We start from the raw sequence: 122284 nt of genomic DNA, 5'->3' as shown, positions 1-122284 counted from the left end.
ACATCTGATTGATGTCCGAACTGTGGGAAAAGCTTCCCTGGGAGTTTGTGCCCTCCCAGGCACTCAGGTCGGTCCCCCATGAGACGCCAGGCTGCTGAAAACCAGGCTGCAAATCCTGCATCTCTCAGAGCTGTTTGTTTGCTTTTTAATGCCGAGTTTTTAGGGGGGAGAGGGGAAGCAACTAAGCAGAATTCATAGCCAGGAGGGCTCGAGCTGGCACTGAAAGCAGTGCTGGGGCTGCAGCCCCAAAGCCTTTGGCACTATGGAAGTCTCATCCTGGAAGGAATCGCTGCAAATTACAGTCTCTGCTGTCAGGGTTTGGGGCACCAATACTCCTTAACAGCCCTGAGCAGCCTCACCTGGGGGCTTCTATCCACACCCTTTGTTCTCAGCCCAGGAGCCCTATTTAAGCTCAGTGCAGTGCTCACTACTCTTGTTGCAGCTGTGCTGAGGCTGGCTTGTTCCCAGTCCTACCTGTGTATGGACCCTGCTGAGCATGGCCCTAATCTGAAAAGCTGGCTTTGTGACCTCAGCCCTATCTGGCTTCTGTGGAGCTGCTCAGCACCTGCTGGGCCTGATCCTGACTCCAGAGCTGATTCATTGCTTGACTTTTACTGCTCTGCCTCATCACTGCAAGCTCCCCTGGTGACCTTGAGGGCTCTTGGATGAACACGGCAGTGACCCTTGGAGCTGCCCTGCCCCACTTTGGGGCTGGACCCTGGCTGCTGACATCTCTTTTTGCCTCCTGGATCTTTTGGGAAGCAGCTGATCCTTGCTGCTCTTTGACACAGTCAAGATAAAGGGAAATACCTGTATGTGACAAACTGCCTAGGAGCTGCTTTCTGAGCAGGTGACTTAACCATGCTACAGTCCCGTTCCTACAATGAAACTGTGAAAGAGACAGAAGCAGAGCACAAGCCTTTACACTTTACAGCTCATTTAGCTGTGGACTGTGCTGCCAGGTGTAGCAGTGGCAACACTCCATGTTACCTTTATGGTTTTTCATCTGAGATTCTCGGGGATTTATGAACTTTCTCTTAAGCCTTCATCGCTGTTGGAGCAATGGCTGAGCAGCTGTAATGCAGCGTGTCAGGAAGAAGTCAGAAAGGGGTAACAATAAACACCAAATGGAGCTGGATGGGCTTCTCTTTTGGCTGCAATCAAAGCAGGCAGTATCTGCACATCCACGGCCTTTTTCTTGACTACGAGATGGGAAAAGCTTGGCCACATCCAGGCTGCTCCCACCCATCTGATCTGAGAGTTCACCTGTTTTACCACCTGGGAAGAGCTGAGAGCTGCTCTGGAAGCCTTTCATCTGTGGACATGAAGGTGGTTCTGTGTGGTCTTTGAAAGCCTGCGGATGGATGGAGCTGCTGGTGCAGGTATGTTGTAGAGCTGCCAGGAAGGCTCTGCTCTTTGTTTGGAGGGGGAAGGTGTAGATGGGGGAAAGACTGAAGGGAAAGACTGAGAAGTGGAGGTCAAGTGTTTACACTGAAAGCAAAGTATTTAGCACAAGAGGAGGGGGGGGAAGATCAAAAATATTCCTGGTTGTGTAACCGAGCCCAAGAATGGTATTGTGATCTTCATTCTTGTGTGGAAAGCACCTCTTCACGCTGCTCCCTCATCTCTCAATTATTGGGTAGAAGCAGTTCATTAGAAATCCACCCTGCTGAGCAGCAAACGGAGTCTCTGTGCTTTCCATTTCCTCCATCTGAACTGGAAAGTGTTTTTCTCATGCAGTCTCTGTTTTGAGCAGTAATAACCAAACCGCAACTTCTGTTGCAGCTCTTTATTTGCAGTTTGGATTCCGATGCAGATGCATCTAAACAAGTGTGCGTGACCTGCTAGGCTACATGGCAGCAGGCAAAGCAAGCCATGGTCGGTGACTTTGAGTTTCATTCTGGTATTTCTGTTTTGACATAGCAAGGTCCAGGAATCATTGTCAGGAAGCAGTGCTTATGACCTTGAGGTTTCTCATGTATGCTAAGCTGACAGCTTTTATGCATAGAACAATTCCTCCGTGTGTTTTTCTTTTTTTGGCTTAATGCTGTATGGTCCCTCTTTCTATGAGATCAGATGATACTTGAAGCTTTGATTAAGGCCTGATACACAAGTGTGGCATGCCAGATCAAACATAGGTTGGGATCTACTTGAGTGAGACATCTCGGCTCCTGTGGCCGCAGCGCCATTAGTAATGGATGTGGGATGGGGTAGGTACAGCTTGATGTGGAACTACTGAGGTTGGGAGAGACCTCCAAGATCCCCAGCTCAACACTCCTCTGTCCCCACTGCCCATGTCTCTCAGTGCCACATCTCCATGGCTCTGGGACACCTCCAGGACTCAGTGACCTCCACGTCCTCCTTAGGCAGCTGTGCCACTGCATCGCTGCTCCCTCTGAGCAGAAATGTTCCTTAACATTCAACCTGGCATCTCTGCACCCTAATTTTCAGTATATAAGTAAGAGTGACATGTAAGAACCTGCCCTAAAACGTTCAGAGCAGCGTGGGAAGCTCCGCTTCTGAAGGCAAAGGGTGTTTGTTGTTTCTAGATCTTGAATCAACCCCAGCTTTGTCGGCTGGGCTCCTGTGCAAGTGCTTATCTCCTACAGGGCACCAAACAACCCTCAGTGCTCAGGGCCAGCTGCTCTGAGTTGGATTTGGAGCAGTGTCCCCGTGTGAAATGCCTGCATCCCTGGGCACATCAGGAGGTAACCCTGCCCTGTAGTATATAGCAGGGCTCCCATCTGCTTCTCCTGCGGGAAGTGGGTGTTAGGAGAAGTCTGAGGCCATCTGTCTGAGCCCTGTGGGAGCAGAGATCTTGCTGTTTTCCAGGAACTGTGCTAGGGACAGATTTAGGAGCAGCCCCTAGAAGGAGTTCACTGAAGCGTCTGCTCTTTCAGATGAGCTCTAGGATAAGAAGGAGAGAGCTGTTTGTTCCTGCCTCGTTTCTCAGTGACACAGATACAGGCCAGGAAGCTCTTCCTCCCTTTTGGTGGAGGGGAGGGGCTGTTTCCTGTTTTTTATATAGAAATCAGGTTGATCTGGGATACCTTCGTGCTGCTATTGCCATTGATGCACAGAGGGGCTCACAGTGTATGCGGGCACTGGGTTTTGCTGCAGTTTTCCTGCTTGCTGCCAATGCCAAATCCCAGTTTCTTGGGGTCTGGATGCAGGTGGTTTGAAGAAGTCTGGGCTCTTGTATGTTCCAACTTGGAGAATGATGCTGCAGAGCACTTGGGGAAAAAAGGGGCTCTGCTTTCCAATGGCCTGTGGTATTCAAATACAAATATGCCACTCTGCTGGGGTGACAGCACAGCTCCATCCTGCTTCCAGCTCTCCGAGGCCACGGCTGTATCTGGCATTAGCATCCAAGGAATCTGCTCTGGGCAGGCAGGAATAAAAGTGGAGAGACATATTTACTGCTGGTTGGGGGCAGGGAGTGCAGGCAGCCCCGCACAGCAGCCTTGCAGTTTCACTGTTGCTGTCAAGGAACTGGTGTTGAATAAGGAGAAATGGAGAGCAAGCAGCAATTTGGTTTTATTCAGTGCTTTGGTCGCAATTAATAAGGAGGGTATTGGGCAACGATAATGTATAATTGAGTTGGCTGATAGCAGAGCTCTGTCCAGAGCAGGAATGTGTTATGTGCTGTCAAGCTATAATTAGCAACATTTTGTTAAAGTGCTTTTTCTTTCCTTGATGGATCCCAAAAAGCTGCACGAGAAACACTTGGTTCAAGTTGCCAGCTCCCCTCCGAGTACCCTGACCTGCAGGAATGAATGGCCTGGGGCTAACAGAGGAAAAGGGATGGGGTTCTTCCTCCAGAGGCACCCAGCTGGGAGCGGTGGGGCTCCTCTGCCTGGGGTACCTGTGAAATGGGTGAGCTGTGCTTATGAGAATGCTGGAGCAGGGAGAGGTGAAGTGGCTTTCCAAGGTTGTTAAGTGAGTCATGGGTAGAGCTAGGAATAGAAGCCAGAAGTCAGGCTCCCAGCTGCTACACCTATGCCTATTTCTATTTATGCTCCTTGGTTCTCCTGCCCGTGGTTTACTGAGCGCATTCCAAGAGTAGCTTGCCTGCCAAACTTCTTCCCTTTGAAATGGACAGATGAGATAGTGGAAGAAATCAGTCTAACTGCTGGTATGCACACAAACGTACCTGAACCCAGTCCAAGTCATCAGCTAGATAGTTTTTTTTTCTAATGCCCTTTTGGGGCAGGAGAAATGCCTCCAGTCTCAAAGCACTGGTGGCAGTTTGTTGGCAGGATATCAGCTGATTTATTTCCTTTGCTTGTGGTCAAAAGGAGAAAAAAATAGAGAGAAAAATAAATAAGGCAGTGATTTAGATATAGCAAAGCCCTGTTAAGTGACTCCAGTGTAAATTCCATGAAGGCGATGGGAGAATCGTGGCTCTGGGAATTGAAGGTTTAGGCTGTAAAATAAAATAAGGCTGAGGCATGAAATAAATCCTGCATTGCCCCCCAGTTTGTTTTCCCACAACGATTTGACTGTTTCAGTGAAGCCCTTGAGACTTCTATCGACTTGAGCTGTAAATTGGATTGGGCCCAAAGCCAGTCTATCCAAAAAGCCCCCAAACTGTGGGGTAGGGATTTGGCTCTTCACTCCTGGGGTGAGCAGAATTAGACTGCTGTGCCAACTGGCCTTCAAAGAAAGGCATTGAAAGGTTAATCCAGGTAGCAGAACTGACATGAAATCGATGTTTCATCCAATGGAACCGTGGTAGTGCTGTGGTCAGTGGGGACTGGCTTGCCTGCTTCATTGCATGTGATATCTAAATTCACTTAAACCATCCTCTGTATGAATCAGTAGGTGGACTGATAGCCTCACGTGCTTCTCCATGCTGCTTTTCTTCTCGCTGTGCTCTTCTTCTGTGTTCTTTTCTCCTCCCTGTTTCATCCTTTATTTTTCTGTTTGCAATGCCTGCCTTGCAGTCCTGTTCTATGATTCTCTGACTTGTGGGATGATCAGAGGAAGCCATGCAGGATCTACTGCTGCTAGCATGATGCCCCAAAAGGGCACAGAGTTGTCTGGGTCACTACACTGAGGCTCAGGATGTGGCTGTGAGTTGTTCCCTCTCATCTGCCTTGAGGAAATAGGGAGCTTCCTGACCTTTGAGCAGGAGGGACTCGGCACTGTGTGGTTTTCTGTTTCTTCTGTTTCTGACTTTGCTGGGTTCTTCCCAACCTCCTCTGGGATCTTTACAGAGGGATCAGACTAGAATAATATTGGTTTGGCTCCCAGATAGCTTCTATATGGGCAGGCTATCAGTTTCTCAGAGGTGACTAACGTAGAGTCCCCAGGCACAAATGCTGACCTCTCCTCTTTCCTCGTGGTGATTCCCTCTGCTTAGAGCTGATGAGTGGCGTATAACTGAGCTCTCCCTGCTGCTGCCAGTCCTGGCTTTGCACTCTGGAGTTCCAGGTCCCTTCATGGAATTTACTTGAAGAGCTAAAATAAATAAAAACAAATAAATCTCGGAGCAAAGTTAAGAGCAATAAGAACGCAGCCAAGTGCTTTGTTTTGTTTAGAAGATGCATCTTTGTGCATATCCAGTTGTTGCTTTGCCAAGTTTTGGGAGTCAGCAAAGGCTGACATTGTTTACTGCAAATTAAGGACCCTCTGGAGACCCTGCATCTTGCTTTGCAGTGCAGCCTGGGGCCGGGGGGAGGGAGGCAGTTGGACAGTAGCATAGAAGGAACCCTGTTGCAGTGTTGCTAACTATAGCATTAATTTCAGTCATAAATAACTTCAGTACCATGGTTACAGCACTTGCCAAGTATGATATCATTGAGTTTGGGATTAGGGAAAAATATCTTCCTAGAGGCTGTGGGTTCTAAAATAAGCAACTTTTCCAGAATGGGTGTCTCCCAAAGAGAAACTCCAGCCTGCAGTTGTAAATTAAAAGGATCGCTTTGGTAAATGGGACTGGCTGTGAAGTGTCAGGAGGTAGAACAGCACAGAGAGGAGATTCTTCAAGGTTTCTCAGTGACTGACAGTCTGGCACTCTCGGTTTTCTCAGGAAGCAGCACCTTGTGAGAATGAAAGCAAGCACTGTCTTTTCCAGCCCGAGTCCTGGAATATGGAGACGTGCAGAAGCATGGCTCCTTTCAGGAATCAGATGCCATTAATGATCATTAGAAAGATGGGCTGGGAAATCAACAGTTCCTATGGCTGTGTGGGCAACGATAGAATAACTGTGCAAGCAAATGACAGCTAGTGTGAATCCATCGGTCAAACAGTTGAACAAACAGCTGTGATATTTGTATTTGAAAATTCACGAGCAATTAGATGCACATGGAGTTCTGCAGGACCCTGGGAGCAACAGTGAGAGGCTGTTGTGGTTAGATCCCTAAATACTTCATAGAGTGCTATTATGGACTACAACTAGAATCTTAAATGGGACAAAGGGCTTGCAAAGAGGCATAATAAGAGAAAGCTTTATGGAGAGAGACTGAATGCTGCCAAAATGGTCATAGGTTGGTGATACAGGAAATCTGGCTCTAGGGCTCCTGGATATAAAAATGCTTGACCACACAACCTGAAGTGCTGCTCCCATTGAAAATCATTGAGAAAAGTTCTGACATTAGCTCTGTGTTGGTAGGCTTTATGCCAGGTTAGATATTGTCTTTCTTCCCACTGCCAGCATAAACGCCACATTATGCAGTCTGGCTAATTCAACAGAAACATAATTGTGTGCTCAGGCCTGATCTGGATTGAATTTGTCATGCTAAATGATCCAGTAGTGCTCAAACCTGTTATAAATGACCGTAGAACTGTGATCCAAACTTCCATTGCAGACTTCATATCTAACATATGGCAAGCAAAGTTAGCCACATGCAAATGTCTATGGTAATGGTTGGAATGCTCTCCCTCCGTATAATGCCATTTTCACAGCACAGATTAGAGAATTTCCCCCCTAGTGAAAAGCAGAGGAGATATTTGGACACACAGGAGGAAAAAAAGAACATGCTTTTTATTTCTGTTCTTCTGAGTTTAAATCGTACAGAAAAGAGCTAAAAAGTGACATTTCAGGATAGGATGAACTGTATTTGTTAGCCCTGCCTCATGCTGCTATGGCCTGATCCCAGCTGAGAGATCTGCCTGTGGATAATAAGGGGTTCCTTGGTACACACTGTATGAAGAAATACACAGGTTATCTGGTCTGGGGAGTGGCTTGCAAAGATCTCACTGATATTAGTTCTACTTTATGGTACCAGCCATTGTTTCTTTAGAGTAGCCAGTGAGTAAAACTGTTGCTGTTAGGCTCAGTTTTGCCTGCATTTGCTCATAGCTTTGATGCTGACCTGTCCTTTAATCCTAGCAAGCTCAAATCCTTATTTCTCATACTATATGTGTTTTTTCCCCATCTTAGTTCTAGGGAGCAGTGCAGTGCCTTATCATACAAGAGCCTGAACTGCACTAGGATTTCTATGGACTACCACAGCACAGGGCATCATTCCTAAACTGACCCAGGCTTACCTCATTGTGGTTATTTACAGCTTTCTGTTTGTTCGAGTCTTTTGCTATAAGGGAAAAGACTCAGGTCTTGTCCATTTGAAAACCTTTGCAGCTAGATAAGCTGCAATATGTTAAACAGGCTGGATTGTGTTTGGGCCCTCGCTCCTGTCATAGATATGCATGCATCTCTAGTTGGAAGCTCCTGGAAGCTGCTCTCAAGTATGGTTTAGAAATATGCATACAATTGCATATTGCTGCTGTTGTACTGAGTCTGCCAACTGTGGGGTCAGGTTGTCCCCTTTGTTTTCCAGTAATTACTATTCTTAGCTCAGTTTTCACTCGAATGCAGTGTTTTCAGATGAGCCCAAAGGTCTTCTGGCTGTGCTCTGTACAGCTTCTTAGAAGACTGATGTGTCATTACAGACAGACTGTACTTAGTCCCCATCACTTCACGAAATACAAAGTTCAATTCAGTCGATTAGAGAATAACATTTTCAAGTTCTGAGAAAAGCCATCTGCGTTTCGGGATGGAAGAAGAATAGCTGCAACACAAACACAACGTGGAATCATTTTACCTGCTCAGCAGAACTGGATGATTGTAAATATCTGGGATCATGGGGAAATGGCTGTCATGGCTGGCATTTTTTCAGTAGCTTTGGACAAGTCAGCTTGCCGAATGTATCTTGAGACTGATGTCCCTTCTTGGTTTCACTGCGGTCTGTGAACAAATCAGAATCAAAGGCAGGAAGGAGACAGCCAGGCACTGACCATTGCAAGTCAGTGTAGCTCCACTGAGGAGTTGGAGCAACCCCAGCTCCATCACAGGGGACTGGGCTGCATTCCTGGAACTGCAGCTTCAGCTCAGTCCAAGCACTGAGGTTGCCAGCGGCCATCCCAGCTGCATGAGGGCAGGAGTCAAAGCCATGAAAGTCTTGCATGACCTTGCCAACTATAAAACAAGAAGTACAAAGATGCTAGATACTGCCTGGCACGTGATATGCTGATTACTTTTAGCTGGAAGCAATGAAGAAGGTACAAGCCACTGGGAAATCCAAAAGCATCTGCTGTTCAGAAAGCATCACACAAATCCTAACCTTTCACGTATGCTAACCAACTGAGTCCTGTGGGGCCTGGGAAGGTCCCAAGTAGCACTGTCTTTGTTTTACTGAAGCCACAGAAGGCATTTAGATAACCGAGGATTGCAGACATCAGTTCCACTGTTAAAACTGGGACTTGGAGAGCTCTTGTGTTCATCATTTGCTGCTGCTGATGTGTATCTGTGGCTCAGGTAAGCTATCCAGCATCATGGTTTTGGAAAGCCACAGCTCTTAAAGGCGAGGGGGTCTCATGGTGAGGGTGTCGTCACAGCAGAGAAGCTCAGACAGGTGGGATGATGTCAACAACCTCTGAAAACAACCTGCATAAAACAGAAACTACTGTTGAATTCAGTTTGTTGCTACTAAAACAGGTTCCTTGGAGTCATACCAGTGTTCTACAGTAAAACCTGAAGTCCACCTTCTGTTTTCAACCTCGAGCGCAGAATTAATGCAAGGCGGTTAAAGGCTGCAGGTGGAAATTACACGAAAGGTGGATTAATGAGAACTGTTGTGGGTGAGATGTGGCGAGCTGCCTGTTGGAGCTGAAAAGCCTGAGGTGAATGAGTGCAAACCTGTGGACAAACTCCAGGAGCTGAGATTGCTTTTCGCCGAGCCGTGTGAACTGAACCTGCCAAGATTCACATGAAGGTCAGCCTGAGGCGTACTGGTTGAGTTCTCAGAAAGTGGAATTTGTGCATAAGTTCGTGACAGCTTGTGGTAAGCAGAAACTATTCTTATCACAGGAAGCGCTGTTGGTCAGGAGAGACAAACGTGTTTGGTCCTCACCAGCCTTACATTATGTCTGTGCTGCACAGCTCCCTGGGCTTATAGTTCATTGACAGTGTTCTTAACAACAAAAGAGGTGGAGTGAATCGGCTTGACTCGAAGCAGACAAGCCAACAAGATGTGGAAAAAAGCAGGAGGATACGGTGAAGGATAAGCAGCCTGCCTTTGTCTCAGCTGGGTTCTCCTTAGATTAATTTGTACCCAGATGAAGATGACTAGCAGGAAGGTAAATGGATTTAATTTACATGTTAATAAAAAAGAGGAAAGTTCAGGCTGTTTGGAAGGTTTATAGCGCACAATAGTAGGTGGGTGGCAGTTTAAATGAGACTAAAAGAACCTAATTGTGTACAAAGGAGGTTATATTTCTGCCAAAGCTCAGTTTCAGGAGCTGCTGGGAGATGCCAACTTACCTCAGTTTAGGATCTGTCAAAGCATTATTAGAGATTGGCCCTAAGCACTGAGTAAGCAGCTTTAGCGTCTGTGGGAGGGAATGATATCCTCACCATAGTAAGAATGGTGCACAGTGCATGCAAATTACTCGGAATGCATTTGTTCTTCAGAGTGGATTGTGGATGGGGATGGAAAGGAAATTGATTTCTTTAGGAAATGAAGCCCAGGACATTTGCAGCTATTAGGATCCCTAAGCGATTTAAGTGGAAAAGTAGCTCACGTGGGTGCAATAGAAACCCTGCTGTACTCAGGAAATATCTTTTGTAACAGAAATGGTGAGGTTTTTGTGTTTCTATGTTACCCACAGCTGTATCTCAAACGAAAAGTCAGGAAGAAGGTTTTGACCGTAGGTAGAAATAATGAACATCTTAAAAACAACCAAAGGAAACCAACCTGCAAGGAAACTGCTTTTGAAAGGGATTTTGGAAGCGGGGTTGAAAGAAAAGCTGCTGAGGACAGAAAATAGCTTTCTGCAAATGAGGAATCCTTTCGTTTGTACTGCCCTTACACAACAAGGCAGGAAATAGCACAGGAAGCTGCTGATGAGGAGGAAGTGGTTCTAAGGATGACACTGGACTCTCTGCAAGTGGGATGTCAGGCATGTCTAAGCATATTCTTTCTCCCAGTTAATACACCATGACAGCTTCTGCTTTCTGCTGGAGAAGCAGTGCATATGATGGTAAAGAGCTCGGGGAGCTCTGCTTGAAACCTCCGCGGCACACGATGAAACGCAGCCAAGTTGTCTCGTAATCTCTTGCTTCAGGGCGTTGTTCTTACAAAACCTATCCAGGAACTGAAACTTCTCAAATGAGACGAGCTGCCTGCCAAGGCTGCACCTCCCCGAGCCCTGTTTGACTCACCCAGGTCTGGTAGGAAGCAGGCAACCCAAGAGGAGGCCCGGTTATAGAAACAAGGCAAGGCGCTCGACTTCTGCATAACCCAGGGCCGCCTTTGTCGTTTGTCAGCGGTTGCAGCGAACAAGATAATCCGTGTTTATTCAGGTCCTTGGCGTGTTGTTTGCCTTTCGCTATTGATGTGGTGCACGGATTCCAAGGCACCAGCACAACACCTCTTTGCCTCAACAGAAGCACGAGGCAGCTTCTGAGAAGGCTGTGTGTGCGTGACTGCTGCAACAGGGCGCAGTGTGCATCGGCTGGGGCTGCAAATGAGAGCAGTTTCAGTTCTGGCTTGCCACTTAAAAATAACTGTGCACGCCAACAAAGTGTGCAGAGGCATCTGCTGTGAATTAGCATGCCCGTTTGTGTATATCAATACATTCTGCTTATTTTCAGTGGAGGTACCTATTCTTGTGCGGATTCTACATCCGCAACTCTTTTAACATGACGGAAAATGTAGCTGTAATTATTTTGAGGTAATTGATAGCTTTTAAGCAGTTAATGTTTGGGTCAAACAAAAACATACATCCAAGTGGTCATTGATAACCACTCATATATGGTTCATTACAATGTAGTAGCGGTGATAGCGGAGCCTGTAACAGGATACAGGCACTCACCTCTGTGGGATTCATCCCCAGCAAACAGAAATTCAGGAGGCTGACTTCACAGCCCTTAATTTATCACAGCCAGCACAGTTCTAGTTGTCTGTTCAGGTGTCTCAACTCTCTAAAAGCAGTAGCTGATCAGTGCTGTCGACTCCTGCTACAAAGCTGAGATGTGTTTTCCTGCTGTCACCCAGTCGCCAGACGGATGTTACCTGAATCAAAGAAGGGGGGGAGGAAACTCCACAGGGCAAAGAGCTGCTTTTGGTGGCACGTGAGATGTGCTGCATGTCTGCATCTTCTGTGCAACAGAACTTTGAGAGAAAGCGCTTTCACATCACTAAGATGTGATGGATGAGAGCTGTAGGGATAAATAGCTGCCTTTTAAATTGCAATTTGCAAGTATCCACTGAATGAGGATAACCTGCAGCTTGGCTTTCTAGCCTCGAGGTTTCTCTTTGCTGATGGAAGTGGCCTTTGTGTGTGTTAAGCTCAAAGAACGTTTGCACATCGAGGATTAGAGTTTATCCAGCTTCTCAATAGGAGGTCAGCCCTGGCGTTCATGAGGTGTGCAAGGTAAACCAACGCTGGTTGAGCCAAGTGTAACCCTCGTTTTACATCGCTTTTCAGAAGAGCTCAGCTGCCATCTGCATGCTCACTTCAGCTGAGAACAGCTCTGCCCTTCAGAGGTTGAACTGCTGTGAATCTGGTGAGCCGGTGTAACAAAAGCAGCTCCCCCACACCAATTCACAGTCACTGGATCTCCAAGAAAAGCCACTTAGCAGATCTGGACAAGGCTGAAGCTGATAAGGTAGGAACTCATTAAATTGATAGAATGAGAGCTCTCTCTTGTCCTCCTCCCCAGACTGTCCTTTTCCACCTGTGACACACGGCTGTTTCTGTAGTAGAACGGTAGGTCCCCACGAGGGCTTTTCAGGCCGCAGAGGCTCGGGGCTGCAGCACGGCGGGCTGGGCGGCCTCTGCATCCCTTACTGTCAGTGTGTACCGCCGTCGCCATGGTTACGGCGCGACGGAGGCAGCGCGGTCACGTGACGGCGACGCCGGCGGCTGAGGGGCGTGGTTGGCTGAAAGCCGGAAGTGAAGGGGCGTGGCTCGGCGTTGCTAAGGGGCGGTTGCTAGGGGTAGGGGGAAAATGGCGGCGTAGGGATTGCCCTCCTCCTGTCGCCATGCTCCCCTTACAGAATCCCTGTCCTGCCCCAAAACACTTTTAAAGACTTTTTATTTATTTATTTATTTTTTTAAAGCGAGTTTTCCATCTGCTTTGAAAGCTTGGGCTGTATTTAAGCATCTCACCTTTCCTTCCTGCCTCCAGTCCTGGGAAGCCTTTCTGGGAGGCCCTGTTGTCTGTGGGCTGTTAGCAGCCATCTTGTATTTATTCCATGTGGTACAGCTGCATTATGTCTTTTTTTAAGGTTACGTACTTCTTTTCTTTGTAATAGGAGAGGATGTGCAGTGATTTCTCCATGAACTGCCACTGAGGCAGCCCGCTTCCTATGCCTTTATTATTATTATTGTTATTATTCTAAAGACAAATGCTTTCAGGAACTCCATTTTCATTTCCCGGCACCTTTCATTTCTTTTGGCTGGCCATCAGCAGCCGAGGAGGTGTCATAAAACCATGGGAAGAAGCAAATGTACGGCAACCTGCTTCACCTGAGCAGATGTAGAATTGCACTCATTAAGGAAGTACATTTAGACATAAAACACAGCTCTTAAAAACTCCATAAGAGCTTCCACCGGGGACAAAGATTGCTTTGACCTTCAGAGGCTGACGTGAAGTGTGATGTTTATTAATAGTTTTAGCAAGAAAGTGTCTATATGGGGGATGTCTTGCCTTTTATTTCGCTGATGTGAAGAACGTTCTCACCATTTCCTGACTTTTCCTACTGAATAGGGCTGATGAAAAACACCCCTACTTTTAGGTTAATGACTGCTGGCTGGTGTTTGTGTCCGTCAAAAGATTTCTCTGCTATTCTGATGATGAAAGTAGCACTGTAAATGCTGCAAGGCTCTGGGCTTAATCCCATTCATGGTGCTTTCCAGAAAGGGAAGGCTGCTCCGAGGTCTTTGTGGCAGTTCCATGTGTGAGAAACGTTCCCTGGAACAGAAAGGGATTTTCTTGCACCGGGCTTTGCTCAACTTGTCAAAGAAAACAGAATCCCACAGGAAAACAGAGTGCTGTGGGGGCATTTCTAGTGTAGCATAGTGCTGTAAGCTTAAGGCTGAATGGGTCCCTGGGTGGATTTTGACCGCCGGTCCTGCTCTCTCCCCCAAATATCTGGTTATGCTCTGGGAGGTTTCCTAATGCTTCCACGCATGTAGCTTCAAGCAGATGTGGTGGTTGTGAACTTGCCCTGCTGCATTACAGCCAGTTTAATGGTTGTTTGTCAGACCCATGAAATAACCAAACGAAACCACAGGCAGAAGGTGGAAAAAGCTCTGCTGAAATTCTGCTCTGAAGCTCATTTCCTGGTGCTGGGCATGGGAAGGTACTTCTGAAGCAACTCTTTGTTTCAGGCAACACTTCCTGCCCTTTTCTACAGTCTACATCTACTTGTGTGTTTTTGCTTGCAGTTTATCACAGGTGTGTATCGCTGATGCTGAGGGTTAAGCCAGTGATCCACTGAGAACTGTGTCTCAAAGCCATCACCAGCAAGCCTGTTGTGTTGCTGCAGCTTTCAAGTCTAAGCTTTTCTCTTCTTGTTGGGAACACTCAGAATAACCAGGCCACGAGGAATAAAGCTGGCAGAGGAAGGCCAGCCTCAGGTCTTACTCTCGAACTTGATAGAGCCAGGGCTGGGAAGGGTTGTGGTGTGGCAGCAGGACTTATCCTTCCCTTCCCCTGTAGCCTTCCCACAGCCCAAACCAGCGTGCCAGCAGAGGGAGCACAGCACATGGCCTCACCAAAATAGGAGCTCACTGAAGCAACCCAAACAAACTCAAACAATTAGCAGGATGATTATGGTCTTTAGCAGAATAAACAGAACAGTCAGAAGGCAGAAGCCTTTCCCTGGCAATGAGATCCAGCTGCAGGCTGGATGAGGAACAGGAACTGTGGCTGGCCGTGATCATGTTCTATACAGTCACATAGGGCAGTGCCGCTGGCCAGACCTTGTCCCCTTTTTCACCCCGTTTGGTAGATCCACCTCTATTTCCTCATCAGAGTGCAACAGTTTAGGTTGGAGCTTCCTCTCCCACGGCACAGCACGGGAAGGGCGTGCGAGCAGTGGGCAGAGTACTGCTCCCAGGGCTGCTGTGGTGCTATGCTTGTACATGCTCTGGCTGTGTTTGGTTTTGGGGCAGAAATAGGGGAATTTGGGGCTTGTCTGCGAGCAGGGCAGTTCCTGTGGCCAGCAAACTGAGCTCAGCATGGGAAGGTGGAAGTTTTTCTGTCTGTCTTAAAGAGAATGAGAAATAAAGTTTATCGGGAACTGAAGGACTTCCCAGGACCTTTATTGCCTGTGGGTTCTGTTCTCAGTGGGCTTTTCCAACAGCTTGGGCTGCTGCAGTTCTGTACACAGAAAGCACAGGGGAAGTACAGCTGTGCTGCTCGGCAGGCAGCATGGCAGCAAGCATTTAGCTCTGTGTTTTGTGGAGGCACTTCAGCGCAGCTGTGATGTAGCCAGGATCTGAGTCTGGCACCATTCCTTTTTGTAACAGGTTGGTCATTAGGAGGAGCTCAGTATTTGCAGGGTATTTCCATGAGAGCTCGTCAACCCTTGAAAATGCAGTGTGCTGCTTTCATTGTGGATTAAAAATGTAGTATCCAGCCGAGCCTTGGTAGTTTAGTTTTTAACAGGGATTTAAGAATTTTAAATCCATTCAAAGCTGTAAGTAAGAATCATAATTTAGACTCTTGCAGACAGATGTCATGGTAAAAATATGAGGACTATTTAAAAGGCTGCCTGCCTGCCTGTCCGTCTATCTATCACCTCCTAATCTGCCTGACGCGTGCAATTGCCTTTCTCTTTCAAAACACTGCAAAGCCAGGTCTGCTGAGGCGCGTGCAGCATGACCTGAGCTCACCCAGGGCAACCCCACTGCAAGGGTGCAGCCACTCAGCACATCCTGTGCATTGCATGGGGAAAGCTGTTTGGCCAAGGCGCTGTTCCTACTGCAGTGAGTGGCAGAAAGGATGGTGTTTAACTTTTGCCACCAGATTGAGTTTTTCCCCTGCTTTTGACATTTGCAATAACTCAAGCATCTTTTGGAAGCGAGCAACATGATGACATTTTGGTGGGGTGTTTTTTTTTGTAGGTGAACCAATAGTATTTTGCCTTCAGTGCCCCATTGTAGAGAATTAAACGATGCTCAGCCAAATCAGCCTCTTACTTGGTCAAACATTTCCAGCTGTCCTTCGCTGGCTGGCAGCGGTTGCCTTGTATGGGAGCCACAGCTTCCATAGAAACCCGCTGCCTCCTTGCAGATGTTTGGGGCAGCAGAAGGAATGGGGCTGGCACTCATGCAGCTAATTTGGGCATTGCAGGGAGGTCAAAGGCAAAGAATGATGTGGGAATGGCACATCTGACTCCCAAAGCTGGATTTAAATGAGTGGGGAAAAAAAAATAGATGTGGTTGTGGGTTACTTGTCTGAAGAACTTTAGGAAAATGATTTGAAAGGAACTTTTGTAGATAAATGAGCAGGGCTTCATTCTGTCTTAAGGAAGGTATCCTGGAGCTGAGTGCCGAAATGCCTTTCATGTCAGCAGTGGTTTCAAAGGCAACCTGAGTTTCTTTGGTGTGTGTAATGAGGGACTGGGGAGTCTGGCTGAGAAAATCTGTTACAGAAATTCCCGAGGCTCCATCTGCACAAGCTGTCATGGTTAGAGGAGCAATTCCAGTAATGAGTCTGGTGGCTGTCTGCAACAGGACTAGAAATGCCCTTTGCCTTCAGCTTATCAAAATGAACCAGGAGGGGTCATGTAAGTGTGGTAAAGGAGGAAGAAGACCACTGAGATCATCAAGTCCAACCACCAACCCATCCCCAGGTGGGTTAGTGAGAGCATCAGAGAAGGGAGAGCAGTGATTGCTGGCCAGTCTTTGCTGCTGCCTCGCTGCTCCCAGAACTGTCATTTTGGCTGACTGGTTCTAGGGCGTTGGGAGGGTTAACCAGAGCTTGGTTGAGTGCTTTGGTGGAGAGGGAGGGCACCATTTGTTACTGCAGAGATTGGAAACTCCCTGATGTGATTATAACGTGTAGTGATGGAGGCTATTTTTATTGTATGTAGTGAATATTTCCTTGTATGGCATCACAAGGAGCTTGCTTGTGACTTGTAGCTCCGTTGAAAGCTTTAGCAATGAAATTCCCAATGTCTTTGGCATTCCCAAGCTAATGCTGTATGCAACAGCGTTAATTAGCTTTAGGGAGCAATGCATAATAACGAGGAGATAATGAAAAAGACCTCTGGCCTCTGCACTTTGCAAGGGGGAGAGAGCTGGAGTGTCAGAGCTTACTCTGTGTCGTAGTACCTCTGCCCAGAGGAGAAATCCCCACTGAAGTGGGAGGAAACTCTTATTTCTTGTTAGCAATCCAGACTGCCGCTCGGCAAATCCCCTTGCCACTGGAGCTGCAGATATGTAGCTGTTAACGAGTTGAAATGGCATTAAAGAGGAAGTCAACCTTTTGCACAGTTTCCTCTTGGAAAGTGAGTGTTATTTCTAATTATAGCGGTTGCAGTTTTTCAGATGCTCTCCCAGGGACCTGAATGCTGGGAGTGGGGAGCAGAGGCTGGAAACACAGGCATGATTCTGATTCTCCTCTCCATTGATTCATATTTATCTGAAACAGGTGTGGAGAGAAACTGTTTCCTATGATACCAGTGTACTTGTTCTCCCCATGCTAGCCTTGATGTTCAGTGTGATCACCTGATACACATCAGTTCAGATTGCAGAAGCTCACCTAAGTTGGGGTTGCTTTTCAGGGAAGCTCCAATCGTCTATTTTTCTCATTTTCCTCCAGCTTTTTGGTGCTCTGGCTTTCTTTTGAGGTGATGGGTTAGAAGTGCCTTACCAGTGCTTTTGTCCCCAGGCCTTACCCTGCTGCAGAAGAGCCGTTGCCCATGGATGAGTGGTGCCTGCCACCTTCTGGTCGATTTTCCAGTACCACCCACAGCTTGGGCAACGGTGCAGGGGGCAAAATGCTGGGGGTGCGATGCCTGGTGTGCCATGGGCACTGTCCTCCTTACTCCAGCCTGCTGGAAGGGAGGAGAGGTGGCTCCTCCTGATCCTGGAGATCAGGGAGGGGGTCATGGAGGAGGCAGCGGTCCTTCAATTGTTTCTGTTCCTTATGGGATTTTTGCTCTTGGATACTTGGTGGTGAAGCTGCTGTTCCATTTCACAATGGCCTGTTCTGGCTCTGCTCTGAGATCCCACTTGTCCCCTTCCCTGACAATAGAGCTGAAGATACTAAGAACTTCACTTCAGTTTGTGCTGAGCACCTTATTGTGCTGAGCACTTCACTGCCCTGAGCATCCTCACAGCTCCATGGTGCACTGTGGACCTGAGGTTCCCCCCACTTTACAGAGGGAGGGCTTAAGCTCAGCTCTGTCCCATCTGAAGTGTGTGAATTAGAAATCTCATGGTCTGGGGTCTTGGTTTTCCTGTGTGACCAAGAGATGGACAGCTGTGGTCCTGCTCTGAGCCCTGCTCTGCACATGCCCTGTTTTTGGCCACCATTATCTGCCACCATTATCCCCCTTGGTGCAGAAGGGCTGGGTTGCTGTTGGAGGCTCATTTGCTGCAGGAGTTCAGAGCTGTGGCTCTGGGCAATCTCAATGCAGCTACCCTCAAATACCATCTCTATGGTGATGACTCAGAGGCATGCATCCCTATGCTGGGCTCTCCTCTCCCTGTCCAAATTCATATCTCAGAGGAGCTCTGACATCTCGTGAATGTCTCACCACCAGCTCCAGCACAACACAGAAACAGAGCTTTTAACCTCTCAGTCTCGGCTCAGTGCTGAGCTCAGCAACACCAGGACACTGCTCCTTTGCCAGCATTTGAGTGCTGTCTTCATCTCCCGCCTCCTCCTGTGTCTTCATGTCCTGGCCACCTAACAGCTTGCCTAACCCCACAAAGACACAGCTTTTCCTGAAGCAAGAACTCCCACTTGCTCTTTCATCACATCCCCCTCCTCTTGAAGCAATATCCTTTTCTTGGCAACACCAAATTTGCTGTTGGCCAGCTTGCATCCACCCAGATGCTTCTTTAGGGACTGCTTTCCCACATCTATTGCTTCTCCTGTATGATCCCCTACATCCCCCTGCCCACAGCCACTGCTGCCTCCTGTGTCCCATGGGTGCCTTTGGTTCTGCAAGGCTACAGTCCTTCTCAGTCCAAGGGCTTTTTTCCTGCCTGAATGCTTCTTTGCTCTTTCTTGCTCATTTTATGTCATAATAATACACTTTTGGGGTTGGAGGCAGCTTTCCTTGTCTTGCCAGCCCTAGAAGAACAGAACCCCCTTGGAGATATTAAAAATGATGGACATGGACCTGGACACCCTGCTCTGGGTGGCCCTGCTGGAGCAGCAGTGAGACCAGATGCACTCATCAGAGGTGCCTCCATGCCCAGTCATCCTGGGATTCTGTGAACAGGCTGCTCACATTAGAGCCAAGGTCCTAGGAATGTGCATAAATGGGAAAACATCTTGCTTGGAAGCGGGGAGGAGGCTGGTGGCTCCACGCTTGTCCAGGGCTTGGCTGCAAGGCTGCCCAGTGGCACCTGGCACAGACAGGGGGATGCAGAGCTGTCATGGGTCGCTGGCTGCATCAGCATCACTTGGGGCAAGTGAGCAAATGGTTTGGATTTCAAGTGCAAATAAGCAGCCCTGGCCCCAAATGCAAGGAACATGGCTTTTTCTCACTGCTGTGAAAGGGCAGCTACCCCAGAAGGATAAATAGGCTGCAGCATGGGGGCTGGCAGTGGGAAACTGCTTCTGCAAAGCAAGCAGGGGGTAAAGCTGTGAGCTGAACGAGGCTGAGAAGGCAGCTCCTGCCCTGGGGCCGGAAGGCTTTGCCTTGCTGCACTGCTGGGCACTAATAAAGGGTTGGAGGGCCAGAGCTGTCTGCAGTCACAGGTTTGGTGCCGAGGAGAGTGTTTGCAGCAGGGTGTGCTGTTTGTGCTGCAGGATGGCTTGGGGCTGAAGCTGCAAATGAGGCAGAACCAGGGCAGATCTGCTCGGGTGTCCCAGAAAGGTGACATCAGAGCCTGTCTCTGCTGTGGTCCTGGTGGCTGAGTGCATTCATTTAGGCAACTGCAGAGAGCTGTGATGGGCATGCTGAGATCTGCGGTGCCACTGTTCAAAAGCAAAGGCAGCTCTCTTCCTGTTCTGTTACTGATGCAAGGCTGTAGCCTCAGCTCTGCTCACACAGAAGGATGAAAGCTGCTTCTTTTTCTCCCCCAGAAGGAGCGAGGCAGGTGTGTGTCAGCAGCGTTATGCAGAGATGTGTAGAGCTTCTTGCCAAATCAGCTCCTGCTGCTGCCCTGTGCCAGGGCTGCTGGGCATCCCCATGTGCCAACGCTAAGGGATTTCTCCACAATTGCTATGCCCTGGGTGGGTTTCAGCTCTGGCACAGCAAAAGCAGTCCCATGTGTTTGTCTTTCCTGGGAATTTGTTGGATGGATGTGGTCTGCCCTGGGTTAAATATAGCTGCCGGGTCTCGGGCAGCTCACTGTGCCACACATAGCACTGTTCAGTTGCTGGGAGACACAAATCAGTGATGCAATCCTGATTTTGGAGAACTGTGGGCCATGTGATGCCCCTCCAGCTGTCAGTAAAAGAATTGGATTGGAAATCCTCAAGTGGTCCCTTCTGGGCTCAGTGCTGAAGATACTCCTGGGGCTGCTCGTGCCCGAGGTGAACACCAGGCACTGCAATCAAATCCAGCACATGGAATGATCGTGTCTTGGCACATTTTCCTCTTCTCCTCCAAAGTGCCCCCAGCCACCCTTAGGTAAAGCAGAAATGGGCTAATGGGCTCTCCTTTCTCTCCCAGTCTGTCAAAGTTCCCTTCACCGGTGAAAATAGCAGGGAAGTTTCTGCTAATGTTCTCTGACTTCTAATGCACAAATTGCTGCGGGATTTTACTTAGCATTAGCACCTCATCTGCAGATGTGAGCGCTCAGTAGGGAATATTCATCAGTCACAAGAGCGAGTTCTGATGCTTGGGGCATTGGAGTGAGTCAAAGATGACCCAGCTCTTCAAACACATAGCAAATTTAATATTAATAAAAAAGCAAAGTTCCTTGTTAAGCATGACATTATCTTCTGGGAAAGGGCACTGCGATCTGCAGACTGGTGCTGTCTTGTGCTGAATGCAAAGGCAAAGCAACAGGACAGATGGGAGCATCTTGCTCCTGATGGTCCCCTTGCTCTGCCCATTGTTAGGTGGTGCCCAGAGCTGGGGCTGGATGTAGATGTGGAGAGCTTCTCCTTGGCCGTGATGTTGTTGGGCAAACAAACAGGGAAGTTTTTTCCAATGTTAGGAGCCACACCAGGCATGGAGGAGGGCTGGGATACAGCTTGGTTGTTGGGAAGGATGGGAGATGCTGCCCAGCAATGGGGGATTGAGCAGAATCCATCCATCCCATCTGTGCAGCACTGGGGCTGGTGCAGGCTCATGCTGCATAGGGAGACCCCAGACATGATGGAGGCTCACAGAGGTCAGAAGGTGCCTGTTGGGAGGCCAGGCCTGTGGACGCAAGACATGGGGACCACAGCTCTGCTGTGCCAGTGAGGCTCAGCCCTTCTGAGCTCACCCTGCTGAAAAATGAAGGTCTTTCTATTTCCAGTGAAATGAATCCTTATGGGAATCTGCTTTCTGATGCAACACTCTGCAGGAGATTTATTTCTTTCCCCCCTCGCTCCCCAGTCCCTTTGCTCATTTAGACTTGGGGAAGAAACAGGAGCGAAAAAGCAAGAGGTGGTAAAAATCCCAAGGAGCTGCAGGGAGAGCAAAGAGCTCATATCTGCCCGTGTGGAGCGCTGACTCAGCTGCTGCGCCTCTGTGGTGAGAGCGCAGGGCAAGGCTGAGCAGGGCTGCTCGTAGCTTGGCTTGGAATGACACTCGCAATAACAAACATCTGAGCTTGAATTCTCAGCTGATGATATCTCTAAATGGAAGGGAATGCATGGGATGGGAAATGATGGCAAATGGCCAAAAGGACTGAGGAGCTACTGCTGCTCTATTGGGGCTGTCAGGACAGGACAGGACCAGGACAGGACCAGGGATGTGCTGAGGTGATAGCATTGGTGCTGCCGCAGTGTCAGTGGGCTCTGCAGGGTGATGCTGGACCCTGCTTTGCTCTCCAGCCTCTTATGCTGGAAGACATGGCAACAAGAGAGGGCCATCCCTGGGGACTTGGGATGGGCTTAGTAAAGCTGTGACAGTCTTTATGCTCCAGTGCTGGCCTTGGGCTGCTTTGCTTTGCTGCTGCTTTTCTTGCTGCTGCACCTTTGGCATTGGGTCCATCTCTCCCCAGTGCAGCATCACAACCCTGCGTGGTGAAGGTGGTGTTTGAGAGAGGATTTTTGTGCTCATCATCTTGGGAATAGAAGGGCAGAGTTGAGCAAAGAGCAGGTTTCCTCGTTCAGAGGCTGGGCTAAAAATATGCAGGGAAAAATTCATTTGGGACTGAGCTGAGATCTGAAATATTTGCTGTGTTCTGAGCTTTCCAGACCACTGAATGGAGAAGAAATGTTCTTAATTCACAGCAGCTCCCAGCCCTCCAAAGGATGTGTCTTGTTGCACTCAAAGGGTGACAGTAGCTCTTTTTCTCCCTGTTTCTGTTAAGTGGATATATATATATATATGATAATGAGAAGGAACATTTCAGAACAAATGTGCTTCAATGCCATGTTTGGCTGTGTCCACACAGGAGGTTAATTTTAGCACTATGGGGGCCAAATTGTGCTGGCTGGCACAGGGTCACCCCTGAACAGTGCAAGACACAGAGGTTCCCTCATCTCTACCCAGTGCAAAGGAAGAGGTGCTAACAACATCACCTTTATTGTCACTGTTGCTTCAGCAGCCTGTTGTGTGCTTGTTGGGATGCAGGGCTGGGTGATGCTGAGATGGCAGGTTCCAAGCTGGTGTTGCAGTGCCTCCTTGGCTGGTGTGTGGGCTCTGGGGTGACAAGTGGGTTGTCCCATTTCTGAAGGGAAACTGGGAGCTCTGGTACTGTCTGTGCTGTTTAGGGACATCAGCACAGCTCCTCTGCAGTGCTGCTGGGAGTCCACAGGAGGCACCGTGCTCCCATTGCAGGAACCTGCAGTCAACTTCAGGGCTTTGTCTCTTTGGAAAGATGGAGCAAGGAATAATGCATGCTCAGGTTGGGTACTTGCAGCCCCCAGAGCAGTAAGTGCAATGACAGGGAAGGCCTGCCTCCATCTCCTTGCTCACTCTAATTTCCTGCTGCAAAGCAAACCATGGCTTCAATGGAAATATACGCACAGCAGCCATGCCTCTAATTGAAATCACTGCAAGTGTGTCCTTGGGATGTCAGTCTTGGCGTGGGGTGCATGAATAGACCCATTCAAACACAAACACAGGTCTCCTAAATACAGCCCTATCCACCAAGAGATGGATTCCTGATGAATTGAGCTCAACAAAGCAGCAGAGCACACAGGAGATAATGGAATGACTGCAAAATACTGGCCACGTAAAGGAATTTTAATTGCATTTGACAGTGCCAGGAAGCTTTGTCAGTTTGGACAAGGAGGTGTCAAGGAGGAAAAGGGCAGAGGCTGAAGCTGGCTGGTGTGGGGATGCTGGGGCCGGTGGGTGCTGTTGACCTGCTGCTGGTGCTTATCCTGCACTTTGGACATACTCGTAGCTCTTTACATTTGGCTTTTCAACACCAAAAGCTGGCTGCCATCTCCACACCAGAGCTCCCAACACATGCTAACCTGGTGAGCTGGGATGGGGCTCCCAGGGCATTCAGCACAGCGCTAACTCCCCATGGGGCTGTCATTACAAACCGATGAGGTATCAGTGTTATGTTTTTGTTTAGCTAAAAAAGAGATGCTGAATAAGTATTAAAAGGCCTTTTTTTTCTTTTTCTTTTTTTTTTTTTTTTTCCCCTTTTACTAACACAGAGAAAATTGAAACCAGCTGGCAGGGCTGGTTGTTCCAGCCAACTGCAGCAGCCCTGGGGATTCCCCTCATGTGCTGGTGCTGCAGGGAGGGGAAATTGGGGTAAGCCAGGTGACTGGGACTGCATCCTGCCTGCTGGAGGTAGGAGGTTTTGCTTCCTCCTGCCCTGCCTTGAAGCCATCCATCACCTACAGCAAGCAGCATGTGAGGGGATTTGCCTGCCTGGGGATGAGTCCCTGCTCAAATGGGAGAGCTGGAGGAACTGGACCAAAGGAAGAAGGAGAGATGCCGGGCAGATGCATTTCAGTGTGTGGATACTGCTTGCCTTACGCTGATGCTGTGAGTTGTCCTGAAATATCTTTGTTTCCTAAGCACAAGCTCCATCCAGAATGATTGCTCCTTGGCTGTAGCTATTGTGTTGCACAAAACAATAAGTCTCCATTAATTAGGCACAAAATGAGAGCAGCAGAGGCAATACCCCGGGTAAGAAGCCACGTTTCACTGCTTCTAGCACTGCCCATGTGCAGGTTGAGGGTTCTGCACACATATCCTGGGCTTTTCTTGCTTTAGAGCACTGGAAACAATTGCACCCAAGCTTTGGGAGCAAGCCTTTTGCTCTCCCCATCTTGTCCCATAGTGGCCTTGGCTGTCACCACAGCACCCCTTCCTTTTCCACCAAGCACTGCTTGGTTCAAATTAACTCTGCCAGCAATGCTCTGCCCTGTTTTCTTCTGCTTTCAGCAACCTCGGGGCTGCTCAGTGCTTGTGTGGCCATTTCCCCTCTGTGCCTTTGGGATAGATGGAATGAAGATTGGTCCGAGGCAAAGCTGGCAGCCTGGGAGATTGGTTTTGGAAGCTGAGAGGGATGGGCATCCCTTGTGAAGCTCTGCAAGGCCTCAGCTTCTCACTGCTGGAAATGGTGAGTGTGGGCTGGAAGATGTGCCAGGGAGCCCCAGGCACACATTGGGACCAGGGGGAGCATCCAGAGCAGGCTGCAAGCAGCTTCAGCAGTTATCTAGTAAATCCTGCCAGGACATTGGGCATGGTGTGGGGATGGGAATACAACACACCTCCATAGGGATGTTAGGAAGTTCCTGAGGTGCCTTGAAGATCAAATGCCATACTGGCTGCTTGCTGGTCCTGCAGAGCACTGTGCCTAGTACCTATCCCTGCATCCACACAGCCCCAATGAGAGCAGGCCCAGAAGATGTATCGAAGTCCTTTGGCTGGAGAACCAGCATCAGTCCTTCATGTGGGGATTCCAGACCCCTGGAGAAGCCACATCAGGAGCATCCCTGCCTTTGCGGTGCTGTGGTTGTGAGTGGGCTGGGATTACCTTTCAGATCACTTTGCTCACACTGTGAAATCAATGCTCCTGAAAACAAAGGCTAGAGGAGAGCTGGATCTCTGCCTGGGCTTGGGAGAATTTCCTTCCAAGATGCTGTCACAGGTTGCAGGGGAAGGCACTGTGGGCTGAGGCACTGGCGTGTTTCTAGATCTCTCCTGGGTTTAGGTGGCTCATGGATATTGACTGTCATTCAACAGAGTGGGTGCATCATAGCACTTCTCTACAGGGAACAGAGCATAGAGATCCATGGTGGGGATTAACGATGTCTGCTCTCTGGGGTGGCTCCAGAGGATGAGAAATGCATGGCCAGGCACAGCACAAAGCCCAGAGGAGCCGAGTGATCTCATGCATTTCCACCTTCTTTTCATCAGCAATCAGTGCTGGGAGCATTGTGATGAACTTTCTGGTGTTAAGCTGACATGCTTCAGGAGCAATGACTTCAGGATGATTTTCTCCTCCCCCCCTCCCCACCCCAACCCCTACCCCCCCTGCCCCAAAACCCAACAACAACCAAACAACCCGAAAGCTTTGCTTTGAATGTGCTGGGTCAGCACTTCGGCTGCTGCTGGCTTTTTTCACTTTGTGCTTTTCCCCTCATTAAATCCTGCCCTCTGCGGCAGTGCGTGAGCTCAGGCACTTTGACACACTCGGTCCCTGCCAGCTCCTGCCACTGAGCCCTTCTATGATTGATTGCTGTGTGAAAGGGGCTGCAGATGCTGTGGTTGTGCAGAACAACAGGGGGCTGCTTGCTGTGGCCCGGGAAGATGTTATCTGCCTGGGATTTGCCTTGGATAAAGCCCCAGAAGGCCTCCTCTTCAAGTTGCACAACCAGTTGAGGCCACCCTGGATTTGGCCGTTTCTTGGCAGAAGCACTGAATGGAATCAAACATTTTAACAAGCCCCTTCTGAGGGGCATTTTGGGCAGGAAAGACCCAGGGCTGCAGAATGTGTTGGGGCTGCCCTAATGCAGGGAGGGGAGCTTGGGTTAGGATTGGGCTTGGGGTTTGGGTCTGAGGAGGCCAGACTTCTCCTGGCCAAATTGATGGAGCCATGGAAAACCCTGAGGTGCAGAGATGCTCTGTGGGGCTGTGTCTGTCGTTATTCACATTCTCTGTTTTCAGCTGCTTTCCCCCCCCTCCACCCTCTCTTTATGGGAAGTGACCAAGGTACAGATTTGCAGTTTGGAGCCTCTTATCTACATGCAGATGGTTTGGGTAAGTAGCTCCCCAGAAGGATGGGAGCCCACCTGCCCCCTCCTAAACGCACAAATACATGAACAAAACCATTGCAAAGCAGCCCTGCCCACATGTGTAGAAACTACATGTCCATCGGGTCACCCCCGCTGTATGCAGCCCCTGTCTGTTGCGAAGGGCTTTCTCCTTTAGTCTGCAGGACATGGAAGAGCCCCACGCTGGCATTTGGAGAGATGGTGTCCACCCATCAGCCACTGCCACCCTGCACAGAGCCGTGTTTCAGCCCAGGGAATCAATCCTGCCTAATGTATAAATATTAGATCTGGAGTCTCAGCTGCAGAGGAGAAAGTGGAGCTGTCAGATAAGCTGCAATTAGTGCATTTATCTACTTTATTTTCCTGTCGTTTCCCCAAACTCCTTTTGCCTGTCTGCTCCTAATGCATTATTAAATCTGCTCTAAGTGTTGATTAAAGAAGCTGAAATCCCAGGTGTTTGTTACCCAACATTGCTGAGATGCACTCACAAACTACCTTATGCAAATTGTAGTTTTTTGGTCTATGCTTTTTTTTTCTTTCCTCACAGATCTCCCCACCCTTTCTCAATACATTCCAGCCAAAGAAATGTGTTTTCAGCAGAGGTTCTGTGCTGTGCTTTGCTTAGCGACGTGTCTGACTTTGAGGTGGCACCAGGTCCCTGTGCAGGGAGCACACAGCTCTGCCAGCTCAGCCTCCAGCTGTAGAGATGCATTCACCGAGGGCTCCAGCATCTCTTTAAGCCAAACACTGCAAAAAGAGGTAGATCTATTACCATTGCTCATGCAAGAGTAAACACAGCAATCAATCGCAGCTCCAGACTAACTCCTCTCCTTTGCAGTTTGGATGTTTAGAAGTAATTTCGGGAGTAATCACTGCAAATGGAAGCATGGAAGTAAATGCCTGCAATAAAACATTGCGGGGGTGACTGTTATCCTAATGATATTTCCAACAAACACTGCTGAAATATGTTTTCTTCTCTAAAATTTGCAACAGAGCTTTAACGTTCTGAGTGCTAAATGGGGTAAATACCAGCCAGGATGGTTCTGAGATGATTTTTCCTTGCTATGGCAAAGATGAGGCATGTTCTGTCCTTCCTCCTGTCCAGGAGCATGGCGTTATTCTCTGCTTCCCAATTTGCTCACCCTTTATGTCATGCTACGGATCCCCTTTCCATTAACCCAGTATAAATAATTGCTATCTTCTTTCACAGAGCAAACACAAACTTTGCAAACTGGCAACAGCCTTACAGCAGAAAGCTGCTGGCCAGATTCCAGTGGCCTTTTTCTATTTGGTTTTTTATTTATTTATTTATTTATTTTATTCTTTTCCAGATGGGTTCATCTCTTATTCCTTGTGAATAATTTATCTGGGCACGCCTGGAAATGTTCTCTCAAGAAATTATGGCTGTCTTCAATTCCCTGTGGCAGCACTGCCTGGGGGTGGCAGGGAACGGATCCCTTCTGCCCCCACTGAACTTCCCTGGGGGGTGGGTTGGGAGGAGGTGGGCATGGGAGGGGAGGATCGTTATTAACTTCAGCCTTTGCATTTCTGGAGCTGCACTCAATGCAGCGTAGAGAGCCAAGCGGATGGGCTGCCCCTGCTTTGCTTTGATGGATGGTTGCACTTTAGGTGCTGCTGTTTGCAAATGGAGCCCGCGGTGGCAAGGTCTTGCCAGCCAAGTGCTTCTCGTTATTCAGCATTTGCAAACCAAAGTGGGATGGATGGAGGAGCGGTGCCAATCGTTGCTCCCGTAATCGTGTCTCTCCATCTGGCTAAACCTGTCAGAAGGGAACAGAGGCCAGAAGGAAGAACTCTTCCCACTTGCAATCAAAGTGTCTAAAATGCCAAGGCCCTTCAAGCTACGGGGTGAAAATCTGGGGGAGGCCTCAGCTGTGTGCTCACTGCTCCTGCTGGGAACACAGCCAGGCTCCGTGCTCTATCAGAGCTGTGCAGGGAGCACCTAGCAGGGAGCAGTGGCCACGGTGTTGTCAGCCCTCATTGGTTGATGCTGAGCAGTGGGCAGCCATCCTTAGTGCAGTACAGGGATGTGCTGCTCTGCAGGAGGTGGCTCGGGACTGCTCTTTTTGTTGCATGCCTCTGTCAGGTGTAGAGCTGTTAAGGCAGGTAGTTAAACAGGTGCCTCTCTATTGATCCTCCACTGCTTCCTGGAGCTAGAGCAGTGGGCATGGTGGGATGGGCTGATGGTTGATGGGCTGATGGTTGAGCTTGATGAGCTTAGTGGTCTTTAAGAACCTTAATGAGCCTACAATTCTCTGATGTTCTCTCCTTTCACAGCCTGTGCAGTGCTCTTCCCCCTGTTTGGCATTGGGTAGCCAAGGACAGAAGTCTAAAAGCAGGCAGGTTATTCTCCAAATGTACCACGAAACAACAGCAACAACAAAAAGGTGTGTTTTTGTTTTTAAAGCAATTTTTTACTAGGTACTTGGTTTGCAGCCAGCAGCCTAATGCATCACTGAATTTAGCTCTGTCTGCTCTGCAGTGCAGTTGCCCAAGAAATCAATGGCCTGACATACTTTCCTTTGCTAGAAAATACACTTTTGCTTGAGTGGGTGTGAAAACCAAGAGCTCGCCAAAACCTGCTCAGTGCTGAGGAAAATTTCCCCTTCCACATCCAGCATCAAAGGCGGCCATGGGACAAAGGCTTTGCCCTGCTACTCTTGTTTTGCTTGCAGGGGCCATGCAGCTTTCAATGCCTACTGGTGGGCAGTTAAACAGAGGGAAATGTCTTCTATTCTCTGGTTAAAAACCACCCTATTCTGGTGCGAATTTGCAGTCCAGGTGGATTTTCTGGCTTTCTCCGTTCATAGCAATCATTCATAAAGCATCAGAAAAGCTCTGTTGCATAGCCAGAGCTGAGCATTTGTGTCCACGTACTGGAGAATGCTGTGCTCCATTATAAACCCTTCTGGGAGAGAGGTGTGCAAACCTCCCCACTCCTCTGCTAAATCCCAGCCCCACTGGAAAAGCCGAAATTTAAATATAACTCCTGACTTCGTAGCAGGATCCCTTGGTTGGCCAATTGTTTAACACTTGGAGAACAGCCACTGTAAAAAAATAACAGAACAAAAGTCACAAAAACAACCTCTGGATCAACCTCCTTCCTGCCCATGTTTTGACACTGGAGGCGATTTCCAGGAATACCCAAGCTGGAAGCAAACCCGCTGCCTGCAGGGATGGGGATGTGATGAGGTGAGCCAGTGACAGATGGGTGCCACCACTGTGTGGTGCCTCGACCCCCTGCCACACCGTGCTGCTTTCATTTCCCCCCTGTGTGATCTTAGGATCCCCTGTCTTGATGGCTTATAAGACTGTAAGACTGTAAAATCACAGAATTATTAAGGTTGGAAAAGACCTCTAAGATCGAGTTCAACCCCAACCCATCCCCAGCATTCCCACTGGGCCCAGAGCCCCGGAAGCAAACCCTAAACCACCCCAAAAGAGGAGTACACTGATTGCATCACAGGGCTGTGTCTTTCCTGCCTGCTGCCAGGGTTTGCACAGGGGTTAAGGTCTCAGCTGATGGGGAGACCAGCTCAGCAGAGTGCCAGGGGTGGGAGTGGGGATATACAAGGGAAAGCAATGCTTCAGAGCACTATGCTGGGCAGCAGCTCTCTGAGCTGAGATTTCCTATGTTGCCAAGGTTTTGGTGAATTGGTTGTCATTGTAAGGAAAGTATTGGTTCCCATAGGAATCCTGGTGGCTCAGCTGCCGCCCTGCCTTCTAGCACCAGCACTTCCTGTTCTTCTTTCCTCTGCAAACAAGCGCCATATCAAACCGGCTGGTGCTGATTATAACAACTCTTGGCTGTGCAGATGGCTGCCAAGTGCCGGCTTTGCTCAGAACTTCCCTCTGTTCTGCCCAGGTGGCCGTGACCTGGAGAAGCCAAAAGCCTGCTCCTGTCCTCCCCTGAGACACGCTGGATGTGCAGCTGGGAGTTCTCTAAAGGATTTCACAGCAGCTGAGCTCGTGCAAAATGGTATTTTTGCTTTGCCCTTTGCATGCCTTCCTTGTCCTTGTCCCTCTAGTTTCCCTCCCGCGCTCCAGAAGAAGAGAATGATGGCAGACATGCCAGCTTTGAAAGCACTGAGCGCTTCAGTGAAGGCAGCTCATTACAACGTGTTCTCACCGATGTCTGCTGCCCCTTATCAGCCCATCAGCCTGAGCACATTGCCCTCCGGCTGCCACCAGACACCATTCGTCCCTGGCAGCCGAGCCCTGGCTGCAGCCTGACTCACTGCGTGGGAGACAGTAATTATTCTGTCCGTGGCAAATTGGACCAGTAATAACCTTTCTCTTCATAGCAGTAATGATGCACTTTTAAAAAATATATTTTAATTGATCGTGGATAATGAGTTGGACTGAGGGAGCGGGCGGGAGGGGGGGGGAGCGAGGGCAGGATGGGGCAGATGGAGCAGGAGGAAGAGGAGGTGGTGATGTCACTCAGGGATGCTGCGGTGGGATGGATCCTGCACACAGATGCAGCAGGTGAGGCTCACTACGGTCCCATCAGGGATTTGTCCTCTCTCTTGGTGCCTAAGCAAGGGCTGCATTCCGCAGGTGAGCAGAGCACGGATCATGCACACGAGGTCCTGCTTCTTTCTCCTTCTGCCCACACTCTCACCACCTCCCTCCCCATCTCCTGCCCACACCATGATGCTTTGCAGGGCCCTTCTGCTCTGCTCAGAGAGGAACAATTGCCCTTTCCCAAGAAGTGTTTTGCTGTAAGCCCCTGGTGCATGTTGAATGAGAAGCAAGCTGAATCCAAAAGCACGGTGACCTTCTCTGCGAGGCTTTGTTAGTCCTCAGAGCTTGCAAAAGGGATGTATGGGGGTTTTAATGTGAGACTGTTATGTGCCACTGCAGCATTTCAAGTACCACTACTTGCAGAGCAGGGAGATGCCTCTGTTCTTGTCTCTTGCTGGGAAGAAAATGCAACAATGCTCTCTAGAGGCAGAAGAAGTCAAAGAGAGGCTTGCTCTTCCCACTCCACACTTCACTGTGACCTCTCTACTCTTTGCAGCTGTTTATTTCCCACATAAACAGCAATTTCAGGGCATTTTGGCCTCTTGTGCTGTAGCTCAGATTGTTTGTTTCACCCTACCCCAGGACAACCTCATGTAATTAGTGTGAGAGAGGGCTGGAAGCAGCTGGGAGCTATGGTCCAGGTCAGGATGCGGCTCTGGGGCTGGAAGGCCATGCAGGGTGATTGGAATGGGGAAGGATGCTGGAAGAGATGAGCTCTGGTTATGATCCAGCATCACTGCGGGGCAGGGAGAGCCCATGGAGCTTGCAGTGGGGTGCTGGTAGGGGAACATCCCTAAGGACTGATTCACCCCAGGGCAGGTACAGCTGTAGTGAGCAGGAGCTCAGTCAGGCAGCAACTGCCCCTTAGTAAAAGCTAGAGGGGGCAGAGAGGCTGGTCTGGGGGGCTGTAGGTCTGTGTGTCTCTTGCTCTGGATGCAGCTTTGACTCTTGTGCACGTGTACGCTCACACGTGCACTCTGATCCTGAAAGATCTTTCTGAGGTGCTGAGCTCCTGCAGGAGCTCTTGGGTTGCATAAGCACAATAAGGCTGAAAGTCAGCTCAGAAGGAGCTGGGCCAGGTGCAGATCCTGCACAGGGGGCTTGCAGATGCTAGAGCTGTGCAGGTGAACTACAGGGTTTAGAAGTCTGCAAGAACTGCAGACAGCGAGATGTCTCCCTGACTCAGCAGCTGCAGTCCTCCTCTTCTGCTCTTCCAGAGACCACAGGTGAGGTCTGCACCCAGCTGCACTGGTTGCTGTACATACAGCACTGTTTGGGTCCTTGGAAAGAGCGTGTTGCTTCTCACCTCATATATGCCAAGATAGGGATCTGGTGCATTGATCCAATGGGTTTGCTGCCATCCTGCAGCAGAGAAGGCTGCTTCTCCCAGCTGGTACACAGAGCTGGGCAGCGATATGAAGCCTGGACCACTTCTGGCCATTTGGAAAAAAAAAGAAAAGCAATCCAAACAAACGAATTCATTTTACTGTCCTGGCCAGTTTCCAGCTCACTTAATTACTTTCTGCCAATCCACTCTGCAGCCCCGTATGTTGTTGTTTATATATTTTTAGTGGCTCATATTGCACATCTTTCAGCAACAACGGCCGTATGAATAGCCCAGTTTGCTGAATTAATTGCGCTGGTGAAAGGCTCAGGTTAATGTATAAAATGTACTTGGGTCCCTGAATAAAGGAAACAAAGCAAATCATATTACTGAGCTGAACTGGGTGAATCCAGCGTCCCCAAGTGACCGAGATGTGATGAATTTGGGAGCTGTATGAAAGCCACAGTAGAATGCTTTGGCTGGGTTCAGACCCAACTCACCACCATGGGCCAGTTGAGAAGGGGAAGAGCTCCTGGCTGAGCCTTGCATCCTTCCCAGTTTTCCCAGTGTGTGGGTGAGGATAAATGCATCTTGGGCATCGTTGTGTGTGTCTGTATGGCACTGCAGCCTGGATGCAGGTGGGTCTCACTATGGAGGTAATTTAATACCAATAGCTGCAGTGGCAGTGAACAGCTACTCTTGATAGGCTGAAAGCTGGAAAAAGCTGATGAGAGCTGGAGGAACTTGTATTTTCATGCTGTTTTACTCCATCTGCTTAATGCCCCTGGTAATGCAGCCAGCTGGGTTGTGAGGGATTGGTGGGCTATGGGCTGGGTATGCACAGCTGTGGTTCATCTTCTTGTTGATTTGTGCTAATAGGGTTAACAACATGTAACACCTCTACATAACAGGTGATAATGTATTGATTTAAGTTCCTGGTATACATATAAATCAGGAGCTCTGATACAGTTGTTATATAGAGCTGTACCATCCCATGAAGGCCTGAATCCAGTCTGGAACAGGAATGGGGTAAGACTAAAGAGGGATGATCAGGGGTTGGGTAGCACGTCAGTGTTTCTTTTGGGTGGTGAGGAGCTGAAACTTACTTAGATTTCACCTTCAAGCTCAGATCTAGCTGATGAGAGTTCTGAATAGAGCTGGGCTGGAGCTCTGTCAGCAAAACCTGTGTGTGCTGTCTCCATGGGCACCTGGACTGCTGCTTGTCTTGTGCTCCTGTTATTCCTGCTAACCTTTCTATTGCAAAGCAAGTGCTGTTTTTTGTGTCTGCTGTTCTCCAGAGACACGATACACCTGGGTGCATCTCCCTGCATGGCATGGGAGGGTTTTGTGGCAGCATGGGCTGATCTGCACAGAAGGGCAGCGTGTGTTAAGTTGTTTCAGATGAAAGCATTTCTATTTGAGAAACCTTGAGCTGGTTTAATTTCACGGGGTTCTGTGCTTTGCTGAACTCAGTTGATGTGACATGAGCGTGGAACTGAGTCGCTTAATGAATCCAGCTTCCACAAGTCGTTGCCCTGAGTCTGTGTTTCTGGTTGAGCTCTTGCATATGTTGCATCTTAATTTCAAGGCTGAGTGATGCGTGATAGATAGTAAACACCCTGAATGTCCTTGTCAGGTTGGGAAATTACCCTTGCATTTAGAACCTGTGCTTTATTTCTAGCTCTGGTTTGTTTTTGCTTCTGATCCCAGCCCTGGGAGCTCGTTACGGCTTTTGCTGCTGCATTAAGGAGATACGTGTTATCAGGAGAGCACCAGGTGAGAGCATCCCACGGACCCCCAGGGTTGGAGAAAGCCTCCAGAATGGGGGTGCTGTGCTCGCTGATGTGTGCATCACTGGTTGTGCTGTGGAGAGGACCCTGGTGTTTATTTAGTAAGGAAATGCTGCATTCAGAAGGACGTGGTGCTTGTGTTGAGGTTTCCCATTAGGAACGCAGTCCCCTCTCTGCTGCCTCTAGCCTGCTTTGATGCACGGTGCTGCCAGCTAATGAAATCTGATTAGCACAAGTGCTTCTTCCTCTCTTCAGCGATTTACAGTGTTCTTAATGTGATGCCTGCTAATGACAGGGGAAGAAGCTAAACCGAGTTATTTTCCCATTGACTAAATGGCAGCTCACATTGCTCCTAAAGGCGGTGAGCAGGAAGGACACCTTCGGGCTGCTGGATTGGGCCCATTCATTCTGACTGCTCAGAGCAGGAGAAATTGGGTGATGATCTGATATCTGGTCTTGGCTTGGGGTCCTGGAGCCTGGGATCCTGGAGATTCTTGCTAGCACTCTCCACTTCTGCAGTGTAACATGCAAGGGATCCTTAGGGCCGTGTTTGTGCAACCTCCAGCCTGAGCTACAGAGCTGCTGCATTCCCCCAGCTGTGTCCTTGTGGTGCTCAGGACCTCTTGCTGCTTTTCTTTGCCTGCATGCTTGCTGAGGTTCCTAGAGTGGTTGGAGTGATTGTGGAGTGTTTCTATGCAGCAAGAGGTGTAGCAAGCCCCAAGCCTCCTCCTGGGCTTGCAGAGTGCGTCATCAGTTATGTCTGCAAAATGCCTGCAAACGGGGCTGGGAAATGCAAGTCAGATTTCCCCTCTGTCGTCAGCAGTGCTCGTTCTGCATGCAGAGTGCAGATGTCTAGACAAGGGGAAATGCAGCAGAGGCACTGAGATAGTGTACAGTAAGGCTTTAGCCAAGTTCTAGTGCCTGCCCTTGTGCTCCAGGGGGTATAAAATAAAGCAGGTTTTTCCTTAATATATATATACACACATATATATTTTCCTTGGGGATGAGCACATATTTTTCTGCAGGATTTACTATGCTGAGTCCCTTATGCTGTTTCCACAGGGCTTGTTGAATACCTCCATATTCTCTGGCACTTCTGCTTTGGCCTCTTTGGAGAGCTGTTCTTTTTCATGCTGCCATTTGGTGTAAAATTTAACTGCGAATGAGTGCTTCTGTGGAGCAATCCCACTGTATGATCTGCTCACTGTGATAATCATAACTCCATGCTAATTACTGACAGCACAGATAACAGTGCTGGGTGTTGAAGCAAATCTCTTTGTTCCTTTCTCTCCCCATGTTCCTCTCCCCTTCTGTGCAGCATCCCTTATCTGTTTTCTCATCATGAATGCCTCCCAAGGTTTGCTGCTTTCTTACACCACTGTGTACAAATGCTTTGGGATGGCAGTCCTGTGTTACAAAGTCCATAACAGCCTATAGTTAAAACTTGTGATGGTCTCTCGTTGAGGCTCGTGCTGAGGGATCTGCTGCAGGTTCTGGGTTGGTGTTTTCCATAGCTGATGTTCCACAGAAGGCGGTGATTTCTTTCTGTTGAAGCCATAGGTTTTCTACAGGCCTCCCAGAACAGTTAATGAGACCAGTTATCCCAAAGAGGCAGGTCTGTAACAGCTCAGAATTGACCAGCTGTAAGCAAACGTAAAAGGCTGAAGAGTGAAGCCTATGGCAATGGTGTGGCACCATGCTGGCCTGGCTGCTGAGAGGGGTTTTCTTTGTGTCAGCTCTGGAGATGCTCATCCAGCTGAGGGGACCAGTGCCAGGGTCAGCTCATGGGAGAGGCAGGAGATGAAAGATGTGTAACCTTTACATCCCAGCCTTCCCCAGGGCTCCGTTCACACTCAGCTCCTCCTGCCCGTTTCTTTGAGCTGATTTCTGTGAGCTGTATCTTAATCAGGATGTTAATTTTAACCTTTTCTTGAAGGATTATCCTCCACTCTGCTTCATCTCCAGAAATGCTGGCTCCCTATGGGCATATCCTCTTACCTCATCTTCTTCACCTTCAAACTTCCCCATGTCACAGAGCTCTTCACAGTTTTGCAACACTGCTTCTTTCTAATGGTGCGGATGGAAACCTGGATGCAAGGGAGTGATTCAGCCCCAGTAATGCTTGTCCTGGTACCAGGCTGAAAGGCTGGGGGGGGGTGGCAGGGCTGTCCCAGTGCTTTGTGAATCCATGGGGAATCTAACAAGGCAGGTGGTGAGAGGGAGCTCTGCTTTGCTAGAAACTGAGGCAGAGCCTGTGCTGCTTTCCAGGCACAGCTGCCGTGACTCATGGGATTAGATCACAGATCTGCCTAAGCAACAGCTTTTGAAGCTCATCTTCTAATGTAGATGATTCGTTCATTTCCCGGAGTGTTTTCGGTGAGTCTGCTTCTCTTTCTCAGAGAGGTTTTTCAGTGTTGCCACGATGTCCTTCTGATACAGCCCTGGAGCAGCTGGGTGCAGCCGTGAGGACAGGGCTGTGCTGGCATGGTGATGCAGGGCGGTGAGGACAGGACCACAGGGAGATGCCTGCATGGATTTGCTTTGCCTCAAGAAGAGTCTGAGCAGGAGCTGCCGATGGCTTGCAGGCAGAGTTAATATTCCCCGTGTGGGCTTTCTGTAGGCAGTAAGACAGGTGTCAGCCTCCTGGAGCCACAGGTGGCTTCTCCTTGATGAGCAGAATTGCTCCTGCTATGGAGTAACGTTGCAGCCCGGTAACAGTGTGGTTCAAAATGGAAATGTGAGTCCAATTGTGTACACAGGGGGATGCAGAAAGCAAGGGGAAGTGGTGAGGAACCTGTTAGCTTGGGAAGAGTCTTTGCTTTCTCAGCGACCCACTTAAGTCCTCTGGCAAGTGACTTTTCTTATTCCGAGCTTCAAAACAAGAGAAGGCTGTGAAAAGCAGATTGTCTACCACGGAAAGAAGAAATGGTTCTAGATTAGCGGTGCACATCTGCTCACATTTGCTTCTTGCTGTGGAAAAGATTGCTTTGCAACCCTGCCCCCCTTCTCCCCATCCACTGGGTGGGTAACCCATGCCCTCGTGCTGATTCAACCCGCGTGCTCCTCCCCATCCCCATTGCAGCAGTGCTTACTGCTTACATGAGGAAAAACCATCTGCTTGCCAGTTCTCCTGGTGGAAACTGTTCAGGAACGATGTTAAAAGAAAAACACAGTTCCATGGTAGTGATGCTTTCCATTTTTTTCCTGTTTTTCCCCATTGACTATCGCTGCCTTATTAAGTACCAGTTACTAATTAGCCTTCGTGTCTCATTAAAATCGTAGTGGTTTCTTTACCTCCTGAAAATTGCAAATAGCCTTTATTCTGGTCTTTAATGCACGTTGATTGAAGTATTTATTGAATGCCACTTATGCAGCTCTGTGGCTGCATTCAATTTCTTCTTAAGACATTTACTAAACCGTTGCTTAGAATTACTCCAACCCATCTGGCCTATTAAGTGTTTGTGCAGAGCGTACCCGATTTTTTTCCCATACACTTCCTCAATTAATACTGAATATTCAAGAGAACGGTGTGTTGTTTTTTTCCCTCCCCGCCATCTGATCTTTCTGCCACCTATTGAGGTGTCTTTGGGTAGGGCTGCTGTTCTACCAATGGATCTCAGGGAGCTGGACATTGGGTTGGAGGTGAGAGCGGTGGACTCAGTTCTATGCAGTGATCTCAGCAGGCAGATGGCCCCGTGAATGGGTACCTTCAAAGACAAAATAAGTTATTCTTGCTTAGTAGGAGAGGATGGCCTGGAGGCAGGGATTGAAATCCACCCCACTGGCTGTCAGCACTGGAAACAGCCCCAAATCCTGAGCAGGAGGAGGTTAGGAGGGATTAGGCATGAGCTCTGCTGGCAGGGCTTTGTGGGGAAGCACTTATACAAAACCTGCCGGCATTAGGCATGACAGCGACATGATTTTACTTCTGTAGTCATCCGCACAAACAAAAATGAGAACAGAACATGTCACTTGCTTTTGGTGATTATCCAAAGCAGGCTGAACCTGGTGCCAGCAGCAAAATCAGGGCTAAGAAGGGATGTAAGTGGCAGTAAAATATTCACAGCGGGGTTGAGGGCAGAAAGTAGCTATTAGCTCTGAACAAGATCTGCAATAAGACAGGAGCTGCCTTTATAGCTCTCCCTGTCAGGTAGGAAAAGGTGCTTCCTGGCCCATCCCAGCTGTAAATCTGTCTGTTTGGAGGCAGAAATAAGAGACAGTGAAGAGGAGGAATGGCAGCGATGCTTACTTCAGAACACTGTGCTGAATTTTCAAGCAGTCTTTGTAGAAGCATCATGTAGGCTTGTGAAGTCAGTGAGAAAGCCTTGCTCCGTGTGTTACACTTTCCACAAGGAGGAAAGAAGTGAGCATTGCTGGAAGTAGAAGCACACTGTAGTTCTTCACCTTGGAGGTGCTCATGGTGCCACGTGTGCAGGCTCACATGGGGATGGCTGGGGTTTAGCAGTGACCTGGGCTGGCCATCCCGGTTTAAGCTCTGGTTGGGTTTGTCTGGAGCTTTGTTCCATACCTGTGAGTAGGATGGGGTCCTCCATATGCCCTCTGTTGGCTGTTGGACCTATTGGCAGCTTGTCTTAATGAGAGAACTGTGCAAGCATGAGGCAAAATCAATGTTTGAGCACTTAGCATGTGTTTTGCCTGTTTGTAAGCAGAAAGACCTCAGTGGGAACAGGGAAGAATCAAACAAACCAGAACAATTAAAGCAAATATTACAGTACGTTGCCAATGAGTCTGCAGCTGAAACCAAAGCACTTCTAAGTAGATCCTTCAGTCCCAGGACACACTGGGTGAGGAGCAGCTGGGACAGAGGCGTGCAGAAGTGAAGCAGAAGCAGCACAGCATGGCCATCGTTCCCAGACCTGTCTCACTGATGGATGCATCCAGATGAGACAAAGCCTGTCAGAGCCACCGGGTGGTTTTAAGGCACTGCTTAGCTTGAGCACAGGGAATATTTAAGTATCTTAATGGCTTGACTTCAGACATCTCAATTTCTGTGTCGTCTTGGCACATTTCTCTCCTCTTGGGAAGGGAATGGAGCTGAACCACCTTGCTTATCACTGTAGAATGTCTGGTGAGAGGAGTGGGGTCAGTGGCAGAGCACTGAGCCTTGAGCTCCCACTGGCTGCGAGCACATCCTTGTGGACCCCGGGGTGCCTAATGGGAGAATGATTTCCTCTTCTCCTCCTTCAGCCATTTGTCTTTAGTCCTGAACTCCTGAGCAATCTGTTTAGGTATTTTCTTCTTCTTTTTTTCATTACTTATCCTAATAGAGCCCAGAGCATTTTCTTGGCTCCTTTGGGATACTCACAACCCAATGGAAGTAGAGGGATATCTGGATGCCCCAGTGGTTGCTGCTGTGCTGTAGAGCTTCATCTCCCATCTTCCCTGGGACCACAGGTGGGAAACAACAGGAGGATCTGCTTCTGTTGTGGCTGTTCCAGCACTGCCAGTGCAAACCTGGCATCCTTCTGTCTGAGTGAATACAGGCTTTTCCGAAGGTGCAACAATGCAAGGTGGAGAAAGAGGGGAAAATGTTTTGTGTGATGACCTTTGGTGGGCAGCTGTGAAGAGCCGTGCTGGGACCGATGGAGGGATAGGTGGTTTAATAGTGAGCAAACCACAGCTTTGGGGTCCGTGTGAACCCTCAGCCATTGTTGCAGTGCTGCCAGCCCTCAGCTTCTACCAGCATCCCAGTGGTGGTGGCTTTTCTTAGCTTGTCACACTGCTATTTATGGAGATCATTAGGAGCTCTCGGAGCTTGGCTTTGTCTCTGCCAGCTTGATTGAGGGAAACCGAAGGGAGACGGGGTGTCACAAAGCTGTATATGGGTGCCTGGGTGCACTTATCAGCGTAAACACAGTGTATGAAATTCATGTTGATCCAAACAAGGCCACAGAAATGCAAATCAGCCATATCCTGCTTCATTACCATGCTTCTAAACCTGCCCTGCTGCTATCAGCTGGAGCAGCCATCTCCCCTGGGCTGTGTGCTGCTGCTGTCCCCATGGGCTCCAGGGCTGCTCTGGGGAAAATCTCAGATTCTGACTAAGATTGTTACTTTGCATTTGTGATGGAGTTGGGATGAAGTTGGGGGCTGTGTCACTGCGTACGGGGAAAATCCTGCCAGGATAGGACCCTGGTCATGGCTCTGGTGATGTGCTCTGAGATGTGTCACCTGCTGGTGGGAGCACTGACCCCATGTGGTGCCGTGCAAGTCTGTGTGCCCTTCTCGTGGCATTCCTTTGGTGAAAATAGGGTGAGAGAGAAGGAGAGGAAAAACCCTCAAGCTCTGCTATGGAGATGGGGGTCTGTGTGCTTTGGGGGCGGTGGCACTCTGTAGCTCTTAGCACATTGCTTTCCCTTTACGAGCAGAGCCTGTGTGTATCCTTCCCTGCAGCCTGCCTGCTGCAAGCCACTCCACTGCCCTTTGTCACCAATGGGCACCAGCAAAGCAATGCTGAGCCACAGTGCAACTGCAGAGCTTTGTGGAAATCCATTTTTCCCTTCCTGAAATAGCAAAGACAGTGTTCAGCAGTAGTAATGCCTGCTGGAATCGGAGTGACTGACAACAGCATCTCCTGGTGAGAGACACGAGTGCAGTATTTCAGACAAAAGGAGACATTTCCATGCCTTCCAGAACTGCAACCTGTATTTTGCAAGTTAAATTGCTCCGATCTGATTGAAATCCACCCGGCTGCCAGCTTTATAGTTAGTGACACACTGCTCCAAATTACACACCCGATCCTTTGGAAATGTCTAAATTACTCACCTATTAGAAATTAATCCTTGAGAAGGGCAAACACTCACTGTGCTGACAGGTTTGAGCGTTCGCTGCCACCCCCCTCAATAATTAAGAGCTTTGCTTAGTAGGTGTAACGGGGAGCACAGCAAAGCATTGATTGAGGCGTCTTCCCTGTTTGAGGTGGGAAATAAGCTCCCTTTCTGTGATGTGTGATGGAAAGCCCTGCTCCGTCTGAGCTGGGGGATCCTGGGGGTCTTCTCCCTCCTCTTCTGTGCTGTGTCTCCCCATGTTCACCAAGGTAACAGAAAGGAATGCAATCATGAGGATGACTTGTTGGAGCGGTGCTGGAAAGCAGGTACAAGTGATGTGCTATGCATCACATATCGCAATGCAAACATTCAGTCTGTTTTCTCCTGTGGCATTCACCATTAGGGGTAGATTAACTCATCATCTGCAGCCTCTCCTTGTTGCCACTGTGCAGGACACTGCAGCTGCAAATCTCCATTTCCCATCTTTTGGCCATTGGGTTTCTGGTGCCACCACCCCTGCTGGGAGTGCTGGGTCTGAGCTCCACATCTGTGTCCTGGGGCATTGCCTGCAGCCCTTTGAGTGTTCCCTGACTGTTCTGCATCTGCTGTGCAGTGCAAAATCCCAGCTGATGCAAAGCAACAGACGCGTCTCCATGCTGTGCTTGTGTGAGCTGCAGTGCAGTAATTTGTATGACAAGGTGTGAGCAGTGATGGTGTCCTGGGATCCTGGCAGCCCATTTTGGATGGGAGGCTGTTTCCTTCCATATTGCTCCCTTCTAAAGGACTGCAGGGGGGGATGCTGCTTCCTGGCTCTCACACCATTCCGATTGGTGCTGGGTTCAGTGGATTTGCTCCTGATATGCTCTGTTGCTTCCTCAAGCTGTTCCTTGCAAGCACAGCAATTGAAACGGGCCTTTTGGTGAGAAGTGCTGCAGGAAAGGTCAAATGTCTTCCTCTTTTCTAATCGAAGTTGAAGGTTTTTTATGTAACCCAAAGCTGTACCTGGGGTGGGCAAATATACAGAGGGTGCAGATCTGCTCATTGCAGCATGACTGCAAGCCCAGTTGGCCTTCCCCAGTGCATAGATTGCAGCTGCACCAGGTGGACTTGCAGGCGTGTGCGTGGTGCACCAACCCAAACTTGTGTGCACAAATATATAGGATGTGCTGAGCTTTCCATGTGGACCTGTCAGAACCAGTGGGCTCATTCACTGCTGTTGAAATGAGAGGGTAACGTTTTGTCCTTCCCTGTGTTTTATTTGGAATGCGTGAGACAAATATGGAACGTTTGGCAGCTCTCTGGAGGGGAGCTGCCACGGAGGAAGCCCAGCTTCTAATGAGGGGTGCACATGACAGCTGTCTGTCTCTGCATTTTATACCTCTGCTCATCAACTTAATGGCAATAAATGAACTCCCAGGTGGTATTAGCGGCATCTCTGGGATCAATCTGCATTAGGAGCTGCTCGGAGTGATGGGTTTGGCTTCTCTTTTTGTTGGCTTTGTTGGTTTTTTTTTTTCTGTCTTGGTTTTCAGACTTTTAAAATAGCCTCTGTTTGCCCTGCAGCTCCCAGGATGGATGGGTTGTGTGTGCGATCCGCTCCCTGAGCTTCGCTCTGCTATTGCTGTAGCTCAGCCATAAAGGGGAAAAAATGTGTCTAACAAATGCACCAGCCATAGCCGTGCCTTGTATAAAAACTCACCAAGTCTCCGCATGAGCACTGCCCTCATTTAGACACCTCCATCCATTTGGGGCTCAAGATGTACCTTGTGGTGGTGCAGAAATCAGGACTAGGGGCACCTGCGTGGGTCAGGATGCCCATATGGGTAGGTTTAGGGGAGCAGATCTGCATGGGCTGCCCTGAGGCTCCGGGAGGAGCAGCAAAAACAGAGTGACGGCGGCTGACTCATGCCTGGTGCTGGGATTTGCCATGTGTTGTAATCAGCGAGAAATGCTTTGCCTGTGGTATCATTTTCTTTAAATATATCATTAGGGGAAAATGACAGCCCAAGTGGTGGGAGGATGCTAATGACTGCGGAGTGGCAGACGTTGCAGAAAAGAGTTTTCTGCAAACACATTGCAGGTGGGAGAGCTGGGGGGGAGGCGAGGAGATGGGAGGGCACATGGCGTTGCCCTCAGCCCCAGCACTGCCCCACTCTCTCCTATGGCTTTGGGGAACCCAACCTCATTGGAGAACCCAACCCTGGAAAGAGGGCCTCATGGTGCCCAGGGCTACCAGGACAAAGCTCCCAGTGTTTCCTTCCACCCCTGTGCCAGATGTCTTCCCTCTCTCTATTTATTGTAAGGAAGGACATCAAGGGACGAGGTGTGTTTGGAGTTCTGTCTTTTATCTCTCCTCTGTTCTCAAAAATCCCAGATTTGGGCTGCATCTCTGTAAGAAATAATAAAAAAAGGATGACCTTTAATTTCCAACCGAGCAGTCTGCAGTTCCCAGGGATGCTACGTAAAGTCGGTGTTTTCTGCCAGATAAAGGTCTTCTGCTTTGTACTTCAGAGGCACCTTGCTGGACTTTAATATTTTCTTCTTGAAATCCTCCTTCTCCAAGAGCAATTAGCAAGGAGAGGGACAGGTAATTGCCTCAGTGCTCACGCTGCTGAGGTTGGGTGCTGAGCAGCCACGTGGAGCCCTGTGATGCCCTTTGCATCAAAAGCACAGAGTGGAGTGGAGCTCTCTTTTGAAGGAAGGGCTCTGCAGAAATGGTGCTTCTTGAACTCAGCCTGCAGCTGCCTGCCTGCCTGTTCCTGCATAAGAAACACTAGAAAGTCCTTCCAGTGCTCACACCAACCTTTGCCATCGTGGTGCCTGCTCTCTCTGAGGGAGATGCTGACCTGCAGCATCTTTCCCACTGTTGGTCTCCTTATAATGAAGTCACGCACCTCCCATGGAGGCAACTCTTCGCTCAGTGTTGCCTTTGGTGTTTCTGTGGGCATGCTGCATTCTGTCTCTCATCTGCTTTCGTGGTGTAATGACTGCATGAATGGCCAAAGCTTTTCCATGTGCTGCGTGTTCTCAGATCCCTCCTGGCTGCCAGCAGCACCAGGCATGGGGCTGTGCTGGGTTTGGCTCTTCTATGGGATATATTCGCATCTGGATGAGTCTGTAGGTGTTCTGTCAGGAACAGAGCCATGATGGACATCTCGCTCATCCCTCTGCTGCTGATACACCAACCAGGAGCTGTGCAGAGGATTGAGTTTTAGCTTTACTTCTTTCACTGCATATTCATCTGAGCGACATTGCTGCTGGCACCAAGCTGTGAAGCAGGGCAGGTTGATTTCTCCATCAAAAGGAAAAGTGACGGTGCCTTCCCCTAAAGTGCTTGGGTTTGGGGTAGGAGCATTTGAACCCAGCTCATGGTGAGCTGGCATTGTGTCCCTCCCTGCCTTTGGTGGCACTGTGGGGGCTTCCTGTGAGCCCAGCAGCGCAGCAGATGGAGGAGCACAGGATTTATTTACTACGATTGGGCTGGAAACATCCCCAAAGCTCCCCTCTGCCAGCGCAGCAGTTGGGAAGGGGAAGCACTAGAAAACGGTAGGATCTGTTGGCTGGCAATGAGGCTTTCTTTTCTCCTCTGGCACTGTGTGGAAACCGTGTCCAGCTCACGGTGTTCCACGTGGGGATTTTCCCTGGGGTGAAGCAGATCCTGTTCTGTAGGTGGGACCCAGAAGGAACATCGTGGCAGTTTTCTTAGTTTTGAATTATTTCATGCTTCAGACTTGGCTCCATGCAATGAATTGACTTGAAACAGTTTCCTTCTGAAACCAGTAGGGATTTCAGTAGAGTGGCACTGAGTCGTCCTGGCTCATATGGAAGGGATGAGTTCATCACAGGGTAAAGTGTTTTCTTGCCAAAGGCTGAAAAACAACCTATAATGCAAATAGTTTCATGCACTTGAGTTAATCACAGCCTTCCAAAAGGTTATTTTAACATGGATCTGTGAGTGAAACAACATTTCTGCAAAGCTACAAAAATCGAGGGGGGAAAAACAACAACCCACAGCATGAATCTCGTGTTTCCATTTAATAAGGGAGTCAATGGGTATTTCTTGAACAACATTTGAAAGCCCTGAAATGGTTACTCAGGGATGGGGCTGGCAGGTGGTGGGCTCTCATTGGGGAGGGACGATCCCCACCTGCAGGAATTCCTGAGCTGCAGAGTGTGGTTGAAAATGGGAGGACAGGATGGCTGAGATGGCCTGGGGATGTGCCTCATCCCTGCAGCTCCTCTCACAGATCCAGTTCTGCTCCAGCATGAGCAATGGAGAATCTGACTTGGCTTCAGTTAAGTTGGCTTATGGCTGTAATTCCACCTTAATTTTCCCTTGGCAATTCTTCATGCTTGGCACTTGATATAGCAAGCGTGAGATGCTCTTTGAAGCAATTACAGCTATAAAGCAGGAGAGGGCTGGAATACCTGATTTAAATTCCACATCTATTGCGAGAGGGATGGAAGCAGTCGCTTGGATAGCTGCTGGCTCCTGAGTTCTGTCTCTGAGATCAGTGCAGGATCTCAGCTTTGCTCCTTGGCAGGGCGATAGTGCTACACTCCCAGCTCAGTGCTGCTTTTTTTCCCCTCCCTCTTTCTTTCCATTTTTCTTTTCAATCTTTCTGCTATTTCAATTTTATTGCTGCTATAGAGTCGAGCACTGAGTATGGGATGGCTGGGATGATTGAATGGTGCTCTTCTGCTTGTTGGGCAGCCTTTGGTTTGCAATTTGGCTAGTGAAGTTTTGCAGAGGATGCTTTGTTGGCAGCCTGGGGCAGGAGAAAACCAGAGAGATGCATGGAGTGTGGGGCTGGCTCTGCTCTGAAGTTGGAAGGAATGATTTCTTTCAGGTGCTCATCCTGGGGGAAACAGTTGGTATTTGAAACACAATTTGCAGCTAAACCACTGATGGATGGATCGTACCCCTCTGCATGAGGAGCTCAGCTCCTGGCAGGAGCAAAAGTGCTTTTGGTGCTTTGCACTGCTGCTTTCTCATCATAGGATGTCTTCTTTCACCATGCATGTTGCTGGGATGTAGCAGCATGGCTGCTGAGGAGATAGAAGAGGTAGAGTGCAATAGGTGGTATGTAGAAGCTCTGTCCTGAGATCTGCAGTCTGGCCATCTCTCCCATTAGTACCTGACATGCAGATCCTTCAACTGCAGGTTGAAGCAATATAACCTGAAGGAACAACCATTTATAGCATTGTGCAGATAGCTGAGATATAAATAAGGATGCCACAAAATGCTTAGCAGCAGGAATCCAAAAAGGAAACTGCCACTCTGGATTTTCCTCAAGTGTCGTCTATTTTTCCAGCATCTCAGACATCTCAGATGCTTAAGGCAGAGGCTGAAGGCAACTCGCTGCAACCAGGAGGAGAGCAGGCACTCCTGGGGTAACCACAGCTTTCAAATGATGCACCTTTGCAAAGAGAACGCGCAGCTGATTTCCTCAGATCACTCTTGTTTGCTGTCGATCCAGAAAAGAAATCAATGGACCCATCCCATGAGTCACCAAAGTGAGAACCGGTTGAATTACACGTTGTGGTACGCCTTGCTGAGATGTTTTGAATTAACAGCATTTACTAATTGGGCAAACTCTCTGCTGTCCTGCAATTAGCAGCCCTGGAGGCATGGCATCCTACTCCCAGCCTGGAGGAGCCTTGCAAAGTGACAATGAGCGACTCAGCAGATGCAGGGCATGAGGAGTCCTTGTTGGAAAACAGCCAAACAAAAAAAATCCCTGCTTACATTTGCATCGAGAAAAAGCAGATATTTAATTAAGGTTTTCATCTCCATGTGCGATTACTGTGGCAAAAGCAAACTGCCTGGTCATCTGGGAGTGCTGATAACCAACCTTGCACGTTGCAGGGAGCGGGGGAACTGTGAAAGCCAAGGGAGCAGTGCTGGGAGCGTGCAGGAGGGAATCCTGCACTGCTTACTGTGCAGGGCAGCAGTGGTGGCTGGTAGAAACGTGGGATGGGAGCAAGAAGTGGTAAGTGCAGCAGGGCTGCCTGCATTTGTTTCTCTGCAAGCCATCTGTGTGCACAAGCAGGTGAAGTGCTGGCAAAGCTTGCAGGATTGGAGCAGGGCAGGGAGCTGTGCAGCAAAGCATCACCATCAGCCTGGCCTGGGGAGTTGTGCTTGACAGATTTTTCTGGGCTTTCATTCAATTTGGAAATTAATTCTCCTGTTCTCAGTTGCATGAAGTAACTCTGGCTCGTACCTGTGAGTGAGGCTGGGGAACCATCCAGGTACTGAGGGAGCTGCAATGAAATTCTGAAATCCCTTAATCTTATTAGCAAGTGACGGTGTCAGCTTCCACTGCAGCAGAGCTGGAGGAGTAACAGCCCTTCATTTTCCTAAAAGGTCCGTGTAACACAATGCTGCATTTGCTGAGGGTGGTGTAAATGACAGTTAATTCCTTTCCAAGGAAAGCTTGAATTTTTTTCTCATTGAAAACAACAAAAGAGGCATTTTTTCTTCATTCTTCCTTATCCTCATATTGTTGAGTCCAGGCTAAGGGATGCTCCAAGGAACTGAAAGCCCAAATAGAAACAATGCATGGGATGCACTGCCCATCCACGTGCTTTCATCTGTGCTTCAGGGTCAGGGGCTCTCAAACCCTATTTCAACCACACAGGGTATAAATGGGTCTTTAGCAGCATTAGGATCAGTGTCATCCAGCAGCAGCCCCATCCCTCTGGTTTATGAGGCGGACAGACAGGGTATAATTGGGAGCGTGGCTCCTGCTTCTCCCTTGCAGTACCTTTCACTTTGGGGGTTATTAAGCACTCCGAGCAGGCTGTGCACGGGCTATTTGTTTTGCTGTGCTTTTTCCGCTCTTTTTATTTTGTTCATTTTTTATTTACATGAGCCCTTGGGAACACGGTACTAAAAACGTTATTAAGAAGCCATTGACCACACATGCCCTGCAGATCCTTCTTTTTTTTTATCTTAAAATAAAAGCTGCTGCCTATTGCTTTGGAGAAAGGAAGAGCACAAGGGGAGCTGAAAATATTATTCCTGTGAGGGTGAATGAGGTGATAAAGGAAAGACCTTTGGTGTGACACTGCTGTCCCTGTGGTTCTGATGGAGCTTAGCTTTCCTCCATGGTTCAACTCAAGCATTGGGATGCAGCTGGTCCACGATGAGGGAAGTAATAGCTGGATGTTGCCCTAGGGCTTGAAGGAGCCTATTGGGCTGTGCCTTGGAAAACCATGTGGCTGAGATGCATGCAGCACATCTGGGAACTCCTGTGCCTCCCTCCCACAGGAATTCATGTATTTGGCCCATTTTTTCTCTATTTCTCCTTCCTTCTGCTCTTGAAATGCATGAGGCATTGCTGGACTGTGCCTCAGCTCCCATCCAGAGCTGCACCTTGCTCTGACTGTACCCATAGGAAGTGCCTTTACCCATAGGAAGTGCAATTCAAGTGCAGTTCCTTTGGTGTAATTTGGGATACTCCCCCAATGCTGGTATGGGTTCACCTTTCCCCTTGCTGTGATGAGATGGTGCTGGAGGATGGATGTTGCAGTCTTGAGGTTGGACTGGATGATCCTTACGAGCCCATTCCAACTCAATTGCTGCTTTGAGGAAGAAGATGTGCAGATGCTGCTCAGCCAGGTACCAGTGGTGGGAGAGCTGCTGATCACACCTCTGGAGCTGCCCTTCACCTGCAGCAGTGAGAGCATTGCTCAGAACATTTGCTATTCCACTGAGGCCTTTTATTCCCACCTGTGCTTCTGTTGTGAATATTTGATGTTGTTCTCAAAGGAGAGAGTGCAAATGTTAAGATGTCCCAATGATTTTTTGCCCCAGGGTTCATGCGTTAATGATGGGAAATATCACCATCTGAGTAGTTGGTAGTTCAGGACTTAACAAAAGGTTAACAAAAGGTGTGAAACAATTAAGCCTTGATTAACAGAGGAGAGTTTCTGTGATAGCAGGGCTAGGTTTTGTGGCGCTGTTTTTGGCCTCTTCTAAGATAAAGAAATGCAAAGGTTCTTTCACTGGGAAAAAAAACAGGTGGTGGTGGATGCTGGTGGCTCCAGAGGAGACCCAAGCAGAGCCCAGCCCTGGAACATGGTGTAGAAATGGGGTGTACAGCCTTGTTCATGTGCACTTTGGGGATGGTTTGGTGCTGGGAAGTGGCAGGTTGTGTCTGGTGCCTAAAGGATGCATTTTCTGATGCTCAGCATAGAAGAATCGCATTAAGTCCAGCCCTTCTTGAGGTTATTTTTGCATGGGGAAACTGAACAGAACTTCCGTTTTTTCACGTACACAGACTTCCAAAAGCAGTTTTATTAAATAAGAGTGAGACAATTAGATGAGAGCAACAGGAAGAAGAAATTAAAAGGTTTCTACAGAAGACATGAGTTTCTGTGAGAGGGGGGCAGAGGAGCTCCTTGGTTTGCCTCAAAGTGCTGGAGACCCACAGATGTGCTGCACCCAGCCATCAATCCATAAAGATCTGTCAGAGGGATGGAAGAGGATAAAAATCACGAGTTTAATTATCGGGTAGTGCCATAAATACTGCTGCTTGCCTCCTGGGTGTTACCAAAGGCCTTGAGAGAAGAGGCAGAGCAGTTTCCTAAGGCTGGGTTGTGTCCCTGGTGCAGCTCCCCAAAGCTCTTGGGGTCACTGTTGGGCTCTTTGTGAGCCACCAGGAATCAGGAGAGCTGCTAATTCAGATTCTAGAGGGGATTAATTAGTTAAAATGGTCTTACTGTATGCAGACTGGTAATAGCCTTGTGGGTGCAATGCTTCTGGTTTAGAGAGGTGTCTGATGGCTCTGGGAGCAGGAAGGAGCCCGAAATAGCAGCACACTGGTACCAGTGGTTATTTTCTTTTCTAGATATCATGGAGCAAATGATTCCATCTCATCTTGGGATCTCCCCACACAACCTTTGCAGCCCATCTCTGCAAGACATCTCATTAGCTGCTTCTGTTTAAGAACAAAATCTGTCATTTCCATGGCTGCTTCCTTGTGTATAAGGATGTGTAAGCCAGCCCACAGGGGTTCAGGGGTCTGCTTACAGCATGGCCTTTTTTGGAGGGGGAGGGGGTGCAAACTCAGGCTTAGGGGCTGGTGTTGCTCCTCCCTGAGAGAGCCTGGTGCAGACCCAGCTGTGCAGCTGGCAGGAAACCCTGGGAAATGTGCAGGTTTGGGACCTACCCTGTCTAAGCCTGCTGCTGCCATCCAGCATCTGCATGTCTGTAACCTCCAGCTGCTCTTCCCTGTCTGCTGCCTGGCATTCGTAAGCTAGCAGTCAGTAATCCTCCTCCACCCACTCCATGCTGATGTCTTGCTCAGTTTTTGTTCCCTTTCCAAAGCCTCGGTACAAATGTTGCAGCTGAACCCCTTTCACCCCCTATTTCCCACCCCAATGGCATTGCAAGGCTGCAGAGCATTTCTTTCACTGCCACCTAGGGCGGTGTCCTTTATCTCTTTGCATGGCAAAGACAAAGAAATGCATAAAATCAGAAAATACACAGGCAGCATGGCCACAAATCATCCTGCTCCTCCTGGTAGAAGAGCTACCTATTGAAGAAAATTGGGCAATCAACGTTGCTGCCAGTTGTACGGTGCTTTTGGATGGACAAGGTGGCCGAGCTAATTTTCAATCCCACTGGGATGGAGAAAGCTGTAAATTACCAGGGATGGAAAATGCTACAATAGAGAGATGAACAGAGAGGGGAAAGATTGTTTTTTTTCTCTTGAAAGATTTCAGTGCTATGACAGCATCGTAGAGTATCCTGAGTTGGAAGGGGCCCACAAGGATCATGGAGTCCACCCCCTGGCCCCACACAGCACCACCCAAACCTTATGGCTGAGATCAGTGTCCCAGCACTCCCTGAGCTCAGGGCTATGTCCACTGCCCTCTGGAAAAGGATGCTTTCCTAACATCCAGCCTGAGCCTCTCCATAAAGTATGATATATATATATATTCATGTTGAACACAGAGTGATGCTGTCAGCATTGGTTTTCACTTAGTGTCAGTCTTGTCCGATGCACTTGGGTGGCAAAGCGCGCTGCATTGCCTTTACTTAATATTTGGCAGGCTCTGAGGAGAGGAATTAGCTCAACGCTGATATAATTATTCCACCAGGATGATCATTTCTGTGAGGTTCCAACTGAAATTTCCCTGAGGAATGGCCCACAGGGAGCAGGGATGGGGCTGAGTGTGAAGATGATGGCCAGATCACAACACCCAGGGGAGAGCCCAGCCTTCCTATGGGGATGGCAGAGGAAGGGATGGTTTATTCCTATGGCTTATGGCCAGCAAATGGCCTCTGCTGTGAGCTCACCTGCAAGGCACACATCTGGGGATGCAGTGGGAACAACTTGCCAGGCTCAGGATGCTGCTGATCTCATGTGGTTCCTGCAACACCTTGCACATGGGTTCTTGCACCAAGCACGAGTTTTACCATTGCTGTGCATTCCATATAAATGCTTTTTTTTCTCCTAATCTTTCTTTTCAGGGCTTGTAGTTATGCCTTGTAAATAACTACCCATGGAATTGTGCCATTTTCTATTCCTTTGGCTGGATGATGGGGGTCAAGGATGTTGAAGTGAAAGGAGGCCTCACGCAGGGATGGGAGCAGAGGGATTTGATTGCATGCAAGGCTCTGCAGCAGGGAAGAGCATTGTTCTAGGAGCATCATTGCCCAAAACAACACTGCAAGCACAGATCCCCGAGGTGTGAGGCTGGGAACTTCAATAGCAGCAAATTGCAGAGTCCCAGAGCTCCCCTGAAAGGGCAGTCGTTAACAGCAGGCTTAAAAGCAAATCTAATGGATGTTGGAGAAATAAACCACCTTTATCCTGGGCATTTGCTGCTCAGTCCCACTGGTCCTGAAGAGCTCCGGCTGCGCAGGCACAGCATCATGCAGGTGAGTTCCTTCCTTAATGGGTGGAGGATTTACCTGGCCATGCTGAGAGCTAATGAGGATTTTGCTTCATGTTTAGCAATCAGAGATTTTCCTTGTCTCCCTGCACAGAGAAACATTTATTCGTTCCTTGGCTTTGACCTAATTCTTGGCCATAAATATTCAGATTTCTTCAAGGGAGCGGAGAAGAGATGGGAAAACAGAAGCCTTGATCAAAATGACACAGATGCGAAGCAGCCTTTAATTGATTTGCTTTTGTCAGACGTAATTAAGTCCTACATTTCACTGCAGCTCTTGGCTCCCGTTCAGATCTTCAGTGATAAGGAGCGTTGTGGCTTCCAATGAGACCGATGGGCTCTTACACAGGAGGCATGACATCTTCTGTTGTGTTGGCTGGAAGTAAAGCCGTGAGGCACAGCCAAAACCCAACTTTCTGGCTGCATTAAAGAGCCAAAATGTCACTCCTCCTTCTGTGCTTCTCGCTTGAGCATTCCTTCCCCTTCTGTGCATGTATCTCGCTTTCTGGTTTGTCAGCTCTGGGTGGGCTGCGCTGCCCACACTGCCTGATGGAGCCCAAGTGGATCTGCTTGAGGACGTGCTTCAATCTCACCTATATTTTATTCCTGGATGTAGATTGGCTTCAGCACATATCAAGTCCTTTGTTGAGCCGAGGCCTGTGCCAGCGCATCCACTTCTGCTAACTCCATCAGGCACAGGTCTTGTGGAGGTGAGTGTGCAACAGGGTTGTCTTCAATAAGAGGCTTAGGATATCTAGGGAGCTTTAGCTTTGAAGGCTCCTGTAAGGTTTTCATAACTCCTGCCAAAGGAGAAAGACTTAAAAACCTTCCTTTGCCTTGCTCTCTTTCTGTCTATTGTATTATTTAATCTCACCTTCGCTCAGCAGAGTTCTTATGTGTTGAAAGGAAATGAAATCTCTGCTGTGTTATTATTGCTCTCTGCTTAGATAAATAGCATTGTGCTGAATTCAGGGCATGGCTCGCCAGCTTTTACCTTCTAAATATGCTGCTCTGGGGCAGCACGGCTCTGAAAGTGTGAAGTGCTCTGAGGTATTGCTGAGAGATCTTCCCATCTCCACCACTAGAACCGAATCCTTTAACAGGTAAACAAAGCTGTGGGACATTCAGGGTGAGAAAGACATCAGGATTTGTCACCTACCCACAATACAACAGCAGAAGCTGAACTTGGGTTCAGTGAGGCCATCAAAGGTGCTTTGTCCCGCTTTTTGCTTTCTGGTCCGAGAAAGCCCTTTTCTCAAGGTTTTAATCTCCAATTTGCTGACAGTGTAATGCATGGACATGCACAGACCCTGGGCTTCACACAGCCTGAGGAGTGGCTCTGCTGCTCTGATAGCAGGTGTCTCAGCAGCTGTGGTTTGAAATGTTCCTGTAGTGCCTCTTCTCCTCACAAATGAGGACAGCAGAAGATATAAAGGATGATGTTTCTTCCCAGTGCACTGCTCACCTGGGGTCTGTAGAATCGCTAATGTTGGCAGCGACCTCTAAGGTCATCAAGTCAAACCGTGGATGCTCGTGGACCAGCAGCTCTGGGACACCTTCAGGACATGGGGGGAAGGATGTGAGGTCTGGGTAAGCTGAGGGTTAGGAGGGAGCAGGGTGCTTCTCCTGAAGCTGATCGTAGGAGGAACCGGAGAATGGAGGGACAAGGTCTTATTTTGTGCCTGGTTCTTATGGGGGGGCTGTGTGTTCCAGCACTGAGATCTCACAGGGATCACAGAAGAGACTTGACATGGTGACCATCAGCTGCCATTTCCAGTTGACCAGTGTGATGATTCCTATTTCAGGCCACCATTCTCAAGCCCTGCTGTGGACCTGAGAGCAGCCTCAGTGACAAACTGCCCATGACCTCTATTGCAGCCCTCCTGCTGGTCGGCTGCTGACTCTCCGGTCCTATTCAGGTCCTTTGGAACACACTGAGCTTGCATTCACGGACTCTTTCATCTCTTGCTGCAGAGCACTGCTTCATGCTCTTGTGATACTTGGCTGCTTTTTTGTGCCAAAGTGGTAAGGATGCTAAGTAAATGTGATATATATGTTTTTTTAATCAAAGAAGAAAGAATGAGGGATGGTGGTTTCTTCCCCTTCCCTTTTTTCTTTCTTTTTTTTTGCCAGAAAATTTCCACATTAATATTTATTTCTGTCTGCAGGGGAATTATAAGAGAGATTATAAGTGAGATTTCTAATGTTGTGCTGGCAGAGCAAAGAATGAGTGTGGATCTGTGCTTACCTAAAGAACCCCCATGTGGCAGGAGGGGGTCCTGTGGCCCACAGCTGCCTGGAGATGTGCAAATAGCAAATTGCTGTCTTTGGAGAGGAGCTGAGAATGACTTCTGGAGGTGCTATGCATCTGGTAACTAAAACGCCATAAGGATTTCTTGTAATGATAGCTAATGGTTTTCTAGCACAAAATATATTTTGGCCAAAACAAACCCCAAGTCTATTCCAGACCTTGCTGGACAGGAATTTTGTGGTTGCTTAGGAACTGCTGATCGCTGCCTGATTGCATCCAATAGGGGCTGACAAAGGGCAGCTTCACCATCAGTATTGTCACTGTCACAGCCATGCGGTTCTATGGCAGCTTCCAAAGGGCCAAAGCAGCACTGGGGGAACTGTGCTTGGAAGTGGATGGGAGATAAGGGCAGAAAAGGGGAGTGCACGTAGGGGATTTAGAGGTGGAGTTCATCATGGTTGATGCACAAGCCCTTGGACTTCATTGTAAGGAAGTCTTTGCCTAGAGGACTCCCAGTCTCAGGATTCTAGCCAGGGTAGGTATTACTGAGATGAGAAAAGCAGGAGTTTGCAAAAGGAACTTGTAACCAAATGATGTGTATCAGGAATCATGAAGCTCAGCCAGCTGATGAAGGGCAGTTTTATAAAGAGCGTGGAAACTGTGGCTGTCAAGAGGAGGCACAAAAATACTTCAGATATCTTTGAACAGGAGGAAAAAAAATGGTTCCAGTGTGTGGAGTGGTTCAATCCATGCAATCATGTTTGGTCAGTGTTTCTTTGTGGCATTTGGAAGGACAGAACGACGTGCTTTGTATCTCTAATGGGCAGTGCAATCTTTCCCAACCTGTCTTTAATCAGCAGAGTAGTAAATTATATCTGCGTTGTCAGGGGGTACACTTAGAAACCAGCGTCGATGTAACGCGTGTTGGAGAGTCTCAGAAGAGCTGGCACAAAAGGCTGAGGTCTGCAGATGTTCATTTTTAATCAGCAGCAGAAAGGCTGAGAAAAGGCTAGTTTGTGTTCTCAAAAGGCTGTTATTATATCTGGGATAAAATGTGAGCTGGTAATTGTGGACAAAATAATAGAACAGGTGAAAGAATTCAATCGATGAGGAATCCAGCGCTAGGAATAAAACGAATGGGTTTATGAAACATAGGTCTTTAGAAGCTTGGGTTCATCAGCTTAGTCATGGTTTATTAGGCAGGTGATTCCAAAAAGGGAAGTGTTGTCTATTTATGTGGCTGTGTTCCATCCAAGAAGGTGTTGGGAGAAGTCCTCGGCACAACTGACTCAACCCAGCTACCAAGACATGGGCAGCACAGGATCTGAGCCCATCTGCATAGAGCAGTATTGCTGGGTGCCTTCCAAAGCCAAGGGACAGCACCTTCACCTTTCTGCCTTCCCAAGGATGTTGAGGGCATCAGGGGGCTTGTTGGATCCATTCCTCCCTTTCCAATTCTGCCTTCTCCAAGGGCTGGTCCCAGCCATGGGCTGTTGGATGAGGATGCTGGATGCTGCCAGAGCCTCACTCTTCCCTCCACCATCACCGTGGCTATTAGCCAGAGCTCAGGAGGAATCCATGAAGTCTGTGGAGCAATGCAAGTCCACCCCATAAGAAGACTCAACCTGTCCATTCCTCTCATGTTTCTTCTTGGTTTCTAACAGTGACTTGAAAGGATACAGTGCTGCTGTCAAAGATGTGTCGGGAGCACGGCAGAGCCTCTCAGAGTTGCTAGGTGACTGCTGCCCTCAGGGCACAAATCCCAATCCTGCCTGCTCCTGGGATGAGTAATACATCTCGTGTGCATCTGTTGGGCAAAAGTGCTGCTGTCTGGGGCTTGAGTCACTGCTGATTGAGCAGCAGGTTCCAGGGTGGCCAGGGGATGCTCCTTACACCTCAGAGGTATTCAGCCCCAGAACAAAGCTCTGCCATATGGATGAGGTTGGAGCAAGCCGGTCATGTGGCTTGTGCTGAAGAGATGCTCTTGTCATATGAGCACGGTGACTGCAAGAAGCTGTGCTTGTTGGCCAGCACTCTTCATCTGGCAATCAAAGACCTCACCTGGGTTGTCCCTTAGAGTGTAGAGGAGCATTCCACATCCTGATGATGAAAATAGGAAAAGCAAGATGTGGGGAGCCTGACCCATTCCAGGTGGAGTCAGGACTTGATGCAGGCACCGACCCCCTCATGACGTTTCTTTGGGCTTCCAAGGCTTTAGTTATTTTCTCAAGTTAAATATAGTTATGGCATAACTTTAAAGAAGTTTTTTGGTTGCTCTGCCCCCTGGTTTCACATGATTTCAGGTTAAATGAAGTTTTGGCTGCGTCCCAGTGAAGGACTGAATTGATGCACAAGTTTTTTAAGGTCACTTCTGCCCAGATGACAAACAGGAGGTATTTTAGTCCATCGTAGCCAGTGATTTTAATGCCTGAGCGCTCTCTGTTAAGAACATATTACAAAGAAATGGAAAGCTTATTTCAGTGACATTCTCTGGCCAAGCAGAAGAAATGATAAACTGGGATGTCTTCAGGCTGTTCACCTTTGTTTGAAGGGTGAAGTGGTGCTTGAAGCCGTGGCAGCGGGATGCAGCCCCCAGCACTTGTTGCACTGTGGCAGTGTCCAGAAGGCCACACTCAGGCTGCCTGTGGAAGATGCTGCACAGACACAAACTGAAGAGCAGGACATGCCTGAAGGAGCGCCATTAAAGCAGAGGGACTGAGACAGTGCGAGGAATCAATGGCAAAATAGGACCCATTAGTTTCAGCAGTGGTATTGGGCTTGCTCATGTAGCTGCAGCAGAGGGACTGGACTTGATGAGCTCCAGAAGACCCTCCCAGCCCCTATAGTTTTATGATATCCAATTGGGTTCAGGGTGCTTTTATGGAAAACATTCATCTTGCACGTATGAAGAAGAGAAACAAAGGTTTCCCCACCAGGGTTTTGTAGGCTGTAAGCACAGTGTGGAGCAGATCATGGGCAGCAAAGTGAGGGCTGTGCTACAGCATGGCATGGGTAGAGAGACTTCAGGAAGCCCTGGGTGAGCTGCCACTCTGATCTGCACAGAGGGCAGAGACTCACACAGCTAACGAGCTCCAGGGCAGCTCATCTGCCTTAGATTGCAGGCTTTTCTCCAAGCAGGGATGGTAAATTGCAAGTGAAAATAATTTCTGTCAAGGATCTAATGATGCTTGAAGTTCCTGCAACCTTTCAGATAAACAGGGTGGAACAGAGCAGTGAATTCTGTAAGAAATCTCTAAAAATGTGCAGTGAACATAATGGAGCAAAATTGATCTGTTGTTTTCTCTCTCAGGAAACAAATATTGCATGAGAAGGAAAAGAGAATACAGGCCAGAAAATACAGCTGTACTGCAGAATGCGTTGGTCATAGGGACAGCAGCTGTCCCCAAGCTTAATATTTTTCCATTAAAAAGTAAGGTTAGGAATTTCTCCAGGGCTTTTAAAATATACTCTGGCAGAGAGTTATAGGATTGTTAAGGTTGGAAAAGACCACAAAGATCATTTAGTCTAACTACCAACCCACCACCACCACTAAATGGCTGAGGGTGAGGTAGAGATCTTTGGTGCACCTGTGGTGGAGGCCCAGCAGTGGCAAAAGGGGATTGCTGAGGATGAAACAAATCCTTGTGTCATTTTGGGGTGGGATATTAGGAACAATTTATCCTCCAAAAGAGCTGCAATGTAGTGGCACAGCTGCCCAGGGGGGTTTGGTGGGGTCACCATCCCTGGACTTGTACTGGAACATGGTGATGTGGCACTGGGGGATGTGGGCACGGTGGGGTGGGTTGGGGTTGGACTTGGGAATCTCAGATATCTTTTCCAACCTTATTGACTGTATGATTCTATAACAGACCTCTGGCAGACCCACACAAAGGGAGCACCCTTCTGCACAAAGCAGAGGACGGGCTGCAGACAAGCTGGGACCAGGTGGATGAGCACAGGCTAGCAGAGTGAAGGAGCTGGCAGGTACTGCTGTGTGTGCTTATCGCAGAGCTAGCAGGGCTCATTTTGATAGCAGCACGTGTCTACTGCCAGCTCCTGCAGCTGCTGTAGGTGGTTTCAACACTCCCAAATCTGCTGCTGGCTGTGTGGGGATGTGGATGTGCTGTGGCTGCCCCATCCTTCAGGGTTCTCCTCCAGTCTCAGAGGGCTCCTTGTGCCCACTCCAGCTCTGCTCCTCTCCTTAGGTTTGGCTGCATCTCACTGTTAACGATCAAAAAGCTCCACAGCCAACTAGGAAGTGATTTCTCAGCGCTCTCCTCGAGGGCAGCAGCTGTATCTGGTATTTCTTAGAATGAAAGCAAATATTTTTCTGTCTTTCTTTCTCTCGTTCTTCCTTCATTTTTTCCTAGAACTTAATTTTCAATTAAACCCCCTGCTTGGCAGAGGTGACATTTTCTGCAGCTGAGACAGCCGATGGCACTGGAGGACACTGCAGAGGACTTCAGCTGTTTCTGTTTCACGTTTATTCTGTTAGCTTTCCATCAAGGTCACCGTGCTTCTTACCCGGGGCTTTGGCTCTTATTACTTGGAGCTTGGAGAGAGTTAGTGGTATCACATCTTTCTAGGAAAAAAAACACTGTGTAAATTTGACTGAAGCTACGTAAAAGTTTGACTGGAATTCATCAAGGATTGACCAAGAGATGAAAAAAAGGGGGGTGTGAAAATTCTCGTTGGGTTTGTGAACTTTCTTTGCTCTCTTCGGATCCTCGTGGTTTATGTGCTCTTGTAGAAATCAGTGCGCTCCAAACAAGCTAACATCTCAGGAGGAGGAAAACAAAAGGAACTCAAATCTATACCAAATGTCTTCATCAAGCAAAACCATTAAGCTCAGTGCATTTCAATGCTGGAACTAAAGGCATCCTACCAGATTTTGCTGTTAGTTTTATGTAGAAGGCACTCGGGTACGGCGATAGACTTCCTTAAAAGAGCATGTATGGGATTTGGGTAGGCAAAGCCGTGGGGGATGTGAGGAGGAAAACGTCCCCTGTGCAAATCCAGCATGAGAAGAGAAAAGCTTGTGTAATACTTGCATGCTTGTCCATGTACACATTCTTTGCATGCTTGGACTGGTGTATTGCACCCCCTGTTCCCAATCAATAAGCAATGGGGCAAATACAGTGTACAGAAGTTGGGGTGTTGGGGGGCTGTTTTCTGGTGTCCATTTCTAAGCTCTCTTGAGCTTATTTTTGGATGGTCCTGTATGGAACCAGGAGTTGAACTTATTGAGCCTTATGAATCCCTTCCAATGTGGGGTATTCTGTGACTCTGAGTTGTGGGTCTTGGTCCTGGTAGCGGATAGGACAGAACTGAAGGTCCCTTGACATACCAAAGATTATTTTTTCCCCTTCTGCTGCTGAAGTTTGGCAATACTTGCAAATGTCACCGCCTGTCAGATAGAGCTTTTGCATTTCCCATCCCCTGGAGTGGAGGCTGCCTATCAAGTGTCTCTTCCCCACACTTTAATGTTTCTGGTAAATGTACTGATTTGATTGTTTGATTTTTGTCTGAGCAAAATAAGTGCGTGTCACACGCTGAGCTGACAGCCGAGGGAAAAACCAAGGCATGGCCAGGGGGATGGAACAAGTTATCCGTCCTGGTGATACACAGGATGGCCAACAGTAGGCAAAAGCCATTGAGTCCAATGTGTTCTCACTGTGCCCCCGGAGTGGTGTGGAGGTGGGAATGGGTGATGGAGCTTTTGTGTCTCACAGTGGATGCTGGCAATATCAGGAGCTATTGCTGACGTTTAGCAATGACGTATCAGTTTCTCCTTTTTTATCTAATAAATACAATCTCTTGCACAGGCGGAGATCCCAGCAGAAGTATTTAGATGAAGAATTAGCTCGAGCAATGAGAGCAAATAAAAATCCCGGAGAGATGCATTTGTAGCACTGCTAAGCCTTGCAACGTACAGTCTTCAAGCAAAGACCATCAAGACAATTTTTCACTGACTCTTGCAAATCATGATGACTCCCACAAACTGCTGATGATGCATGCCTTACAATAGAAAAAGCCATCTCTTCTTGCTTTGGATGGGGTCATTTGCTGCATTTGCTGTGCAGAGGGATGCACCAGGAGTCAGCAAGGTGCTGACCACGAGTCTCCTCTCCCAGCACAGCTGCTTTACTCAAGGCTCCCTGCAACACCTGCAGACTTGCAAAGGGAAAGGCAGTGTCTAAAGGCAGTGTCTCACATACACCAGGAATGTCACAGTGAGGTTGGGGAGGTGCAAGTGCTGTGTGAAGGGCAGTGCAAGGAAAGCTTAGACTCAACCAACCTTCTGCAAGAGGAATGTCCCTTCTTCTATCAGGTGCCCTCCTCGCTGTTTGCTAGGTGTGAAAAATCCCACGTGTATTTGCATGGACTGAGGAGTTGACTAGATAGTGAGAACAAAGCCATATGCTGCATGTCATCATTTATATCCTACACTTTCTAAATCCCCCACCAAGATCACAGTGTTTTTTCTCACTTATGAGTTTTATGGGAGGAAAATAAAAGCCTAATAGAAAGCAGAAGGAACTCCATGTTTTCTGCTTCAGCATCACCTGCTGGTTCCAATGGGATCTGCAAACTGGTGGAAGGGTTCATGAGGGGCCGTGCAGGAGGTGCACAGTAACCTGTTTTGCAGGCTGTGGGGTTGGTTTTTAATAGGATGCGTAGGTGCTGCTCCATAATGGCTCATCACCTGAAGACGTGAATGAAGAAAACCAGGTCAGGGAGGACAGGAATAAGGCAGAACTGTGAAGTCGTTTAGATTTTACTGTCATACTCCGAGATTCGCACTGATGAGGAGGCATTAAAAGGCATTCCTGCACAAATCTTAACCCCCACCCACTGTGACTGCAGGACTGAGCTGCTGCACTACTAGGTTATAGCGGAGGCAGCACCAAGACCATTGTATAACCTCATTCTGTGGAAGCCTGAAGTCTGCAGGAAAGCACAGATCCAAACCTCTAGAAGTATAATTATTGACCCTGAGGTATGGGAACCATTTCAGAAATGCCATTTCCCACTCTCTTTCCCTTCCCCTTTCCTTAGCACTCGTTCAGATTTACATAAAACCAGTTGATAGCTTTAGATAATGCTTCTTAAGACTTGTAGGGTCATCTCATGCAAGGGAAAGATCTGAATAGAGCTCTCAATTATTATTATTATTATTATTATTATTATTAAACAAAAGTTGAGGATTTTTTTGCCCTTGAGCCCATCCCCTTGCATGGCTGACCCCTCAGAGGGGTCTAACAACTCTACACCAGACCCCAGCTGTGTGGAAACATGACCTGTGCAGATCTTTTATTGCATAAGCAAGCTTCAATCACACGTCATGAGATGGAGATGCGGCACTGAGGGATGCGGTCAGTGGGCACGGTAGGATGGGTTGGGATTGGACTTGGTGGCCTTGGAGGTCTTTTCCAACTTCAGTAACTTCCAACTTCAGTGATCCTATGCGCAGAAGAGCTGCCATGTCCTAGGAGGACCTGGAAGGAGCTTTATGTCTCCTCCAATACCAGCTCTGTTCTCTATGGGCTTCTATTATTCTGTTTGTGTTTGAGAGCCCAACAGTGATGAGTGTGTTAGGCTATCTACTCCTTACAGACTTGTCACGTTCAGAACTGGAAGTTGTAGTAGGATATCTGTCTCTCAGATACTTTTCACACATTTTTTTCACATTCAAAGTCCTGGTTTCATCACACACACACTCATTACCAGCATCAGTTCTTCTGCCCAACCAGATCCCAGATCATTAGTGCAGGAAAACTGCAGCCCAGGTGGCACCAATGGGTCCCAGTGCTGTGTTGGGCACAGGTGGGGCATGTTGGGAAGAGGGCATAAAAGGGCCATGTAGGGGGTGGGGAGGGAAGTGTGGGAGCAGCTTGGTAGTGATTGCTCTGCTTCTAGGTAAGGCTTTGAGTTGGAGGAAGTATGTGAGCAGGGCAGTGTGCTATAGAACAAGGGGAGGCTGTTCTCTTGAGGGGTGCTGTTTTTCAGAGGGAGCTGTGCTTATGGGGTTTGTATGGCTGGATCTTTGGGGCACTATTTAGAGGTGCTACCCTTTTCTGTCAAACCTTCAGGCCCTGGTTTTTGGCTCCTGCAAAGCAGTACAGCTCTTCTGGAAACCACTCATCCCAGCAGAGCAGTTGACTCTCAATCCCACATAACATTATGAAATTTGGAGCATATGTACAGCACTGCTGGCATGGCTCTTTGCATGACATCTTCAGAACGAGCTTGACAGTCGCATAAATAGCATATGCGAGAAGGCCTTATGGATCTGCTGCTTGTTGCATATTATTTACATACATCTTCTGTACCTAGCTGATGGCTCCTTAGCATTTGTCTTCCATTTATCTCTTTTTTTTTCTCTTCCTAGTGATGGTTTTGCCAGGGACTGGAATCTTCCAAAGGCAGATATTCAAGCCTCTAGAAAATGGATAGGAATATAAATCCCTCTGCAATTCCTTGAAATCTCCAGTAAGCATCTTTAACTTCTTCTTGCTAGAAAGTGGAACAGGTGAATGCTTTAGGGGCTGCCCTCAGGTGGGTGGGAGTGTGGAATCCATGTCTTGGGGAGGGAATGGCCAGAGGAAGGATGGTTTGTCTCGTGAGACTGGAGAGATTTGCTTGCTTCAAACTTGATGGGTTTGAGATGGAAAAAGGAATGAGATTGTAAAGAGGAATATAATGTTACAGAGAAGATGGCTAATGGGCTCGTTCAGAACCACCTGATATGATCACTCCCTGGGAAATTGTGAATAATGGTGGCAAACAGTAAAATATCAGTGAAGGGGGGGTGACGTCAGGCGCTCGCTTTCTTCTCTTGGAACTTGAGGGATTTTGCTTTAAATGAACTTATGATGGGAATGTGATTGGCTTGAATTACCTGTAAGCAGTGAGGTTCAGCTCACCACCATACCATGCTGTCCTGCAAAATACAGGTGGCTGCTGATGTGAAGTTGCACCCCTTATGGAGGTGCTGTGATGCCTGAGGGCTGTGACACCCCTGATGTGGGCAGCTGCCCTCTCTCTGGACGTGGCTGAGGGGTATGAGCAAGACATAAGGAACATGGGAGGAACTGAGCAGAACTGAAGCAGTTCTTCTTGTGCTCAGGTTTTGGGGGTGGAATGGCTCTCTCTTTTCCCACTCTGTGCTCCCAGGGGATGGAGTGGGAGCAGATGTATTCCCTTGCATGGTAACCATGTGGATTTGGGTGCTGGAGAGCAAATAGAAGGAGAAAGATGAGAGGAAAAGTGGAGAGATCTGTGTTATGCTTAAGGTGGGTTGGAATTACATTCATTTTCCTGTCCTACTGCTTTATGAGAGCAATAAGTTGATACCACTTTTACTGCTGAGGTGCTCCCAGGGATCAGCTGTCTCTTGTGTGAGATTTTTGTTCTGTGTTGTGCCCACTGTGGATCAGTCCTTGCCTGCAGCCTCAGCTGTGGGCTGGGATTTTGAGGTGCAGAAAGCAGGCACAGGTCACATTCTGATTCTGGTACGTGTGTTGGGAGCAGAAGCATGGACCTGGGATGGGAGAGCCCTGCTGCATCTGTTGTCCTCATGCTCATGTCTGGGTGTGTATTCATGGTGTGATGTGTGCGGGTTGGATCCCCACTGTGAGCTCTCCCTGAGAATCTCCATCCTCATGGAAGGAAAAGAGGAGGGATGTGGCATCCCATTGGCCCCATTCCCTTAGCTGGGCTTTAGGGAGCATCCCAGGGCAGGTTGAAACCTGGAGGAGCTTTTATTTTTCGGATGCTGGATGTTCCCCTCCTTGTTCCTACTGAACTTCTATTTATTTTTTAACTTATCAGTTCTGATGCTTAGCATCCCTGAAAAGGGTCTATGGAGACTTCTCCAAAAGGAGACTGATGGAGGAAATATGAAAGTTACAATGAATTCACACTGCAAATATTGAAGTCAGCGTGCCCTCTTCTTAATAGATGTTATTTCTCATTCTTCAAAGCTGTTCATCAGTGATGGAAGGCGGATAATCCACTTCAGGAATCCTTCTTCCCTCGCGTTCTTGCATGATTTATAACATAGCTGGAGGAAGAGAATTTGTCAGCACCATCTCTGTGAAGTAGTGCTGAATCCCATTGCAGGAGGGACTCTGGAGAGGTGGTTTTGAGCCTGAGAGATGGCTGTTTTTTCCATTCTGCCCTGAATTTTCGTTCATTACTTCCTGTCAGCTCCTCTGATGCTGTTTGCCACGGGTCTGTGGCATTATGTAAAGCAGTCCGTGCTCATAAATGGAGCCCAGCATCTCTCCTGTCTTGCTGAGCCATTGCAGGGTGAGCTGGGACTGCCCTGCACTCTTCCGCAGCTTGGCTGCCCCAGGTCTCACTTTCCATGCTTGTTCTGCATGTTTTCCATCTCTGGAAAAATCTTGCTCTAATATTTCTATCTGCCATGCAGTTCTTCTATATAAAATGCTGATACCTGCTCTGCTTGTTTCCTTGGTGCTGAAAGATGCAGTGCTTGGTGATGCTGCTCAGCACTGACCTGCTGAAGGGAGCAGCAATGCTCAGAGCTGACCCTTGAAAAGCTTAAACTTCTGATCCACAAAGCAGGACCTTTTTGTGCTTACAAACCTGTTTAATGGCAGAGAACAAAGCTGTCTGCCTGTTGTTTCTCACCCTCCTAAATAATTTAGCCTAGCATAGGGAAACAAGTGGTTTGATCAGTGGCAATGTGCTTCCAATGGTGATGTGTGTCAGTGCCATCAGTTCTGATGGGAGAAGGGTGTGCTCGTCAGCCAGAGGTGCTCTCAGTGCTTATAGCATGGGCTTGTGCATGTTGTTAGTTGCTGAGTTGGGGAGTAAATATCAGTACCCAAAGAACACATTCTGCCTGCCCATTGTTGGTGAGAGTGCAAATGTTGCTAATGAGAGTTTTGCATGCACTTAGTGCCTGTCAGCCCTGCAGTGATAGATGGGTATCTGACCCTCTGCTCTCCTACCAGCCCAGCAAGCTCCGCATCCCCCAATCTACCTCCATCTCTCTGTTAGAAATAATTTCCCATCTTGCAAAATTAATTCTCTGCTCACAACGGCCTTGATTAAATAGCACAGCAAAGTGTGCTGAAGGTGGCAGAGCAGCTCTGATGGAGGGGCTTCATCTCCTTCGGTGGAAGATGGGGGTTGAACAGGGAGGGAGGGGATGGTGCCTGCTCTGAATGTGTCCTTGATTCATGTCGATGCTCTGGATGCATCCTGCAAATCCAGCATCTCTTTATAGCGTTCTCTGCTGCCTTCATGTGCACCTCCTGGGCATCCATCACCTGGAAGGAGGGTTTTGTTTTGGGCTCATTTCTTTTATTACTTTGCTGTCTGCATAGAAGCCCTCCAGCAGAAGAGCTGATCCCTTTCTTTTCCCAAGAAATGGGCTGGGAGAAATCCAAATCCCTTTTGGACCTCAAAGGTGAAATCTTGCTAGCCTTTGTTTTGGTGTGGAGACCCCAGAGGGTGCAGGGAAGAACTCTGATGAGGAAGGAAGCTGCCATAGGATGGCAGTCTGCCCACTGAACTGGGGGGGGGGGATCCTGGGGAGAACAGAAGGAATAGTGATCTCTTTTGTTAATGTGGACTTCCACGATTGAAGTGGGGGCTTGGAGGCAATCAGGGTCAGGCTGGAGGGGCACTGGGAACATGATGGAGATGTGTCTCTGTTCACTGCAGGGAGTGTTGGACTGACAGTCTTGAGGGGTCCCTTCTACCTCAAATGATTTGGTGATTGGATCAGGGCTGTGGTCACATTGAGCAGAACAGAGAGAGATTGGGACTGAATGTGCAGCAGGAATATGTTGGATTTTCCTATGTGAGAGGTCACTGAGCAGCATGAAGGCTATCCAGGTGAGCTCTCTTCTCTGATCTACTGCTGTTCTCTCTTCAGCCTCTGAAAATCAATCCATTAACTATTAATGTCTCATCCCAAATTTATTTCACACGCCTGTTAATGGACTGACCAAAACTCTTTCAAACACCAGGACTCCTGCATCACACAGAGGGCTGGATCTCTGCTGTGGGCTTTGTTCCCTCTCAGATCTGGGACCTGCTTTCATGGAAGCATTTAGGAACACTGCTGCACGTTCCCATACCATTACTGGTGAGGAAGGTGCAGCTTCTGTGCTAAATATCCCCAGGCAAGCTTTAATGTGGAACTGGAGCAGCAAGGGCTGTCTGCTGGGCCCAAGCTGCTCTCCTGGGCTGCCTGTGGACTCTGGAAGAGAAGCAGTGTTTGCTGCCCAAGGAGACAGTAGTCTTTCTCTGTGCCCCCTGGGCCATACCAATGTGTGCTGCACCCCAAAACTGCTGGAAAACTGCTTCTGCCATCTGTGACAGGTGAGCGGGGCAGCAGAGCATGAGGCCCTGCAGGCAGGGTGCCCTTGGTATGGGATCAGAATGGGGCAGACCCCACGGTCCCATTTTCCCCCTGTGTATGGGGATAACAGACAGCTGTAGCTGTGGTCACATCCCATGGCTGGATTCAGGAGGGGGGGGCAGGGTCTGTAGCTCTGAAGCTCCGTGTGCTCCTCGAACTGAGACAAAGCAGGGGATGCTCTCAGTTACACCCCTCCCCACTTTGTCCACCATAGCTCTGAGAGCCCCGGCTCAGCCCTCCGTGCCATTTGACCATTTTCTAGGTTAAATTCCCCAAATTCTACCTCTGCTCGGGGAGCGCTCAGAGCTCCCAGCTGCGGAGCTGCCCCAGGTGGGTGCGGGACACTGCCGGGGACTGCGGGTAGGGTTGGGGACCGGTGCTGGAGTCCCCCTCCATCTGTGGGGTATCTGGGGGAGGGTGGCAGCTCCGAGCGGTGGGGTCGCAGCCCGCAGGTGTGGGCTCGCTCCGCTTTGGTGGGTTTGGCTTTTTCCTTTTTTTTTTCCCCCTTTCTTTTTTTTTTAATCCATCCCCTCCCTCCTTTCTTCTCCCCCCCCCCCCCCCCCCCCCCAACCTCGCTTTGCTTTTACGCAGTGACAGCAGCCAGGCAGCCGGGCTGGCTCTGCCCAGCCGCCGTCCTCCCTCCTTCCCTCCCTCCCTCTCTCTCCTTCTCTCCCCCCATCCTTCCCTGCTCCTTAAAACCTGCGCTCCGGGGGTGCAGCCCCTCCAGCGGAGCCTCCGGCCGTGCCCAGCCCGGCTTTGTTCCCTGCGGGGCTGACTGAATGCGGCCGCAGTAGAAGGGAAATCCGTACGCAGGTAAGCAGCCAGCGGGGGTTTACGTATCTCTGTATCTTTTATATATATTAACTTTGGGCATTTCCTACCGCTTTGCAGGGGATGCTGCAGGGCTGCAGCAAGCTGGCTTTGGACAGAAAGGGGGGGAGGGGTGGGGTGAGCGTGGAGCCCCGGCTGGAGGCTGCTGTAGGGGGTGTTTGGGGAGCACGAAGCTGCAGTAGGGGTTTCCAGCCTCATCCGGGCTGTGGGATATGGGTGGGGGGTCTCCCAGTGCCCGGGAGGGATGGAGTTGTGCAGCCTGCATTCCCGCTGTGCTGGCGGTGTGGAGATATTTGAGCTCAGGTTTCCCTGAGCTCTGGAGTCTGAATCCCATTTCCGTGCTCCTGGGGAGCTTGGAGGGGAAGCTGCACGCTCCCCAGCAATACATCATCCTTAGCATTCCTTGTGCCCTGAACTGCCCGTTTCACCAGCAGATCTTAAAACTCTCTCTTCGGTGCCCCCCAGGTCCTTGGCACAGGTTGTTGGTTCACGATGGACCCCCTCTTCCCTGCCCATATTTTGGAAGACCCCGACCTGAGAAAGCTGCTGAACGACTCCTCCATGCTGAACCTGAGCTTTCTCCCCAGCAACTGGTTCAACAACGGCACGGGGGACAGCTTCCTGCCGCTGAGCATCAAGATCACCATTGTGGTTGTCTACTCCATTGTGTGCATTGTGGGGCTGGTGGGCAACTGCTCCGTCATGTATGTGATCGTCAGGTAGGCAGCAGGCAGCTTGCAAGGGAGGGCTGGGAGCAGGGAGGGCACCTCGTGAGAATAAATCAATGCTGCAGGAGGAGAGGGCTGGTGATTCTCCGGTAATTGCAATGTGCTTTAGAGGTAATGGTGTGGTGTCTATTTAATGGTTTAGGTTTGATATGTTGGGGCTTTCTTCTTTTTTTTTCCCCCCTCCCTTCCTGGGCATGGTGAAGGTTCCCACCAGCTTTCAGCTGCCCTCTGGTGCCTCCTAAAGTTTAACCCAGAGAATGGAACAGAGCGAGCAGATCTGCTTGATAAGTGGGGCTTTTTGTAAGCTGCTGGGTCGGGAGTGGGGCATCCTGAGGAAGGTGGAGTGTTGGGAGCGTGCAGGGGGTGCCCACTGCTCTGTGGGACATCTTCCCCCTGCACTGTGCCTAGCAGCCTGCTGTGGGTGCAGGTGCTGCTCTACCTGGGAGCTGAACCAAGTTCTGAGGGGTAGGGCTTACTGGGAAGCTCAGACTTGCATTTTTCTGCCTCTAAAGTGCAATTCATGCAGCTTTTTCCACCTCGATGGGAAATATGGGTGTAAATAAGATGCAACAGGATGCTGAAGAGATAAGGGCAACTTCCCTGGCTTTGGAGTTGGGGAAACTTTGCAGGAGGACAGCTCAGAGCCTGGGCTGCTCCTGCAGCACTGCCTGACCTCTCTGCCTGCTCCTGCTGTGGTTTGAACCACCTTATTTCTTGCAGTCAGAAACCCTGCAAGTACAAAGTAAGCTCCTGCAACCACTGGGGCTGCGATTCTGTGTCAAGTGCCAGCATCCCTCTTGCGGTCTCAGTGCTGTGTGTGCTATAGAATCAGCTCCTATTCTATATCAATCTTAGAACATTCCTGATGCAAGTGAGAGATGCCAGAGCAGAAAACTCGTTGCAAACTTTTGTTTTCGCCCTCAACAAAGACAACTAAAATAATTAGCAGATATTCGGACACTGAGATTAAATCCTGCTCTTTCCAGGAGCCCCTTTGCTCCCAAAGCATCTCTCCACTGAACACACACAGCTGTGCTGGGGGAGGTGCTGCAAAATGAAGTGTCACTGAGCAGAGGTTAGGTCTTTGCCACAAGGACAAAGTGACTCTCCTGTTCCTTGAGCTGCCCAGCAGAGCTCTTCCTGTGGATGGGTTTCTGGAGAGGAGAAGGGATTGCAGCACTGCTGGGGAAGCTGAAGATGGGTGGGAAGGTCTGCAGCATAGCAATGCCACACTGGGATTGCTTGTGTTTCTGTTCATAGTGCAGTGCTTGTGGGGTTGTGTGTGTGCAGTGAGCAGCAAATCTGCCAATGAAAAGTTCCTGTCCCGCAGCTGCTTGGGGGGTGCATGAGATGCTGTGCAGGCAGGGGAGGGAGTCCTTGCCCAGAGTGTGTGTGAGCCTTAGGTGTGTGGCAGGAGGAGCTCAGAATTCTCTTGCTGGCTGCAGAATGGGAATGTGAGCAGCTGCCATCATTTCATCCTCATGGAAGTGGGCTGGGTGTTGGTTTCTTTGACAGCGTGTATGTGTTGGCCTCTGGGGAGAAGGGGTATCTCTAAGGAGCAAGGAGAGCCCCAGGATGGTGGCTGATGTGTCAGCAAGAACACAAATAACCCAACCCAGCATCCTGGGCAAGTGGGATGTGCTGTGCTTGTGTAGGGCTATGCTTCCAGAACAGTGGCTTCTGTTCTGGTCCTTTGGGCTTGGATACCTTCCAACAATATAGATGGGGCCTGAGAAAAAGTGGGATTTAGCTCTGGAGTTTCCCCTGGAACATCTTGTCCTTTGCTTCCCCATTGGTATCTTCTGGGAACTCACTACTGGCTGAGACCAACGTTGAGCTGCAATAGGCAATGACCCTTCTGGGCTCACAGAGTAGCAGCAACTTTTGAGTATCCCTGTCCAGAACTTATATTTCCTTGCTCTTGCTCACTGGAGCAGACGCAGTGATGAAACAAACCCAGTATCCCAAACCTGACCATGGCCAAGCACACAAATTGACACAGAGCTGCCAAGTTAATATGAGGGTGTGAGGATGCTGCTGTTGGCCTGGCTGACTTCTTGAACGTGAGTGCTGCTGGACTTTGTGCCTTAAGCTGCATCGTTTCTAGTGGGTTGAGCACTGGTTGCTGGTAAAACAATGTATTTTGGGGATTCTCAGCAATGATGCTTCCATTGATGGAGAAAGATGGGCAAATCTACTGTGTTGCATCCTTCAGGAGCTCTTTTCACCTTTCCATGCTTATGTTTCACTGGAGATAACGGGACTACTTGTAAGAAATGGGTGTATTTTCTTCTACTAAACGTTTTGGTGATGCAGGCAGTAATTGCTTTCTGTTTTTCAGGGAGTGGGGAAACACAAAGCCTCGAAAATCAGTGCTGAAGGAAATGGGAGGCTTCAGGAAGGGCGATTTGTTCTGTTTGGATGAGTTCGTTCGTAGCCCAGAGGGAAAAGTTTGGGATCTCCTGGTATTTCAGACAGAAGAGAAAAAAGAAAAACCCACCGTATTCCAAACCTCCTCTGGGTTTTCCCCCCGTGTTGTAAAAACCAACCTACCTCTCTATTGTATTTGGAGTGATTTAACGTTTGGAGCTATTAATTTGTAGCGCCGGTCACCACGTGACTGCCAGTCCACTTCCAGTGCTCCAGGCACTAATTGGATAAGACTGAGAAGGGCTCTTCTCAGGAGCACTATTTCTTGGACAGTAAAGGGCCTATTGTGCAAATCTGCCTTGTCTGGGGCTTTGTTCTGCTTGCTCATTGTGGAGTTCCTTGCCAGCCCAGATAATGCCTCCCCTCCCTCCTCCTGCTGTTTGTCTGCTCTCTTCTGCATACATTTCCTGTGCTGCTTTTAATGAGGGTAGAACAAGGAGTTGAACATCATGATGCAGAGAATGTTTTAGGAGCGAGCGGGGGTGAGTGGCTGCTGGGTTTCTCTCTTATCATTGATCTCTGCAATGCTGGGTGCCCCAAACCTTTGTTTTCAGGAAGAAAAGGGAGATGTGTTGCTTTCACAATGGTACTGGACATGGCTGACCTGTGGGCTATGGGTTGAGGTGGTGCAGACCCAGCTGCCTTGCCTTTCCCTATACATGAGAGCTACCAAAGCATTGGCGTGTGAGAGAGACCAAGCCCTGAAGCTTCGTGGCCACCGGAGTGCTGGAGGGGGGGGATGATGAGCAGCACAAAGCTGCTGGCCTGGGGAGCCCTCTCCCTTGAGTTGTGTTGCTGTAATGATTGGCAGTGATGGTCTGGAGGACTCTTCCTTAGTGCTGAATGTGCTCATTGGGATCAGCCTCCCTGGAAATGAAGCCTCATCTCTTGGGCTTATGTACATGGTTACAAAGCAGCTCAGGCAGCTCTTTAGGAGTTTTAGATGCCAGACCCCCATGCCTTTATTCACAGCCTTAGCTCTGTCTTGCTGCTTCTGTCCTGTAGGGCTGTGCTGTCTGTCCTTCTGCTGGAAACCTCCATCAATCCCTGTGCTTGGAGGCTGAGGGCAGCTGGCTGTGATGAGACAGGGAAAATGAAGTTAATAGGACATCTCAGAGATGCTGATTTCTTAATAGAAAGCTTTTTAATGGAAGAGTGTTGACCATCTGCGCGGCTCAGAGCTGAAATTGAGTGAGTGGTTAATGCAATGCAGACCCAGGGGACGCAGCGAGGTCAGCTGGGATCCCTGCTCTCTCCACATTGGCTGCTCCTGGTTTTTCCTGGAGTATAAACAGCAACAAAACAAAACAAAAGGCAATTGTTGTAAATTGCAGGGAAGGAAAACCCACGTGGAGGGATCTGTGCTGTACAGAGTGGGAGGGAGGGGGGGAATCAGGTCTGCATCTGTGGACATGGACAAGCTGTGCCCATGGCATGGGGCATTCCTGCCCATCTCCCACTGACAGCTCCTGCAGATCCAGTGCCTCTTCTCTTGGTTTCCCTTGGCTCTGGTGGGATGAGTTGAAGGGAGTTGCCCATATGCAACAGTAATTGAGTGATGTTTGATTTGTGACTTGGTTCCCAGTGTTTGCAGTGCTTTTTGGAACTGGGCAGTTCCCGGCAGTAGAGCCAGCATTTAGGACTCTTATCTGTCCAGCAGAGGTAGATGGAGCGTGTTCATGGGGATGAGAGCATCCTGCTGCAGAGCAGCTGCTGTCAATCACCCTCCTTAACCCAGAGCCCTCATCCTAGCAGCCTTCAGCATCCTTGCTAGCCCCAAGGTGAGCTGCAGGGGTTGGCACAGCTGTAACCCTCAGCATAGCAGAGAGTGGACTGTGGAGTCTCAAAGGGCAAGAGAATTTTCCTGTCCCAAAGCACCAGTATCATAGTAGTATCATAGTATACCATATCATACCAGTGCTGTGGCATCCTCCTTAACCCCTGCTTATTGGTCACGATCTTGCCCAGGTAATGAATAGGATTTATGTACTGCTGATGGTGGCTGCTTTTTCATTGTTGTCTGGCTCCACAGTCTGAAATTCATTTCTGAAATGTGCTGTTTGTGGCATGTTGAATCGTTAGGAACAAACAGACTTAAATGGGGGAGAAATTCCAGGATGAGCTGGCTGCAAGAGAGTGATCAGAGCAGGAGAGATGTGCAGAGCACCGTGCGAGTACGTGGCTAAGATGACACAAAGCAGGACAGTCTGTGCCAGATGGAAATATCAGCTTTGTTCAACTTGTGGGCTAAAGGCAGCCTGGGAGCTGGGATGTCACTGATTTTCACAGATTCCTGCTGTCAGGGCTGGAGCAGCTCTGCAAAATCCCTCCAGAGCTTTTTCTGCTGTTTTGCTTCCCTGCCCTGCTGCAGATCTGTGCATGTCCTGGAAGGGGATGAAGGGACTGTCTGCATCCCAATGAGCTGGAGCTTCTGATGCCAAGAGGCTCAAAGAGGCAGAGGGCTCCTGGAGGTGATGCTCACAGCTCCCCAGGGTGTGAAGGCTTCGCTCTGTTCCCTCTGCCCTGATGCCTTCAGCTCTGTTCCAGGATCTGATTTTGCTGATCCTTCCCCTTGGGGTGTCTGCGTGCTGTACAGCAGCTGGATGGACAGGACGAACAGTGCCAAAACAACAGCACTGCAGCTTGCCCTGAGGCTCAGCCAGAAGCAGAATCCATCCTTCTGAGAAACAGAACCTCAGAGCCAGCGTGTGGAAAAGCCGCCTGCTTCCCCTCCTCCACCAAAATGCAGGTTCCCTTTCCTGAAGGATTTCCCCCATGTAACACTGCTGGAGGCCCACTTAGCAGAAAGGAGGGGGACAACAAGTGCTGAGTTGCTCTACGGGTCTTTATTCTTCTTAGGTTTTGGAAGCTGGGGGAGCATAAGAACGAAGCAGGATTACATTTATGGTAAAGGTGGAGTGGGGTGGAGAGCTGAGAGCAGCTGGAGCACCCTGTGGGTGATGCTCCATTAGGAAATTACCTCTGTGACCGAGTGCAAGAAAGTGGCTCAGCAGGAGCTTGTGCCCTGCGTGCAGACCTTGTCAGTGCCAGAGCTGTGCCACAGGGGGGCTGGGGGGGGGTAACTTATGTGCATCCTTGAGCCTGAGAGTTTAATTTGTCTTCTTTTTGTTGCTGTTGTTCAGATTAAGAAAGGGAACATTCTCAGTTCCCAGAGGAAAAGAGAAGAAAGGTTAATCCGCGGAGAAGTGATTAATTGATTTTTGTTTGTACTGAACATTCTGGAAATGTTTGGGTACATCGGTTTGTTGGGATAATGGCTGTTGGCTCTCAGCATGTGGAAAAAGTGAAGCTAGAAGTAATTAATTAGGTGCAAATTATTTTCCCCACCTTTGAAGAGCACAAAAATCAGCCTCAGAATCCACATGAAGGTCGGCAGGAGGATGCAGGTGGATTGGTGGATGGCTGCTTGTTTCTCCTGTTGCTCAGAAATACGTACATATAGTTTTTAACCTAGTGGTTAAATGGGCCATCTTTGCTCAAAAATGCAGCTGTTATTCCCTCAAGTTATAGTGTTAGTGATGGAAGAGTGAGATGGAGGTGTGCTGATGAATTGCCTCCCAGTGCAATTGCATGGGTGTGGGGAATATGCTTGGCCTTTGGGAAGCCTGGACTGAGAGACACAGACAGTAATGCTCCCAAGAGGTATCTGCTAAGGCAGACTTTGGTGACTTAACTTCCTGAAGCATGAGCTGACAATACTTATCTGCATGTGTTTTTGTGTGCTGGTACAGAGCAGTGATGCTGTGCAGCATGGAATCTTCTTTCTTCCTAAGGCAGAATTGCAAGGGAAGCCCTGAAGCACTAAAGCCTGACAGCTTCCAGGTTGTGCTGGTTTTGTATGCTGCCTTACTTGCTTGTCTCTTCATAACAGGAAGGATGCTGGTATTTTTCCTTTACTGCTTTTGGTTGTATAAGTTCTGATCTTTCTAAGAACCTGCTGCCTTGCTCTGCTGCTGTGCTTTCTGGGCCAGGAGCCGCCTGACTGAGACTTACGTGGGAACATCAAATGCTTCCGTCAACACTCACCTGCTCCAAAAGCTCCCCTTGGCTTTCAAGGGCAAACATAGGCTCCTTTGTTCTTGCTTTCTGAAGCTACAGTCTGGCAGAAGGCATTTCCAAACACCTGGCTTCTAACACAAGCTCTGGCAGGATAAAATGGGCTTCAGATTCCCAGCTGTGGGTTCTCTGGGTGCGAATTCACTAAGTCACCCTGTGTCCAGGTGGAGTTGAGTGTAGCAGTGACAGTGTTCCCAGATCACCCACCAGGAGTCAAAGCCCACATCATCTAGGAGGAGTATGGTGTCGATTGAGGTGCGCAGCTCTGGGTTTGCTCTTCTAACTCAATTGGACCAAAAGAGCATGTTAGGTTAAATCAGACCTCATAATATTCCAGCACGTATATCAAAGTGCAGGTTGTATGGTGGTTTATGGGCTTTGGTGTTGCCCCCAAATGAACTTGTCTGCTGTTAATACATATTGCTGTCTGCCATTTCTGGCAATGCTTCTCTGAAGGCCATTAGTATGTTGAACAATTGATGAAATGAAGTTTTAAAATGATATCAGCTTGTTAGCTCCTATGTCCATGAGAGGAGCATCCTGGAGCTGAAAGGGTAGGTGCCCTTGGAGTCACAGCTGAGCTTCCATTCCTGCACACTCTGTGTATCCTTGGGCAGATGATCACATCTTTCCTTGCATCACTTCCCATGTGCAAAGGGGAGACGACTAACACCGGAGCAAGGTGAATCTCTCGGGGCAGTCTGTTCCTGTGATAAAAGTGACAGGAGTGACACAAATCATTTGGAGTTGGCTCATGACTTTATCCCAAAAGTGTCTTTTTTTTTTTTTCTTTCAGGTTTTTTTGATATCTTGTAGTCTGCTGCTAAACCAGCTCTGCCCATCTCACCCGTTCTGCTTTGACAGCTCACATTAACTGTAGCCTTTGGCTATGAGCCCATGCAGAATGGCTAATCATCTTACTCCTGGACCGTATGATGCCTTTCAAATCAGCTTACTGGGTAAAGCTCTCACCAGTATTTATAATAATGAAGGCATATGTGATGAAATCCTAGATGAGCCTTACTGAAGTCATTTTTCATAAAGCACGATCTGACCTGACAGCCTCAAGTGTTCGTTGTCCTTGCTTGTAGTCAATGAGGACAAGCTTTTTCTGACAGTGAGACTGATTGTGGAAGCACCGTTTCCATCAGTGTGGAAGCCAGGTAGAAGCACATGGGAGGCAGAAAAAAAGTGGCAGTATTCAGTATAGCTCTTTGGTAAGAAGAAGCATCTCCATAATATGAATACCCTCTTTGGCACACTTCAATGCCTTACCCATTTGGGTCAGGTGGAGCTCTAACCATTGCTCGTTTTCACATTTCAGATTCACCAAGATGAAGACAGCAACCAACATTTACATCTTTAACCTCGCTCTGGCTGATACCTTGTGTCTGATGACCTTACCCTTCCAGGGTACAGACACGTTCCTTGGCTTCTGGCCTTTTGGCAATGTCCTTTGTAAGATTGCTATCTCTATAGACTACTACAACATGTTCACAAGCACCTTCACCCTGACGATGATGAGCGTGGACCGTTACATCGCTATCTGCCATCCTATCAAAGCTCTGGACATCCGCACTCCTCACAAGGCCAAAGTGGTGAACGTCTGCATCTGGGCGCTCGCTTCTGTCTTTGGCATCCCAGCGATGGTGATGGGATCTGCAGAGAATGAGAACAATGGTCAGTCAAAACACACCAAGGGCTGGGGGGGGTTTTTAATGCCACTGGCCAGGAGAGCTCTATGGTCTTGGGGAGCCATCTGAGGGGGAACTGGTTTCATCAACGGGCTAATTTCCCTGCTATAAAGCCATTTAAACTCATTCCTCTTTGTCATTGCTTCTTTGCATCGCTGCTATTGTTTTTCAGTATTAAACATACCTTAATGAAGTGGAATGTGAAAATGCTTCTGTTCCTGATATGAGTTTGCTGACCTTCCCCTCCTTTTCATTTTTTCCTTGCAGAAATTGATTGTCTAATTAAGCTCCCTTCACCCGTGGATTACTGGGATCCAGTGTTTGGCATCTGCGTTTTTCTCTTCTCCTTTATGATCCCTGTGCTGATCATCACCATTTGCTACAGTCTCATGATCAGACGCCTCAAGAACGTCCGTGTCCTCTCAGGCTCCAAGGAGAAGGACCGGAACCTGAGGCGCATCACCCGCATGGTGCTGGTAGTGGTGGCTGTCTTCATAATCTGCTGGACTCCCATCCAGATCTTCGTGCTGGTCCAGTGCTTGGGTGCCAAGGCTGAAAGCGAGCTCGAGCTGGCTATCTCCTGCTTCTGCACAGCCCTGGGGTATGCCAACAGCAGCCTGAACCCCGTGCTATATGCCTTCCTAGATGAGAACTTCAAGGCTTGCTTCAAGAAGTTCTGCTTCCCTACCGCCTTCAGGACGGAGCTCCAGATGTCCAACAGGATGTGCAGCATTGCCAAGGATGTGGCTTATGCCTGCAAGAACTCGGAGGGGACTAACAATCCGGCCTGACTAGGCATGGAAATCCCCATGGTGGCTGTCGCCCAGCAGAGTCCAACCACTCCCACATCAGAGCTAACTCAGATAACGGCCCTTTAGCAGGACCTCAAAACTGAGAAACCAAGGAAGCAATTTTGGGAGTTGGGAAAACTGGACGCTGCAAGAGCATGCAAAAGAGCTGATTCAATGCATTTTTAGTTCTGACGTGCCCTGCCCTGTGGAGCACGTTTGAAATCGGCCTTTTGATTCCTGTGGAAACCCTGGCAGCTTGCAAGGCTATAGAGAATCTGGGAATTAAGGGTTTGAAACAGGCATTGCTCCTGCATCTTACGCTTCTGCTGCTGGGAGACAGACCAAATGCAGACTATTCCATTTCTTTTTTCCTCCTTGAGTCGTTTCAGATCCTCTGCTCTTGTACCTCTCTGTGTACATGGGTTTATTCCTGCGGCACCGCTCCGAAATAAGACTTTGCTGAAGCCAAAGTGGGCAACAGCCGTCAGACAAAACCCGAGATCATCTCCAGGATGAGTCATCATAAGGGGAAGGATGCGGGGAGGGAGCAGAGCTGGCGGAAAGGGAAATTCAAGCTGCTGGGAACTGGAGAGCTCTGCAGAAAATCCTCTACCTGAGAGGGGGAGAGGAGGAGGAAAAGATGGAGGAAATGAACACAAATCCTTGTTTACATGCTGCTGTTGTTTTTGTTTTTAGCATTATCTTCCCATTGTAATAATGGACAGAATGTCTGTATATACATACACGTCTCTATATTGCTATGATACAGCTATATTGTATAAGATGTCTGCCTTGCCAAGCATGCCTTGGTGATCTTCCTCAGTGAAGGGAAGAAATGAAGTGGATGGAGTGGCCTATGAACGCACGTACCTATGTACAGGTGGAAACCATTTTAGAGACAGCCCAGCAGCTCCTCCAGAAGACATGGATGTTTCTGGTAGGAAGGGCAGCCTGCAGCCTCCCCATCTGCTCTATGTGTACAGGCCATGCAAAAGATGGCTCATTTATTTTGTCGAAGCGACATCAGCGATGCTGAGAGCTTTGGGAAGCGTTGCTGAGACGCCACAGCTTCTACCAACCTTGATCCATTTTCCTTTTTCTCCCCCCCCCTCTTCTGGAGCTTCGTGTAAAATGAAATGCTCAGTCATTTCATTTAGTAATGGAAGTGTTCCTGGAGAGTCCAACCACTGAGTGCCCTCTGCGGGGACAGCGGGCCTGTGTTCTTCCTGAAGCACCGTGGCCACAGGGAAATTTGGGAAGGAAAGCAGTGGCCCTTGCTTGGAGATGGCCGGCTGCAATGGCAGCTGAACTGTACAGACTTCACGTGAATATAGTCCTTGTGCTCTGGTCTATGAGATGCTGTATTTTTAATGTATCACTTTATCACTATTTTAATGCTGTCATGTTCTTTATATATGCTGTTTAAAAAAAAGAAGAAGGAGAAGAAAAGAAGAATCCAATGTTATATTTCTATGTAGAGTGTTTCCCTTATGGTTGGGCTTAAAATATAGATGCAGTCCCAGAGTCCCATCTGTAGGACCCGGGTCCCTTGTAAACTCTGCAAGCTGGGACCATTCTCGTAGTTTATACTGGGAGTCTGGAGGGGGATATAAGGGAGAACTTTACAAGTAGCACTTCCCCTGAGTAGCTGCAGGAGAGGAGGAGGTCTGGGCACTGTAAGCACTTTGCGATGGATGTTTATCCCCAGGCACTCACCAGGAAATCTCATACAGCCCCAGGCATGCCTTGGAGATGGTGACAAAGCGAGCTTGATGGGCTGCTGTACTCATGGATGCAACAATGGTATTGGTCATGGGCAGTGTGAGGTCTTCTGAGCCATGCAATGTGGGGTGTTGGGTATGAGTGGGGATGTGGCTGCTGGGCTGTCCTTGCAGTGCCACGAGGCAGAGCAGAGAGGTCTTTGGTGGCTGCCTCAGCAGAGCCACGCTCCCTTTGTAGCTCCTGGTTGTGTTTTTAAACAGATTTATGTCCTTTGAAAGTGTTTGGCACTTTTTATAAGGATTTTGTTATAATGACTATGCTGCAACAATCTCACATAATCGAGTAACCAATAAATGTGTGTTTACTGAGCTTTTGGGTAATTCTGTGGCCCTTGCAGTGAATGTGTATAGGCATTCTGTTAATGCTCGGTGGAGTTATAAGAAGAGCAACAAAACCTGGAAGCAAAAGCTTTATTGTACCGTGCCTATGGAGTTAAAAGCTTGTGCTCAGCTGCCCAGCTGAAGTGCAGGCTCTTTAATTCTCCTCTAAAATGGTTGTGTTGATATGATTTTACAATTACTGCAGTGTAAGTGACAGTTTCCTTGGTGGCTACTTGTGTGCTTCAATAAAGGAAAATAAAACCCTTATGCTTGGAATGATGTGGAATACGAAAGACGTAGCTGCATGGATCAGCAGCTGTTGGATGGGATGCTCACACATGGGCTTGTGTTTCCATCTGAAACCTTTGCTGTGTGCATCCAGTCCCATTCACCTGAGGTCAGTGGGACTTCTGTCGTGCCAACTTTGTCTGGAGGCAGCCTGCATGCGGAAGAAGTGAGATAACAGGTGATGGAGTGTGAGCTCCTGCAGCCTCTAGGTCCCATCCCAGGGGGCTGCGAGGCTGGGCATGGTCCTGCAGAGCAGTGAATTACAGGACTTCTCTGGAAACAAAGCCTAAGCAATCTTCCATAGCCAGAAAAGATTGATCATCCCGTGCTACGTGTGCAATAAAGAAAGCAAGCGTCTTCTCTCTGCATGGAGATCGATATTCCTACCCAGACAGGGGAATAGCAGCAGAGGTTTCTTTATTAGCAGTGGTGATTTTATTTTATTTTACTTTTTTTCCAGAAAAGAAAAGAAAAGAATATTGCTGAGGAAAAGAAAGAAAAAAAAACCACCAAGAAATCTTTATTGCTCCTCTCTAGTCCAGTTAATTATAAGTACCCAGGGGTGAGTTCTTATGGCAAAGCTATAAAATAAGCTGCTTTATTCAGTGCTGTGGAATTCATTAATGCCCTGAGTGCTGTCCCTGCTGCTGGTGACTGGAGCTGACTGCTGGATGGACCCAGGAGGGGTGAACTGAGCTGTGCCCCCTTCACCTCCCCCTGCCCAGGCTGTTCTGCTCAAAGCTTTCCTCTATGGAGAGGTTTTATGCCACAGAAGGGGATGAGTTATCTTCTCCTGTGCCACAGATCAGCTCAAGGTCTTCTGGTTCAGGTGAGTTTCCAGCTGAAATCACCCTTCTGATGCCCACTGCCCTTTGGAACCACAGCACCTTCCACCATCCACAACTCCAGCCCTGATAAAGACGTTATCTAACGCTGACAAGTCGCCAAGGCTATTTTTACAAGCTGTTTTTCTTTTATGAGGAGCTAGACTGTAAACATGTCTGCTTTTTTTCTTCTTCTTCTTTTTTTTTCCTCCTTTCTCAGAGGCAGATTTGTTAACTCCTTCAGGAGCTGCAGCTGCGCTCTGCTCCCTCTGTGCATACCTCAGGCATTGCTGCTGGGGAGCAGGTGTGCATGGGGCTGCTTTGCAAGGGGTGGGTGCTCTGCGTGGTTACGTCCTCCCCAGTGAAAAGGATTTGCAGGAGCAGCCCTTACTGCCTGTTGGCAGCAAAGCAGAAAAACCCCACTTTGCTTTCCCACTCATTTCCCTGTGCTTCCTTTCAGCTATTTTGGTGGGTACTGATGTACGAACTGAATTTCCTCAGTAAAAGGAGAACCTCCTTTTGACAGATTTGGAGCTGTACGTAGCCCTGCTTGTGCATTCCTGGCCACGCCGTGTTTCCATGTGAATACGTGGGCAGAGCTTTGCTGCTGTGACTTTGCAGAACTGGCAGTGCATGCCGGCACTCAGCACTGCAGAGCTCGTTGTGCTCATTGTGTGAATCACATCCCCGAGTTCCACCACCTGTGGTTGGGATAAAGGAGAGGAAAGGAAGGGAGGACCTGAGGCTTCAGCACCAACCACTGCCCCAAATTCATGGTGCTGGGAGAAGAACTGAGATACGGGGACTGTAAAAAGTCAGAGCGTAGCAGTGACAGCTGGTGCTCAGCATTGGACTTTTTGGGGTGGGAGGTGATGCTGCTGCTGAGCTGATGCACACCTGTTTGGGGTGGCTGCCTGCTCCTGCCATCCTGCCCCTATAGACTTACTCAAGACACGACATAACAGACATGTTAAGGTTGTAACTTGTTCTGAAAGCAGGAATTCCAGGGTTTTTCTGAGCACTGAAAAGATGTGTAAAGGGACAGGAGTGAGGGCACTTTAGATGAAAGAGCCTCACAACTCCTTTTTGCTCCCTTTTGTCCCCTGAAGCCTGGATAAATTGCATGACAGAATGAACTGATCAATAAATAGAGCAACATGGTGGTGTATCTTGGCAACAACTATGCTAATCAGCCATGTAAACTACCTTTGCTCTCTCCCTCCCTTAAAATGCAGTGCAATCCCAGCTGTCTGCAACAGAGGAGCAATGTGGCTCTGCACCCTGGAACAGCCCATTACCCTCTTCCCCTGCTTTGCTCTGTGAGCTGTTGCTGCCTCTCCCATGCATGCAAGGTTTCTGCTTCAGCATCCCAGAAACTCCCTACATACTCTTTGGAGCAGGAAGTGCACAAAGATACTCCCAAGCTGGCTGAGTTCACCTTCCCCCCTGGAGAACATCTGTTCAGCTCCCAGGGTATTTGCTCCTGCTGGAAGTAAAACTGCTGCTCCACGCTGGTGCTGCTTGGAATGTTCCTAAGCAATCTGCAGGTCAGATCACCTGTCGCTCTGTGCAGCACAGTGTTACACACATCCTTGCTCCCTATTTACTCTCCATTCCATGCACCCTCCTGCAGTGTGTAGGTGGGAATTCCTACCTGCACAGACCACGTTAGCACCTATTTCTGGGAGCAATCCTATGCACGCAGCCCACTATAGCAGCAAAGATGCTCACACTCCAGCGCAGGGACTGCAGCTCCTGTGCAAGCAGCTGTATCTGCTGTGCCCTTCCCCTCCAGGTTGCAGCCAGGCAGGACACTCAGGAGCCCAGAGCAGCACCAGCCCTGCCAAACAGCAGGTTATCCACAGGGATGAATTTGCAAGAAACCAAATAGGAAGCTTGATTTATTTATTTCTTTAATCCTCTCCCCAAGGAAACCATTGGTAGAACCAGCACATTCCTGCAACATTTTTTTGTTGCCTCCATTCACCTTTCCCCTGGCAACAGGGGGGGGATCAGGCAAAGCTGGCCCCAGCCCTATGCACTCTGTAAACATTGATTTGTGTGTGTTTTTAGTTTGCCACGTGCAGCGAGTGCCCTGAAAATATCACACTGCACTGATTCACTCCGTGATGAAGAACGAACACACGAGCAATGCAGTCAATAGGTAATCGAGATTAATGGCTTTTCAGCTTACGTTTCCCCCCGTGTGAAACAAATCCAGCGTTGCGATTTGGCTACAGAACGTTTATCCAGTTTTAGGCACTAACAGCAGCCTCTCTGTGTGCACAGGTCATTTGCTCACATAGTTTGGACTTCCCCTCATTTTGGCATCGCACGCTCTTGCTTTGCTTAACTGCAGAGAAAATTCCTGGAGATAATCACTCGCCTCCAGGGATAGAGTGCAAAAAAAGCAGAACACGAAGCCAACCTCTGGCCCTGGCTCTGCCCCTTCTGCCTGCATTCCTGTGGCTGTGGGGAGCTCGGGGTGGAAATCTGAGCAAGGTTCTCTCTCCACGGTTTGCTTTGGCATCAGCACTGGGGTTTGGCTTGAGATTGCTTGGCTGGAAAACTGCCTGTCGTCTCCTGGTTATGTGTTAGGGATGGATGTGAGCTGTCCAACCACACCATCTCCGCCGTGGAATGTGGCCATCAGCTCCTGGGAAGGGAGGATGCAGCGTGCCCAGCACAGCCTCGTTTCTCCAGCACACAGCTCAGAGAAATGTAATTACACCACGTCCTTCACATCGATGTGGAGCAGCAGCAGGATGAGTCTCATGGGATGTTCTTCATTGCATTGAAAGCTGACTTTATTAATTACCAGCCTCTGATCTCATTTGAGGGCTGAGTTGATGAAATGGAATCCTTGTTTCTCTGCGTTCCTTGTTCGTCACTCTTATTGAGTTGTGTCCAGTGGATGTTGGGGTGTTTAGGAACTCCTGGGCTTTCCTGTGATGCAGCCACGAGCTGTGCAGGGCAAGGCAACATGGTGGAATTGCCCCAAAGTCCTGGGGAAAGAGGGAGAAAGAAATGTCCCCTCAAGAAAGCAGACAATGGGGACAGCTGCCTGGTTTTGCTCCAGGATTGCAGCTCATTGTGTCCTCCTTGAGATGTCCCTTCCTCCATGTGGGAGGTGATGGCAGCACCCAGAGGTGCTGAGGGGACACTGGGTTGGATTCCCAGAGCTGTGTTCAGCCCTGGGAGCAGCTCAGCTCTGCTCGAGGACAGCTTCCCAACCTGCCTCTATGCAGTGAGCCCTGGGCACTTACGGGAGTGCCTGTTTTTCCATCTAGACATCAAATATTATTTTATTTTAAAAGGGAAAATAGCCACTGAACAGCACTTGAAGCTTCAGGCTAGTGCCTAATTCCACTTGATGAGCTTTGTTAGATAATTGTAATACTTTTCTGAGAGAAAATAGAGCAATTGAGGCTCGTAATTAAAAGCTATTCAGACAGCTTTGATCTTTCTCTCTGCATCTCTACTTACAAAAAGCAAATGCCAGTGAGAAACACATGGCAATATTTACTGTCACTGTACTCGGTGATTTGCTTTAAACCAACTCCCTTCCAGCACAAGGGAGTTGGGGAAACAGGGCAGTGCAACCTGTGGCTTTTGGGGGGCTTTCTTTGGGGAGCTCTTTGTTTCGGAGCGTGCCTGGCCTCCTGAAACTGGTCCCAACAGCCCAAACTGGTTCTCAGGTGCCCTTCTGACTCCCTGTGTAACATTCCAGCCTGGATCATTAAGGCCAGAAAAGACCACTAGGATCCATTTAGCACAACCATTAACCTGTCCCTCCCACTCCTTGCCCACTAACCACATCCCTCTCAGTGCCCTTCTCCCTCAGCAATGAGCTCTGAGATGCCCAGAGCCCTGCAGGCTTCTGCAGAGCAGGGCAGCTGTTGGGATCCTGCGCTTGCAGTGGGAGCGTGGCAGCTGGTGGCACAGCAACCCCACTCATCACCATCCCAGATGGCACCCAGAGGCTCCCACAGTCTATAGGTGACAAGGCAAGGGCTGAGGATAAGCCAGGTTGTACAGAAAAGGGGCTAATTATCTTTCTGGGAAGGCTTAAATAGTGTCACCTAGAAGCACTTTTGTTTCGTATCTTCTCCATCGCAAGTTTTTTCCCATCTGTTTTTCATTTCTTTGCTTTGATTTTTTTTATTTCTTACTTTATGTTATTTTTCCCTCATCTAAAGGTCCTTCTGAAAGCAGAGCCTCCGTTCCTCACTGGAGCATTATGTCATTTCTCACTCAAAATCGTGACCAGCAGCAGGAGGCTGTGCCAGTACCGGGGGATTACAGCTCCGTGTGGGAACAAACTGCAGCACAACTCAACCGAGGACAATTGACCGAAACAAAGACAATTTCTTACTGCAGTGCAAAGATTTACAAAGCAATAGCAATTTCCGATCCCTTCTCTTTCTCTCAGCTGCCTGCATTTAATGCCTGTGGTGGGAACTCGAGCCCTGCATGAGCCCTAATTTCTGCTTTGGAGGTGGGAAATGGCCTCTTCTCTCTCTCCCAAGGATGGTGAAGGGAGTAACTGGGGGAATCAGACTCATTAAGGTTGGAAAAGACTGCTAAGATCATCCAGTCAGCAGATCACCATCCATGCCCACTAAACCACATCACACAGTGCCACAAAGGAAGGCGCTGTCCTGATGTTGCTCCCAGAGAGGGGACAGGTAGGAGCAAGCCAAAAGCCCCCAGCTGTGCGTAGGCAGGGAGCTGTGGGGTTTCCCAGCAGCTTTGCATTTATTAAGGCATTCCAGGAGAAAGTTCATCTGCTTTGGTTGCAGGGTTGGGCTGCCTTCCCCACCCAGTGCATGGTCACTTGGAGGGGGAGGGTAAGGAGATACAGAGCCCCCTGTGACCCTGGGGAACCTTGGAAGGGATGCTTGGGTAGGAAGAACGCTAGCAGAGGGTTCTTTAGGTGACGAGGCTGTGCCCGGACGCGCAGCATCTCCTCCCTGTGCGGCCGAGAGGCGCTGCGAGATGCGGACCTGCGAGCCGAGAGTGCCGCTCAGCGCTGCAGCACCGGGCAGCAGCAGCACCCCGAGCATGGGGCAGCCCCCTCCTGCCCTCCTGCACCCCAAACCAGAGCGAAGAGGAGCTGAGCCTCCTCTTGTCTTGAAGCGATTTCGATTCCACAGGTGCTCTGTTGCCTTTCCTACAGATATAACGTTAATTACTGTCGGATTTGTTACCCAGCGATGCAATTTATGCCCGGGGTGCGGCATGGGTCGGTTTGTGATGTTTTCCCACCCGGGTGTCCGTTGCCAGCAGATGGCAGCCGTGCTGAAGCGGTTGGTGGCTGTGCCACCCCTCCGTCCTCAGCTCTTCCTGGGCTGCTCTGGGGGTCCTGCAATAGCTCCGCATCCCCCTCCTGCCCTGGGAAGGTGAATAAGGAACGCAGCCCCCAGCTTTCCTTCCCAAATCAGCCAATAGTCTCACTCCCCAGCCGCCATCTGCCACATCTTCCTCCTCCTCGAGTCTTGTAACGCCTCCTGGGAGCCAGCAGCACCTTCCAGGTAGAGCTGATTGCTTCACAGTTCCTCCTCCTGTGACTGAGGCTTGCTAAGCAAACAGCCCCCCCCCCCCCCCCCCCCCCCCTCCTCCTGCCTTCTCCCCCCACACCAACCACACGTTGTCATTTGTGATTTGGACAAACCCTTGTGTTTTGGGGTAAAGGAGGAGGCATAGGCACAGGGTGCAGCTAACAAGAAATAGATTCGAGCCATGGAACTTGTGGGCCTGAACTTTGTGGGCAATAAGTCATCATGTCTAAGGTAGGAAAGAGAAGGCAATATGACTGACCTCGCATAACAAATCTCTTTCAATTTTCTAAAAGGAAAAAAGAGATAGAAAGAAAGAAATGGCCTTCAAGCTATTTTGAAGTCTTCTGATTTTGGTGTCAGGGCACAGATGGGCCTGATTTGCCCCAAGTGGCCTCACCTGGAGTCCTACCAGCCTCTCCAGGAGCCCATTACACAGCTGAAGGAAGTCTCTGCTTCTACAATTGCCTCTTGGATGGTGCTTGAACTTACATTGCTGCTCCATTTCGTGGATGGAGATCAAACCCGTGCTCCAGGTAATTCACCTCCTGGGTCAGTTCTAGTGTGTGTTGTGTTATGGCTCGTTTTAGGTTCTGTTTGGTTTGTTCTGTGCTTTCCTGACAAGGTGGGGGCAGATAAAAGCTTATGTTGGTGCTTGTAAGTTTGGGGAGGGCAGAGTGGGACCCCTAAGCTGGTTTCAGGTGCTTCACTGCAAGCCCTGGCTCTGTGAAGCACTGATTTATTATTAATCTGTTGAAGGTAGACCCGTATTTGCAGTGATTGCTGATAGCCTTGTGACTTACAAAACACCTCAGCTGTTACCAATAGATGATTTTTATGGTAAGGAAAGCATAGTATGTGTAGCAATTACATGGGACAAATAGCACAAGGTTTCTGCAGTAAAAGAAGGACCAGACTCTTTTCCTTCTTTTTCCCCATTGAGTTTATTTTGTCTACCACTCTTAAATGAATGTATATCTGATGTTTAACAGGTAAAAATAATCTCTAACACAAATTCTCACGGTTACCACAACATTTTTAAGGTGTGTTATTGAACAGCACTTTTAAGACATGAGTTTTTTCTTTTGGTTTAAATGTAACTTCTGTTAACAGTTCAAGAAAGGGGGAAATGGGGAGCTGACATCCCTCAAACAAAAGCAAAGCTGTAACACATGTGCACACTTGGACATGAGAATGGTTATTTTTTCCTTCCAAACACTCATTTTACATTCTTTGTATTGTTGATATGTCACAAAGTGAACGCCAGCCCTGCTGTTCCCTCAGTATGAAAGCTGGTCTACAGCTTCACTGTGCTGTACAGCAGATGGCAATAAAGGACCACTGTGTAGCAGAAGCAAACCTTTGGAAAATAATTTTCTGTCCTTAGTGCTTTGGGGTGTGATCAGAAATGAGAACGTAGGAATACAGCTTTGAGGAGTTTGGGGATGCAGAGATGGAAAATGCTGGACAAATTGTGAATGATAATGGTAAACATACAGTACATACAATATAAGGAGAACTCTTGTGCATTCGTTAGCCAGCCCCGAAGTTTGCAGAGTTTCCCCTGCAAAGCTATGGGAAGGGAGCTGCAAGCCTCCCGGTCCACAGTTCAAGAAGTTCTGCATTCCAGCATCTTCCGGAAGCTTTTCCGAAAGCTGTCATCCAGGAAAGCATACAAGAAAGGATTCAAGCATGAATTGGCATAGCTTAGACTGGTGATGAAGTAGGAGATACCAATGACCATGGAGGTCTGGGGCAAGTCAGTGGTCAAAGCCACAATAGTGGCCAGGTGGAAGGGGGTCCAGCAGAAAAGACACACGGCCAGGACAATGAAGACCATGATGGTGACTTTCTTCTTGGCTTTGTCCAGAGCTCTGGCATTAGAGTTCAAGTGCATGTTCCTCAGCTTGTAGAGCATCATGGTGTAGAGGATGCAGATAGTGGACACTGGAATGGCAAAGCCAAGGATGAGGGTATAGATCCTGCTGGCTTTGAACCAAAACCTTTCAGGCTTGGGGAAATTTAGACCACAACTCTTGATCTTCAGGTCGTCTATGTATACGTTGGCAAAGATGATGAAAGGGAGAACTATGATGGTGACTAGGATCCAGATGCACAAGCTGACGATCCTGGCTGCTCGGTATGTACGGTGTGGCATCCTCTTGGACCTGACTGTAGCCAGTACTACCAAGTACCTGTCTATGCTCATCACTGTTAAGAAATAAATGCTGGAGAAGATGTTGTAGTGGTCTATGGACAAGATGACCTTGCAGAGGACTTCTCCAAAGGGCCAGTAGTGGAGGAGGTGTTCAGCGATATTAATGGGCAAGACAAGTGTGAACAAATCATCAGCTATAGCAAGGTTCAGGATGAACATGTTTGTTACCGTCTTCATCTTGGGAGCCTTGAGGATCACATAGATGACAGCAGTGTTGCCTGTGAGCCCAACAGCACAGATTACAGAGTAAATCACAGGGAGGATAACATAGAAATCAGCTGATTGCTCTTGGAAGGTGAAGTTGAATGTCATATTGCTGTCCAGGTAGGAGCTGTTGGCTGCATTGCTGCAGGTGCTGTTCAAACTGTCCCACAGAGAGCTATTCCCCATGCCCGCTGGTCACAGGCTGCCCTCTGACATCCAAGGCTTCGTTAACAAAGCAAATGACAATTTTATCCCCCTGTGCAAGTGGAGCAGCTCTCAGAGCATCCTGGAGAGCCGCTGCTTTCCTCTGCTGGAGAGGTCCGGTGGCTCCAGATCAGCTATTTGTAGTGAGAGTCTGGCAGCAACACAGAGGGCAGAGGAAGCTTTGTGCCTGGGCAGCTTTCCTCCTCCCCTGGAGGATGTGAGGGATGGCTGTCTCGCTTGCACAGTGCTTGCTTTTCCATATCAGAGCCAAAGCATTGCTGTGTTTAATTAATGCCTTTCTTTAGATTGGAGACTTCAAGCTCATTTCAGCAGCTGAGATTGCACGTACAATAACATTTATGACACAGCTCTACTCCTCTCCCAGGGTGCCCTAGCAGAAGAAAGAAGGGAGAAAAATAAAGTTAAAGGGGTATTTCCAAAATCAAGTTAAAGGGACTTAACCCACATTTAAAGTAACTTTATTTCTTAACCGAGGTAGGTTATGATCTTACTCACTATGAAGAGCATCCACTTGTGGCAGCACGCAAAAGTTGGCACAGGCAGACAAACCCGCGAATCCCAAGTTGAGGATTATCCAGACGAAAAAGGGGGGAGCACCATGAAAGCAGATCCTCTCTAAAGTCAAGGAAAGAATCTCCCCTTCTGCATACAGCTTTCTGGCTGCCACATCCAATGCTACCGCCTGACCTGTGCTCCCAAAAATTCCTCTGCAGGGAAAGGAACAAAAAACCCGACCCCCTGTGCAGATCAAAGATTTGGCAACTGGTCCCCAGGCTGAGATATGAGAAGTGCCTTGCTCTGCTTGCAGTTTGTCACGCAGCCATACAGTGAGCAGGAACAGCATAAGGACAGAGGGCTGCGGTGCCCCTTACCTGGTGTGCAGCTCTGCTGCTCCTCCGGCACTGCTGCTCCGTGTAGCTCAGCCTTGGCTCGCCGATCCTGGCTGGAGGAGGGTCCCCGGGATGCTGACGTTACCCATCTTTGAGATCATAGCAACATGGTGGCCGTGTGTGCATGGCACGGCTGAGCAATTAGCGCTCCTTCCCATCGGGGGAAGAAAAGTTCTGTCTGTGCTGGGGCTATTTAAATAGGAAATCAGGCAGATGCTGGCGAGCAGCTGGTGTAGCAGGGCTGCTCTCTTCAGGAATGAGGTGCACAGGCAGCACCCCGGGCTGTCAGGCTGTGGCTGTTTGAGCAGTGGATGTGTGAAGCAGCAGAGGGGGGGGAGTTGGAATATCCCAATAGGGAGCACTGGCTGTTTTTAACAAGGAAAGATGCACAGATGTGTGTGGAGGGGGGAGGGAGTGGGAGGAGGGCATACAACATTACAGAGCTGGTAATGAAAAAATAAACAGCCATACCTTGCCAGAGCTCTGCTGCTTCCAGCTGAGCTCCTGGTCCAGCTTTTGGAAACACAGCTTAGTCTTGGGATGTGCTTGAGGAGGTGCAGGAGTGCTGTGAAGAAACACACCCCAGGTTAAATAACAAAGCCAGCAACAGCATACGATCACTTTTATTTTCATGTCAGCGTAGGAAGAAAGCCAAAGGTCATCCTCATTCTCCTTTAGTCTTTTAAATGCAGCACCTGGCTGCAGGCTGTCTGACCTTTGTTTTAATAGCAGGGGAGAGGCATCCATCCATCAGCGCTCTGCTGCTGGTGTGCAGCACCAAGCGGGTCAGCGTGTTGGAATGAGCCATGCTGTTAAGAGATGTGTTTGATTTTGCTCCTTTTCTGGGGATGTTTTCCCTTCTCTAGCAAGATTCATGTGCACTGGTAATGGGCTGGGAATCAAACACTTTGAAGCAACTTCCTGAGGGTCATGGGTAGAACTGACTCATTTTTTCCCCCTAGGCTTGGAGCACAATTCTTGTTGGTATTTTCTTTATCTCTACCCAAATCTGGCCAGTTGCTGGACCTCAGCAAAATGAAACAAAGTGAAGATTGCCCAAAGAATATCCATAGGGATTATAAGAACATTATTTCATCAGAAAATTGACTCCTCCAGAGTTGCCCTGTTGCTTTTTGTGGGGGGGAAATTGGAACAGTTTGTGAGTTGTTGTAGGGGAAACCAGGTTTGATAGGTCTGCAGTGGGAAGGCACTGGTTTAGGAATCACTGTTTTCTTTGTCAAGAATACATTGAACCAAAAAGTTTAAAAAAAAAAAAAATGGGGAGAACAAAATGCTAAATTTACTGTTCACAGAAACAGATTATCTGGAGGGAAAAGGTGTGATTGCTTAGGGGAGGAACATGAGGCTGCCAGAAACTTGCCCAGATCTGAGCTCAGCATGCGTGAGCAGGTCTGGGTGGGATGCACAGCAATACTGCAGGTGTAACTGATGTGCAGGTGACACATGTCACCATACAGCTTGAGTCAGCTGTGCAAACAGAAAGGCAGGCAGAATTTTAGGGAGGGGGAAATCCCCTGTGTTTCCAAATCTGTGCTGCTTTATTGCTTCCATAAAGCGAATGCACTGCTGACCGCATGCATAGGCCATCCATCACTTTGGGGCTATGGAGAATGGTGGTACCTGGTTGCAGCAGCACCCACAGCTCAGCACAGAGAGGGCTGAAGCCTTCTTTGCTTTCAGAGAAAATAGCAAATCGTCTGTGGGACTGTTCCCCTATTGATGGCAGTGAGTTATGCTGTCCAAGCCTCCTGAAGCCCCTCAGCAATGAAGCCAGAGGGATGATGAGGTGGAACTTTTGTTGCATGCTCAACATGTCCTGGGGGTCTCTGAGGCCACTAAAGAAGTGCTGTGGCTGGGTCCAGCTTGGTAAAACAGTTCTGCTTCACCCTTCAGAGGGATTAGCAGGGGGAGGATCCTGTTTCGTTGGGCTTCTGCTGCTTTCAAAGAGTCAAGTTCATCTCAAGGACATGGATGTGCAATCAATACTTTGCTCACCAAAACAAAATGTTCTCTGCTGACTGCCTTGCTGACTGCCTTGCGGTCGCTGGTTATTAGGGTGATTTATTTGAATGAGTTGTTCGTACTTTTCAAAAGGTGGTGCAGCACTGTGGGTTAACATTCAGCACTGGTTGTGTCAAGTATCTCTAAGTAGTGGTTTCTGGCAAGAAAAGGCAGTGCTGTGTTATTTATTGTGGGTCAACATTAGCTGTGTTGTAGCCCTTGCCTTGGAGCTGCTTTTGAGCTGCACAGATCACTGTCTGGATGGGTGCTCATGGGGCTTGGCTATTTCCCCCAGTGATGTCCTGCTCCTTGAGCTGGTGGGTGTTTATGTGAGCTGGAAAGGGGAATTCTGAGCTCACTGTCACTCCTGTACCTGCAGCAGCTTCCCAACCCTTCCAGGCTAGCTTAGGGGAAGGATAGCACCCTTGGGAGCCAGGAAATGGTGCTGGTTTTACTGGGTAGGGGATGGAGCAGAGGTTTCCATTGGAAAATGGGTGAACTGTTCATAAAAAAAGGTGTCTGTGAATGGCAACACCACTTGTGACTGATTCAGCAGTCTCTGGTGCATGCAGCTTGCTGCAAGCTGGGAGGGGGAAGCAAAGTTATAATGCAGGTGCTTAAAGCAAAAGAAAAAAAGCAGTAATGAGTCCTCTAAGTGGCCTGCTCTTCAGAGGTGAGGGACGTATCAATAACTGCCTCGTTGCTGTCTCTGCAGGGGAGCAATTAAGATAAATGCTGTATGACTTATTCCTCGGAGCGGCTCTGATGGGAATAAAAGAGCTGGCTCCGGGCGCGGGCAGCACCGTGGACAGCTCCGCTCCTTGCCAGGCGCGCTCCCGGCGCTGGCGGCCCCATTCGATCCGTTAATTAACGGAGCTCTGCCGGTGCACCCGGGCCTTGCAAGCAAGGATCCGTGACCGGTCTTGCTGCAATTTATACGAGGATTTAAAGGGTGCGGATAGAATGCTAGAGATCTGCTTTAAACCCCTCAATTTTCAGCTCCTGGTCTGTTTTCAGCCTTGCTTCAGAGAGAACAAAATCAAAATGATTCTTCAACTCGGGATGCTTCTATTCTTCAGCGTTTTCCCCTTCTTTTCTCTGAGGCTGGAAATTGGATTTGGAGTTTTTGCCCTGAGTCTGCCCATAACAGAGCCCAGCGTGGGGAGAAAGGCTTCTTCTCCATGCAATTCATCTCTGTGGGGTCTGAGGGTTCAGGAGTGTTGAGGAGCAGCCAGGGCTCCCCTTGTCATGATGCTGTTGCCACAAGTGTATGGTAAGGGCTTCCCAGTGAGGAAGGTGTGTCTTCTGTTTTTCTGTAAGCCTTCTGGGAGTTAAGAGAAGTCAGTGCTTAACCTGGGATGCCAGAGACCTACTGGCTTCAGTACAGCACTGGGACTCACATATCAGTCACTGAGAGCACTGCTGGTGGCTGCAGCCCTCAGAAAGAGCAGGGAGCATCACCTGTGAGTGAGCTGTCTTCTGGTCTTTGAGCTTTTGCTGTTCCCCATCTCAGGTTTCTTTCATCCGCACACTGTGTCATGGTTTCAGTGTAATCCAACTTCAGGTCCCATGCCCATGTGGAAAGAAAAAAAAGCCAAACAGAAGTGCTGTGTTGCACTACAGCAGGATGCTGTTAGTTTCTTGCATTTGTGGTCATCTTGGGATGCCGTTTACTCTCAAACTTGTCCATGAGCACTGAGATGTGAGCAGGGATATGTTTTCCTGCTGGTTACTAAGGCACCAGTGCATGGCAGAGCTATTGGGGGACTCTCCAGCAGAGGTGTAAGGGGGAATACTCCAAAAGGATTAGCATAAATGGTGAGAAAGAGGAGGTTATCTGCCCAGATAGGTGGAAAAGCAGTGGGTGTGAGTCAGTAGGCAGAGATCTGCTGCTCTCCTGACCCCTCAGCCACAATGGGGTGTGCAGGACACACATGCTGTGCAGGAGTTCTGCTTTGTCAGTTGCTGTTAAGCTGGCAATTGGCTCCTAACAACCCATTCAGGTGATAGGAATTTACTTCTCGAGTTTTTTATATCAGAAGTATTGCTTCTAAAAAGTTTGTTTCTGACGTTGCTGCATTCACTTTGAAAACTGCCTTGTGACCGCACACAGCATTGCAGTGGTGTTAATGCATCCACAGAAAAGCAGCACAGAGTCCTTTGGGGAAGCTTGGCTGTGTGCAATATATTCCAATATCTCTAAGCAACAGCTAAACGTGTCACTTTGTCTGCTTAAGTGGCAGAGCTCATCTGGCCTAAAAGCCCAATCATCGGAGGGTTATGGAGTGCAAATTGCTGCCGAATGAATTTGCTGCTTTGTTTGCTATGGTTCCCCCTCCCTGCCTGTGTTGTGACAGTAAAATGACTCATCTTCATGTTAATCTCATGTTTTAGAAAAAATGTTTTAATATTTTGTACAATGTTCATTGTTTAGATTAAGTAGAAAAAATAAAAAGGCTCGAGATCTGTCTTCCAGCACGACGTATTCCAGGGTGGTTGCACAGAGCTGCACCTTTCTGCAAATGCTCTTCAGACCAACCAAGAAAGTGGATTATGAGGCTTAAGATACTGTCAATTACTCTAAGTGGGGAGAGGAGAAAGAGTGGAAAACAAGAGGCTACATTTGAGTGTAGCCCAACTTGATTCTGTGAACTATAATCACTTAGAACAGCTCATCTTTGTGGTTCATGCTAGGCTGATCTATTTAAATAGGTTATTGTAACTCATACAGGCAAGTACTGCTAATGAAAATTAGGTTTGTGAGAGTGTGCTCCTGGTTGGAAGTTTCAACGTGTTGGAGCAAATGGAAGTTGTGTAACAGAGGGTGAACTTCAGTGGGAAATGGTGTGTTGTGAAACGCAGAGCAAAAGGAAAGTGATGAGGCATCGCTGCAAATGAAGGTTTCCAGCTGGCAAAGCTGTCTCATCTGCACTCTGTTGGCATGGATGGAACAGGGGTATTTGGCTTCAAGTGAGGGTGAGGATGGATTTAGTGTGGTAGAAAGACAAAAAGAGCAGTGAATGTCAGTCAGGAGGACATGACTTTTCTTCCTTGAAAACTGTGGATCCCAAACCCCTGACAGCCCCACAGCAAATCCTCCTGAATGAAATAAAGCTTCATGTGTGGGAACAGCATCTCCCCTTCAGAAATCCTACTAATGTGATTTCATGTGAACGGTCACCAAAGGGAAAGTGTTTCTGATTCTTGTGGAGGAGAAGCAATTGGGAGGTAATAGCCTTAAGCTGTGCCAGGGGAGGCTCAGATCAGATATTAGGAACAATTTCTTCTCTGAAAGAGCAGTGCTGCAGTGGCAAAGCTGCCCAGGGAGGTGGTGGGGTCACCATCCCTGGAAGCATCTCAGAGCTGTGGAGATGTGGCATGGAGGGATGTGGTCAGAGGGCACAGATGGGTGGGCTGGGGTTGGACTTGGAGATCTTGGAGATCTTTTCCAACCTTCATGATTCTGTGATTCTAAGCAGAATACAAAACAACACACAAATGTTATAAAACAAAACCTCTCTCTTCCATAGAGAACAATCTCCAAGCACAGAGCTCCTTGGGCTCTGCCTCCTGCCAGGTCTGCCATTTCAGACCAGAGCTACCTGCGCAGAAGGTATTCTAGGCTGGAAGGCTGCATTAGGACTGGATTGGCCATTCCATGTAATCCCAGAGATCCTCAGTAATTCCAGTGTCATTTTATTGACAGAGAGCACACGCGGGCTCTGAGATCTGCCTCCTCCTGCTTCTCAATTTCACTTGAAGGCGGCTGAAAATGACTCCCTTGTAGATGGCCCATTTCCACCAGCTGCTGCAAATGCTCACGGAGGCTCCTTGCCAGGAAGCTGATTTCTTATTATAAGAATTGCTTTCTTCTCGTAAATGCTAAGTGATGTGTTTCTCTGCCTCCGATGTCAGGAGTTACAGGAGCACATGCTGTACAGAAACACTCCCCAAGTGCATCAATAACCTTTTTGTGTTGCTTAGTGAGTACTAGATAACTGCCGAGCAGTTTCATGTCTCTGCAGGTTACTTAGCAATCGATTACACGTCTGTCCTCCAGCACATCCTAATTTACCAGGAGGATACAATGAGGTACTTGCTCTGCAATCAGGTACTGGCAATGCCCACTATCCAGTGGGTCTATGGGCTTTGCAATGCACAGCACCTGGCATTGGTCAGCAGCTGGGTTCAGCACAAATGGAGGCCACCGACATTTGCTTCTTTTGGTTGGTTGGTTTTCTTCTTTTTTTTCTCTTTTTTTCCCCCTTTTTCTTTTTCCCCTCTTTCTTTTTCCCACCAACCCATATCCCTCAGTGCTACATCTCTGTGTTTTCTGAACCCCTCCAGGGATGGTGACCCCCTCTGCCCCCCTGGGCAGCTGTGCCACTACAACACTTCTCTTTCAGAGAAGAAATGTTTCCTAATATTCAACCTGAACCAACCCCGGCACAGAAATAACCTGCGCTGGGGAAACACAGCACAAAGTGCTTGGATGAGAACCTGTCTCATAGGGTCCCACAAGCGCCATGAGTTGTTCATGGCCTGTGGCCGGGCAGGTTTCTCCTTGCAGCTGTGTGAGGCACATTTCCCCTTTCATCTCCCTTTCTTGGCAGGAAAGCTGGGACATCTTCCTGCTGGATTTTACAAGCAGGAAATCAATCGCTGGGAGGTTCCCGCTGGGAGATTTGTGTCTCATGAAATTCATGCCGGGGGCAGAGACAGGCTGGAAGCAGGAGACGACAGCTCCGTCTTCCTCCCCTCGGCTGCTTTAATTGTTTGTAATGACTTAATAAGCAGTGCTAAACAGGGAAGCTGATCCTTCCCTGCAGAAAACACAGGCATGAGGCATTTTATCAGCTTTCCTAGGGCTTCTGTTTGGAATCGTTGCTGTAATTTCTTCTCTACGGTCTCAGCCTTTGGAAATGGATAGAAAAAAAAAACTGCTATTGGATTCACGGTGTCAAGGCTGCAATTGCTGAGCCAGAACCAAATCCATGCAAGAATATTGGAGGGTAATATTATGGAGAAATGGCATCTTTGCATACCAGGGAGAGGAAGAGTGATTAAATACAAAAACCAATGTTTGCAGAAGAATGAATGGAAATAGCTGGGCAATTAGGCTGGAAATGAGGAGGAAACTTGTGCCCATCAGCAAGCGCAGACGTGGAGAGGAGATGGATGGAGATGCGCCCTGCATCCAGCAGCTCAATGGAGTAGGGCTCCAGACTTGGACTTTCTGCTTTTCCAACACTGGTGATTCTATGATTCTGTGCTTGGGTCATATTGATGTGTTTCTCTTTTCGAGGGGAGGTAGTCTGGAGTTCATTGCTTTTGTTGGATTTGAGTGGTGGTTCCCCAGCCTGCCTGCAGACCTCCTGATTCTCCCACTGCTCTTCACCTACAGTGTCTTCAGAGTTTTTCCCTATGCACACTGGAAGGTCTTTGCTGCCTCTTGGAGTTGTGCAGCTCAGGGGGAAGGAAACCTCTTCCCTTCTCATTTTCCTGCTACAAAGAATACTGCTCCTCTCTGAAGCAGCAAGAAGAAAAACTTTCTGTAAAGCTGACTGAGTCAAGCTGACTTCTCTTATCATTTGGAACAAAATAATGAAGTTATTTATGTTAAAAATAACTTTAGATTTTTGAAGAGGTCTTCTGAGAAAATATTTACCTTGGAGTGGGTATAAGGAAAAAACTCTTTGCTTCGAACCACTCAGAGCAGTAGTTTGTGGGTTTTTTTTTTTCCAAAGAATAGATGCAATTACATTTTCAGGATTTCAAAAGAATATATATTAAATGTAGTGTACCAAACAAGCTCCAGGTGATCTTCCCTTGCTGTCAATGACTGAATTACAGCACAAGGCTGCTGCCAGCTCTGTGGGACAAAGTGTTGCATTTGGACCATTAGAGGGTTTTTGACAGAAGCCTCTGCGGCACAAATAGTTCCTATCGTTCCTATCCTCAATCTATTCATTGGCTTCCTGCAGTATTCAACTCTTCCTGCAGTTCTTCAAACTGCTTTTCGTTCTGTTGCTTGGAAATGGTATTTCTTGGAAGCACACGTTGCTGCCCAGGAGCATCTCATGGGGATGTGGTGGGATGGGAGGTGGCCATTGGGCAGGGACCCCCAGAGCACAGCCGCTGCCCCATGCTGAGGCTGGGTCCCACCTCATCCCTCGTGTTCTTGCCTCTGGGTTTTGTCACAGCCTCGTGGGGCTGTGTGGGACTCGATGTGACATTGTGACATGCACCTCAGCATCAACAAGGTGACACTTTAATGCTGCTGCTGTCGGCTTGTCAGGCAGTGCCCACACACTGTCTGAAGGCAGTTGGGGAGGAAAAGGCAGAGGAATGCAGGGATGGAGTGCTGGATGGCACCATCAGTAGCTGCTGAGGAACAAGGACTGGGGCCCTGCCAGGGTCAGGCAGAAGGGCCAGCTCTCTGGGTATCCTGGGGCACATTGGTGATATACTAATAATCACCTTTGCACAAGGGGTGCAGAAGTATCAGTTTGTATGGCGAAAACAACCAGATCTGACGGTTCTTGCTGCACGTTACAGGAGCTGTGCTGATCTCACCTTGCTCATCTGCCAAGAGCAACATGAAAGTTCTGAACCTACTAATAGAAGTTATGCATAATCCAGGAGCAAAGCTTTGTAAAGTGTGTGTATTGTGAACGAATTGGCCTGAAGCTCTCCTGAGTGTTCTCTTCCTTTGTGTGGATGGGTTGAGCAGCCTGGTGCATTAGAGACTGCTTGGCTCCCACTACGACTCAGACAACCCGTGCAAAGCATTTCACTCTACATGCTATTGCTGGTGGTGAGCTGAGAGGTGGCAGGTTTACATCAGCTAGTCTGGTTGTCAAAATCCCTTCTGCCATCTCAGAGACAAAGCCCAGGCTGAAATGCTGCACAAGGGATTTGCACCCAGCCCATGTGTCAGGTTGAAGTGGATTCTTTTCCATTTATTGTGGCAAGTTCCAGCTCCTCCAACCTGGGAACTGCTTCCTTCCAAGCATCAGAACTAGCCATGTCATACCCCCAAAAATTGAAAAGATTCCTGGTTATTGCATCGGGAGCCTCAATGCATTTTTCTCATGGTCAGTGATGAACTCAGTGGAAATAATGATAGCAGCAAATAATAACCGAGTCAATATTCACCACTCACAATTAATCTCCTGCTTTGTACCTGCCTGTATCCAGCTCCCAGTTACCTTCTGGCCCTGCAGCTATCTGGAGTGCCGTGCTCAAGCAAACACAGAAGGGTAAACCTCGTTCTGCAGTGCTTTGAGCAAACAGGAGCACGAGGAGATGGAGTGCGTTTTGGGGCTGTAACAGCGCAGAATGCGGTAGAGCAGTTTTATGTTATCTGTAGAGGTTTGAAAACATTGTTCCCCAAGCAATCTGTCTCTCTCTCTTTTCGTTCTGCCATCATAAATTGTGGGAGAGAAAAAAAAAAAAGGGAAAATAGCAGAGGTTTGATTAAATTGCCTTTTTCAGTCTTAAAACGGTGTCAGTTTGATGCCTGATATTTTAGAAACTGGATTAGTGGCATCTATTTCATCCCACCAGAGAGCTGGATTTAAGGCTTCCAACAACAGACACGCTGGATGCGCAAGAGATGAGATTTCCATCCCTGGTATCTGATCACACTATTTTAAGCAGCCAGATATAGAAATGCACCGGTGTAAACAGCAACAGAGAGAAAATGTTCCATCAAATGGGGAAAAACAAGAAAATGGGGAGGTAGCTCTTTCTGAAGAGTTCTGATTGATTTTTTTAAGAGCACACACACACAAAAGGAAAGAATAAATGTTTAGTGTATTTCTTTCCTTGAAAGGTGGAGATATTTAATAGAAATGTGTTTTTGAGGCTGTTGGTAAGCTTGGTGTGATTTTAGATCTGGAAAGGAGGGAGCAAATGCTTTGTTTTTCTGAGATGCTGAACTTGCATGGGAATGGCAAACATCCCACGTTGTTCTGTAGTGTGGATGGAACAGCAGCGTGCCCAGGGCAGGGAAAGAAAGCTGGTGGGTCTGCAGCATCCACAGCATCACTCAGCATAGCTCTTCCCTTCTGCAAAGGTTTGTAACCTGAGGCACTCAAGGACTCCTGAGCTCTGTAGCTGGGGTAGTTAATCAATATAATTACCGACAAATGAACTTGCTCCTGTCCTCTGAGCACAGGTGTGATGGGTATAAAGGAACCCCAGGAACACTTGCTCTTAGCAGGGAGGGAGAGAAAAGCTGACCTGTGTGGTAATCAGGCTTCCTGGGGAAGAAGGTAAGGAGCAGTTAATGATGTGGGCTCTGCTTGGGATCGGTTACACTGTTAGTACTTGCAAGTGAGGTCCCTGACCTGCTGCTGTGGGCAGCACCAGCTGCACTTCACCCCCAGGACAGACACTAGCTCTCCCCTCTCCAGGTTTTGGCTTGCCCTGTTTTCTGATACTCATTTTCCTCTTCCTGTCTCCTCTGAGTTGCTGAACCTCCCAGGTGTGGCCCTGCTGATGCATGAGGCTTTATTTTGTGTCTGGTGCAGGATTATCATTAATAAGTCACTCTTCTCCTGAACTTTCCTCTCTTACTCCTAGATTTTTGTCTCACAGTGTGTGAAAGCATGGATTAGAAAGCCACCCAGTGGGCATGGAATGGTTCAGGTATGTGAAGGAGGCACAGAGGTGCTCCTTGAGCTGTCTCCTCCTCATCTCACTTATGTTATTTGGAGTATACACTTAGCTCTTCCATCATCATCTGGGCTTGTTTCTGCTGTGGGTATCATGCTTGCTATTAGTTAGCTGCTGCTTTTGTTGTTGTCTGTAGGCTTTTTTGGATCTGTTTCTTTTTCCTGCCTACATTTGCTTTTCATTGAGTTGTTTACCTCCGTTTTCTGCCTTGTTGAAGTGAGGTATTTTCTTTACCTTGTATTAGTGTTTTTTCTTGCATTCCTCATATTCTCCAAGCTCAACTTCTCACTTGCCTTGTGGCTGTTACGTGTCAGTTACATGAGTACCAGTTAATTTTCTGCTGCTTGCCTTTATCCTTAGTAAAGGGCTGTGTGGCTTTCTTGGGTTGAGCTCATCTCGTGTAAATGCCTTCTGAGATGCTACCTGGACAACTCCAGTGGGACAAAGCCTTGGTGCACACATTATAGGTGTACAGCAGTGACCCTCCATGCAAGGACAGGAATACCATTATCCAGCTTTTCCAGGACAAATTGGAGGCTTCTCGTACCCCATGCCAGCAAAATATTCCCCCATTGTAAGAGGGCCAGAAAGCTGCAGCCTATGCAATGAAAATCTCTGATTTATTATAATTAGCAATGCTTGTGTTACAGCAGGAATGAGGCTAAAAGGATGTGCGTAACCTGCCCCTCTTTGACTTCATACCAGTAACTATGACACTGGGAAGCTGGTCAGAGTGTAGTTGCTCTATCCTTAATTGTCCCCACGCAACTGTGGGTGATTAAATAAACGAGGCACGGCCAAGACCTTTCTCTCCTCTTATACTCGTCAAGCAATCATCACCCCATCATGCTTTGGCTTCAAATATCTCATTAGCATCTGGCTGACCTTGGCTTTACTCCATGCAGGGAAAGCTGGAGGGGTGGGAATGCAGGGGATGGTGTGAGGATTGTAGCGCAGTGACCAGTGCATCTGGTGCATTGAGGATGCTATAGAAATGTTGTGTGCGTGCGCTCGGAAAAGTGATGGCAAATGGATTAAATGGGAGTTAAAAAGCACGAGGGCAACAAACTATTGCTGAGGAAAATATGGAGATTAAACAAAAAAAAAGTGCCAGAGCCTATAATTAACTGTATTACTGGTTCGTGACTCTGAAAATAATTGGCTATGTCATGAATGCTAGAAGTGATATAAAATGCTGTTAAGTGAGAGCGGGCTTTTAGTGAATAGTTGGGTGAAACAAAGGAATACTGATTCTGGCAGAATTCTCATTCTAATTTAAGCAGGACTTCTTTCTTCTTTTCTCCCCTGAGATAATAGTCACATTGTATATATTGAAATACCTTCTCCATTAGCTCCTGCAGGAGCTGGATAAAGCTCTCATTCAGGTAAACTTTAATCCAACATGTCTGCATAGTAATAGGTTAAATAGGAGCCGTCAAAGTGTTGTAGGAGAGAGGATGTGCATAGGGTTGATACAACTAGCTCTCCTCTAAGTAGGAAGAGTAAATTAAGAGTTGGATGAGCTATGCGTTATGTCAGAGCAATTATAACGTCTGATATTCTGAGGAGAATGTTGAACTAAATTAAGCAGTCTGTCTTTATTGGAAGCCAGGCTTTAAGACAGGGTTCTGCTAAAGAGGACTTTGTAGACCCGGCTCCGAACAGAGCTTCATTGAAGCATTAAAGTTGGAAAGGATGATCAAGTTCAACTATCAACTCATCACCCTTGCAGAGTTTTATGGCCTTAGTTCTTGGGCTGTAAAACTCCTGTAAAACGAACACTGGAGTTGTAACTTCACAGAGAAGTTAGAACTTCACCTACCTGAGAAAGGTCCCTGTGGGTTTTGGAGACAGAAGCTCATCGCACAAGCCATTAAACTGCATTAAAACACCATTTGGTGGGATTTCCTCCCAAGCGCCAGTCCATCAACCTGACATGTTCTTTGAGAAGGAACAAACTTTGCAAGCCATATTTAAAAGAATTTCCCTGACAGGTTTACAGCTGTGAGGACGTTAATAAACCCAAATGGCCGTTCACCAGGCAGTAGCCACAAAGCAATTATGTTTTGTCTGCAGGCAGCCTAATGAAACCAGCAGTTAATGACTGAAGGTGAAGAACTAAAACCAGCCCACTGCTCCACAGAGGAACTTAATTTGCTCACTGGCCATCCTACGCTGAGTGTTTTCTTGAAGTGCTGGTTGATGCACAGGTAAAACTGCTATTCTGGAAGAGCAACGATGCATATTTTTGATGGAACATGCATGTGTGTATGCAGACGATACCTTCACATCACAAGGTCAGTGTTTCTGCAGGAGCCAGCAAGTGGGTAGACGTCTACTAATGTGGCATAGAAAGATGGGTGTGATTTTTAAATGTAGTTTAACATTGTAATGTTCACCTCTGATCGAGGCAGAAACCTCCTGTCCCAAACACAGCCTGTTGGTATCACAAATAGCAGAAGACTGAGGGGCACGCCAGTGATCAGGAGGTGGATGCAGAGCCCACAATCTGCTGCTTCCCATGGCTGAAATGGTGTTTTTTGGAAAGAATCCATCACTTTTATTGTGATGCTGGAGCTCTCAGAGTCTTTTCCTTTGTACAAAGAGGCCTGGAGCGTCATGCTGCTAACGAGCAAACTTGTTCCATTCTTCTTTCTCTCATCAGCAAGGAGAGGAGGAAGCCATTAGCCATCTGTGCAGGGGTAATTAAGGCACAAGCCTGGGCAGGCAGGCAGCACAGAGGGGCTTCTCTGACCCCTGGGATCAGTGCTGATTTTCTCCTCTGGGTTTCAGCACAAAGGGCTGGTTACTCCATGAGTGTCCCAAGCCCAGTACAGTTTTGCACAGAGGCAGCATGCACGGGCTCTGCTCCCTGCTGTTTCTCTCCTATCCAGCTGCTGGTTTATGCAGTCTGGGAGGTGGAGGTTTGCATCCCTTCCTGCCCCAGCTCAAAGCAGAGATCGCGGTACCAATGTGGATGCCTTGCCCTTTGTGTGAATACTGATAAATCTCTAGATCAAAGGTAATCTGGAAGCTGCTGTTTTAATTATAATTCTGGGTTGCTTTTGATGCAGCTTTCCACTGGTGGTGAGCAAATTGTTTTCTCCTTTCTTTGAATGGTCTGTCAGTCTTTCAGTGCGTAATGAACAGCAGCATCTATTTAATCTTCATTACACAAATTACTCTCTGACGTCTAGCCTCTTTAGGTTCTTTCTTCAGCTCTAATCAGCATGCTCACTTCTATATGCTTTTAATTATTTCCATTGCTTTAGCAGTGGACTTTTCAGCTCTGCCACCCACGTTTTGAGCCAGGTGCTGTGACTCACTTCATGGTGCAGGATGTTGGGATGTATGCAGCCCAAGTTGCTCTTCCTCCCTCCATGTACCTGCTAATGGATTGTTACGAACACTCCCAGTTGCTGAGCCCTCTCTCATGGCTCAATCTCTTTCCTGAAAAACTGGGTAAGTCAGGATTTAATGTTCTCTTAGCTGTGAGTCTGAAGAGTTCTGGGTATGTTCTCCTCATCTTGCTCAGTCCATGTGATCCACACACCCTGCACATGTAGTATCTTCTCTTTGGAAGATTTGGCTTGCCTGGCTGCTAGGATGCAGAGCTCTCTGGCTGTGAGCCTTTGGGCTCTCTCCTCTGCCAGATGCGCTTGCGTTCTTCTTCTTGCTTTCTTTCTCATCTGAAGGTTGTTTGGTTGAAGGCTTTGCAGGCAGGAAAGCATAAGAGGATTGCCAGGATGAAACAGGCTTGCCCTTGGGTGTGATTCATGAAGATTGGTTTTGAAATACTTTACATGTTAAATACATCTTAAATCAATCTCTAAAGTAGTTGATCTGCTGCTACCTACTGAGAACTGAAATCATCAAGTTTCTGGGCTTTTCTTGAGTTGAACATACTATTGCACATATAAAATGTGTGAATATTTGCTCACGGTGATCCTCTGGAAGAAACACAGTTGAGTGCCCAAAGGTACCTGGTTATGTTTTCCTCAGAGCTGTCATTAGATGAGCTATGTGGGATTCATTTCTTTGAAGGAAGGCTGGGAGGAGCAGCTGGTGCTGCCTTCAGCAGGCCTCTATACCTTGCAGTCTGACACAGTTGTGTTTCTGAAGAGCTTTATAACTTGTCCTTATTATGTCGTATGTGTGATTTAATGAAAGCATTTTTAATGAAAGACCCTTTCTGTACCGTAATTGCGCTCTTAATCTTATCTGAAAGCAGAGAACAATCCCTTCAGAAATGGTGTTTGAATAACATCTATTTGCATTTTCCACACACGGTGTCACCCATGGGAGCAGCTCTCCTTTTCAGAGAAGACAATAAGTAGATTCCTTTGAGTTAAAAGTGTTTCAGTGATGCTGTGTGGAGTAGATTTAAGAATCAAACTGTCTCGCTTCCCAATAGGGCAAAGAAAACCTTTCCTGGTCCCAAAAAAACAAGAAGTGAGCTTTCACTTAGCAAGTGCCTGAGACTTTATGCAGCTTGGTGCACGACAAATTGCACACAGCTGTGACAGCTGTCAGCAAAACGAGATGATCTGAGCAGGTAAGAGTTGGCAGGAGGTAAAAAAAATGGAAGCTTCAAGTCAACAGGATCCTGAATAATTGTGAGGAAGGCAGCACCTTCTATGAAGATGTCTCCTTCATCTTGAACCTTCAAAGAAGTCTTTTGTAAAGACTGTGGAAAACATCCTGCTTCTGAACAATCTGATTCTCCTAACTTGCTTTTTGCATTCAGAACTATGAGGTAAGAATGTTAAAAGAAGACTCAGCACAGGGTTTTCTGTGATGACCCTGGTAGACTTTTCATGTGCTCTTGGTTGGAGGGGGTCCAGAAGCCCCTTTTCCAGCTGACCTGAGCACTGGTGGAAGTTCCCCAACCCAGTGCAGGATTGGCCCCAGAACAAAATGTGTGTGTTGAATTGCATCCATTGGCAAGGTGAGAAGTGTGTCGTGGGTGGTTTTTGTTTTATTTTGATCTTTCACTGTGCAGGAGTTATCCTAATTGAATACAGCACTGTCTTCACTTGCATTAAGAGGTGATGATCTCAAGCTGCACCAAGGATGTTTCGGGTTGGATGTTAGGAAAAACTTCTCCTGAAAGACTAGTAATGCATTGGCACAGGATGCCAAGGGAGGTGGTGGGGTCATTGTCCTTGGAAATGTTCAGGAAACATGGAGAAATGGTGCTGATGAATGTGATTTTGGGGGATATGATGGGGATGGGTTGATGATTAGGCTCTGTGATCTTGGTGGTCTTTTCCAACCTCAGTGATTCTGTGGTTCTCATCTTCTGCTTCTCCCTTTACCTCCTTGTACTGTTGCACGCCCCTAGTAAGAAGACCTTGTTGGTTTCAGCCTTGTCACTTATCTCTCCCACTCATACATCCCTTTGTACTAATCCATTCATCCCTAAGAAGACCTCTATTACTGCAGTAATAGGCACTACTGCATCAGCATGTGTGACAAGTGGTGGATTTTTGCAGTCAACGTGTCAATTCAAACCGTGGCTGTTGTGTTTAAAAAGAAGAGCTCCATTCCTTCTTTTCTAGAGAAGAAATTAAGGAGAAACCTTTTCACGTTATGAACTGAGTGTGCAAGGCTGAAAAGGGTAAAGGTGGAGATGAGGTTGCCTCCTGAGGTGAGTATATACGTCAATTTATTGAATTAAAGAGCATATGCTTGCAGCTTTTGGTCAGCTACTAAAATAAGGTCACTGAGTAGGCAAGGTTTGTGTGGGGACACTAAGTAGGGCCATTGGTTTTGGCAGATCTATTCACACGAGTGCCCATTTGCCAGCTGCACAGTCAGGTCCTGGAGAATTGTTTGCCTGAGGGTGATTTACCTGTTTTCCTGATTTTTACACTTGTTGCTGCAAAGCAGTTTGCTGTTGTCTGTGCCCTCTGGCTCAATGGGACCACTCTTAGCCCCATGCAGTGACATGGCTGGGACTCGTGTAATGCCAACCCACTGTGTCTGCAAGGGCTCAGTGCTGCTTCTTTGAAATGTGATGTGGGGAGAGGGAGGGGGCAGTACAATGAATTATTCAGCAATATCACAGACTCTATGAGAAATAACTGTAGTTATGCGAAGTGAAAGCAAAATATTTCATGAGTTTTGGTGTTCAACATTCTCTGCCTGGGGATGTTGTGGTGCAAAGTCCCCACTGCACTTAGTGTGGTACCATGTCCAGAAAGGAAAAAATAGATGGAAGGAGCAATGCTGCAGCCAAAAGCGCTTTGCTGCATGAATCCCATGGATGTGGCTAGAGGCAGCGCTCTGCTCACACCCATGGGTGCTCATGTCTCCAAGTGCCACCCAGCTGGTCCCTCTTGCACCCAGCACCTCCTTGGTACTTTCCCATTAGCAGCAGGTTGAGAATCCTGACCTGTACAGGGTCATCTCTATAGTCTTCATTAGCGTTTGTTTCCTCAGCCTTAATGGCATCAGATAACTTCCTTTTATAGCTTGGGTTATTCCTTGTGGTCTCCCATCTTTACCCAGTGAATACTGGCAAAAAAGGGCTAGAACGAAATAAGGTTTGGGGAATATTTAAAATGAATTCTCATGTTTGACGGCTCTGCTTTGCATCTATTTAAGTTTCTTTCCACCCCCACCCCCTCCTTTTTGTGTGTGTGTTTCTCCCTGTTTTGTCTGTTTTGCTTTTTTTTTCCCCCTATTTTTTATGCTAGCTGTATGCTATCTCCCTGACAAGCTCACAAAAGAAGCCTAAGGAACCAGCCAGCCAAGCAACAAGCCAGCCAAACAGATAAGGTAACAGATGTAGAGCACAAAGATCAAATAAATACATACAACTCAGGAAATAGGCTTTGCAGTGCAGCGCAAAAGCTCAATAGCTGAAGCGGGAGGCAAAGGGGAAACTCCTTTCTACACAGAGGAAAAAAAGTATTAATCTGATTGAATTCAAGGCTATAGAGAGAAGAAAGAACGTATCACCTTTTGGTAAATGCAAAGTCCTGCCAGGCCTGTGCATTTGCAAGAGCACATGCAGCCTCTGCAGCCATGCCTTGCAGGTGTAGTCTCTGCTTTTTTGGCTTGTTTGTTGGGCTCTGCCACTTGATGAATAATATGGAAATGTTTGAGTCCGGAAAAGCAATTAACAAACCAAGGGTAGGGCTTACCTGTACCAGACCTGGTGACTGCTGACCTCTGATAGTTGCTTTGTTCCCCATTTCTTAGCAATCTAACTCATTTCTAGCCTACTAGGAAAGAGATGAGCCCTTAATTAAAATGTGTTTAATTACCAGCTTCGTTAGCCTGGATCGTGTTTCAGTGTTCTGAAAGCAGAGATGTGACTTGTACTTATTGTCACTAAAATTGTAAATTTCCACCAGGTGGTTGTTTTCTGGTACAGGCAGTGACTTATACCCACAGTGTCACACAAATGAGTTTATGGCCATGTCCCACATTCATTCTAATGACCCCTCTGGCCCTACATGCCATCCCAAATAAGACTGAAGACAAAGGGGCATTGCTAAATGCCTGGGTCCCCATGTCCAGCTTGCAGCTTGTGCCCTAGATAGGTACAGATTTGCTCTCTTTGACCCACTGCGTGGTGGCTCACAGTCATTGCAGCATAGCAGTAAAACATAGTGAGCAGCACAGCTCCCATCCCTCAGTATTTGGTTATGGCTGGGTCCCGAAGTAGTGAAATTTGTAGGCTTGGGATTTACTTCAAAATTGCATTTTCCTGGAATGATTCAACAGTAACACTGTACTGATCAGCTGCACATCCTCAGTTTGTCTGTCTGTTGGGACCAAAACTTGTCTCCGGTGGTCACTGCAGCCTTTCTGCTCCTGCAGTTTGCAGCCAAGCCCCCACCCCCAGCACCATCCATTCACTCCACGTTGCACATTGCTGTGTTTTCATAGGAAAGCAAGCAGTGTTCTCTTGAGCAAGACCAATTTGCAAGCACATTTCATTTGGAACAGGTCCTGCACCAAAGCAGAATCCAATCTCGTAGCCATTGTTAGGTGCCTCTATTATTTCTCCACTCATCATTGCTTTTCCAATACTTCATATGTAATTCCTGTTCAGCAATGCGGTTCAAAGTTTCACAGATTTCAGATATCTCCTTGTTTTTTCTTTTCGATACTTGTATCTGCTGCGATACATTTCAGTATCCTTGGATCTCTTTTTAAAGTCTGGTTTTCCTGGGCTGTATTCTATGAGCTGTAAATACTGCAATTCATGGACTTTCCTTATGTTTTCTTGCCCCATGAGGTCCTTTTTATGTTATCTCACTAAACATCTGACATCTTCCTTTCTCCTTGTGATCCCCAGAGCCGTTTGGGTTCAGACAAGACAGACAACTCTGCCTAGATTCAGTCCTCTGTTGTATTCCTACATTATGTAGGGGCTGGAGTGGGATGTCCTAGTGTGGAAGCAGAGTCCATGGACTGAGCTGGTTCTATTTTGTTGATTGAGAATATTGGGTTGTTAATGGCCAACTTCTCATTGACAGGACTGGCCACAAGACCATGGACTATCACAAACTGAGGATCATCTCCTATTGGGAGGCATCAGCGTGGTGATGGTGATAGCTTTGCTCAGACCCAATGCACCGAGGATGATTTCCAACACTGATTAAGACCTTTTTGCTGCCATATCAGCCAGAAAATCCCTCCCAGGGGCAGAGTTGTGCCACAGCCACCTTCCTCCAAGGACATGGGGGATGTTAACAGAAATGAGGTGTGACCTGCAAAGCCCAGCACTGAGATGGAAGGACTTGGTGATGTCTTCAGATGTACAAGGTCTTTAGCTCCTATCACAGCAGGTTTGGGGAGGTGGAAGAAGCCCCTGTGTGTCTGTCCTGCAGAGCACAGCATCCCCAAGGCAGAGCACTGCTTTGCTCACAGGCATTGCAGCAACATGATGCCAAAGCATCCAGTGTGCACCTTAACCAGGGAGAGCTGTGGAGGCAGGGGAGAAGGAAAGGCTCAATCAGTCCAGAAGATGCTTTGAAAGGGAGAAAAACTTGCTGCCAGGCTTCCTTTGGAGAGCAGTTCCACTCTTCCTTTTTCTCCCTTACTTTTTTTCAATGCCATATTATTCCTTTGTGTCCAGAAGGCTGCAGGCATTTCAGATCTCTTCTTCAAGTCCTTGTTTCATTAAAGAAAAAAAAAAAAAACAACAAATAAATAAAAGGAGAAAAAATAAAAGGCCTGCAGACTGTTTTCTTCTAAGGCTCAGCAAATGGGAAGTGCACAATGCAGCTGTCTCTAAGCTTCTCTTCTCCTGTCTCAGGGAGAAAGGAATTCGCCAAGCCCCAGAGCCTGACTCACTGGCTGTGTGAGCATGAATTAACCAGGAATGTTCGAGAATTATTCCTGAATAATTCATGAACCTGAATTAATCATGCATTTTTTTTTTTCCATGAATTATTCATGAACAACTCATGGAAATGCAAGGTTTATTCATGCTCCAAAAAACCCAAGGCTTTTTTCCTCTTCTCTTCTGCATTCCCTGTAAGAAACAGACCTGAAACAAGCTAAGGAATGTGTGTGTATATATATATGTGCGTGTGTGTGTGTGTGTGTATGGGGTTGGGGGAATAAGAGGAATAATAATGCTGAAACAAAATAACTAGGAAGAAAGAAAGGGATTTTAATTTTTATTCTATTTTTTTTTTTTTTTGATGCAGTGGGGACAGCAGGTGGGAGCTTTCTAAGCCAAACAAAGGAGACCTGACAAGAAACTGTGGTGAAAGGACAAACCCAAGGCAAAGGAATGTCTGGTCACCTCCTCCCCTGGAGCAGGCAGCTGAGATCTGCATAGACAGGAGGCGTTTTGCAAGACTCAACACCTGGAGCAGTGCTAACCAGGCAAGGACGGGGCTCTGTTATATCAAGATGCTGCTCTCTCTTTCTCTCTCCCTCTCTCTCTCCCCCTTTCTCTGTTAATTTGTGTAGTTCTGTTGCATTTGATAAGGCAAGTGAGCAACTGGTAAGTGGGGCAGGAAGGAGCAGCAGCAGCTTTTGGAAATCGGTGTTGCTTTTTTTTTTTCTTTAAATGTTAAAGAAAGGAAAAGCACTTTAGAGAGCTTTTTTAAGGGGGAGGTGGGGGGGAGGATGGGGTTATTTGCTGTTTGGAATATGGACCTCTTTAAGACAGCTGTGTTCTTGTGAGGGAGGGGTCTCAGATGTTTGTATACCTCAGTTTACTCAGGCTCTTCCTGGGTCTGCAGAGCATCCAGCCCTGTGGGAAGAGGGATGTGGGGAGTGAGTTACCATAGGATTCACTGGTGTGTGGTGCTTTCCTCCTTATAAAAATAAATCCTAGAGTGTGTCTGGGTCAGGACTGGAGTGAGCCAGGTGTGCATCTGTGCCAGCAGGGTGGGCTGGGGAGTGCTACAGCTTCTTCATGCAGCTTTGCTGCAGCTGAATGCTTGGGGGGGAGAAAGTTCTCCAGGGGGGGAACTGAACCTCCCAGGTGAGGGGAATCTCAGCCAGACGCAGCTTTAATAGGGATATGGAAGCAGAATAAGAGATTGTAGTATCTTGGGTTGTAGCTGCCTGTCCTGCCAGCTTGTCCCTGTTTCACCTCTCCCTTCCCTACTCCAGCTCCATGTCATTGGCTTTGTGAGCATCCTGCATGTACTGTCTGGCATGAGGGCTCAACCTCACTCACTGGTGCCATTGTGCCAAACGCTGCTGCAAAGTAGAGCAGGATGGGCTGGAGTGAGGCTCTTGCAGGGTCCTCAGGAGCTGTGGAGGTTGATCCATGCATTTCTTGATGCCCATCTGGGATGTGTTGGGTGAAAAACCTGGCAAGAAATCATCCCTGAGCTGGTGCTGTGTCTCAGGAGGTTTTGGAAGTCTCCAGTAGCCTGGCTGCTGCTGTGCTGTAGTTTAAGCTGCACCTCTAAGGATGTCTCAAAGGGCCAGGACCCAGGGGACCAGCTCCTTGCAGCTTCTCTCCTTGGCTGCCTTAAATGACTTCTCTGCTCTGTGCCTCAGTTTCCCCATGCATGGAACAGAGATAATTTGATGCCCTCCTTATCAAAGCAGTCTGACATTTACCATAAGAAATAGCTGTACAGGCAAAGGAATGATCCTTTCCTGGAATATGCTGGGGTCTTTTAGAGTATTTTCTCTGCACTACCTTGATATTGCATAGATACAGTCCTCCTCTGCGGCAAATTGCCATAGCCCAGTTTAACTCAATTGAGCTGCGCTAATCCATGCTGCAGAGGAACTAGCCTGTCCCTGTTTGGTGGCCCTTCTGGGCTCTGCTCAGCTCATCCCATGTGTCAGCTGGCCCTGCCTGACCTTGGGTGACACAACACATGGCTGGAGATGCAGTTCTGCAAATGGAAAAGCATGGGGGGTTTTGTCCTGCTTGATCCTGGGACAGTTCTCCAGGGATGGGTATGGGGACAAGTTAGGCACAGAAGGAAAGGATTCCTGCTCATGGTAGCAGATTGGAACTAGATAATCTGTAAGGTCTTTTCCAACCTAAGCCAGTCTATGATTCAGTGAATAGGGAAGGAGAAATAACTGGTAGAAAAGATGCATGGACACATACTTTGTATCTCCAGGGCTCACTGCCTCAGGTAGAACTCCATTTGCAGAGTGTTCCCGCTCCAGGTGGACAACCCTGATGTCGGCCAAGCTCTATGTGCTCATCAGCTGGCCTGATGGCAGCCGTGTCATCAGCATGGAGAACATCAAGGAGCCCCGCAAGCCCTTCCATCTCTATGCTGTGGGTGAGCAGGTGCTGGCCCGCTGCCCTGGCTTCAGTGGGCTCTACTGGGGTATTGTGGAAGGCATAAGTGGTGAGTGACACCCCTCCAGTTTGGGAACTCACAATTTGGGTTTGCCTGGGAGCAGCCCTAAGAGAAGAACTTTGATGCTAAAATGTCCTCTCTTGCTACAGAGCATAAAGATGCTTTGGAGAAGAAGCTGCTGGAAGACAGACAACTCCTGGAGAAGTTAAGTGAGTGATGTCTTTGTTTTGGACCCTTTAATATGGTAGGATGAGGGTTTCGGTGAGAAAAGAATTGAAGATTGCACCTTTCTGCCTTCACTGGCATTTCTGGGTGGGAGGCTGCTGAGTGTTCCAGCACAGCCTTGATATCATGGTAAACAGCAGCATGTGGGAGCAGGGAAATGCACAGCAAGGATACCCCATTACACGGCTTGAGTATCTGCCTTTCTTCCAGAAGACGAACCAGCTGTCCAGAGCATGATGCCACCCCAGCCAAAAAAGTCCAGGAAAACCTTCCCAAAATGGACCCCGGTGAATGCATGCAGGAAGTACCACACAGACAGGACTTACTCTGGGAAGCCACTGCTGCAGACAGCTGAGCCTAGCCTGCCCTGCAGTGCAGGCAGCCCCTCCATCACGAAGGAGAGATGTTCCCTGGGGCCACCCCATCCCACCAGCACCTTCACCCCCCCAACCACTTTTGTCAGCCTGGCTGTGCCAGGGACTTCTCAGAGTGAGGAGGACAGAACTGGCACCTCTACCAAAGGTAACTGTGGCTGTAAGTTGGGGCATTGACTTTTGGCTGTTTCCTGATGGGTGGGCTGGAACCAGCTGTTCCCCCTTGTCCGTTCACTAGTGCATGTACTAAGCAGTTACAGAAATACCCCCATGCATTATCTACTTGCTGGCTAACAGCAGTGACCAGAGGCACATTGGCTCTTCCTGCTTTGCCTGCTGTGTCTTTTGTGATGGAAACAGGAGAAGCCCTTCAGATACCTCCTCTATCTAAAAACAAAATCCTGGTTGTTTGATCCTGGAAAGCAGGTCTGGATCATTCTGTTTATGCAAAGGGTACAACGTGTTGCTGTGCAGTCTAGCAGGAGTGTTTAGCTAATTTGTTCTGGAGACAAAGGGATCCAGGTGCTGCCCTTGTCAACAGCGGTCTAGTTCAGCTTGTTCCCCATCCCTGCCTCTTAGATTACGTTGCCCTGGCAATGAAGAGGAAGTCAGACGGCATCTTGTCCCAATGCCAGCAACACATCTGTCTGAACAGGTGAGACCTAAAAGTGAGGTGAGAACCTTGAATGTCTCATACTACGTAAATTAATTTCATACAGTGCAGTCTGTCCACTCTGGTCCTTTAATGGCCCTGGTGGTGCTGTCTGAGTAGATGTTAATATAGATTTAAACCCAAAGCACTGAGGACAATGGTGGTTAATGTGACTACACTGATCCTGCAGAGCAAGTGACTCCCTTGTGCTCTGGAGTCCTGGTTCCTTGGTGGGTCAAATGGGAGCTCCCAGCATTGGTGTGTGGGGCTTTCTCCACCTGGAAAGGGATGCTCAGGAGGTTGTCTGCATGAGGAACCCTGCTTACTTCCTCTTGGTTCGCTTTGGTTTTGCTGTAAATGAAACCAGAGTTGACTTTGCTGTCAACCCTTGAATTCCAGCTAATGCTCATCAAGAATGACCACAACAGGAGTGCGGAGCTTGTGGCATTGCTTTTTAGATTGCTTGTTTCTTCCAGCTGTGAAGATGAAAAGCTGGACACAGTGCAGGAGATGGATGGCTTTGAGAGAGTTCAGAATAAAATTGCTCCCGGTGAAATGGAAAGGTAATTAGCCAAAGGAGGCACTTGTTCTTAACTGTATTTTCCTCCTTATAGGATAGAACACTGAGTCTGCAGCTGGGTGACAAAATGGTGTCATTTTAGAGCCAAGAGCTGCTCAGTGTCTGTACAATCGGAGCCCAGTGTTTGACCTGTTTGTAGAGCTCAGAGTTACAGATGCAAGAAGGATCTATAACAGTGCAAAAACCCACAAAGCTCTTGCTCATAACCATCAAAATGACACCTATCATATTTGAGCACGACTGCATTGCTTGCTTTATTGCCCATTACTTTGATGACGTGTACCCGGTGATGAAATAGCTACTGGGATGTTTTTACTGCAAAGAAACAGGTGCCAAAAATCACCTCATAGCACTTGCTTTGTCATCTCCTGCGTGTCCATTCTTTCACACCATGAATAAATGCCTCCTGGGACTTGCAGGGCTGATATATTTCCTTAAAACTGAGAAGAAAATTGAGCATCAAAGTCTCTTTGCATGCCTGACAAAGTGAAGTTTTGGGTTAAACTCAGAACATTTTGGGGCTTCTGGAAAGCCCTGACCATGGCATTCTGTGCTCTTGCCTTGCTCCTGGCAAAACAGAGTGGGCTGGTACTCTTGTCCTGTGCCCTTTTGCAGGAAGCAAACCAGCATGGTGTGGGTGGAGGTGTTTCAGCTTTCAGCAATGGCTGTGTTGAGGCCGTGCTGTCTTTCCTGTCGCCTTAACACCTATTATCCCTTGGTTTAATTTTCCAGGGAGAAGATAGAGCAGCTGGAAAGGATGGTCTTGGATCTCCAACAGGACGTGCTCTCTCTGAAGAGGAAGGTCCAGAGGCTGGAATCTCTGTCTTTCCAGGAGGAGCCCCACAGGCAGCCCTGCGAGGTGGTGGAGCTCTTCAATGGCTACACCAAGGAGCAGCTCCGTGAAGCAATCCGTTTTGACCAGAAGATCAGCACTGCCTGCAAGACGCTGCTCTACAAGCTCTTCACATCCGACTACATCCAGAGCCACTCCATCACGGGGCGCAGAGGTAACACTTTCCGAGAGGCAAAGCCCATGATGGATGAGCGTTGCATCAAAATCATCAGGGTGCTGCTGAAACAGAAGTTTGGGGACCACCTCAGCGATACGGTGATCACGGAGAAGATACAAAACGTGCAGAAAGCTCTGAGGCAGAAGTTTAAGACAGAATGTCTCTGACATGGGGGTGATTTGGTGTCTCTGGTCCTACCCTTCTCATTGGTGCACCTGAGCATCCCGCCTAAAAATATCGTGTCTGCATTGCTGCTGCTTGGCTGATTCCTCCTGAGGCACTGAGGATGACACAAACCTTTCACAAACGTCTACTTGCATTAAGCAGAGGGAAGCTTGCTCAGCTTGGCTCCAGGTTTGCACATCTGCCAGCACTTTGTCAGTTTCTTCCAGTCCAATCTATGTGCCAACCTCAACTCCTGGCTGGGTGTTGATCCCCGGGTCTTTTTGGTGGACACACTCAAAAGATGGAGATTTCCCATTGGATCCAAGTGTGGGTTGGTGAGTCAGCCTTGTTCTACCTTGCAGTGGTCACAGAAGGAGATTGGTGGTGGGACAGGAGCTGTAGCCCCAAGAAAGCAGCAGCAACTCCATTCGCACAGGGACTTTGGAGCACCCAACGTGACTTCTCCCTGCATGGCGCAGCAGTCACCTCATCCTGTGGATAGCACCTACTCCCTTTTTGAACGCTTACTGCAGCTCCTCATGGTAACAGAAGGGCAGACTCATTAACACAGTGCCATAAAACCTTCAGAGAAGGATTATTTCTTTTTTTTACCCCCTCATGTTTTAATGTGGCTGTCTGGAAGAAGCGTCTGCACTAATGAAGTCTGCTGAAATAGAGAAGGTCTCCTATAGAAGTTGCACTGCATTGGTTTCCTTTTAAAACTAGATTATCTCCACAGAGAAATCCTGCATGTTTCTGTGAATGGGGGCAAGCAATGGGGGCAAAAAGTGGCCAACAGGTACAGCTTTCCTTCAAAGATCAGACACGTTGTGGTGCAGCTGTTATAATCTAACAGTGTTTGTATCCTAGCTAAGAAATGCCAGGTAGAATTGGCTGGTTTTTTTTCCCCCTGTGTGAGAGGCTGTGAAAAAGGACTAGGAAAAAGACCATCCTGGCCCTCATTTACCTGATAGGAGTGCTGCAAATTGGTTTCTTGTTAGCATGGACCTTGATGTGAGCAGCAGCTGAACCCAATCACCTGTGAGTGCTGTACCTGGAGCCATGTATACCTCTGGTTTATAATGAGCAAAATTGCCCCAAGCAGCCCTTAAAATGTGGCTGCCATTCCATCAGTGTGTTACTGAGGACCTCAGGTTGGCCTTACTGCCCAGGCAAGCACCCCAGGAAATGCCTTGAGTGTTGGCTTACCAAAGGAAGGACTGAGGAGGCACAGGTAGCCTGATTTCAATGCACTTTGGCACCAGCCTCTTGGGCTTTATGCATCTCTGGTTTCCAGCTCCCCCAGCAGCAGGATACAATGGTGAGGATGCTTCCTCAGAACTGCTAAACCCTGGGTGCTCCTTCTGCCTTTATCCAACTTCCTGGTGCTTTGCCACATCTCTTGCCAAGCTGCAGCCTGGAAAGCCAGTTTGCTAATGTTATTTGGTAAAATATTAAAACACTGTGTTGCTTTCCTCCTTGCTGAGCGTTACCATGAAAGGAGGTAGAAAGCAAACTGCAGGGACAGACTGACTGCAGGTACTGGCGGCTCCTGAAACAAGATGTCTCTAATTAGCTTCTCTGGAAGCAGCTGAACCTGGGAACCTTTCTATCAAGGACCCCCAGAATTCCCCCCAAATCAGGGCTGGGGGTATGGGCTGCTGGCTGCTGCCCAGCTCCATGTGCAGCAGCATCGGCACTAATGAGACCATGTTCAAATGGGCTCTTCCAGGTAATAAACTTTGTCCTCAGGCACTGCTGAAGGCTTTGATATGGCAGAGAGGGCTGAAGAAAGGCAATGCAGGTGGCATTTCATTAAACTTCATTTGTGAGGTATTTGTGGAGCCGAGACAGTGGTTGCGGGCTAATTGGGAGCACTCAGACACTGACGATCAAGCACCTGCACAAGGAAGCCAGGGCTCTCCTCCCCTGAACTCCAGTTCAGGATAATAAGCTGCAGGAGAGGAGATCACAGCGCAGGGATGGGGCATCCCCTCGGGGGTGAAGGGTCAGGGAAGATGGAGGAGGAGGAGGAGGGTTTGTGCCAGAGTCACTTCACCTGGGGATGTTCAAAGCCTGCATCCCTCTCTAAGTAATGAAGAGCAGCTTGACTGCACTGTGTTAACCTTTCACTTCAGAGGAATTATTGGGAGAAGCAGGACAGGTCTTTCTGCTGAGATGAATCAGGTGAAGACATAACACCTTATTAAAAGCCGTGCTCCCATTCAGTTTCGGGGCAGTCTGGGTACTGCAGGATGTGGGCAGTGGAAGCTGGGTTCAAACACAGGCTGAGCTTCACGTTGACTGCAGCCTGAGGAGGTTCTGCTGATGGGAGCTCACATAGGGGAAAAAAAATACAGGCTGCCAAAAGGAGAGGGAAATTCTCTGGTGCTCAACCCCATTTATTTCAATTTTATCTCCTTGAGATTCTGCCAGGGGATTCCAGTGTCCAGCACAGGCAGACTTTTATTTCCCATTTCTTGGCTCATAAGAAACACACACAAAGTCTGAATACCCAAGCTGTGTGAATCCCCTAGAGAGTGTAGCGCAGTTAAATGAAATCATGCAAACTGTGGGCATTGGTTTAAGGAATGATGCTAAAATGTAACTGAATCTTTTCTGGTGTTTTAATCAAGCTTTACAAAAGCAAGCTGCCTTTGCAAGAGTCCCAGGCAGCTGCAACCAGCTTCAGGAGATGCTCTGTGCTTGCTCCAAGCAGAATTAGTGATGGAAGTTCCTTGTGCTTAATTGTTCCAGATGCTTTATCAGCCAACCCAAGGAACTGAGATGCAAACCAGGGAGAGCTCAGCTGCAGGGCCATGGAATGCTGAAATGCCAAGCTGGGCTCTCTCAAAACTCATGTTCTTGTGGCATTCAGCACACAAAGAGCATCTCAAGAAGTGGTATGTCTTTATCTTATTTGGCTTTTAAAACATGGTGAAAGACAGAGAATGGAGATGTGGCCCCACAGCCACCCAGGTATATTGCATTGATGCTTCTGATTTTTTTATTATTATTGTTATTTTTTACTGAAGTCCCTTTTCATCATCATGTTACATTTTTTCTTGGAAGGATAACTGCATATTTTTGGAGAGAATGGCCACATACCCGGTAGGTGTGCAAATATATCAGATTCCATATCTTTCATCTCTCTGCTTCAGTTACATACTCATTACATGTGATTTTTTTACCAGTATTTCTCTGTTCATGATTACATTATTCAGCCTCATATCTCTCTATCTCCAGAATCTATTCAGAGTCAAATGGAACTGGGGAGATCATTATTAAAACACAGAAAGAGCAGAAATAAAATTAACCGTAGCACCAGTTCTCTGTGCGCTGAATACACCGAGGAAATAAAAGGGCCTTGCGCTTCTAATAAAATCTGGATATGAATTGCCTTGTGAGAGCTTAAATGAATTATATTCGTAGGCCAAAAAAGAGAGAAAAGAAGCAGCTTGGTGCCCTTCAACTGCGGGCTGACCGCTTGCATTGCCTTGGTGTGTAGTATGTGGAAACCTGCCATAGAAGCTCCCAAGCCAGGTGGCATATTCTGCTTAGAGTCAGATTTGAGATTGCCTGAACAGTTTGGCCATACATCCACCTGCAGCTAGAGGCCATCCTGATGACATATGGATTTCATGGAGGTCGCTGGCCCTTTGCCTTTCTCCTCCTGCAGGCTCATCCTTGCCCAGGTGCTTAAATGGAGGGGAGGACAGGGGTGTGATGGCTTCTCAACCCAACGCTAATGCCATTCTAATCTTCCCAGGATTTGGGGCATAGATGCAGCTTTTCAGCTTCTTCCCCTGTGCACAGGAAAACAAGGGTTGGTGGGACCATGCTCCAGCCATCCCCTTGTCAATGGCACGTGCCTGTTGTCCCACAGCATCATACTCCTCCAGCCACATCATGCAATTTGGAGGCATGTTCTCTCTTACTGGTACGTTTTATTAGGTGGGATGGTTTTGTTGTTTTGTTTTTTTTCTTCGCATGGCCAATGGAGTTAGGTGGAGTGATGGGAGCTGTGTGCCTAACTCAGCAAGGGAGAAATTAGCACCCTGCAAAGCCGGCGACCGCACGGTACTTATTGATTGCTTCTCGTAGATACAAGCAGCAGAGCCCAGTGTTGGGCATGCATGGAGTGAGGTAAGGTGCAGAACCAATGTACTCCTGCTAATGAATAATCGTTAAACTCTTATGATCCAAAGGAGATGAGAGTTTATTATCATTTCTATTAATTCTAGTAGCACAGTGCCCAGACACACAGAAGGTGAAGATGAATGAGTTCATGACCTACGTATTGCTTTATTGCTAGACTTTATCCTGGTAATGTGAAAAACTGCAGCTTTTTGTAATCTTGCCATTAATTCAACTAATTCCTATTTATATATTATACACTGCTGGTTTCATTTATAGCAAGGAGTGTGCTAGAACTTGTGCTTTCAGGAGGGAAATCCCTCCCTGAGAGACCCAGCAGCTGCAGGGACAGACCTGCTTTCCAGTGCATGATTTGGAAGCTGGGAACATCTGTCTTGTGCTTGATTTCCTGTATTTTCTACAGGCCATCGCTTGACAGTTTGTGGATTCTGATGGTATGCCCATACAGTGCAGTGTCAGATTCAACAAGCTCTGCCTTGATGGATAAATCTCATGGATCCATGAGATGCCATTGCAAGGTTGGGTTTTCACTGCAGAAGCTAGCGTTAGTTTTGCTCAATAACTCCAGCCTGCAGAAGTTCTGATACAAGACAATCAGTTTATCAGCAACGAGTGGGATTCAATTTTCAGTCCCTAGATTTCAACAAACCACTGGAAAAATACAATCGTGATTTTTCCCACAAACAGAAACGAGAGGCTGCTGAGAGCTCTCACGTTGTTTGCTCACTTGACAGCGTTGTGTGCAGAAAGCGAATTGGCCAAACTCTGCTTCAAATGTGCATTCCCAGCATGACAAGGGAGCAAGCAACTCTCCTCAGCTTGGAATACTCTCCCTCAGACCTTTGTGTTTATCTGCTTAACACAAAGACAAGACTTTCTCTGGCTCATCTGTGGATTTGCTGTGTGTGTTTCTCATTGAGCAATCCATCATGGTAGAAGAATCAAAGATGTTTCAGCTCTTTCCCCTATCCTTGCCTTCACTGTCTGGCAGTGTTAATGAGCGATAATGCCTCATGATTTTTCTCACGGGCTGCTGAAAATTGCTTTGGTGCACTGGGACTCTTAGTCGCTGGGTATAACAAGAGTGTTCTGCAAAGCAGAGGGATAAGGACTGAGGAAGTGTTGTATTTAGAAATCCTGTGTTGCTCTGACCTTTATCTTGTCTCAGAATCAACTTTTAAAGAGTGATTCCTATCCCACCTCACCAGGCGTTATGGAGGAGCAGCAGCTCTCTCCCTTGCACAGAGATAACTCACACATCCAAAGGACAATGGTGCCCACTCCAATGGTAGAGACTTAGGGAACAGGACTGCTGCTATTTGGGGCTTTTCATGAACAATGAATCTTAGATCTGTACCAGAAAAGGAGGGAGAGCTGCTACCTGGGTGGAAAGAGTGGCAAGGCACAGCTGGCCATATGAAAGGAAGCTTCAAGGCAGTTTTATCTCAAACTTCCAAGACGATTGCAGTGCTGGGAGGCAGGGAGAGGTGGCACTGGGGATTTGTGGACTCAGTTTGCACCATATCTGAAGAGATGGCAGCTCTGGGTATTAAATTGCCTTCAAGGGAACAGGAGCAGCTGCAAAATGTTTTTTGTTGACCAGCGGTACAGCTTTGGCTACGCTGAATCCGTAAAGTCAACAAGTAGATTAAACAGAACAGTTTAGCTCTGAGGGCTGAGATATCCAGCATGGAGCCTGCCTCAGAAATGGGTTCTCAGGAACCATAATTGAAAGAAAATCTGATATTTCTAAATCTCACAAGGCTTGGAATCTACAGAGAGACACAGGCAGAGTGATGGAGTGCACGTGCAGTGTGTGTCTATCCAGCCTTCCTTGTCAGCATCTCATTCAATGTTGCCATAATAATGAGCATCCGCTTCCATCAAGAAATGCAATAAGCTCATTACTTATCTATTGCACATACTTTCCTTTCCTTTGCCCATTTTTTCTGTGTGGATATGTGTGAAGTACATGTAAATGTGATTGGAACTATCACTGCATATCCCTTCTTCAGGAAAAGGGAAGGGCAACAGCGGGTTCTCCTTCCCCCTCTGTATGGAATAGAATAGCTCAAGGTATCAGCCCTCATTCCTCAGAAACAATTTTACTTCTGCCTTCCTTGGACATAAAGGCACCTGTTTTCTTCTGTTTAGAAATAATAATAATAATAATAATAAAAGAGGAAACAAGTCCTCACTTTTTCCCACTGTTCAACTTTGATAAAGCTATAGCTTAGAAGACTCTACATATTAATAGCGTGAATCACTTAAGTGAGGTACATTATGTTTTCAATTTCCATGATGCTTTTAGTGTAGGCAACTTATCAAGGGCTGCCGTTTAATCTGTTGTAGCAATCTTGAACATTAAAGCCAGGTTATTGCACAAAGGGATGTATTCCTCTCGCTGGGGAGGTTAATATCACCTGTGATTATATTTGACATTTGGGCCCAGCATATTATATCTCCTACTGTGTCTGAACGTAACTACCCACTCCTCGCATGAGCGGTGTTTGAAGTGGGTACATTTCAACTCTCTGCACACATCCATGAGTGTCATCCTAACAGTCTCATCGCTGTAAATAAGAAAAGACAATTTAATGAACAACACGGGGAGGGTGAATTCAGGAAATGAAATTTTATGCCGTGGGTAAGCAAGCAAAAGGGGGAAAAAAAAATAGTTGTTGTGCTGTGCCTGCTGAAGAAGCTACAACCCTGGAGAGGGTGCCACGCTGCTTGGAGGAACGTCTCCAGAGAGCAGCCCTAAAGGAACCATACTGAATGGAGCTGGTGTGTCCCCAAGGCCTCCCTGCTTCCTACAGGTGTTCATTTCAAAACATGTCCCCCTAAGAAATGGGGACAGAGCCAGCAGCTGACATCCCAGACTTGAGGGTACTTTATGCCCTTCAAAGCCGATGGACTCTGGCTATAGAGGTGCTTGAATCTGAGCCTAAAAGGACTCTTCAGAGCTGAAGATGGGAAAATCCACTTTGAGGCTCAGTGCTGGCCTAGTGAAGATACTAATTCTCATCTAGATAAAGTGTCTTTCGTTCCACAGCCAAGGGAGCCTGTGTCACGGATATCAGTGACTCATCTGTGCCTCTCTACATGAGTAGTTATGCCAACTTCAGCTGCTCATCTCCTTTTTGAACCCCACTTGCTCCCTTTTGGCTTTGACAAGAGCAGACTTACTGAAGGGGAAGCTCAAGATGAGCGTGAATCACTTGGGGATCTTACTGCCACTTAATGCCAGCAAGACCTAGAGCTGAGCAGGATCTCAGCAAAAACGGGGCCTTTCTATTTAAAATGTCAGCTCTTTGGCTCTTGGTTCTGGCACTGCATTAGTAATGCATGGAAACCATCAGGATCTTGTTAGAGCCTTTTTTTTGTCATAATCCTGTTTTTTTTCACAGTTCTATGTCTGGCTTTGTTTCAGCCTCAGAACCTTGGTTATGTCTTAATGAACTGCAAAGGCAGAGCCGTGGGCTGAGAGGGGCATGAGGAGGCAGGAGTTCAGGAGAGGAAAAGAGTAAGTGGGATTAAATTACCACCAATTTCTGGGGCACAACAGTGTATTACTGGATACCATGGAGGATTCAAACAACCAATCTTGACCAAAATTCTGTTCCCCAGAAGTCATCAAATGCCATTTCTACAGCTCCTTCCTCTGATTTATTTTCAAAGCCAGCTGATAATGCTCCCATAATCTCTTGTGCTTTTGTCTTTTATCTTTTATCACTGAGACTACAGTGGAGGGAAGACCCTAAAGAGCAGCGGCAGCGACTCTGTCCTTCATCT

General features: G+C 48.1%; 3 protein-coding genes and 1 long non-coding RNA gene across 11 annotated transcripts; 3 read left to right on the top strand and 1 right to left on the bottom strand.

Moving 5' to 3' along the window:
- The first annotated feature begins 32815 nt into the window (after window positions 1–32815).
- On the top strand, window positions 32816–59916 carry LOC140259298 (uncharacterized). Of its 3 annotated transcripts, none has more exons than XR_011905386.1 (5): window positions 32816–32891; window positions 33544–33638; window positions 50924–51334; window positions 51965–52058; window positions 59425–59916. It is a non-coding gene; the product is annotated as an uncharacterized lncRNA (long non-coding RNA). The 3 variants fall into 3 exon arrangements; XR_011905385.1 differs by lacking the exon at window positions 59425–59916 and adding an exon at window positions 53154–53302; XR_011905387.1 differs by lacking the exons at window positions 33544–33638; window positions 59425–59916 and adding an exon at window positions 53154–53302 and having other exon boundaries at window positions 32863–32891.
- A 2113-nt stretch (window positions 59917–62029) lies between these two features.
- OPRL1 (opioid related nociceptin receptor 1) lies at window positions 62030–78919 on the top strand. Its single transcript, XM_072350228.1, has 7 exons — window positions 62030–62092; window positions 65300–65473; window positions 65608–65962; window positions 66594–66815; window positions 67299–67552; window positions 75393–75748; window positions 76030–78919. The coding sequence occupies exons 5-7, from the start codon at window positions 67326–67328 to the stop codon at window positions 76551–76553; spliced, it is 1107 nt and encodes a 368-aa protein (XP_072206329.1). The 5' UTR covers window positions 62030–62092; window positions 65300–65473; window positions 65608–65962; window positions 66594–66815; window positions 67299–67325; the 3' UTR covers window positions 76554–78919.
- A 6792-nt stretch (window positions 78920–85711) lies between these two features.
- On the top strand, window positions 85712–115498 carry LOC140259253 (uncharacterized). Of its 6 annotated transcripts, none has more exons than XM_072350388.1 (11): window positions 85712–85861; window positions 99474–99539; window positions 101643–101776; window positions 108062–108350; window positions 109241–109421; window positions 111137–111373; window positions 111475–111534; window positions 111761–112072; window positions 112504–112579; window positions 113053–113139; window positions 113889–115498. In XM_072350388.1, exons 6-11 carry the CDS (start codon window positions 111199–111201, stop codon window positions 114331–114333), a joined length of 1155 nt encoding a protein of 384 aa, XP_072206489.1. In that variant the 5' UTR covers window positions 85712–85861; window positions 99474–99539; window positions 101643–101776; window positions 108062–108350; window positions 109241–109421; window positions 111137–111198; the 3' UTR covers window positions 114334–115498. The 6 variants fall into 6 exon arrangements, with proteins under 6 accessions (XP_072206489.1, XP_072206488.1, XP_072206492.1 ...); XM_072350387.1 differs by lacking the exon at window positions 85712–85861 and adding an exon at window positions 99121–99163; XM_072350390.1 differs by lacking the exons at window positions 85712–85861; window positions 99474–99539; window positions 101643–101776 and adding exons at window positions 105164–105216; window positions 106268–106349.
- NPBWR2 (neuropeptides B and W receptor 2) lies at window positions 86259–89156 on the bottom strand. The gene is made up of 2 exons (XM_072350344.1): window positions 88845–89156; window positions 86259–88342 (listed from the first exon to the last, which is right to left on the bottom strand). The coding sequence occupies exon 2, from the start codon at window positions 87931–87933 to the stop codon at window positions 86935–86937; it is 999 nt and encodes a 332-aa protein (XP_072206445.1). The 5' UTR covers window positions 87934–88342; window positions 88845–89156; the 3' UTR covers window positions 86259–86934.
- Window positions 115499–122284: the final 6786 nt, after the last annotated feature.

This window comes from Excalfactoria chinensis, chromosome 15 (assembly GCF_039878825.1).
Source record: "Excalfactoria chinensis isolate bCotChi1 chromosome 15, bCotChi1.hap2, whole genome shotgun sequence".
In the NCBI taxonomy this organism is placed as follows: domain Eukaryota; kingdom Metazoa; phylum Chordata; class Aves; order Galliformes; family Phasianidae; genus Excalfactoria; species Excalfactoria chinensis.
The sequence above is the reverse complement of the archived record's forward strand: the minus strand, read 5'-3'. Positions and strand labels throughout refer to the sequence as shown.

What these genes read in the sequence shown, in the direction of transcription:
- OPRL1 (XM_072350228.1), top strand. Translation starts at nt 67,326, where the DNA reads ATGGACCCCCTCTTCCCTGCCCATATTTTGGAAGACCCCGACCTGAGA. An exon ending in GTCATGTATGTGATCGTCAG is followed by an intron (nt 67,553 to 75,392) that starts GTAGGCAGCAGG and finishes TTCACATTTCAG; the next exon opens with ATTCACCAAGATGAAGACAG. An exon ending in TGCAGAGAATGAGAACAATG is followed by an intron (nt 75,749 to 76,029) that starts GTCAGTCAAAAC and finishes TTTTCCTTGCAG; the next exon opens with AAATTGATTGTCTAATTAAG.
- NPBWR2 (XM_072350344.1), bottom strand. Translation starts at nt 87,933, where the DNA reads ATGGGGAATAGCTCTCTGTGGGACAGTTTGAACAGCACCTGCAGCAAT.
- LOC140259253 (XM_072350388.1), top strand. Translation starts at nt 111,199, where the DNA reads ATGTCGGCCAAGCTCTATGTGCTCATCAGCTGGCCTGATGGCAGCCGT. An exon ending in AACTGGCACCTCTACCAAAG is followed by an intron (nt 112,073 to 112,503) that starts GTAACTGTGGCT and finishes CCTGCCTCTTAG; the next exon opens with ATTACGTTGCCCTGGCAATG. An exon ending in CAACACATCTGTCTGAACAG is followed by an intron (nt 112,580 to 113,052) that starts GTGAGACCTAAA and finishes TGTTTCTTCCAG; the next exon opens with CTGTGAAGATGAAAAGCTGG.